Source organism: Vigna umbellata, chromosome 4 (genome assembly GCF_029865625.1).
Source record: "Vigna umbellata cultivar VRB3 chromosome 4, Vumbellata_1.0, whole genome shotgun sequence".
Taxonomy (NCBI): domain Eukaryota; kingdom Viridiplantae; phylum Streptophyta; class Magnoliopsida; order Fabales; family Fabaceae; genus Vigna; species Vigna umbellata.
Genome location: NC_142168.1, coordinates 17101113 through 17245291, shown reverse-complemented (window position 1 = coordinate 17245291; position 144179 = coordinate 17101113). Strand labels below are relative to the sequence as shown.

The 144179-nt window shown below is 34.7% G+C and overlaps 3 protein-coding genes, 1 long non-coding RNA gene, 2 other non-coding genes and 4 pseudogenes across 9 annotated transcripts; 7 read left to right on the top strand and 3 right to left on the bottom strand.

Annotated features, from left to right (window-relative positions):
• Positions 1-4613: 4613 nt before the first annotated feature.
• Positions 4614-8480, top strand: LOC124845841 (tubby-like F-box protein 8). Of its 3 annotated transcripts, XM_047323023.2 has the most exons (6): positions 4624-4769; positions 5153-5295; positions 5724-6179; positions 6286-6373; positions 7169-7301; positions 7590-8480. In XM_047323023.2, the coding sequence occupies exons 3-6, from the start codon at positions 5838-5840 to the stop codon at positions 8314-8316; spliced, it is 1290 nt and encodes a 429-aa protein (XP_047178979.1). In that variant the 5' UTR covers positions 4624-4769; positions 5153-5295; positions 5724-5837; the 3' UTR covers positions 8317-8480. The 3 variants fall into 3 exon arrangements, with proteins under 3 accessions (XP_047178978.1, XP_047178979.1, XP_087969602.1); XM_047323022.2 differs by lacking the exon at positions 5153-5295 and having other exon boundaries at positions 4614-4769; XM_088113476.1 differs by lacking the exons at positions 4624-4769; positions 5153-5295 and adding an exon at positions 4854-4908.
• A 32404-nt stretch (positions 8481-40884) lies between these two features.
• LOC148199375 (small nucleolar RNA snoR118) lies at positions 40885-40986 on the bottom strand. Its single transcript, XR_015786416.1, has one exon. It is a non-coding gene; the product is annotated as a small nucleolar RNA snoR118 (small nucleolar RNA).
• A 3967-nt stretch (positions 40987-44953) lies between these two features.
• Positions 44954-45041, bottom strand: LOC148199374 (small nucleolar RNA snoR118). The gene has a single exon (XR_015786417.1). It is a non-coding gene; the product is annotated as a small nucleolar RNA snoR118 (small nucleolar RNA).
• A 24487-nt stretch (positions 45042-69528) lies between these two features.
• On the top strand, positions 69529-70597 carry LOC148199373 (uncharacterized). The gene is made up of 4 exons (XR_015785604.1): positions 69529-69675; positions 69983-70086; positions 70183-70273; positions 70358-70597. It is a non-coding gene; the product is annotated as an uncharacterized LOC148199373 (long non-coding RNA).
• A 12126-nt stretch (positions 70598-82723) lies between these two features.
• LOC124841101 (uncharacterized) lies at positions 82724-104777 on the top strand (annotated as a pseudogene). The gene is made up of 13 exons (XR_015786388.1): positions 82724-83091; positions 83189-83260; positions 84054-84119; positions 84219-84294; positions 84411-84488; positions 85037-85134; positions 85225-85298; positions 92169-92256; positions 95967-96124; positions 96289-96331; positions 99758-99823; positions 100828-100905; positions 104347-104777. The product of XR_015786388.1 is annotated as an uncharacterized LOC124841101 (transcript).
• On the bottom strand, positions 96360-99749 carry LOC148199372 (uncharacterized; annotated as a pseudogene).
• Positions 104778-110108: 5331 nt separating the features above from the next.
• Positions 110109-110594, top strand: LOC148199371 (uncharacterized). Its single transcript, XM_088112641.1, has one exon. It carries the CDS (start codon positions 110109-110111, stop codon positions 110592-110594), a length of 486 nt encoding a protein of 161 aa, XP_087968767.1.
• Positions 110595-111815: 1221 nt separating this feature from the next.
• On the top strand, positions 111816-112937 carry LOC148199370 (uncharacterized). Its single transcript, XM_088112640.1, has 3 exons — positions 111816-112206; positions 112417-112512; positions 112606-112937. The coding sequence occupies exons 1-3, from the start codon at positions 111816-111818 to the stop codon at positions 112935-112937; spliced, it is 819 nt and encodes a 272-aa protein (XP_087968766.1).
• Positions 112938-119723: 6786 nt separating this feature from the next.
• Positions 119724-121104, top strand: LOC148199369 (uncharacterized; annotated as a pseudogene).
• A 178-nt stretch (positions 121105-121282) lies between these two features.
• Positions 121283-136534, top strand: LOC124822150 (uncharacterized; annotated as a pseudogene).
• The last annotated feature ends 7645 nt before the right edge of the window (positions 136535-144179 follow it).

The following is a 144179-nucleotide window of genomic DNA, read 5'->3' as shown; positions in this document are numbered from 1 at the left end:
TACAATTTTAAAATTAAAGATTAATTTGAATATTAATTGAGAAAATAGTTGTGATAATGTGTTAACTCATAAATCATATTCTTAGAGAATAAAATTAATAAAAAATATAGAATACCAACATTGATAATATGCTCACATGCTTGTGGACCATTAAATATATGTTTAATCATATTCATGTTCAACATTAATTACTCTTTGTCCTTTTTCGACAATTTATATATATATATATATATATATATATATATATATATATATATATATATATTAAATTAATAACATTTTTCACATAACTAATCAAAAAACCATTTATTTTAGGGTACAAAAATAATTAATTAAGATATTGGCTAATTATGAATAAAAACTTATAAACTAAAAATTATTAATATTTAAAATAGCTTTAATTATGCATAAAAACTTATAATTAATTTTTGAAATAGGGTTTGAATTAGACACGTACATTATATACAAATGTTTTAGTTACTTATTATTATATTGGTTTGTAATTTCAAATTAAAGTCAAATTTAAATACTAATTCATAAAATAGTTATGATAATGTATCAACTCATGAACTACATTGTTAGAGAATAAAATTAGTAAACAATATAAAATACCAAAACTATGAGTTTAACATTAATAATATGTTCACATCCTTTCGAGTCATCAATTATATTGATAATCATGTCCATATAAACATTAATTGTTTTTTTTTCACTTCTAGTACACACATAAAGACACATACAAACACACAGACACACACAAACAATCTTTTCATTTAATATATATTACAATAAAATCATTAAATAACAATCAGTTTTAGAGTACAAAAATAATTAGTTACACTATCGACCAATTTATATATCATTTTATAAATTAAAAATTATTGATATCTAAAATTATTAAAAAAATTATAATTATTTTTTGAACTAAGGTTTAAATTAATCACCGAGAATAAATACAAATGTTTTAATCACTTACTATTATTAATTCTAAATTATAATGTAATTTCAAATTAAAGATTAATTTAAATAAAATCGTTATGATAATGTGTAAACTCATGAATCACATAAATTACAATGGCAGTGTGACATGGCACTGACAGTGCCACATGTCATTATCAGGCCATGTGTCATTGCATTAGTCTCAATTTGGTCCCTGTATTTTTATTATGTTGCAATTTGATCCATGTATTTTTATTTTATCTCAATTTAGTCTTAATTTTAAAAGTTAAACAATTTTTTCCTCCTCAAATTCAAACAAAGTTTAAATTGTATATATTTAAATAACATAACATAACATCAGCATATTATGTCACTCTTTTTTTTTAAACCCTTATAGATATATTTAAATAACATAATTAACATTTCTATGATTAAGTAAATATAAATATAATTAAACTTAATCTTGTTAAAAATATTTATTAAAAATATTAATTTTAATAAAAATATTTGTTAAGATTTATATACAATTTAAATTTTGTTTGAATTTGAGGAGGGAAAAAATTGTTTAATTTTTAAAATTAAGACTAAATTGAGACAAAATAAAAATACAGGTATCAAATTGCAACAGAATAAAAATACAGGGACCAAATTGAGACTAATGCAATGACACGTGGCCTGACAATGACATGTGGCACTGTTAGTGCCATGTCACACTACCATTGCCACGTGGCACACTATCAGTTTGACACGTGACATTTTAAATTTTACTTTTAAAAAAATAAAAAATAAAATAAAAAATACAAATAAAAATAATAAAAATATAATTAAAAAATTCAAAAAAACCACGAACTGACACGTGTCACCCCCTTTAACGGTGTTAGTATGGAACTAACGGTAAGGCCTAAATTGATTCAATTTTTCATAATAAAGGACCTAATCGATAACATTTACAATACGAGGACCTACTTTAAATACCAAAACTACTACGATATTATCATTGATAATATGCTCACATCATTTCTAACCATCAATTATATGAATAATCATCTTAACATTAATTACTCTTTGTACTTTTTCACAATTAATACAAACACATAAATATATATATATATATATATATATATATATATATATATATATATATATAAATTCAATTAATAAAATTTTTCACTTATTCAAACAATCTTTCCATTAAATAATAATCAATTTTAGAGTACAAAAACAATTAGTTACAATATTAACTAATTTATATCTCTTTCTATAAACTAAAACTTGTTATCTAAAATAGATTCTATAATGAACAAAAAATTATAATTAATTTGTGAACTAGGATTTAAATTATAGTCTCTTACATTATATACAACTATTTTAGTTACTACGAATTCTAATTTAGTATGTAATTTCAAGTTAAAGATAAATTTAAATACTAATTCATAAAATAATTGTGATAATCTGTGAACTCATGAACTACATTATTAAAGAATAACATTCAAAAACAATATAAAATATCGAAACCTCAAGTTTAACGTTAATAATATGCTCACATCCTTCCGAATCCTCAACTAAATTGATAATCAACTCCATACAAAAAATTAATTATTCTTTGTATTTTTTCCACCCTTAGTACAAATATATATATATATATATATATATATATATATATATATATATAAATTCAATTGATAACATCTTTCACGTATTCAAATAATCGTTCAATGAAATATACACTACACGAAAATCATTAAATAACAATCAATTTTAGAGTACAAAACAATTAGTTACTGTATTGGCTAATTTAAAATTTATTTTATAAATTAAAATTTATTGATATTTAAAATAGTTTCTGTTATGAATGAAAAGTTATAATTAATTTTTGAACTAGAGTTTTAAATTAGTCACTAACATTATATACAAACTGTTATGAATAAAAAGTTATAATTAATTTTTGAACTAGAGTTTAAAATTAGTCACTAACATTATATACAAATGTTTTAGTTACTTATTATTATTAAATATAAATTAGTGTATAATTTCAAACTAAAACTAATTTAAATACTAATTCCTGAAATAATTGTAATAGTGTGTGAAGTCATGAACCACATTATTAAAGAATAAAATACATAAACAACATAAAATACCAAAACTACAATTTAAACATTCATAATATACTCACATCCTTCCAAACTATCAATTATATTGATAATCATCTCCATACTAAACATTAATTGCTTATTGTAGTTTTTCAACTCTTAGAACATATATATATATATATATATATATATATATATATATATATATATATATATAATAACATAGTTCACATATTCAAAAATTCATTCAATTAAATTAAATATATAGTGCAAAAATATCACTAAATATAAATCATTTTTAAAGTATAAAAATAGTTAGTTACTATATTGACTAATTTAGATATAAATTTATAAAATAAAAATTATTAAAGTTTAAATTAATTTCTATTGTGAATAAAAACTTATAATAATTTGTGAACCAGAGTTTTAAATTAGTCACTAAGATTATATACAAATGTTTTAGTTACTTACTATTAATAAATCTAAATTAGTATGTAATTTCAAATTAAAAACTAATTGAAATAGTAATACGCAAAATAATTTTAATATCATGAACCACATTATTAAACAATAAAATTCATAAACAATATAAAATATCAAAACTACGAATTTAACTTTCATAATCTAATCACCTCCTTCTAAACCATCAATTATATTGATAATCATCCATGTACTAAACATTAATTACTTATTTTTGAAAAGATACAATAAATAATTAATGTTTAGTACATGAATGATTATCAATATAACTAATGATTTGAAAGATGTAATTACATTATGAATGAATTTAAACTCGTAGTTTTGATATTTTATATTATTTATGAATATATATATATATATATATATATATATATATATATATAACATCTTTTACGTATTCAAACAATCCTTTAGTTAAATATATATTAAAAAAATTATTAAATAGTAATCAAATTTAAAGTATAAAAATTAATAGTTACAACATTTGACTAATTTATATATATTTTTATAAACTAAAAGTTATTAATATCTAAAATAGTTTTTATCATGAATAAAATTTTTTAATTAATCTGTGAACAAGAATTTAAATTAATCACTTACATTATATAGAAATATTTTAGTTACTTTTTATTATTAATTTTAAATTAATTTTTAATTTTAAAGTAAATATTACTTTAAAAATTAATTCATAAAATAGTTGTAATAATATGTGCACACATTATTAGAAAATAAAATTTATAAACAATATAAAATTTTTATATTGGTCGCGTGCTCACCGTAACTCCGCTGGATCACTTCGCACTGTATCCCACCTCCACTTTCCACTAACACGCCGTTACTCGGTTAACGTAGTTTGGACTTCGCATTCGGACACCACTAATTAAAGTCAACTGTCAAGGGTGAAACCGTAATTCGTTTAACCACAGGTAACAACGCCTTACCAAGTTGGTGCTAACTTTAATTAACTTACTTAATTATTAAACTTTTTGTCAATTTTATAATCCCTCAATGGTGATTGTTAATGATTAATTAATTAATTAAGCAGCATTTATAGCAGTTAATAAAATAATAATAATAATAGTATAGTAGTAGTAGTTTCTTTCTTGGTGGGCATTAATAAATGCAGTGAGTGCGTCTCTTTAGGAGTCAGAGGTTGTGTCACAGACACGGAAAAGGAAAGAGAAAGGAAAAATTGCTTCTTGGACCTTCAGGCGCTGAGTTCTTCTTCTTACTCTGATCTTGTTCTTCTTTTCTTGAATGGTAACTTTCTAGTCTTTTTGTATTTGATTCTTCTTTTTTGATTGTAGTACTCTTGTTTACTATTTTTTCTTTTTTTTTTCTTCTGAACGGTGATGGGAGTGTTGACCCAGAATTCTTCTTGGTCAAACTAACAGTTTTCGTAAGTTTGCTCTTCTAGGTTCTTTGAAAGTTTCCTTTTTTCTTTTTTGTAGTCTGAGTTGTGTGGAATTTTCATTTGGGTCTATTTTGGTGACCTTTCTGGGTGTTTTCTTTTCTTTGACTTATCTGTTTTGTAGTTTGAATTGATATTTTTAATTTGTTTTCTGGTTGTTTTTTATTAGTATTACTGGTGGTGGTGTTGTTGTTTTTATTTTTGTTTTATACTGATCTTTTGTTATTATTAGGGTGGGCAGAAGGCCTTATTTCTCAGTGTGTTTGGTATTTGAAGTTTGTAATATGTGAATTACAATTTCTCGTTTTCGGCGTTCTGTGGTTTGTGTTTGCTCTTGCGCATGCGAGACATTCTTGGAGGTTCAGGAAATTTGAGGTATCTGTCTTAAGATGAATTGGATGTGTTGGGCTTTATAGTTAATAACTACTGATACTCTAATTTCAGTTTTGACTCTAATTTTATTTCTTTCTCTCCCTTTGTGAGGAATCGTAGGTTGGTTGATACAAACACAATTTTTTTTGTAAGATTCTGACTAGGGTTTGTTTCTCTCTTAAGAAGTTAGATTTAGAGGTTCAACTGTTTGAGATAATGTTTTAAAATATGATTCTGACAAAAGTCTGAAATTTTAGGCCGCTTTAAACTTTAGGGTCATGTGAAACTTTCTTTTCATGAGAATCTCTCTCTTGTGTTTTCTTTTTCCTTTTCCCTCTTTGTGCTTTTCTCTATCCATGTTCTGTTACTTTTATTTCTTAATAACTAAGCATTGAAGCTGGATTTAAATTAAAGTTTTTGTTGATTTGCAGCTGTTGACTCTTCTAATTGAGAGTTGTGACATCTGAATAGAGTGGATATTGGAGCCTTATGAACTAAGTGCTGTTGGTACATAAAACTGTTGTGGTGTTAGTGTATTGTAGCAAATGTCCTTCCGCAGCATTGTTCGTGATGTGAGGGACGGGATTGGAAGCTTGTCAAGGCGGAGTTTTGACTTGAGGTTTTCTGGTGGCAGCAAGTCGAATAGTTCAGTCCATGAGGTGCATGAACGCCCTCCTGTTATACAGAATAGCAGGTGGGCTAGCCTTCCCCCTGAGCTTCTTCGCGATGTTATTAGAAGATTGGAAGAAAGTGAGACAACATGGCCTTCTCGGAAGCATGTGGTTGCATGTGCTGCAGTGTGCAAGTCCTGGAGAGAAATGTGCAAAGAAATTGTTACCAGTCCTGAGTTCTGTGGGAAGATTACTTTCCCAGTCTCCCTGAAGCAGGTGAGACTTTTTTTATCTTCTATCCTATGTTCAAGATATATTCTAGAGAACTGGTTTATACGAGAGTTTTTGCCCATATGATATTCTATTGATTCTTGTTTTGCAGCCTGGTTCAAGGGATGGGGCCATTCAGTGTTTCATCAAGAGAGACAAATCTAATCTGACATACCACCTATTCCTTTGTCTGAGTCCTGGTGAGCTCAGTTTTTACTTTGAAAATCCATACAGGAGTTTGTCTGATTTCCTTTTTGATTGGTTTGAATTTATATATGAAGTAATTTATTGGATGGCGCAGTTTAATTTATGGTCTGTTTATATTATTTCCATTACGGCCTAATCAGATTTATCATTCATTGTTGAAGTTATTGGTTCCTGGATTTGTAATTTTGCTTAATAGCAAATGATTTATCTTATGCTTGTAAATTTATTTTTGTTCAAGATTTGTGGACCAACCGAATCTGGTTTTGTCCAAGATTGGTTCATCCTGCAAAATTTGATGATGTGTGTCTTTCTAGAGTACAGGATCACTGGGTTATTAGTTTAATATCTAAAAGTTGGTGACCACCTAATCTACTAAAATATATGATTTTGTTTTACCACCAACTAGATCTTGCTAAGCTAAGCATTTCCTTGTCAGAGTGGTAATTGTTTATTTTATTTCATCAAAACTCAAATGTGTTTGTAAAAGATTGAGCTAGTTAGTTCGATGTTATTGCCTTCTGTTAATTTGTTGTCTTCATGTAGTTAAACTAGAAAGGTTTAGGTTTGGGCGTTGAACAAATAAACTAGTTTTATTTGTAACATTTAGCGTATTGATATAATTCTTTGCTATGCTCGCTTGTAACATGTGGCATATTTCCATACTTTAGTGGACACATTACATGGCTGTTACTATACATCTATATCATGTAAATGTACAGTGAGAAGATTTTTGGATTTGGTTGTCATTTTTTCTGGGATATGTTTTGAATTCATAACTCTTCTTGCAGCATTGCTAGTTGAAAATGGAAAGTTTCTTCTTTCTGCAAAAAGGACCAGAAGAACGACTTGCACAGAGTATATTATATCAATGGACGCGGACAACATATCAAGATCCAGTAGCACTTACATTGGAAAACTGAGGTATGTTCTTATGGGATTGTTAATTTTCGCAGCATGCATTGTGTGTCAAATCATGAAGTTTTACTGATACATGTTTCCTGTTTTGAATGACATCAAAACTAACTAAATCTTTCAACTTGTTTTTTCCTGAAAAGTTAGTTCCTGTGAATTTTAATATGATCATTGGCATTGATGATGATTAAATTTCGTACTCATCTGAGATCTTTCAACTCTCTGGTATTGAAACCACTTTTTCTGTATCTTTTTCTGGAAGTATGAACTTATAGTCTGTCATTTCCCTCATTTCAGGTCCAATTTTCTTGGCACCAAGTTCATAATTTATGATACACAGCCTCCCTACAACAACGCTCAATTGTCTTCTCCAGGTCGAAGCCGAAGGTTTAATTCCAAAAAGGTTTCTCCCAAGGTTCCTAGTGGCAGCTACAATATTGCCCAGATCACGTATGAGTTGAATGTCCTTGGTACTAGGGGCCCCCGCAGGATGAACTGCACCATGCACTCAATCCCTGTTTCAGCCCTTGAGCCTGGTAGCACCGTGCCCGGCCAGCCTGAGCTTCTTCCGCGTGCGCTGGAAGATTCCTTCAGGAGCATATCCTTTGCTAGATCAATTTACAGCTCAACTGATTTTAGCAGTTCTAGGTTCTCAGACATAGTTGTGGCAGGAAATGAAGAGGAGCAAGGAAAGGACATGCCTCTGGTTCTTAAAAACAAAGCTCCAAGATGGCATGAGCAGCTGCAGTGTTGGTGCCTCAACTTCAGGGGAAGGGTGACTGTTGCATCTGTAAAGAATTTCCAGCTGATTGCTGCAACACAGCCACCGGCAGCCAGTGGTGGTGCTCCTCCTCCACCACCACCGACATCACAGCCACCTCAGTCTGATCATGACAAGATTATTCTTCAGTTTGGCAAGGTTGGCAAGGACATCTTTACTATGGACTATAGATATCCCCTTTCTGCATTTCAAGCTTTTGCCATTTGCTTGACTAGCTTTGACACAAAACTGGCTTGTGAATAGTGACATTGAAGAATGGTACACAGACAATAGGATTCTATCACCATTTATGTAATACACTGGGCGGTGAAGATGCATGAATTCATAATACACCACATAGTTTAACTGTAAAGAACAGAAGAACCTGTGCTCAATGTATTTTTTCTTATATGTTTTTGCTTTTCTTATCCCTTATGTTAGTCTCTGCAACAAACTATCTCTCAAACATGTGTTGCTTCCCTGCAGTGTTTTGCTGATTCCGTTACTATTTTCTATACTTTATTAGTTCATTTTTAGTCATTGAATAGTACACATGCAGCTGTTATCTACAGATTCATAATTTGCATGGTAAAAATCGGAAGAGATAACTCTAGTTATAACTCCTGGAGTTGTTAAATGCTCGTTGTGGTGGAAGATTTGAGTGAATCAAAGTTGGATTGTTATTAATCTTTTAATGCTTCACCATTTTCTCTTTCTAGAGTTGGAATCTTATGAATTCTACAAAATCTCACGCGCAACAATGATGATCATTAACAATTCTCAAATTAAAATGATCATTTAATTCCAATCTACTTTTTAAATCGCTTTTTTGAATGAAGGCACCAATCAATGATCTTTTACACAATGCCTGGATAGCATAGTTGTGAATTTGATTTCTAATACGTAGTAGAATAGGAGTATTGGCATCATTATTTTTCTAACCTTTTTTTATTAATTTAAATTTAGCAATTATAAATTTTGTTGAACTTTATTTTTCAATAGAGTTGTCATCGCCACAGTTTGTAATTTCTGTAAAAGAATTCCATTACAAAGCGTTGTTTGAGAGAGTATTATTAGCATTTTCATAGAACAAAACATTATGTGAATAGAGAAAACAGTGAAATGAAAATACAAAGTTTATTAATAAAATTAATATGTCGAACTTAATAACTGTGTAAAAGGCCAATTAAAACGAAAACAACAAAAACGGATCTTCAAAGCCATTAAAAATATTTATGATGTCCACCGACAGAGCTTAGAACGCTTACATGGCCTTCCACCTTCCAATTTTTTATTTTATATATCTAAATAACTATATAAATAAGGGATGAATAAGAAGAAGAAAAAAAGGTAAAGGCAATAGAAATTTTTTTCACTACAACATAAGCCACGAGTCGTAAGAAAGGGGATAAAGGGGTAAAAAGAAAAGGAAGCAAAGAGCTGCTGTTATTTAAAACATCTTCAATGATTTAACTCTTTTTGAGTTTTTAAAGCATTTTTTAATATTCCAAAAAATTTAGTCCAAACATAGTTTGCAATTAACATGTATTTACAAAGTAGAAGGTATTTTGAGGAGTTTTCTTCCATTTCAAATACTTCTCTTACTCGATCTTTCAAACCTCTTTTATCCTCCCGATATTTCATTTCTACAAAACGAACATGTAGAAGATTCTTCATACTCAAGTCAATACTTTAAGTTAGATTCTTATCAAAATATGATTAATGTCAAAAGTGACGTCAAAACTTGATTAAAGTAATATTTTACTAGTCGTGGGTCCTAACTTGGATGGGCCTTAATTATGTGTCCATTGTGTCATTAGTTCATTGGTCCAATGGTCATTCTACTTGTGGCAATATGTATCAAGTTATGGCTAAGTTACGTGGGATGTTGATGTCTTCGACAGATAGGAATATGTACCAGTAGACGACATCTCACTCTATTAAGGAGCTCATCAATCAGAAAAAGATAAAACAACAGTATAAAAATGACCTAAACATGTTATATTAACATCATAATAACACTTCCAGATCAAAAGCAACAGAAGTAAAAACGAAAAATAATGTGCGAACCTCCTACCATTATAGCTTTAAAATCCAAACACAACTTTGTTTTGTAAACCTTAACTCACTCAAACTCAAAGGTGAGTTTTCTAAATAGAGGAGTAGGCTTAGTGATCAAGACTGAGAGTAACTCATTCCCTTATATAAAGTCTGGCCATCACACGGTTTTAAAAATAAATGGGCTTTACGTGGAAACAAAATTAGTAACTACTTCATAACCTCTATGCAGTTAAACAAAATATAACGGCTTAATGACCACTTTATGTTCCTTAAAAATAGGAATTGAAAATTCTATAATATTTAAAATATTACTAACATGGATGACACTAGTCTTTGGTTTGGGGAACATAAAACTCAGCGTCTGATCATAAGTATTCACTATATAACTTACTTGAGCTTACTCCTTTGGGATGCAGCCCTCATTCTTCGATAGGCATCTCAACATCTACAAAGTATTTGGTAATTAACATGTAACCTCTACGGGACACAAGGTACTCGGTATCAGGTATGCGGTATGAGGTATTCGACTTGTGTTTGGTTAATAAATAATCTTTATGTCATAGCTGATATGGTCAAAGGGTTTGCAACCACATACAATACATCAGTCCCCAAGTCTTTTCATGTCTTGAAAGCATGCAAAGAATGTCAATAATTGGTTCGTAATTGAGTTATACAAAATATGGTGTCGGTATCCCATAATCGACGTGCATGATTTTGCAAAGAAAATCTGTTATCTTTAGCCATAACCTTATAGATATAGTTGTAGTTCCCCAACCATGAGGAGCGTAGTGACGAAAAGGTTTGAATAATGGGATGTCAAATCTGACAAGATGCGAATGATGGGAGTAGGAGTGGTGGGAAACAGAAGTGATACATTGGGAAAAGTTATGAAGGTTCGAGAATGAAGAGTTTCCTTGGAAAGGAAGGACTATTGTGGAAATTGAAGTGTTGCATTGGGATGGTAGTTTCGTGTTCCTTAACTCAGGCTTTTTATTCATAGTTTGTTGGTTTGCTTCTATCGAGCAATTCTTTTCATTAAAGTGTTGAAATTTGTGGTGTTAAGGTTCAACCAATACTACCTTAGTAGACGACAGGGAACTATATGGTGGGTTCGATCAAAACTACTTAAGTAGACAACAAGGAACTGCATGAAAGGTTCAGTCAAGATTGCCCTGATAGGAGACAAGGAACTGTACGAAAGGTTCAATCAGGACTGCTTGGGTATGGGACAAGGAACTACATGAAAGACTCAACTAGGATCACCTGTATAGGCGACAAGGAACTTAGTTGCCTGCAAAACAATTTATAGAAGAATTGAGGAATAAAGCCTCACTTTATTTAATGAGGTACCTTGTTAAAACCTTCTCAACCCAAACCCTTATTAAGGATAAAAGCTCGAGTAAGAAAACAATACACCTAAAGTTATAATGTTAGTCGTTCAACAATTTCCTAGCTGAAGTAATATTTCAAATGAGATACATTCCAAGTATTGGGAACTGATTGCCCAAACACGTATTCTAACTTATAAGCTCCCTTGTCAACGTGTTTAAGTATCCAATGGTCCTTCCTAGTTGGTCGAAAGTTTTTCGTCATTCTTCCTTGCGTTGCTTGTCATTCTCCATACTAAGTCTCCTTCTCTGAATTTTTCCGGTTTTCATTTGGAATTGTATCTTCGCGAAGCCTTTTGCTTTGTAGTCTCCTCCTTATCTGGGCTTTCTCTCTTTGTTTCATCATCGGGTTAAGGCTGGTGCTAAGGCAATCTTAGTTGATCTCTTCGTTATACCATTGTCTTCAAAGGCGACTCGCTAATTTCAACAGGAATCATGGTGTTTGTGTCATACACTAGGTTGAAGGGGATCTCCTTAGTAGTTTACTATTGTGTGTACCTATATGCCCACAACACCTTTAACAATTCTTCCTATCATCTCCCTTAGATGAGTCCAACATTTTCTTTAACTCTACCAGAGTAACCTTGTTGGTGGCCTCGGCCTGCTTGTTGCACTGAGGATGCTCCACTAAGCTAGTTATGTGCTTGATGTCAAGTCCTGAGTAGAACTTAGCCAATTCCTTATCAACTATATGTCGCTCATTGTCAATGATTATGGTGTGTGGAACCTCATACTGGCAACCTATGTTTTTCCACATAAAGTGTTGGCTTGTCCTTTGCCTAGAGCAAAAGGACCTAGGATATCCACCCTCCACTTTGCAAAAGGCCATAAGGAGAAGATATGATTAAGTTCTTCCTGCCAACTAGGCACGAGATTCCCGTATTTTTGACAATATATTCACTTTTTGACATAAGGATTCATGTTATCATTGTTTGTGCTCCAGAGTAGTAACTACATATACCTTCATTCATCTATCGGATAATGTAGGTGGCCTGCTCTACGGTCACACACTTCAATAGAGGTTGGCTATACCCTCTTTTATAAAGTTCATCCCACATCAATGTGTAGTGGGCGACCTTCTGCACCTAGTCTTTGTCCTTTGTTCTCGGAACCTCCATGATCTTCAGGTAGTGTATGTAGGGCTCTATCCACATTGCCTCCCCCCTGTTGACGGCCATGCACTCGACCATTGCATTAATGGATAGGGACGATAACACTTGTTGCAACAAAGACTTGTACCTTCCCTTCTTCTTGGTGTTGACGAGCTTAGAAAGCATATTGACCCTTATATCATCTCCCCTAGGTACATGCTCGAGCTTCACCTTAACGAAGGTGTCGAGCATGCTCGTCACTTTTTAGTCACCTGTTAGGTGCGAACTATTAGAGATGATTCTATCTAGCATACAACACGACTCGTCCTACCTCATTTGCCAAGGTGAACCCAGCTATAATGGCCTCGTACTCGGCTTAGTTGTTGTATGTTTTAAAGTCGAAGTTCAAAGACTTCTCGATCAAAACATCGTTTGGCCCCTCAAGAACTATGTCTGCTCCCACCTCTTTTGGGTTAGAAGACCCGTTAACGTATAAAGTCCATCATTCGTCCTTAAGTAACTGATCTTCTTGTAGGTCACTCGCAACGTCCATTAGACACTATGCTTTTAATGGGGCCTCTTGGCTCATATTGAATAGAAAAACTTTTATTTTTAGACTTAATTTTGACCTTAAAGACAACCTTTATGACTTAGAAACTAGCTTGTAATCATGTTTTTGCTTATGTTTTGGAAATAAGAGAGTTAGATGGGTTTTATGCTTGGTTTCCCTTGTTTTTGTAGGTTTTAAGATGAATTGAAGGGAAGAAGTGAAGTAGCCATAAGTTGGAGTCAGAAAAGGAAGAAAAAGTGCATAAAAGAAGAGCCGCAAGTACTGCTCAGCAGAAATTACCGCTGAGCGGCACTCTGAAGTCCCGCAATCACTGCTGAGGGGCAAAACTGTAGTTGAGCGTCAAATAGAAGAACCACAGTTATCGCTGAGCGGTAATTACCACTGAGCACCATTTTAATAGGCCTTGGGCCATTTTTCTATAATCTTTTGGAGTCTAGATAAGATTTTAGTCGACCTAGGGTTAGTATCTTTTGGCATAACGAAGCAAAATCACACTTTCTTCACCCCTTGGAGGAGGATTTTGGATGCTCAAGCTCCACTCTTCAAATTCTAGGGTTTTATCTTTCATTCTTTCATTATTTTTCATATAGTTTCACCATGATTATGGTGAACTAAACCTTCATTGTTGTTGGAGAATCAATGTAATCCTTTGAAACTCTCATGTATTGAATTGGTTCTTTAATTCATATGTTTTCTTTCATTAATTGTTAGAGTTTTTCTTCAATACTCCATCCATGCTTTGTTTAACTCATTCATTTGCATGATCATTGATTTTATTTGTATGGACACATATAGATAAATCTAGACATGAAGAAATTCTCCCAATAGTAATATTACCTAGACAGAGGGATAAGAGGATTGGTTGCCTTTAAGCTTCTGTGTGAATGTAATGCATGAATAATTGCTAGGGAGACAAGACATTGTAAACTAGTGATTAGGAGTAGGCTTTCTTCACCAAGACATTAGGTTTAAGGTATATTAGAAAGTGGCATTAACATTAATGAAGAAGATGAATTCTTGAATACATGAGAGTGGATAGGATGAATTGAAAACCCCCAACAACATCATCATTCCATATATTTCAATCATGTTTTGCTTCTTTTGATCAAATTGATCAATACATGCATTCATATTTACTTTTCGATATTTGCATTTAAACCTACAAGAATTTGTTTTACAAGTCTTATTTAATCAAGAAATCATACAACTGTTTAGGCCGTGAGTCCTTTGGGAAACGATACTTGGTCTTACCATTTTATTATTACTTGTACGATTCGGTTACACTTGTCAAGGGTTAATAGACCCATTAACATATAAAGTCCATCATTCGTCCTTAAGTAACTGATCTCCTTGTAGGTCACTCGCAACGTCCATTAGACACTATGCTTTTAATGGGGCCTCTTGGCTCATATTGAATAGAAAACTCAGATAGTTTCACCGCCCATGATGACATTTGTCTCGCCAGGTCTGGTTTTTGTAATATCTTTTAATGGGGTAATAGGTCTTCAAAATAATCTAGTGACTATGTGATGGCATACTGCCTCATGAAATTACCTCATTGTTCTCTTGTATTTTGTTACATTTTATTGTATATGCATTACACTTCTCTTGGAGTACGGGTTACTATAAATACCTGTCTCCACCATTGTATCATTCACTTTTGATGATAATGAATTGTGATTTCTGTAGAGAAAATCCAGACACAATTCTACCTTGAAAGTCAGGCTAGAGAGTCTCAATGAACCACCTCTAGCCACCTTCCAAGCACATTCATCATTCTCTCATTTCTCCACTTTATCCATTGTACTTTTCTCTCACACTTCACGCTGACGCATCACCCTCCACCGTGCACGCATCAGCGCCACATCCTCCTTCGACACGCGTCAGCAGCCACATCTTCATTTCTCCTTCACATCACAATCGCGACTTCCATTCTTCTCTCGCGCATCCATCCACATCTCAGCGCGTCTCATTCTCGCTCTCGAGAGCTTCATTGTCTCCAACCACAGATTTGCACTCCATACTCGTCTTCGAAGGTATCTTCTCTTTGTTCGCCACACTTCCTCATCTTTTTCTAGGGTTTCCACTCACTTCCACCATTTTCCACCAATTGAAACTTTATCCTTCACATTTGAACCTTTTTCACCGTTCAATCTCCATTTATCACCGTTTGATCGGTCCAAATCGAGTTTATCCCCACTCCTAGGGTTTCATTCGTGCCTCTCGGGTTTCCACAGATTAACTCCTAGATCCTAGGGTTCCATGTGATCGACCACAGTTTTCCCTTCGATCTCTAACTTCTATTCCATTTCGCTACGTCTTTACTCGTCGGAGAAGTTTCGAGGATCCAGATCGCACTCCTGCTGCCTCAGTCGGTCCGAACTCCTCAGGCTCTTCCATCACTATGGAAGTAAGGTCACAACCGCCTTGCTACAATGACGAGGGGTAGAGCGACTTTCTCCACCATATGGTACCGAGTATCAACGTCCTAGAGCATTCTATTGATGAAGTAAACAGGTTTATTCTCATTATTGATCTCTTAACAAGGGAAACCCAAATTTTGTCCTATGTTACCGTTATCAACACTAGGAGGGGTCGCATTGGATCCATGGCAGGAATCAAGATATTGTAGTCAATCTGCCTATAAGTTACTAGACCCCTTTCACATTTTTCAAGCTTCGCATGACGAGTACTACTTGACACTTGTCGGGGTTGACCTCAAATGAGTCAACATGAAACCTAAGAACTTCCCTCCATCCACCTTGAAGATGCACATTTTGAGGTTATGGCTCATATTATATGCCCTCAAGGACGAGAACAACTTCGTCAAGTCCAAGGAGAGTTATCCTGAGGTTAGGGACTTGACCACCATATCATCCCCTTTAACTTCTATATTCTTTTCGAGTAGGTGCCTAAACACCTTGTTCATGAGCCTCTGATAAGTGGCTTCTACATTTTTCAGGATAAAAGCCATGATCTCGTAATAAATATTCGCCTCTCTATGATGAACGCCATCCTTAACTTGTTCCCATATGCCATAATAATTTGACTATATCTCGAGAACACGTCAAAAAATTGAGCATGCTATGTTTAACTACTTTATCCACAAGCCAGTCTATGTTTGGCAGTGGGTAAGTGTGCTTGGGACAGGCCTTGTTGACATATGTATAGTCAACACACATTCTCCATTTTCTGTTAGCCTTCTTAACCAAGAAGATGTTGGTCAGTCACATTGTATACCTTGCTTCTTTAATGAACCTAGCCTAGAGTAGCCTCTCAGCCTCGGCCTACGTGGCCTGCCTTTTCTCCTCACCTAACTTCGTCTTCTTTTGCAAAATTGTCCTAGTTTCCCTAAATGTAAATAATTGATAGAAGGTTATCCTTGAGTCAACCCTTGGGAGGTTGGTTGCCATCCATGCAAACAGGTCGGCATTGTCCATCAATACTTGGTCTATAAGGCTTTCTCCCTTTTCGTTTACTGCCACGCCTATCTTAAAACCCTGATCCTTGGCCAATGCAAAGTGTCTAGTGTCTCCAAAACAAAGGGCATGAGAGCCTTAGACTGGTGATGTAACACTCCTTAGCCTTTTCCTGGTCCCCATGAATTGTGATGATGTCCCTGGATGTCTAGGGGAACTTCATAGCCAATTGTGGCGCGGACACCACCACTTCCAACATATTCATTGATAGACGCCCCAACAACACATTGTACGACATACTCGCGTCAATGACCAAGTATATGATTGGTATGGTCTTGGTCAACCTTCCTTCACCAAATTTTTTGTGGCAAGCGACAACTTTCTCCCTAGAGAATCTGTACACCAGCTCATCATATGACATCATGGCCTCTTGTCGCAATTACAAAAATCAATACTTATATTAATGGATAAAGATTGTTACTTTTTATAAATATTATACACTGATCTTATTAGGATTTTGACTATAGATTTGTGGACAAGTGGCAAGTTTGTTGTGTATTCAAAGGGCTGATCAATTCTGCACATTTGGGTGTAACTATGAGATCAGAGTCTACAATCTTGTGAAGATTGGATTGAGGTTCCCTGTTGTGACTACAGGAAAAAGAGCGTGCGACGTTCTTGACTTTGAGAGGTGTCTCAAAGGGTTTAGACAGTAGGAGAGGGGATTCTTGTTGTTGGTCTAGTTATTGTACTGCCTATATTTGATTAGAGGGTTAGAGAGGTGTTTTATATTTTTGACGTGAGGTCTCTATAAAAGCCTTGCTGTAAACACCTTGATCATTATAGTGCATTTGCTTCCCGTGGTTGGAAAGACACTGGATGTAGGCAGGTTGGCCGAACCCGTATAAAAAGCAGTATTTGAATCTTCTGATCCATACTCTTTCACTTTTAATTGACTTTACTCTGTACTTATTCGATTAAGTTTTCGCTACATTAGAAAGTCTTTTACCTTGCGTTTCAAGAAAGCTTTAAAGGCATCACCTTTTGGAAAAATATTTTAAAAGACTTTGTTTTTACATTTCACCAATTCACACCCCCCCTCCTCTTGGTGTGAGAAATTGAGTCATTCTATTTTAACAATTAGTATGAGAGCTGATTTTCATAAAATATTTGAAAAACTAGTCGATTACTATTTTCGTTAAATCGACTGATCCTGGAAAATGGCTTTCAATTCTCAAACCTTTGGAAAATAAGGATGCAAATCTTTCTTGAATCGATGGATAAAGGAGTTTGGTATGCAACTCTAAACGGTCCATATGAGCCCACTCATGTTTTAAATGGAAAAGTTGTTTTGAAAAAAATTTCTAAGTGATTGCATCAACACTAACAATGGATGAATTTTTCAGGATATCACAATGCAAGACAACCAAAGAGATGTGGGAAGTCCCTGAAGTCACACATGAAGGAATATATGAAGTAAAGAGAGCTAGAAAGAATTCTCTCATACAGGAATATGAGTTGTTCAGAATGAAAGCGGGAGAGACTATCTATGAAGTACATAAGCGATTCACACACATAGTCAATTACCTCATGGCTCTTAGAAAAGTGTTTGACAAGGACGAAATCAACATCAAAATATTGAAAAGACTCAACAGAAGTTGGCAGCCGAAAGTCACTACAATATCTGAATCAAGAGACTTGACCAGCATGAACATGGCCACCTTATTTGGAAAACTCAGAGAACATGAATTTGAGCTTGGAAGGATAAAGGAGGAAGAAGAAATTGAAGAAAAGAAATCAATTGCTCTAAAGGCCACAAGCAAGAAAGTTGCAAAGAATCTTGAACCTGAAGTTGACTCAGAAACAGAATTGCATGACAAAGAGATAATGAACATGGTGGTAAGGAGGTTTAATTGGTTTATGAAAAATAAAAGTTCCACCACTAACTATGCAGGTTCTGTAAAAGGAAAGAAAAGTTCAAGAAATAGTGTTGTCCAATGCTACGAGTGCGGAAGAGAAGGACACATCAAACCAGATTGTCCAGACTTGAAGATCAAAGAAAAGGGAAGCAGAAAATTTCCACAAGACAAGGGAAGGCAGCAAAAGAGTGCATACATTGCCTGGGAAAATAGTGATACTGAATCTTCAAGCGATGAGAACTGCAGCATTGAAGAAGAGTCAAATATTTGTTGCATGGTTGGATCTGCACGGACTGATTATGAAAATGATGAGGAATTTGAAAATGAGCCAATAGAAGTAAAGTATGACATGTTGCTAGATACGTTTTAGGAAATACATGCAGAGGCTATGCGACTCCAATATAAGGTAAATCGACTTACCTCTGACAAAAAGGAATATGAACATAGAATCAATAATCTGGTAGAGGAAAATGAAAAATTGAAAAAGGAGTTAAAAAAATGCCTTAGAGTCTGCTAAGATAGTCAAAACTGAAACAACGATAGTTGAGAAAGAATGTGAAAAATTTCTTGTTCATATTGAAAAAATTGATTACTTGACTAGCACTCTAGTAAAATTCACATAGGGAAAAGAAAACTTAGTTGTTGTTCTAAGAGCTTCTGGTAGAGTTGTCTACAAACAAGGAATTGGTTATAAGGCTCAAAGTAATAGGTCTAATTCAAAGAAATTTCTTGATCTTAGTAAACCTGTTACTCATGCATGCTTTTATTGTAACAATATTGGTCATAATGTTAGAAATTGTTACTAGAAAAGTTGGTGTTCCAAAAGGAAAGTACAGGTGGATCTCTAAGGAACAACTCTCTGAAACTAACAAGACAGGACCCAAATTCAAATGGGTACAGTGTCAAAAATGTTTAACTATTTTGCAGGGTAGTAGTTGCTGCTGAAGCAGAATTCAACTCAAGGATGAACTACCATGATGAAAATTCTTGAGATTCTGAAAGTGGTAACTGATGTATTTTCATTGCATCATGCATAATAATTGTTTGTATGATTGATTGATGAATGCATATTTCTTGAATGATTGATTGACTGATTGTATTATATGAAAAACAACTCGCTCGAGTTTTAACCGATTATATTAAGTATAAAGTCAAATATGTTTGAAGCATGTATGTCTCTGTTTCTTAATCATTGTTGATACATGTAATCGACTTTGGAATTAATTAAACTAATTAAAAATCTGTTATGGACTTTCTTATTTGAAAATTTTAATTGGACAAAATTAAATGGATGTTGTTCGCGCCCTCATGAACGTCTCATTTATTTCACTATATTAGCATTTAGGGTATTTTGTGCTCATAATCCTGTAACCCTAGACTGTAGAAGAGTGTCCAAGAAATTTGTATCACATGGCGTCTTCAAATCGTCCATCAGGGGAAGCAGAGGCAAAGAAGTAGCAACTGCAAGAGGTCTTGATCCCTCAGGTTGGATCAGTGATGATGAGACTAGAGAAAGATTTCTAGATGGAAGAGTGAAGATTGTTGTTCCACCCAAGTATCTGAATCTAAGTATGTTTGAAAGAGAGGACTTTCAGTTTCCAAGATGGCTTGAAACTCAAGAACTCTCTACTTTTGTTCAAATGAAGGGTGACTGGTACATTCACCTGATAAGGGTGTTTTACAACAACTTGAGGATAACAAATGGTGTTATTCAGTCAAGAGTGAAAGGTGTTAATATTTATATTAACAATGATGTATGGCAACAAATTGCAGGACTAAAAGCAGAAGGTATCTTCTCTCATCTACCAAATTCTGAGACAAACTGGTGGCTGAAAAAGAGAGATATCTACATAAACTGGCTGAGATTTCCGGGAAGATATACTATTGAAAGACTCTGTCTGCATGAAGGATTGAACATGGAAGAAAGAATTACAACTTACCTTCTTGCATGAGTAATTCTACCAGGAAGATTGCTACAAGATAGAATGACTACCAAAGATGTTTATTTGTTATATGCAATAAAAAATGATGTTCCCACTAACTAGGTGGAGTTTGTAAAAGATCATATGACAAATGTTGCACTCAGGCAATCTCACTATCTGCCCTATGTTGTCTTTGTAAGTCGAATACTTGTGCTTCAAGGAGTGGATATTAGTGGCGAGCAAAAGTGTTCTTACAATTGCACAAACATGATAAACAGAAATACTATTGCATCTCTTGGATTGGTAAAGACAATAAAAGGTTGGTGCTTCAAAGGTGAAGAAGACTCGGTCAATAGTTCAGGATGTACACCAGCTGTAAATGAAGAACGCACAAACTTCTTCCCTGAAACTAATTTTGAGATATTTGCACCTTATCAATTCAGAATTCTGATTGAAAAAGTTAATTAGCTTGTAAGAAAATTTGATGATGCTCAACAACAACAAAGGGAAAGCAGTTCATCTTATGAGGATTCTATAGAGACATCTAAATCAGAATAAGGTTACTAGGAGTGCTTGTTTTAGTTTGTTTGATTGTAGTAGTTTATTTTCTGTGTTGATTGTATTGTTGTGTTTTATTTTGTAATAGATGGCTTTATATGTCATTTTGTCTTAGCTTTATCTGATTGTACTCTATGGTTGATTTTAATGAAATCAGAAGTTATTAAAATCGATTATGCTATGCTTTTATGCGAATGAACTGTTGATTACTATTACATTCATACATTTACATACTTATATTATACATGTGTTAATTCCAATATCATATTGATTATAAAATGCTTGATCTAGAAAGATCTTGAAAGATTTTGTAGGAACATTCCTTACTGGATGGATAAAACCAGCAAATCAACTCACAGGAAGCAATAAAGTCGATTATGACTAAGGGCAAATTGATTGTATATCAACAGGGGTTAAAGATTTCAATATTTGGATATCTGATATCTTTAACTATTGATATATGTGTTATTAATTGTTTACTTGTGCATCTATGTTGTGAGATTAAAGCATGCATAATGATAGGGGGAGCATTGCATATTGATGAGTGCATATTTATGCCCATATTTATGCTTTAAAATTCAAATTTTTGATGGGATAATTGTGCTTGAATGATTGATTTAAAGAGGATTTGTGATGATTTGATATATTGTGTTTGGAATTAAAAGGGACTTAAAAAGTGATTTTAATTGCATAAATTATTCTTGGAAATTCTTACGTTTATTTGTGCAGCTGAAATTATAAGTTTTATTGGTTCAAATGGCAATTCAAGGCCCAAAATCAGGTTTTATTTGGAAAATAATGTACAGATGGACCAAACAGGCAGACTTTACCCTTGCACCCCCTAAAATCCTTACATACACTCCTATTTCTGAAACAGGCCAAAGACCAAGCCCAAACACTAAGCCATTTCTACTACACCTCCCTAAGTTTCCTATACACACCCCTCCTAAGCCAAACTTCACCAGATCATGCCACGTGGCAGTCCACCACTAACATATTGAACCACTCAGATGATGCCACATCACTGATCCTTGCACTCACTAGTGAACTAGTCTCAACACACCACGATTCACACCGCTCCCCATCATCAACACGCACCTGCATTCAGAAAACCCAGAGATAAAAGCATCATCACCACCGCGAAGGCACAAGCATAGAGAACAACGCGTTCTCGCGGCGGCACAGGAGCTTTCCCCAATCTGAAACCCTAATTTTGGGTGGGAAAGGGGCTGACACGTGTCAGTCTCCCATTGACTGCGAAAAACTAGTCAAACAGAATTGATTCTGGTCAACTAAGGGGTTCAGTTGCAATTTGGGGAAATTCAGAAGGGGCTAAAGTGCAGATAGAGACAATTTCAGGGCATTCGTGCAATTTTGGAAATTTAGAAAAGCTAAAAGATAAAATTCAGTTGTCGAATTAATTTAATTTGGGAGTATCAACCGAAAATATCTTCCAAATAATGTTATAATTATCTAAATCTTTTAGTTATTTGGAAGATATAAGATAAAAGATTCTATCAACTGAATACTCAGAGTCCAAGCCCAATCAAGCCCTATATAAAGAGACCAAGGACTTCACTTACTTCAATTTCATTCATTCTCTAATACTCCTCTCACTTTTCTTTCATCTTGTATTCAACTCCATTCATGGAGACCTAAGCATCTAGGGCTATTCTGCTGTAATTCCATTATGGATTTTGAGGTTAGATTGAGTTAATGCAATTGTTTACTTTGGTTATTGATTTAAGTTGTTCTCTCTATGTCTTTCATCTCTCTATCTTGTTAAAAGCAAAGATTTTTGCATCATAATGTGTTTGAATCTACATGCATATTGATTATATGAGTTTTAGGGTTTCTAGGTTTAAATTGAGAATCTACTTTGATTTAATTTAGGAACTTTCATATGATTAAATGGTTTTTACTATCAATTGAGAATGTACTTTGATTGATTAGTAATAATTTCAACTATAATCAATTGAGAATTTACTTTGATTGATTAGCTTTTAATTTGGTTAGGAGATTTAAGAATAGGCATGATTAAACACAATAGAATTTGATTGAGAATGTACTTTGGTTGAATTTATTGTGAATAATCCAGAAAGGTTTTGCATTTGATTGAGAATTTACTTTGGTTAAATGCATGACCGCCCTCAAATTAATTAAGAATGTACTTTAATTAATTTGAAACTTAAACAATAATCAATTGAACAATTATCCGTGAATAACCGATGACGAATCTACCTTGGAAAAGTAGTGGAATTAGCCTATTTCATCGTAACTGTTTTTAAGTTTCTTATTTGTTCTTTAAACATTCTCCAAACATTACTTTTATCCATAAGCATTGCACAACATTCGTAAGAGTCAGATATTCAAAAGCAATTTCGTGTTCGTTGGGAGACGACTCAGGGTTACTTTAGCCCTATCTACCTTCTTGAATACTACTTGGCAATACTGAAGTTACCTTGAAAAGTAGTATTAATTTGATAACTATTGATATATGTGTTATTAATTGTTTACTTGTGCATCTGTGTTGTGAGATTAAAGCATGCATAATGGTAGGGGGAGCATTGCATATACATTGAGATGTTTCACATGCCTACATTTAAGGGTGAGAGTATATATTAAATCATGTGAATATCTTTGACAAGGGGAGCATCATTATTTGTTTTTTGATGAGTATCTGATGTATCTCTGTATGCTTGATTATTTGTATATCAATACCATTATGCTTACCTTTGTTAATGCCCAAAGGGGGAGAATTATGTTGATTGGTAATTGATTGATAATCTGTATGGAGTTGTGCAACATGGTTGATTATTAATCATGGTTGTGCATCATAAAAAAAGGGGGAAATTATTGAGATTGTTAATAGGGGAGCACTGGTTTAGATGAACCCACAATCTTAGTAATATCTGAATTTTTTATTATGACAACGCATAATTAATAACACATGTGTATTATGTGTTACATGTTCTATGCTTACATGTTATATGCGTATATAAGAACATGATTGTGTTTTTGTTGTGTTGTTCATTGCATTTCACTGTGTTATATATGTGATTTTATACATCAATGCATGACACATGTTTCTGGATGAGAAAAACCACAAGCACTAATGTTGAATTTTAATTGTGTGGCAAAACAACAGTTTTAAGTCGATTAAAACTCGTGTCTTTGCACAAACCTTTTTCAAAGTGTGCTGTGAGATTTTTCAAAGAAAAAGTTTTTCAAAACTATGATTTATACTGTTACATAGTCAATTATATGTGTGTTGCATTCGACTAAGTCTATTACTGTTTTGCAATTCTGTTAATGCTTGATATAAATGTCTAATGGTCATATTTTTAAATATGTTGATCAAGCATTAAATGTCATTCGACTGCATTACTTGCGAATTCAATTAATTGCTTTGACTGTTGCTAACTGCTATAACATAATTGTTATATACGACTGCATTAGTACCTTAGTCGATTAAAATGCGTCAAAGATGTGTTATACTATAAATTGACGCAAATTTGATTTCTGTAAGGACTTTTGTGAATCTAACAATTTTTTGTGATATTTTTCATAAAATGCTATCTTGTAGAAAGAGGAAAAGAGCTCCAAGAATCAATAAGTGACTGTGGTGATCATCTCCTTGTGAATTCTTGAAGAGCAGGTTTGTTGTGTATTCAAAGGGCTGATCAATTCTGCACATTTGGGTGTAACTGTGAGATCAGAGTTATACTGCATTTGCTTCTCGTGGTTGGAAGGAGACTAGATGTAAGCAGGTTGGTCGAACCAGTATAAAAAGCAGTGTTTGAATCTTCTGATCCATACTCTTTTACTTTTAATCGACTTTAATCGTGATAACGGTTGATTTCACCGTTATTTGAGAGTAAATTTTGATATCAAATGAATCTTTTTTTACTTAGAAACTTGTTTGTTCTCTTGATTTTGGTTTATTTTGGGAAATAAGAGAATTGAGGTTACACTTGAAGATTTTATCACTAAATACCCTTGGTTTTTTAGGAAATTGGGATGAATTGGAAGAACAGCTAAGTTGTCAAGAAGTTGGAACTCATAAAGGACGGAAAGAGCACCAGAAGAGAAGGTTACAAAAGGTCGCACTCATGCTTGGGCGCCCCTTTCATGACCCTCAGCGCTGGAGCTTCGCATTCACGCCTGGGCACCCTTTTTGGGGTGTTGAGCACCATCTTTCTTCCAACGATTCACGCCTGAGCGTTGTTTACCCCTTGGCAAGTGTAACCGAATCGTATCAAGTAATAATCCTGGTAAGACCAAGTATTGTTTCCCATGAGACTCACGGCCTAGACAGTTATGTGATTTATTAATTAATTAAGACTTGAGAACAAAGTGTTGTAAGTTTCAAATGCAAAAGACTGAAAAGTAAATATGTATGCATGTGATGATCAATGGGCAAGAAGAACAAGACACGTGAATTGAAATATATGGATGAATATGTTGTTGGGGTTTATCAATTTCATCTTTTCCACTCTCTTGTATTTAAGAATTCATCATTCTTTTCCTTAATGTTAATGCCACTTTCTAAATTACTTTCCATCAGGAGTCTCCTATCTTGCACAATTTTAAAATGCTTCTCATGTTTGCGAGATAGGAACCTACTAGAATGAGGTTGTTCAGATTCCTTGTCTTTCCTCTTGGAGGCTATGGTCTTCAATCTTTTGCTTGAAGAGGATTCATTCCTACATCAAACACAAATTACAAAACCACAAAACATCTTGTTAATCATTAGTAAACCATAAACAACACCCCAAATCCATGCTAAACCACCGTTGAGGATCAAAATCACCCCTCAGCACAACCAGTGCACCAAGCCAGCAAGAGAAAGAAGCCAAAAACCAAGTCTGGTAGAATCGCGCTCAGAGGAAATTTCTGCTGAGCGGCGATTCTGCAGATTTTGAAAAAACCATTTTTAATGCTTCCTAACTCCACCCACATGCAATTTTCATACTTCCAGACCAAAATCAAGCATTTTAATCGGTTCAATCATCAATTAATTCATCAAATCATGCATAGAAATCAAAATCCCTAAAAATTCATGCTTTGAACATCCAAATTCATACCAATTCATACTTTCAAGAACCCTAGAATGAAAAAAATGCTTGACTTACTTGGGTGGAGATGCTAGATGAGTAGAAAATGCTCTACAAATATGAAGAACTCAGCCCCAACAACAATGCTCTCTCTAAACCCCAAACTTACATAGAAACTAGTGAAAAAGTGAGTGGAAGAGGGATTTTGTAAAGGGGAATGAAGGGAAAGATGTAGAGAACTCTTAGAAAAGTGTTTAGAAGTGTGTGAGAGGAAAGAAATCTGAGAATAAAACCAAAATCGCACCCTAGGGTGTAAAAATACCCTAATGGGCTCAGGTCCCGCTAAGGGCAACCCACGAAAAACCATTCTGCATAATTACCGCTCAACGGAAATTTCCGTTAAACGGCACCTGCGTGAAATGTCTTCTTTCTTCCTAGTTTACCCTAGGTGCCTTCCACTCATGCCTCTCACTCACTTCATGCATTTAAGTTCTCAAATCACTCATACATTCAATCTCTCTCATGCAACTAAAGCAAAATCAAAATAAACAAACAAAATATAGTTAAATCAACTTGGTTGCCTTCCAAGTACCGCTTGTTTAACATCACGAGCCTGACCCAAAATCCACCAACACCTTTCAGTAGGTGCAATTTTACCTTACCAACACCCATCAGTAGGTGTAACAAACCTGTTAATAAACCTAGTATCCTTCAGTAGATACTTAACCACCTAGCATCCATCAGTAGATGCTAACCCCAACAAGTTTCAACATAAAAGTAATGTCCAAAATTTACAACCAATATCAAAAATTAAAATAATTTTCTTAAATTACTGGGGTGCCTCCCAGAAAAGCGCTCTTTTAAAGTCACTAGCTTGACCCAGCAAAGCTCATGTTCATCTTTAATGTTGTTGTTTATCTTTCTATCATCACACCAACTCATCAACTGCTTCTGGTCCACCTCTTTGACTCTTTTTGAACGTGGAGACTCAATTTCTATCACTCCATCTTCTTTATAGTCTTTAACAATCCACAACCTATTTTTGAATCTCACATGTTTACCAGGTTTGGGTTGTGCTTGCCTTGAATCATCATGAACCGTCCTTCCTTTGTTATCTTGTTCTTCTTCCCTATCCTGAAACAAAAAAAATATTTTTACCTTTGAAGATTGGCATTGAATTTGTAGAACTAGTCATGGGTACATGCTAACATGTAGCTTTATAACTAGTCTTTGTCTGTTGTTCCTCTTTGAAGACATCAATAACCTCATTCTTTCCTCGGTCTTGAAACACCATTATTCCTTCATCTACATCAATGATGACTTTAGCCGTTTTCATAAATGGCCTTCCAAGAATAATAGGAACCCTTTCATCCTTCATCTCCATCACCACAAAGTCCACCAAGAATTTTAGTTCTCCAACACAAACCATAACATCCTCTGCTATACCATACAGATTCTTTGAAGAGTCATCTGCCATTAACAAATTCATCTTTATAGGCTTGATTTTAAGATCACCCATTTGTTCAAGTAAAGAATAAGGCATTAAATTAACGCTTGACCCTAAATCAAGTAGGGCTTTATTTACCTTTTTCTTTTCTATGACACATGAAATGAAGAAACTTCCTGGATCTTTCTCTTTTGGAGGGAGTAGCTTCTTCTTGATGGCTTTGTAACCCTTTGTCTCCTCTTCTCTATGCCTTTTCTTTGTGGAGACTTGCTCTATGGGTTTTGTATAATTAGCAATTTGTTGCAATATCTCCTTCAAAGGTAAATCACCCTCCAACTGTTTGAATATTTCTGTAAAATGCCCAAACTATCTTTCTTTCTCTAATCTCTCATAATCTGTTGATAAAGGAAGAATATCTTCAATTTTTATCTCTTCTCTCTCTTCTTTTTCTTTTCTCTCTACTCTCTTTTCATTCTCTTCTTTCTTTCATTTCTCTTCTTTTCTCTCTAACTCAACTCTTTCAGTATCTACACACACTAGAACTCTACACTCTTCTTTAGGGTTAACCTCAGTATTAACCCCAAAATTCTGATCAGGCTTTTCCTACAACTTCTTAGTTAACTGTCCAATTTGCATCTCCATACTTCTAAGGGTTGCTTGAGTGCTATTATGATTAGAGATGGTTACTTACATAAACTGGTTAAGAGCTTCTTCCAACTTTGTATGTTTTTCAGTGAGTGTAGACATCTGTTGCCATAATGATGGTTGTTGCTGTGGCCTATTAAATTGTCCTGATTGTCCAGCTTGTCCACATTATCCCTGACCTTGACCCATGCTTGGGTGAGATTTCCACCCTTGATTGAAATTACCTTGGCGGTATGGAAATTGATTATTCATGAAGTTTACATCTTCTAGGGCCTCCACTGGAAAAGCACATTGACCATTAATATGGTCACCACCACATAGTTCACACATCTGTTGTTGAACTTGAGCAACAGTTTTTAATTCCTTTGGCAATTGAGCAAGTGTCTTTGTTAGATTCTCCAACTGTTGAGTTATAATTTTATTTTGAGCAAGCAAGGCATCATTTGACTGCAATTGTAGAACCCCTTTCGGTTGAATAGAGGCTCCTCTTTCACTATGCATTTCATTGTCATTAGCAGCCATGTTCTCTATCAATTTTGTTGCTTCCTCTGGAGTTTTATATTTAATGTTACCTCCAGCTGAGGCATCTAGCATCAACTTGGTTTGTGAACCAAGACCTCCAAGGAAAAGTAGAACTATTGATGCTTCATCAAAATCGTGCATGGGGGTCTTTCTCAATAAGCTTTTGTACCTGTCCCATGCTTGACCTAATGTCTCCTTCATGCCTTGTATGAAAGAAGAGATCTCTTGCTTCCCTTTGTTGACTTTAGATTGTGGGAAGTACTTGTTCAAAAACGTTGCAACCACAGCTTCCCATTCTGTAAAACTACCTTCTGGAAAAGAATTTAACCACAACTTAGCATTGCCTCCCAATGAGAAAGGAAACAAGCTAAGCTTGATTGCTTCATCTGGCACTCCATTTATCTTTACAGTGTTACAGATTTCATTGAAGGTGGTGAGATGTTCATACGGGCTTTCATGTGATAGCCCATTAAACTGATTGCTTTTTACCAACTGTATCAATGATGGTTTCACCTTCATGTTTGTAGCGTTGACCCTCGGCCTTGTTATGCTGTTAAAATGTTGAGGGCCAGCAAAAGTGGTATAATTTACAAGAGTCTGTCTACCATTATTCTCCTCTGTCATATTTTCAGTGCTATGGTAAGACCTTTGTGGTGAAGGTTGTAAGAGTGTCTTAGGAGAAGGGAATAGTTCTCTTGAAGTTCGAACTCTCCTCCTCCTTCTACTTTCGTCCAGGCCTTCAAGAAGAGGTTCAGAAATCTTTTTGCTTCTAGTTCGAATATTACCCTACATACACAAGCAAACAAAACCCTAGAAAAATTTTGTTAGCACAAAAAGATAGAACAGAGAAGAAATAATCAAAAGATATAATTGAAAAGATAAGAAGATAAAAAATAATAACCGAAAATAGAAAACAGAAAAACTAGAAAAATAATAACCGAAAATAAAAACAGGAAAATAAAAACAGAAAAAGTCAAAAATAATCAAAAATCACACAAATAGACTAGTTAAACCACGAGTCCCCGGTAGCGGCGCCAAAAACTTGTTTACCCCTCGTCAAGTGTAACCAAATCGTATCAAGTAATAATTTTGGTAAGACCAAGTATCGTCTCCCAAGAGACTCACGGCCTAGACAGTTATGTGATTTATTAATTAATTAAGACTAGAGAACAAAGTGTTGTAAATTTCAAATTCAAAAGACTGAAAAGTAAATATGTATGCATGTGATGATTAATGGGCAAGAAGAACAAAACACGTGAATTGAAATATATGGATGAATATGTTGTTGGGGTTTATCAATTTCATCTTTTTGCACTCTCTTGTATTTAGGAATTCATCATTCTTTTCATTAATGTTAATGCCACTTTCTAAATTACTTTAAACCTGATGTCTCGGCAGAAAGCCTAATCATAATCACTAGTTTACAATGTCTTGTCTCTCTAGATATTAATCATGCATTATAATGAACTGAAGCTTAAAGGCAACCCACTATCATACTCCTATGTCTAGGTTGGTAATATACTGATGGGAGAGATTCCCCAGATCTAGATTTCCCCGTATGTGTCCATATCGACAAAACCAATAATCATGACATCAAATGAGTTAAACAATGCATGCTTTGAGCAAAGAGGAAAAACCCTAACTATTAATGAAAGAAAGCATGTATCATATAAATGATTTTGATGAACAAATACCATACAAGAGAGCTTCTAAAGATTTACATTGATTCCCCAACAACAAAATAAGTTTAGTTCACCATATTCATGGTGAAATTAGATGAAAGACAATGGAAAAGTGAAGGATAGAACCCTAGAAAGTTGAGAAAGAAGCCTTAACATCCAAAATCCTCCTCCAAGGGGTGAAAGAGTGCGTTTTTGCTTCGTCCCAGCCAAAGATACAAACCCTAGAATGTCCTAAAGCTTATATAATATTCTAAAAAATACAGAAAATTAGGCCCAAGCCCAGAAAAGTGTCGCTCAGTGGTAATAGCGCGAGATCACTTCTTCCCCTTAGCGGCTTTTCTCCCCTCAGCAGTGCCAATAGGTCCTTTAGAGTGTCGCTCAGTGGTAATTGGCGCTGAGCGGTACTTGCATTTTCTCTTCTTCTGCACTTTTTATGTCCTTTTCTGATTCCATCTCTATCCCTTTTCACTTCTTTCATCAATTTCATCTAAAAACCTGCAAAACTAAGGAAATCAAGCATAAAACCTGTCCAACTCTGTTATTTCCAATAATTTAACAAAATCATGAGTTCAAGCTAATTTCTAAGTCATAAAGGTTGTAATTGAAGTCAATTTTAAGTATAAAAATAACAGTTTTTCAACTGTTATCAAGCGCCCTCCATTGGATGTTGAGCGCCATCCTTCTCGCAAGCACGCCTAAGCGCCCTAAGTAGGGGCGTTGAGCGGTGGCAATGTTGGCCCATGGCCCAATTCAGCTCTATTTATGGATTAGCTCAACCTAGAGAGGGTATCTCTTGACAGAATTGACACAAATTCAGATTTTCTCCAACTCTCTGAAGGCATAACTAGATGCGGAAGCTCTCCTCTTCAATTTTTATGGTTTTTCTATCTTTTTCATTTCATTGTTCATCTAGTTTCTCCATGACAATGGGGAACTAAACATTCTTTGTTGTTGGAGGATGATGTAACCTTGTGAACTCTCATGTATTTGAATTGATTCTTATTTACTTATGCTTCTTTCATTAATTTGTAGGGTTATTCTTCTTTCCTCAATGCTTTTTATGTTTAACTCATTCATGGCATGATTATTGGTTTTTGTGATATGGACACATACGGGGAAACCTAGATTTGGAGAATTGCTCCCAAAAGCAGTATTGCGTAGACACAGGGATATGAGTTTTGGTTATCTTATGCTTCTGTGCATATGTAATGCAGAATTAATTGCTAGGGAGACAAGACATTGTAAACTAGTAATTAAGCATAGGCTTTCTTCACCGAGACAGGGTTTTTAGTAATTTAGAAAGTGATATTAACATTTATGAAGAAGATGAATTCATATATGCATGAGAGGAAACTTGGTGAAATCTAAACCCCAACAACATATTCATCTCATATTCTCAATATCATCCATTCATCTTTGTGTTTTTCTTTCAATTGGTCAAAATTGCATTTCATGTTTACTTTTATAGCATTTGCGTTCAAAATCACTAAATTGTTCTTCAAAAGTCTTAATTAGTTGGGTAATCACATAACTGTTTAGTGTCGTGAGTCCTTTGAGAAACGATACTTCGTCTTACCATTTTATTATTACTTGATACGATTCGGTACACTTGTCGACATCTTAACAACTCTGTACTTATTCGATTAAGTTTCCGCTGCATTAGAAAGTATTTTACCTTGCGTTTCAGGAAAGCTTTAAAGGCATCACATTTTGCGAAAAAGATTTTAAAAGACTTTGTTTTTACATTTCACCAATCCATCCCCCTCTTGGTGTGAGAAATTGAGTCATTCTATTTTAACAGTTATAATATATGGATATTGTCCCAATAGATGTAGGTTTGAGCTGTTTCAGAATGAAGAGGCTTAATGGGCTTTATTGGGTCGTGCCTTTTAGTATGTTGATAACCGTTGATTTTACATGCTTTTGTATGTATACTTTCATAAATAAATCAACTCATTCATAACATTTTCCTTTATTTTACCCCAAGTTTAGTGTGTTTTCATGTTTTCTTGTGTTTTAGTTATAATATGCTAATTTTACCTCTAATATCTCTTTGAGTGTGTGAAATAAGGAAAAAGGAAGCAATTATGGTGAGTAAAACAAGTTGTAACTCAAGAAATCATGATTACATAAGAAAGAATTATTTTTAGATAAATACACACTTCAGGGACTCTAAGATTGCACCCAGGGTTGCAAACATGAAGAAGAGACCCAACTTTAGGGTACTACTATCATGGACCACCCCAAGAAAACCAGAAAATCACCCTTGGTTAGCAGGCTGACTCACTAGGCGAGTTGGCTGCTCGTTACGGGAAAATAGCAACCCAAAGTTGTAGTATTCTAGTCGTTGGGCAAAAATTTGGCTCACCTAATGAGCTACATGTCTGGAAGTATCATTTTTAGGCCTCGTTAGGCGCGTATGCCAGTCTTGATACACAAAAGTGGGTATTTAATCATGTTTTCGCGAGGATTTCCATCATTCCTCATTCTTATAGGAATAGAATCACCTAAGGTGCTTGAGAGAGGATCTCATAGGTTTTTTGGAATGTTGGGAAGCTCTCCTTCTCCTCCTTGAGTTTCCTCGTTCATCCATGGTGGTTTTCCCCTTTTAGGGTTGAAGAGGAAGAAGGTTTGCATATTACAGGTGTTGAGGAAAAGGAGGGGCACAATTGGAGCATGGAGCAACTATCGAGTATCTTGGAAGAGTGATTGCATCTTCTCTTTAGTTTCCATTTTGTTGATAGGGGAGCACGGTGTTAGCTAAACCCAATCCCTGTGATGTTGGTTTTTTTATGATGACAACACATTGTGTACATGCTTACTGTGTAATATGCACGTATTGTGTTTGTCACATTTGTTGAACATATTATATTGATTGATGCATACTATTGTGCTTATGAAGGGATGATATTTGTGTATGCATAATACATGTTTTGGTGATACGAAAACCATAAGCACAAAAGCATATATGCATGACTAAATCGATTACAGTGGAATGATAATCAATTAAGGTCATCAGACAGCTTGAGTTTTAAACTGTGGCAAAACAACTAGTTTTGAATCGATTACAATAGTTGGTGAATCGATTAAAACTCGTGTGTTTGCATATATCTTTTGAAAAATGTGTTGGGATGTGTTTTGGAAAGAAAAGTTTTCAAAAATCTTTTAAGTGTTAAAGCTTAATCAATTATGTGGATTATGTATTCAATTAACTCTGTTAAGATTTGAAAACTGATTTCATATGGTCATAACTGCTATAACGGTCATATTTTTAATATGTTTGACCAGCATTTAGTGGAATCGATTGTATTAATTGTGTATTCAATTAAGGAGCCAAATTGGTCATATCTAATTATATTTGTTTTGAGAAGTTTTAGAAAGTGATTAAAAGCTCCAAAATCAAGAAAGAAAGTGGTTTGTAAATCTTGAAGAATTCTTGAGTAGCAAACTTGACTAGATTGAAGAGACTGATCGTTCTGCACAACTGAGGTGCTTTCTGCGTGATCAGGAGAAGAAGATTTGTAATCTTTGATTTGTGGTTCCATGTTCGTGCGGCTAGGAAGAAAGAGCGGGAAGTTCTTTGTACTTTGAGTGGTGTCTCAAAGGGGTGACTACAGGAGAGGATTGTTCTTGCTGCAGGGTCTTGTTATTGGCTATATTAGATTAGTGAGTTAGAGAGGTGGTTTACATTTTGACAGATTGGTCGCTGTAAAGCCTTGTTGTAAAAGCTCAAATCTTTATAGTGCAATTGGCTTTCAATCTCAGGTTGATTGAAAGGACACTAGATGTAGGCATTGAGGCCAAACCAGTAAAAAAATTGAGTTTGATTTTCTTCTCCCTATCTCTTTGCATAATCGATTATTCTATGCTTGATTTGTGATTATTAAGGTGTTATGAAATATCTTTAGAATCTAAACCTAAAATTGAATGCTTAATGGATGCTTGTATTTTGGAATAGAACATGATTCATTAGTAATCTTAAGACATTTGAACTTAATGCATGATTTCTTGTTAAGGATTCAAGGAATTGAAACTTGATGAGTTATCATAGGCTCAAAGTCACTAGGAATACAATTTGAGTATATTTGTTAGTTGATTTTGACTTGATTCTGAAGTTGAGATGTTTGTGAATGCATGAGAGTGGAGTGGATGAACTATAGTCTTAACAATTTGTAAATAATATATGTTGCATTTCTTTGAACACCAACTATGTGATAAAAATACTAAAAAGAGTTTATTGTGTTTTTGTGAACTTTGTGATCTAATTGAGTTAGAATGCAATAGTTGCTAAGTTTTCCGTAATTCCTTTAGGAGAGAACGATATTTATCACTTGGTACATTACAACTGGTGCACTTGTCGTTGATTTTGCAGCCACCATATGTCTATTGGGACGGGTGGAACATAAGAGTCCTCAGTCTCAGGATTTTGGTTTAGCATACATGATCGTGTTTGATCTCTTGGTCAAGCCTTAGCTAACTTGTATAATTTGCATGTGGATTGGCCCTTTAGTAGAGTTTATTTGTGTATTGATCCTTTAGCCAAGCTTCACAACTGGATTTACCCTCCAGTTGAGTTCATTGTGCGTAGGCCCTCCGGATGAGCTCATTCAAAAGCCGCTATGTAAGAATAGTCCTTTCGACTTGTTGTCAAGCTTTACTTTGATATTGCCGACTTTAGAAAAGTTTTTTCTTTTATTGGCCGACTTTAAGTAGGTATTGTTAGGTGTTGTTGGTTTGGGTAGGTCTGGTTGAGCTCATGATGATTTTAACTTCTTTCTATATTGGGCTTCTTTACCATAACTTTACTTCAAGCAATCATCATTGCTTTTTGAGTCCTCTCCGCCCTTGTCCTTGAATTTATTTTGTTCTTTTTTGAATTCGCCTATTGCAAAAGGAGGTAAAGGGGGTTAAGGTGAAGGTCGGGTGGGGCATCCTGGCTAGCTTGTGTACTAAGGTCAGTGAGGGCCAACGAACAGAGACCTAGAATTGGTGCAAACTTCTAGTTGTGATGTTCGGGTTTGCCAACCTTAAGGCTAATGTTACTTCTCTTAGTTAGGAGAGTACCAACTTCCTGACTGATGGGCTAGCGGCCTATGCTAAAACTTTAGAGAAAAAGGGCAGGCCTCCTTCTTTAGTCCCACTGGACTTGGGGCAATGGATGACTCATGTACTCATTTATTGGAGTGTTGATTTTCTCTTGCTTTTGTACTCGAGTATTGTCACGTCGATTTATTATTTACTCCTACGCTCTGGTCAAGTTACCCATATACTGGAATGTCAAGTTCTTCATGTACTTAGTCACTGAAGACGCTAAATTGCCTTTTGTGCTTGGGCACTAGGTTGTTGGGCTATTATTGTACTCGGGCACTAGAAACTTTGAATTGCTTTTGTGCTCAAACACTAGGTTGTTGAGTTATTTCTGTACTTAGGCACTAATAATTGCTTTTGTGCTCAGGCATTAGATTGTCGAGTTATTCCTGTACTCAGACGCTGATTTGCTCTTTCTTCTCGAGCACTCGATGTCGAGCTATTCTTGTACTTAGGCACTAGAATACCAAGCTTCTCTCGTACTCAGGTACTGGGACACCGAGCTTATCTTGTACTCGGTCTAATGAATTGTCTACTTTTACTCGAATAACTTGGTTTCTATTCTCCTATTTTGTTTGAGTGACTTGGTGCATTGCCTCAATAGGAGGGCTTTTAAATTGGTTAGTTGGTGAAGTAACTTGGTTCTCTTGATGAACAACACGGTGCCACAGCTAGAGGTTTTTGTTATGAAAGTTACTTGGTAAAGTGGCTTTATTTACTTGTTGAAGTAGCTCGATGTGTCGCCTTAAGGGCTTTGTGGTGCCTTGCTTGGAAGACTTTTGGTGTCTTGCTTAGAGGGCTTTTGGTACCTCCATGGACTTTTCTCATTTTCACCTCTATGGACTTTTCTCGTTATCGTATAATAATTCAGGTGCCTCATTTGAGGGCTTATGGTGTCGTGCTCATGGGCTTTATTTTTTCCAGAGTAGGCTTTTTAGTTGTCTTTATTCATCCGCAAGAGAAGCCTAGGGAAGGAAAACTGAAAGGTCATGCTTCTAGGTACCCACCAAAGTGACATCATGAGCTTCTTTTGTTCTCCGCGCTCTTCTTGTAGTAAGCTATTGAAAGACTCAATTTTTCCTCTACTTGACACTGTTACGCCTATGGATGGCAACAGGTCGAGTCGGACACGAATAGTGCCTACTCACAACCCGACCCGAAAAAAAATCCACCCACTACCTGCCCGCTACCCGCACAAATACCCATTTAAAAAATATCCGCAGGTATTTAAAACCCGCGGATACCCGCAAATATTAAAAAATATATTTTTATAAATTACTAAAGTAAAATTTAATTAAAATTTCAAAAATATATATAAAATATAATATAAATTAAATATAAATTAAAATTTAATTTAATTAAACTTAATCTTATAAAATATAAATTAATTTTAATTTTAATTAAATTTAACTTAACAAAATATAAATTAATTTTTTATTTTTATTTTTTGCGGGTAATGGATATCCGCTGTACGGATAGTATAATACTCACACCCAACCCATTTATAAGCGGGTGTGGATTTTTTTTCTTCACTAGTTACATCAAGCTTCTCTTATACTAAGGTACTAGCATGTCGAGTTTTTGATTTGTCTAGAGGATGCACTTTTGCAATGTTTGGCTTCAAGCCCTATTCTTGTAGGTTCATGGGAACCAACCACCATTTTACGTTAGTGAGGTGGTTTACGACGTTTTGGAGATTAAGTTGTTCCCGACGTTTAGGTTGTCAGGCTCCTTTTGGGTTTGTGCGAGATTCTGCTACTCGAATAGAGTTTGTTGATTCTTCATGGATTGTTACTTTTGAAATAACATAAATGAAATAAGCGAAGCTTTTACTATCGGGCTCATGTGTATCGAGCTTCATGTGGGTGAGCTTCATGTGGGCGAACTTTGTTGTCGAGCTTGTTGAGTTGTATGGCCAAGTTTAGTTGTTAAGCTTATCTGTCAAGCTTATTCGTTCTTTTCAATTATGTAGGCATTATGTTGAATATATTCTCCCTTCTACTTTCCAGATAATTCTTACACATCAAGAATATTCATTTGTTCTCTTACAAGTCTTTATCCATGCATGCAAAGTCTTCAATTGAAGCACTGGATTTTGTCATCAATACATCAACCAGGGAAGCCATGTGTATCTAAGACTTACTATTAGTAGAGATTTGTTATTTGTTGGTTTTGCCAAGCTTTGGACTCTTTGTACTATCATGTCACTCTTTGTTTCCCTGTTCCTTCTTTACTATCATCTTTTTCCCAAACTTATCTAGATTAGACTCTACATTTTTCAGGTTATCACGAAGAATAGGAATCTACCACTACCACGTCGAAAAAGCATTAGATATAAGTTCATATATTATAACATACATTTTTCTTATTTTCTAATACATGATTAAAAAAATAAGTTATATGGTCATTTGAAAAAAAGGCGAATTGAATTACATAGGGATTTATATTTTGTTCCTTTAGAAAAGAATTTATATTTTAAAATAATGTTATACAATTCTTTTAGCTTTTTATTAAAATAATAGTTATATAATTCCTTTAGAAATAATCTTAATCTACATAAGGTTGAATGACAGATCTCTTAAAAAAAGCATTAAATAAAGATGTACCCACTAAAAAATAATTTCATATCTAAAATGAGTACGGATCCTTATTTTATATGTAAGAGAATAAAATAACTTTTAATTTTAACTTTCTATTTTGTTTTAAGAGTTATATATGTTTTTATCTATTGTAAAAATTAAAATTATTTTTTTTCAAAATTTTAGACTAATTAAATCATCATTTTTAAAATTACCTAAATTTAATTTCTTTACTAAAATTTTATTAAATACAATATGTTTAAAACATTAAATAAACTTAACAAAATTGAATTAAAAAACCTACATTTACACCTTCTAAAATTAAAAAACCAAATTAAATTAAAATTTCAAAAAATAATTAATTTCAATTTTTATTAAAAATTAAAGAACTAAAAATATAAGCTTTCATTTGTTTTAAATGAAACCTTGAGGTAGTATGGCAATTTGAAAAAATATAAGCTTTCTTTGATCAAAACAGGTGCTGTTATAAGGAGAAATTGTTGTCTGCAGTTTTGTTAATTATTCCTTGCATTAATTTCTGCTTAGGCATTGTGGTTAATAAAGTTTTTATGATGTTTGTTCTCTAATGCTTCTCGTGTATGGTGGGCTTTTCAGAAGTATACCTTTCCATATATTTTATTTAGTTTTTCATATTGGCTTCTAAAATTGTAGGACTCTTAAACATTACAAAATGGGGAAGGTTAAAAGTGAAATTGCCATAACATCTCAGGTTTTCATTTTTCTATGATCGCTGAAATATTTGGTACTCATTTTCAACTTCCTGATATAGGACCAGTCGGTATCTTCCAACTTTTGCTCTTAATTAAGAAATTTAAACTACGATATTTATTTGTTTAAATTCAAGGTGTATATTAAATGTGAGTTTTGTTGACATTTAAGTTGCTCAGGGAATTGCCTCGCCATGGGATTTCCTTGTTCCTACTGCATGGTTTGAATACACTCCAGTGCAGAAGTTTGGTGGTGACTTGATGGGACTTTACTTAACAATATAAAGTAAAATATTTAAAGAATGTAAAAGAATGTTTCCAAAATGGAATCAAATCATAACAATTCTCTTTGCTCTCACTAGTATACAATCTGATATGATAAATCAGAGTACCACATCCACATTGAATCTAATTATTTGTTAGCAGTTAACAAAGGTAAATCAGTTCTAGCAACACCACCCAATCCACACTAAAATTTTGCTAAGGCACAATACAGAATACCATCGAATTCAGTCTAATAGACTACAACCAAAATTTAACCTATAACCCAAACCAAATTTCGATGAAGTAATCCCCAACTGATATTTGAAAAAAATTGATAAAATCAATCCTGGAAAAAATTGAACACAAACCAAAATTCGATCTACTCAACCAAATTAGCTCCAGCAAAACTAAGTTAGGATAGACTGAAGACACAAAACTAAGTTAGGATAGACTGAAGACACAAAACTAAGCAGAATATAATCGACCCGAACCAATGATCATGACAAAATCTGAACAAACTAGTTTCTAAAGAAATATGATTTTTATCCAAAATCTGATCCAATTATTTGGATCCAAAATTAATTGCAGAGCCCTCAGAACAACGAATTCAAACACCGAATCGAATATTCAACACAATGGTTTCATTTATAGCCTTCACGCACCACCAGATAATAAATAAATAAATAAATAAATAAAATGTTCAAGCAGACTTGTATGTTCCCGCAAGAGAGAGACGAGAGAGAGAGAGAAAGAAACAATGGTGTGCAAGCATAGTTATAAACAAAACCAGATAGCACTTAATATAGTCCAACAACCATCATTGGGCAGCAACAAATAGCACAGTAGAAAGTTAATATATTCTTTAGGATAAAATTAAGAGCAAAACGTACTCAGGCTATAACCAAGTTAATGCCTTCCTTTCCTTGCTTAAACAGGGAGTACCATGCAAGTTAATTATAAAATTCCAATTGGAAAAGAGGATTGGTTTTGGACTACAGAAATAAAGTGAGAAATGTAAGTGAACACGGTGCAAGATGTTATGTAAGGAGAAAATTGTTCCCACTCCTGTTGGTACTCCACTTGGACAACATCCTATGACTCTGTCTATTAAATTAGGGCAAGATAGGTAAAATTTTGTTACAAAGATAACTTAGATACAAAAGCATATTAATTTATAAATATCACAAGGAGATTTCCCGTAAAAAAAACTATTCAAACAAGATGTTAGAATAAAAATAAATGAAGAAAAATTAACGTTCTCAGATTTCATAACTTCCCAAAAATACGATCAAATTTTATCACAGACCCACAAATCAAAATCACAGTCTTCCTGCAACGATCCAACAGATAACACAAACACAACACTACTATGGGTTCAAAAACACCAACACAATGAAACGGAAAGGTAAAAGAATACATATCAGGTTTTGATCCAAAACAGTGAAGTCATTCAACAATGTTTTTGTGTATCCTCGGGCAGGATATCAGGCAATTTGCTGTAAATCAAGACTTGTATTCAATTAAATTTCCTTTTCCCAGCAATGAAAGTGAGCAATCACTAAAATACAAAGGCTAATGAAAATCAAGCAAAAAATTAAGCAAAGAACTATTTCATTAACTTATGAATATAAGAGTATATACCAAAGGTTCAAAAATTAAGCAAAAAATTGTTTCTATATAACATCAAATAGAAGAATATGAAAAAGAAAAAGGTCACAATAAGACTCATTACATCAGTTTATCAATAAGTAATTGTAGTTAAAACAAAATATTCCATAATGCATCAAAATAAAAGAATTATAGCAAAACCAAAAACCAATACAAGCCAAAGCTAACAATCAGAGGAATGTGAAAAATTTGGCAATAGATCCCTCTTTTTAAGATGTTGGTAGTCTCAGACATAGCTTTCTAGGCTAAGCAATTCCATCAAAAATGCAGTTTAAACAGCAGGGCAGTTAAATCTGCTCAGAGCCCAGTGCGTATCATCATTCACTCCACAAGACAATATATAGTCAAAGCCAAATATATAAAAAAAACACCAAAAAATAATAAACAATAACGTACAGAATTTTAAAAAAAAATGCAAAAGCCCTCAGATCTCATAGCTTAATTCCAAATCATCTACAGCTTTTGTCACACGATTCGTTCACAGCCTCTTGCATCCTCCCACACACGCACACATAAGCACACACATATATATACACAACCACACACACACACAGACAAAGAGAAAGAGAGAGAGAGAGGGAAAGAAACAGATCCGGATATGAACGAAACCGTGTAGCTGCTCACAATCTATGTATGCATCATTGGGCCAGATGTATGAAAACAAAGAAAATACACAATCAAAATAAAAGTGTCATAAACAGAATACAATGCAACAAGAACAAAATAAAAGTTACTCCAAACATCATAGCATACAACGAACTTAAACATTAAAATCTTCATGTGAATGCCAAAAGGAGAAAGAAGCAAAACACACTACAGAATGCATAAATAATGCAAACAAAAAGGGCGAAAAAAGAAATTGGCAATAATCAGGAAACATTCTTCAACACATACGGTTTCAATGGCAAAACATGAGTTAGGGATACATGATGAATAGAGCGAGTGGGAACAAAAACTGTATTAGGGTTTGAGACGTGTGAATAGGTTACATGAGATGTGAGCATAAATAATGGAAACTGTCGATCGATTTCTCTCCCTCTCTTTAGTGGGCTTTTTATCTTTGGCCCATCAAGCAAGTCATGTGTAGGCCTGTTATTCTCATCCATTATGTTTCATCTGATTTTACTTGCTGAACCCCTACAATTTCTTAATGCGCATCACAAACATTCAAATTACATGTTTTTGAAATTTTTCAGAATAAATTTTTTGAAATTTTCAAAATAAGATTTTTAGAATAAAGTGTTCCAAATACATGTATGTATTCTGTAAATAAAAATTCAGAATAAGATTTATAAACAAACTTTTTAGAATATACGTCTTTAAAGAACGAGTTTTTTCTAACATCCCACATGAAATAACACTACAAAAAAATACGCTTTACAAAATACATAAAATATGTTTCAATGTTGCCTCTCTTTTCTTCTTCTGCAGTAGCAGCAATGATGGAATAATGACAGTGATAACAGTTGTGTAGACAGTGGTAAATGTGGTTCAATTTTTTCCTATTAATTGAGTGCAGTTAGTAATTTTGGGAGTGGAAGAAACAATAGTCTTTCTCTTGTTTCACTTAAAACTTTCCTAATACTAATTGATGTTCAGGTCTTCTAGACTCATTAGGAATCACAGAATAGATTGCTTTTCTTTCAATTTTATTTTTTTTACTTGTTGGGAGACAATGCAATATTTCCCCAATTTCTTGTATCAATAGTATTTTAACTTTTTAGTTGAGCATTACATTCTTTTGTTCATTGTACATATAGTAAAAAAATAGTTTTAATTATATATTTATGCAACAAAATACAATTTTATCATGTATCTCAAATAGATATAATCTAAATTATTTTTCATTTTATTCTAATCTGCTGTTATTTTATCCGAAGCTTTATTTGCTATTGAAATTTTAGGTGCAAAGGGCCATGTATAATGTTAGGTGACTATAAACATAACGAGTTATTGAGAGGGGGGCATAATGATATAGGTACTTATTTTAGAGCTGTGAAACACTTCAAAATGTATCAAGCAATAGAGAAAATAATAGAAAGAGAAGTAAGAGTAAAAGAGGTTGAAAGTAATATTGACGAACACGTGGAGACAGTTTATTTAGTACTTGAGGCAGGGAAAACAATATAACATCTTTCAAAAGTTTGAATTGGATCAAAAATGAAGCAAGAAACCACATACAATTCAACTTTTATGAAATGTATGACGTTGAGGAACAAAATCTACATGATTTCCATAATCCATAAGGTATATCATTTCACGAATTTTGAAGTTATTACAAAATTCTCTGAATATACTAATAGGCAAATTATACTTGTAATCAATTTTATTTATACACACGATCTACTTTTATTGTACGTAGCTTTTCGGAAGCAGCCCTGGAAAATGTGTCACTAAAATGTACCTATAGGTGCACAATACGGGATAGTTATTTGTCCCTATAGCCTTTAAACACAGCCTCATTAAAATAACCTTTGCCTCTTTATAGTAAAGATACAGTTAAAACAATATGGTTAAGAACATCAATTTTGAACCAATCACATAGTTAGGAAGACCCACGAATAGGGTAAAAGTGTTGTGAAAATGTTTTTGAGCCCATATCAAAAAATGGAAGGGATGATAAACCACTGATGTTGCTACTAGTAGAGATATAATGAGAAATGAGAGAAAAATAAAACAGAAAAATGAATAAGCCTATAATCAGAAAAATGCCGTGCCCTCAGACTTAAACTAATATAAATCAAATCATCCGTAGCAATTGACACTGGTTTCATATACAGCCTTCTTGCACCATGAAAATACATACATATATATATATATATATACATACACACACACAAGCCCAGTCAGATGAGAGTGTGTGGGAGCCGGGGAGTGAGTGAGAGAGAGAGAGAGAGAGAGAGAGAGAGAGAGAGAGAGATCCAGTGGTACAGGTCCAGTTATAAAGAAACCAGGTGCTACTCAATATTCTATATAATCATCACAGGGCACTAACAGACTACAAAAAATACCGTAGACTTTCCTATTCACAGTTCACTGTGTAAAAGGAGGATCACCTATTTGAAGTTTTAAAATACTAAAACAAAAGAAATAAAAGCCCTGAAGAAGATTGGAGTGATGAAGGGGATAGTCATTGAATGAAAAAAACCAGGAAAAAAGTTTACAAAATGTAACGAGCACTGCTTTAAAAGAAACATCACACGAAAACAGAAATGTCATACTAACAGAAAACAATGTTATGCCTCACAATAAAGAAATACAAACTAAGATTTCATGGTCAGATGCAATGCCAAACCACCTTAACAAATAAAGGCAACAGTCACGAATCTAGGATCACAATAAAGAAATAGTGAGGGCTCTTTGCCTAACTATGAAAACATTGATTTCATATTAGGACCCTTTAGGCAACCGATTAGAATCAACACAAGAGAAAGAACCCAAAACCCATAGCTTAATACAATATCACTGACAGCTTTTATCAGTAGTTCAATTCACAAACTTCTTCCAACTTCCCAATACAAACACAGCACTTAACACACACATACACAGAAAGGAACAGAAGAAAAGCGAGCGGTGAAGATCAGCTTGTGAACCAAACCATGAAGCTACTCAATAGTCAACTTCTACGAATTTTCCACACAAATAGCACACTGTCAATTTCTTTTTACCAATATAGCACACTGAAACTTTCATTTACTCACATAGCACACTTTTACTGTGCTAGTTCAGAATTTGGTTTACAGAGGACCTAATTCTGCACATGATTTTGGTGTTAAGCTAATACAAAACCATATTAAGAATTCGGTTCTTCAAAAATCGAATTCTAACCTAGCACCACGAGCTATCTGAGTAAATATAAGATACGGTATGCTATTTAGAAAAAAATATCTGTGTAACAATAGATGCTTGTTTTCCAGACAGATTTCTTTTCAGTCGTGATTCTCATAAATTTGAAGTTCTCAACAACGATTATGCGCGATGATAAGGCAAATAGATGGATCCAAGAGCATCATATCACACAAAGGACTTACAATTTCAGCAGAAAACACATGTTAACACCGACAAATGGTAGTTGAGGTTTTCATGAAAGATACAGAGATTAGAAAACAGCCAGTTAGATCCATATAAATTAGAAAATAATACTAAAAGAACATATTAAAAGACAAAAAGAAACAAAAAAATTAAAAACGCTGCGGCTGTGGAAATAATAACACATTTGGGATTGAAGGCAATAAAACTACATGAAACAGGAACAAATGAATTACCAATGAATCACTCTTTTAATATTGTGGGTATCAGAAATAGCTTTCAAGGCCGTGCATTTTCATCAAAAGTTGAGGTTAAAACTTCTCAGAGCCCAGTGCATGCATCAGCATTCATCAAACAAAGAAAAAACAATAAGCAAAGCCAACAATAAACTAATCCAAATATAAAAGAAAACAAATATTGAAATACAGAATTTAAAGTAAAAAATTTCAGAGCCCTCAGATCTCATAGCTTAATACGAAATCATGTACGGCTTTTGCCACTGGTTTCGTTGACAATCAACATACATCTTCCAGATCATGTAGTAGTATAGTACAGGTTGCATTAGTCACACACACACAAACAGAATAAGAAATTGATAGATAGATAGATAGAGAGGAAGAGAGAGGAAGAGAGAGAAAGATGCAGGAGATTATGAACAAAATCGTGTAGCCGATCAACGATCTATTTGAACATCATTGGGCCACAAAACAAATAATTTACTCTAGATTTAGGTTACAATTATACAGATGAAAACGTATATAAGAGAAGCCTCCAACAAGTATTATTATTAAATTAATTAAACTAATATAATACAAGTGCAGCAAATTCCAGTTGCTCCGAACATCACTTCACTTCACATAAAAGGTTTATTGTTTAGATATCACGCATTTATCAAAAGATATATATATATATATATATATATATATATATATATATATATATATATATATATATATATATATATATATATACACACACAAAATGAAGACGATGAAAGAAGCAAAACGTGAAACCGAAAAGACACAGGTTACAGAATAAACAGAAAACAAGAATCAGCAGAAAGAAGAATAGATAAACAGGAAAAAGGAAACTGGGTGTGAAAAGGAAAACAGGCAACTAGGGTTAGTGATTGATTCTGATTTTGTGAAATATGAGAGACTGAGCATACAAATTTAAACTGGTGGATCTAATAATTGGGCCCTCTTTAAAACAAAGGTGAGCTTTTTTATCTTTGGGCCAGTGAAACTCTACTAGACTATTGGATTTAATTTTAAAGGTTAAATAATTTGTTTGTATCTTTTAAAAGAAATTTCGATTTTTTTTATGTACTAAAATTAGTCTTTATTTTAAAAAAGATTTAATTGTTTTCATTGTCTCTAATTTGAGTGCAGTGTATCAAGTTGATCAAACTTTTTTAAAAAGTTTGATCGTTAAATAAAAACTAACGGGTTAAGTGTTTGAAATACCTTCCTTTGACACAAACTCTTATTTTGTCATTTTTTAAATACCTTCCATTTTCTACCATTTTCTACATCATTAGGTTCTTATTGCTTCTGTGAAATCTTTCTTTTCAGTGAAGTATGTCTCCACTTCTCATTTATATTCTTTCATACTTTTGGGCATTGAGAAAATCCCAAAATTGTCATAATGTTCTTTATCATCATTTGATGAATCACTTAATACAAGACTATCTAAACTTTCATATTCTCATTCAGTGTCAGATAAACCCATGTCATGTACATGTTGGAATGGAATAGAAATCCACTTGATCCACCTACTTCAACTTGTTCACTACCTTCACATAAATCATCTTCCACTTCATCTCCATGGACATTAACCTCTTATAAATAAGTGGATTTTAAGTCTAACTCAAACCCCAAAACATTGGCTTGTAAGGTGAGGTTTGCACCTACTTATATACTCTAAATTGGTCTTATCTCTAGTCAATGTGGGACATCCAAACACACACCCTCACGTCGAGGTATATACATTTCAAGCGTAAGACTAGACATTAACGGATGGTCCAATAGCGGGTGGAACAATATGTCCAACAAACAACAAATATCGCTAGGATGGGCTTTAACCATAGCTTTGATACACCAACCTCACCTTACAAGTTGATTTTGTGGGGTTGAGTTAGGCTTAAAATCCACTTATTAACATGGTATCAAAGTTATGGTTAGAGCCTATCCTAGCGATATTTTTTGTTTGTTAGGCATGTTGTTTCACCCTCTATCGGGCCGTTATCAGACCATCCATTAATGTCTAGTCTCACGCTCGAGATGATGTTTACACCTCGGCGTGAGGAGGGTATGTTAGAAGTCCCACATTGATTAGAGATAAGGCCAATTTATAGTATATAAGTGGGTGCAAAACCTCACCTTACTAGCCAGTTTTGTGGGGTTAAGTTAGACTTAAAGTCCACTTTTTAACACCTCCACAAGATGATTTTCACTCAACACATCCTCTTTAGTCACATTCCAACTTCTAACATCATACTCATCATGTCCCTCATCCTCTGCATCCTTCTCTAAAATAGCCTCATCATTCTCTCCCTCTCCCTCTGCCTCCACACCAATAGCATTGTCACCCTTCCCCAAAATAGCACCATCAGCCTTTCCCTTATCCTTTCCCTCCACACCAATATCATTGTCACCCTCCCCAAAACAGCACCATCAACCTCTTCCTCTTGGTCTCTCTCAATTTCGGGTTCACCAACCTCTATCTCAACTTGGGGTTCACCATCCTCTCTCTCAACTTTTGCTTCAACAATATGTCTCTCAACTTTTAGTTCAGCTTCATATTCCAACATATGAACATATTCAGGCTATGACACCATGTGTACAACATAGAGGTGAGATTGACCATTCAATATGGCAATGTTGACTAGATGACATGCACCTTTGTCATCAAATAGTAGTTCCAACCTTCCTTCTAACACAAAACCACCACCCACTGAATACCACAACTCTTTAACATTCTTATAACCTATTTCCTTTAGAATGGACATAATTTCAAAGTAGCTCCATCTGTCTTGGTCAATTTTTAAAGTATTGGTTTGACCAAACACATATTTGAATGACCCATCATTGATAAATTTAACCCCATGGTGAAAGACCACTTCGATATCAGAGTTAGCCATCTCAACTAATATAAAAATTATTGTCAGACTACATTTACTTTACCTAAATAACACTACATTTAATTTACCAAAAAACACTATTATAACAGGGCACAAAACTATTAAATAAAAAACATTAGGGTAGGACTGTCAACCCATCAAGGTACAACACTCAGCCAAACTGAATGACTTACTTTAGCAACATCAGGGTAGGACTGCCAAGCCAGATAATAGAAGTCCACTAATTGGCTATCTTTAACTTTGTGGCTATGATTTTAAACTACACCGATATTTCACACTATTGTTTTCACTAACCATTTCCTATATTACTATATGATTACCCTAAATGCTATCTGCACTATACAGAACATATACTCCATAGTTTCTATTAAACCCTTTCAACACCAAATATTAATTTAAATGTAAACCACAAACAAAATGATAACAAAAAAGTACTATGGGGACCATAAACAAGTAAAATAACATTCTAGGGAACCCTAAACACACCATAAATAAATAATTTAACAAACATAATGAGGGACCACAACGAAAATGGAGCATCACAACAGACATAATGAGGGACAACAACCAAAAGAAATCATATTTTATGGGGGACCACAATGAAAGCAATCATACACACAATGAAAGCAACCATAAACAGAACGAAAATAATCAAATACGCACCTTCGAATGGAAAATGCGCTTCGAAATCCTCAAATGTGGTTCTACTTTCGAAACCCTCAATTGCGATTTTTCTCTCTTCGTGAACTTAGGAACCCTCTATCTCAAATGCCTTAATTATATTTCCTTCAAAAATAACCCTAATGTAATTTCCTTAAAAAAATCCTAATGTAATTTTCCCAATTCTATAACCTATTTCCATGTCACCATATATTTCATTTACACGTCAGAAGCAATATTCCGAGACAATATCAGGTTTTAATTGTCTTCTGCCACATCATCAAACGCTTAACTTTGTTAGTTTCTATTTAACGAAAGATACTTGATTGAGGTAAATTTTACCATATTTGAACAAAATTGAAACTCTTTTAAAAGGTTGGACCAACCTGACATACTGCAACTGTAAGACCCATGAAAAATATTTAGATTTAATAAATAGTAGTAATTTTTAATTTTTACGGATAAAAATAAAATTAATAAAATTATGGCAAGAAAAATTAAAATTTATGATAGATAATTATAATAATTTCAGAGGAAGGAGATTAAAATTTTGAGAATTTATTTTAGAAGATTTTGAAAAAAAAATGAATAGTAAAAAGGGAATAGTAAATAGTGAATAGTAAAAAAAAATAATAAAAAATATGAATAGTGTTCAGTGGATAAGGCTTCCTACGGTGCATTGATGAAGCAGATAAGAAGAGATGTGGTGGATGATTAAAATATTATTTTTTGAATAGTAAAAAAAAAAACTCTAATAGTGTCAAATTTTGCCCTATAAATAGCAAGTTTGGGAAATGAAATTTTTGCACCAAGAAGTGGAGAGATTTAGTAGAAAAGAAGAAATTAGGAAGTTTTGGAGTAGGAAGAAATTTTAGAGTGGAAATTCTGGAAGTTTTCTGGAAACAACCTCTGGTCAAGAGAATGATCCTGTAAAAGAGGTAAGGGGAGCTAATCTTTCTATTCCTTATGTTAATTATTGTTTGACTATTTATGTATTGAATTATTGTGTATGTTTATGTGTTAGTTATATATCTATTCATGCTTAAATTTATGTGTTAATATTGTTATATAAAACTATGTTGTTATTTTGAATCTGTGAATAAGAAATTTGTTAAAAACAAGTTGAGGAACACTTTGGCTAAGGAAAGACTTGGTACTTAAGTTGTCCATTGTGACACACCTCTCTTTCCTGGAAGTCTACTCAACAGGTTTTTAACTTAAATCCTATTGAACAGATTATGTACTGTTAAATTATTGTGCAATATATCTTGTTGGAATGAAAATTTATGATGAATTCATGTTATTGTGATGGATATGGAATTATGAAATTTGAGCATGGTATGAGTTGATAAATATGAACATGATACGAGTCTCGCGGAGAGATTTTGTAGTGGCATGGTATTGTGTACACGTTGATGTTGAGGGTCCTGTATGGTCATCATGGATACTCTAATAACTCTCCAATCTCAAGTAGAGAAGGATGAGTTATGTGGTGAGAGGGGCAGGAGGTCCTTATCTATGTGCCGGTTTTGGACATAGTGTTAACGGACTAACCTTGTGGTTGACAAGTTGTATCTGGCCATGATTTTTAGTGTAAGGAGTGGAGGTCACCACAAGTGCACGACCATTCGAGACTTCCATCAACGTTACATCCGGATAATTGAGTCTAGCAAAAATCATTTTCATAAATATGAGTTAGGCGTAGTAGTAGTATCATGCCTCATTTTAATAGTTTGTTGCATGGTAGCTCACCCTTACTTATTTGTGTATGTACCGGAAAAATCATATTTTTGCGATGATCGTATAACGTATTTGGTATACGGGAGCAGATGAGGGAGTGTCGTCTAATCCAGTACAAGTGAAGATGGAGGAGGAAGGATAGTAAAGAAAAACTCGAGTTATCTTTAAGTTGAAATATGAGTTTAAAATATGTAATTAATGTTAAATATTATATATTTCCAAATGAATGACTGTAGAAATGTTACAGTTTTCATATTATTTATGAAATATCAAGTGTGAGAATTTGGGATGTTACATTAGTGGTATCAGAGCAGTTCGTCCTTAGGATGACCTGCGGGTTGTACGTTTAAGTTGCCTTTCAGTGAAGAGGGCTAAGTGACATGATTTGTCATGTGTTTTTAAGTTTAAATCGTAGAGTGAGTGCAACCCACTTAAGGTTTTAAGAACAGAAAAACGTCTTGATAAGAGTAATGAGAGTCCACACTCATGGCTTTATCAGAGACAAATTTCGTTTCTTAATTCTTAAGGTTTCGGGAGGGAAGAGTTATGGTCTGAGTTTTTCTTTGTGGTGTACTCTATAGTGGTAGAGAGATACAGATTCAAGGATAACTTGACCTGTATACCTTTATTAGATTTCAGCAAAACCTTCTGAGACAAGTTTTTCTTTTTCTCGAAGATAGGTAGATGTGGTGTGTTAGAGCGTAGAAGTCAAAACATAAGAGTTTTGGTCTTGAAGTATAGAACCGTCGTTTTTACTTGGAAGTGTTTCAAGAACCGAGCAAGAGGATTGGATATCAATGGTTGTACAATAAGAGTTGAGTTCAAAGGTTTAAATGAGAGGAGTTTTGGGTAAACATTAGTGTGGCAAGGTTTGAGAAATCAACTTAATTCTTCATATAGGTGATGCTTGAAGATTGGAAGAAAGAAAATGGTGGAAGATTTGAAGATAAAGTTTAAAAAAAAAGGATAAGAATACTGAAGTAGATAAAGGATAAATCAAATATTAGACGAAGAAGAGTAGAGGAGAAGTTGTATAAGGCATAAAGCGGATTGAGAGAAAGTTTAATAGGAGGAGAAAGTTATAAGTTAAGAGAACACGATGTCTTTAGAGAAGAATGAAGTATTGAAAGAGTTCTCAGCTAAATGGATGATTAAAAGGAGATGGTTAGATTTTTTTTTCAGTAAATGTATTGGAGATAAGATTTGAGAGTATGTGATTTTGGTATGATGAGCAGTGGAGAAAATCCAGGTACGAAAATTTTGGCTTTCGGCTTATGCAAATTTTTGGTATTTTTTATGAGAGGATTAAAGGGTCATGATTTATGGTTTAATGGTTGTAAATCTTATTGATTTTGGAATATTAAAGTTAGTAGAGGTAGTGTAGGTTGAATTAATATTATTATGAACATGGCAAGATAAGGAAGAAGAAGAGTTTGGAAATAGATAAAAAGAAGGGTTAGAAAACTGATGTGATTAGGGAATTTGGAATAATTAAGAAGTTGTAGGTTGTTTTAGAGTAGTTTTCATCAGGTATAGTTATATGGTAATATTCAAACCTCAATGGTGATGTAAAGGATGGGTAAAGATTTATATGTCTCACCTTGATCTCTGACCAGTGATGCGTGTGTGAGTAAACTTGTTTATACTTACTTTTAGTTCGCATAAGATAAAAATTTGAGATTTGGTTAACACTAAATATCCTTGGGATATGGTTTTGATCTCGGGAAGCACGTTATAATTGAGGTTGCGTTGTGGTTGATGGCCCTGATAAACTCACTAGATGAGAGGTGGGAGTTGCCCTGATAAGCTTTTTGAGTGGTGGGAATTACCCTGATAATCTCTCTAGTTGAGTGGTGGGAAGTAACATGCTTAAATGATTCGGAAGTGTACTTGCATGGAGAAGCTCTTGAATAGAGTGATGGGAAGGGACACGATTTAATACTTGTCAATGAAACTATTGAATAGAGTGGTGGGAAGGGATACTTGGCACAATGGTTTTGTGCTATGACATGTTTTGATGACCCATAAATTCTTTATATCTATGGGAGTTATTGCAAGTATTAGAGGATTAATTAGTATAACCATTAAACTATATTTTAATGTCATAGGACGGATTTAACTTATGTGGCATAAGTGGTTTATTTAAATGAGTAGGTGTAGTACTGATAAGGTATGATAGTTGAAAGTTAGTTAGTTTTAAATTCGGCCTTATTGAGATAAAAATAAGTGGTTTCAGACTTTATAATATTGTTGATTGAGTGATCTGCTGAGTCTTATCAGATATACGCAGTTGTTAGGTACTAGGTTACAGACAACATTAAGTTTGTGGATTCATATTAGGATAGGATGTGGGAAGGTATTTTGAGGACAAGGTTTATATTCCTAAGATTTAGAGTTTATAAGTTAATTCTTGAAGAATGTTTTAAGTTAGGCTAGTAATGTTTGCTAGGAAAATAATTAGATGAAGATTGAAGTAATTTGGAGTATAATCTTGAAAGAAGCTTGATTATTCTAGTTTTGTTAAGTATTTTAGAAGTGTTTATCAGGGAAAGAAAATAGTGGTTCAACATTTAGTGTGGGTTAAATAAAGGATGAGGATAAGTATTTTAGGGATATTTGACCAATGCAAGTGAAGGATAGACATTGTAGTCTAGGGTATGATCGAAAGGATGGTTTGGTCATGTTCCAATATGTTTTTAGAAGTTTATCGTCTTCAAGAATTGTTAGTTGATTGTTGAACATTAAGTGTAGTTAAGGGTGAAGGCAATATTACCGAGAATCAAATAAGTTCATCAAGGACGAATGAAGGAAATGATGCATGATCTTAAGTATGGAAGGGTTTCTATGGATGTTATAAAGCATACTCAATATAGGTATTATTTTTGGACAAGTTCTTGTTAAGTGGGTATAGAAAAGAAAACATAAGGATGAATTGTTTAGTAATAGTGTTTTGGACTTCGAGTAATTATAAATTTTACGGAGAATAGAAGTATAGGGTAAGGTGGAGCAATCTAGTATAATTTTTGGTAGACATAAGTTGCTTTTGGAGTCGTACGATTTCTAGGAGTAGAAATTGTGTTGAGAAAATAGAATGGAAAGTTGTTACGGAAAAAGAATGATTCTTAAAGTTTTGCAGGGTCATGGAAGTCTTAAATAAGGATCTATAAGGGGAATCACTTTCTGGTTATAGTGGGTATGAAAAATTTTCTGGAATCTTGTGATTAATAGTTTATGAGTGATGAGTTCTTTTAAAACATTAATGGATTATTTTGAGACTAGTGAGGTATGTTTAATGGTGGTTTTGATGGGGCTAAAAGTGACAAGTAAGAGTGTTATGAAGGTTTATGATTTTAATTTTTTTCGTGAGTAGATTTCAATTTGAGATGCTAGAAATTTTATGCATAAAATAAGTAGAGAAATGATTCGGGTTATGAGTGTGAGACTTTTCTAGTGGAATGCGTGCAAATGAGTATTAAAATAAAATTTTTGTTGTCGAATTTTTTTATATACTATTGGTTTTGTTTTAGACGATGTTTTTATAAAATGTGCATTTTCTTAAGGCTATGTACATTTAGTATGTTCATATATAGTTATATGTTATAATTATAAATGTGAAAAAAAAAAGAGAAAATTTTCAAACATTCATTCTGTTTAGATGATGATTTTTGAATATTGGATCCTCAATACTGTGGGATTATGAAACGGTTGTTGTTGTGATGGTTGATAGTATATGATATTTGATAATTAAAATTGGATGTTATCTTTAAGAGGTATAAATGGTCTAAGACATGCGTGTTGTGGTTGAAAATAGAGATTTCTAGGGACAAATATGTGAGATTGAGGTTATTTAAGTAATCTAGTTTCCTAAATTTGTTTTGGTTTTGAAGTTTAATTAAAAAAAAAATTGATCTAGAACCAAGGGTAGTTCATTAGAGATTGGAGTACAAAGTTGGAAGTTTGTAAATTGAAGGTTTTGAGTGATAGGTGATTATATGTCATAAGTTATTACTATGACTTGTTAGGTTACAGAAATCAGGTGTGGAAGGTAATGGTTGATTATTTTGGTGTTGTTTTTAGGTGATTAGATTTTGAATTAGAAAATTTTTGCAAAAGGAGGAGATTTGGAGTCTATTGTTAAGTTAGTTATGACTTAGGAATCTTAGTAGGTAGAAGTCGTGTGTTGATCTTGGGAAAAGACCGTTAGAGTTTGCAGTTGGATAATGTTTTCTTGTGGGTGAGTTCAATCACGGATGTGGGGGGACCTATTCACTTAAGGAAATTTTCTCTTAAGTACATTAGTCAACCTTCATTTAGTTTTTAATGTTACTTAACTAAGAAAGTATGTGTTGGATCTTTCTCACATTTTAGAAGTAGATGCGACTACAAACAGAGAAGATATCTCATAAGAAGGGCAACCCATAAGTATAGAAAACCATCAAACAAAACGACTTAGATGAAAGATCATCAACTTAGTTTAGGAAATTAGAATGAGTGAATTTACAAGGAAACTAGAAGATAAGGTGAAATAATCATAACCTTATTTTTATGTTGAATTTTCGAGGTCGAAAATTTTTGTTGTTGGGGAGAATGTAAGACCCATGAAAAATATTTAGATTTAATAAATAGTAGTAATTTTTAATTTTTACGGATAAAACTAAAATTAATAAAATTATGGCAAGAAAAATTAAAATTTATGATAGATAATTATAATAATTTCAGAGGAAGGAGATTAAAATTTTGAGAATTTATTTTAGAAGATTTTGAAAAAAAAAATGAATAGTAAAAAGGGAATAGTAAATAGTGAATAGTAAAAAAAATAATAAAAAAAATGAATAGTGTTCAGTGGATAAGGCTTCCTACGGTGCATTGATGAAGCAGATAAGAAGAGATGTGGTGGATGATTAAAATATTATTTTTTGAATAGTAAAAAAAAAACTCTAATAGTGTCAAATTTTGGCCTATAAATAGCAAGCTTGGGAAATGAAATTTTTGCACCAAGAAGTGGAGAGATTTAGTAGAAAAGAAGAAATTAGGAAGTTTTGGAGTAGGAAGAAATTCTAGAGTGGAAATTCTGGAAGTTTTCTAGGAACAACCTCTGGTCAAGAGAATGATCCTGTAAAAGAGGTAAGGGAAGCTAATCTTTCTATGCCTTATGTTAATTATTGTTTGACTATTTATGTATTGAATTATTGTGTATGTTTATGTGTTAGTTATATATCTATTCATGCTTAAATTTATGTGTTAATATTGTTATATAAAATTATGTTGTTATTTTGAATCTGTGAATAAGAAATTTGTTAAAAACAAGTTGAGGAACACTTTGGCTAAGGAAAGACTTGGTACTTAAGTTGTCCATTGTGACGCACCTCTCTTTCCTGGAAGTCTACTCAACAGGTTTTTAACTTAAATTCTATTGAACAAATTATGTACTGTTAAATTATTGTGCAATATATCTTGTTGGAATGAAAATTTATGATGAATTCATGTTATTGTGATGGATATGGAATTATGAAATTTGAGCATGGTATGACTTGATAAATATGAACATGATATGAGTCTCGCGGAGAGATTTTGTAGTGGCATGGTATTATGTACACGTTGATGTTGAGGGTCCTGTATGGAAGGCCATCCTGGATACTCTAATAACTCTCCAATCTCAAGTAGAGAAGGATGAGTTATGTGGTGAGAGGGGCAGGAGGTCCTTGTCTATGTGCCACTTTTGGACATAGTGTTAACGGACTAACCTTGTGGTTGACAAGTTGTATCTGGCCATGATTTTTAGTGTAAGGAGTGGAGGTCACCACAAGTGCACGACCATTCGAGACTTCCATCAACGTTAGATCCGGATAATTGAGTCTAGCAAAAATCATTTTCATAAATATGAGTTAGGCGTAGTAGTAGTATCATGCCTCATTTTAATAGTTTGTTGCATGGTAGCTCACCCTTACTTATTTGTGTATGTACCGGAAAAATCATATTTTTGCGATGATCGTATATCGTATTTGGTATACGGGAGCAGATGAGGGAGTGTCGTCTAATCCAGTACAAGTGAAGATGGAGGAGGAAGGATAGTAAAGAAAAACTCGGGTTATCTTTAAGTTGAAATCTGAGTTTAAAATATGTAATTAATGTGAAATATTATATATTTCCAAATGAATGACTGTAGAAATGTTACAGTTTTGTTTTCATATTATTTATGAAATATCAAGTGTCAGAATTTGGGATGTTACAACAACCAAACTAGGGACAAAAAAGCAATTAAACCTTTTAAAAAATTTGAAAGTTTTTTTTCTATTAGTAATGCACTAACACTTAAAGTGAGGTTATGCTTTTTTTTAAATTATTTGTATTTTATTTTTTATTTTTTAAAAAGTAAAAATTTGTCACTTATGAAACTCAGGTAATGTCACATGTGGCAATGTGATATAACAATTATAATATCATAATTCATTGTTATTAATTTAATTTTAATTTGATTCTGTATTTTTATTTTATCTTACTCCAGTGTTAATTTTTTTAACATTAAACAATTTCATCTTTATTAAATATTATATTTAATTAAATTCTTTTAGAACAATCCATTACATTCATGACTGAACAATTAGAGCACGGAGTTTTTTTTGTCACCTGGTGCCCATGTTCATCTTCGTCATCTATTTCTAAGCCACCAACACCCTAGTCCTCCATCTCCTCAAACTTTATCTTTTCCATTGATCCCTTTTATTAGGGTGTATCCCTGCCCACCACAACCTCTCCATGTTGTTAATGTTACTCACAATATTTACCAATATAGTTTCTTTCTTCGAAGCCAAAGCCTCTAATACGTGATGGCTTTGGTAGGACAGCAAAACCAACTTGCTCAATTGGATATCATGTTTCTCCCTTGCTACTATCCTTTTGGTCGTGTTTTATTTTGATCTTACATTTTTCATCTTTCGTATTTCTCTACCTATAAGTGTTTATCATATCACATCCCATCATGATGGAAGTCCTTTTTGTCCTAAACAATTATTTATGAATTGTGAAATTTCAACACGATTTTACAATTTCACAATCTAAAAGTTTTTTTAAGAAAAAATTGACTTATAAATGGTGTAATTTGGAAGATATTAAGGGATTACACCATTTGAAAGTGTTTTTAATGAAAAAAATGAATTTTATATTTTTTATTATGTATTTTGAATTTTTTTATGCAAAAAGAAATACTTCTGAATTGTCATTAAAAAGCAAAAGTGTCTTTTAAATTCCACACTCCAAAAGTTTTGTTTATATAAAAAAAATGTCTTTTTATTTGTCCAATTTAATTTGAATTTGAAATTACATACTCAAATCAAGAGTTAAACTAAAAGGGCGAATTGAGAATTGCCATATTTATAAAAGTGCGAAAGGAAAACATAAAAGTGCAAAAGGAACTTGAAAGCAAGTGGTAATTTATTATTGCATTCTTATATTTTTCTTTTGCGTCTTATAAATACAAAATTCCCAGTTCACCCTTAAAAATGACTTCCACATCATAAACTTTGAAAGAAAACAAACTTTTAGAATGTATAATCTAAAAATACTTTTTTGTTTTTGTTTTTGGATAAGTTTTTTTCTTTTTTTACTTCAAATGGCACAATCTGAAATTTTTTTTGACTTATGTAACCTGGAAGTATTTTTTTTCTTCAAATTATGCAATAAAAAGTGATTTTTTGAATGAAAAATCTTTGAGATTGTAGAAATTGGAAATCATGTGTTCACTTGACTGATGTAATTTATAGAATAAATGTAAATATTTCTAATTTGATGATTATTAGGATATAAATGTATTATGAGAATTATTTTAAAGTTATTAAAATCAATTCTCTTTCTTTTCACTTCATCAAAAAAGTATTATAATATTTTAATAAATATTTTAAAAATACTTGTTAAAAGTTACGATATAAGTTTTTTTTTTTAATAAAAGGTTAAGTTCGTGAATAGTGAAAGACAAGTGACTTTTGTCTGTATAGAAAACATTCTACAGGACATATATATATATATATATATATATATATATATATATATATATATCAATCAAGAAAGTCATTAAAAAAAATAAGAGAAGACAAAATGTTCATCAAGAGATGTTTTACAATAGATATATATAAGTTCTTGAACTCTTCTAATAATATACTTATAAGAATCATAGATTTTAAGGCTATAATTAATTTTATGGAGGTGAATGATATATTCACTCAGTGATTGTGGTTACTTAGTCAATGTGGTTGAAATGTCAAATCTTAGTCTTTATATTATAATAAATTATATTAATTATGGTAAATTTGTAATTATTAAAGCGATAACATTTTATGCTTTAATTAGTTTCAAAGTAAAGTTGAGTATATACGTTAATTATCCATGAAATAAATGATGTGAATATATATTTGACGCATTATTAAACCTTGTATTAATAATGGACGAAAATTCCTCATTCATTACTAAGACAAATACAAAAGTTGAAAGGTCTTTTAGTGATGCTTGAGAGTAATCTAACATATTGATATTGAATTTGATGAGACTAAATATACTTGAAAATGATAATCTATTTATACTCAAAACTTATAAAGTTAAGGAATTAATGAGAATGGTTAAAGATTTCTCACAATCTGACATTATTGACAAGTCGATTACGAGGAATCTACCTGCTGAATTGGACAAGTTATAACACCCTTAAAGAAAAGTGGAAATTTTAGGAAGTTAAGGCCATGTTAGTTCAAGAGGAAAGGAGATTAAAGAAAATGAAGGACAAATATGTTCATATCATGACTCATGATGGAGCAAGTGGTAATAAGAGCAAGCCAGATAGAAAGGATAAAGGCAAAGCGCAATTAAATGTCAATGAAGGTAAAATCCATGAGGATAAAAGGTGTTACTTTTGTAATCAGAAAGGTCACTTAAAAAGGATTGTATTATATATAAATTTGGAATTAGATCTTATTGAAGTGCCTAATAATACTTGGTGGCTTGATTACGGTGCATTAATGTGTTACATATTTTGTAAAGAATTTATTAGATATATTTTATCTTAGATAGATATCTTATGTTTATCTTATATTTATCTTTTATCTTTAGTTACTTTGTTATTATTCCTTATTATGTAAGGTTCTTTTGAGAAAATAGTTTTTGTCGCCTCTGCGACTACACTCGCCGTTGTCGAGAGTGGCATCGTCTATCGTTGCTATTGCCACCATCGTCTATCGTTGTCATTGTCGGAGTTTTAGTTTCGACCAACAACCACATGATTTTGATTCTCTCGGCTAGGGGATCACCGTGCAGTCAATGACCACCCTAAGAATTTTGAGTTTTCCATAGTGTCTTCTTCATTGTTGTCCACTATCTACTATTGTTGTCCATAACCATCGTGAGGTGGAGTTTGTTTCTAGGTGTTTTGATGAATAAATGAGATCATTTTTTTGAAGATCTAGATCTTTCACCTTCATTGTCTCTCATCAGCGCACCGTCATTTTCATTGTTCGTCGTGAGGGGGAGTCTGTTTCTTTGTGGTCCAATCTAGTTCATGCAATTTATTGTTGTTAGCCAGTGTAGGCCATCATTCGTTATTGATGGCAATCTAGTCCCTACAGTTTGTTGTTATCGCCATTGCAAGCCCCATCAATTACTAATGGTAATCTAGTCCCTACAATTTGTTGTTTGCCACTATTAGTCGTCAGCCAAACATTACCTTTGTTGTAAATATAAAATCAATATTAGAACATAACACCTGAAAGCTACAAATAAATTTATTAGGTAATTACAAGGCACAAAGGCACAAAGGATTACATGCTCACAAATAGAAGGTCACATCACCTTGAAGTGAGTGATGGGCTATTTAGATTTAGACTTTGTTGTATATGTGGACTGAAGAAAATCTACATTTGGATACATATTTCTTTTGGCTAGAGGAGTGGTATCATGGAAAAGTGAAAAATAATTCATTGATTGCCATTTCTACCATGGAGGATGAATTTGTAGCATGTTTTGGGCTGCAATTCATGCATTATGGTTAGGAACTTTACTTTGAGGTTTGATATTCTTTGTAGTATAACCAAACTAATGAGGATTTATTATGATAATTCTACAATTTTTTTCTTCTCAAAGAATGATAAATACTTGAAAAGGAGTGAAACATATGGGTTTGGAATATTTATTAGTTAAAGAGGAAGTACAAATGCAAAGGGTCTCAATTCAACATATCTACAAACTTAATGATAATGGATTTGTTAACTAAAGGTTTATTGCCCAAGACATTCATTAGCCATGTTGAAAGAATGAGTATAATGGATAAGTCCTTGTTAACAATGTAGTTTGGTTTGTGTTGTGAGTATGTGTATATATAAATATGTTTTTGGTCTCTTAAATTTTAGTGAAAACTGGAATTAGTCCCTCTTCAAAACTTTGGACTAATTTAGTTTAGAATAATTTAGTTTCTCATCTTTAGAAATGTGTGCATTTAGAAAGAAGTAGTGAGTGTATATCAATATTCTTTATAGCAAAAGTTCTTGTTCTTTTATTCATGCAACTCCCTTATATAGACATTTTTTAAAAAGATTTGTTACTCAGAGCTTTTGACTTTCTTTTAGGGATGTAGCCTAAAGTAGATTCAAAAGCTATGTTGTGTCTTGTTAGAGAAACTATGCTAAGCGTACGAAAAGATCAAGCAGAAAGCATGTAAGAGACATTCCTTGAATATCCTTCTTTCTCTTAGAGTTATTCTAATTCAGAACAGGCTTTTGAATAAAGTTGATAATTTGTACAGAAAAAAGAGAGCATAACATAACAAACAAAAACATACCACACATTCAAGCTTTAAACGACGTAAGCCTTTAGGACTGACACGAACATTATCATTTAAAGTTTGTCTGTTTTGAGTAACTTTTAAAGTGTTTAGGATATATAGCATTTAGCGATTTTATGTGTATCTTAGATTATCTAACTCTTTGATTAGAAGTTTTCGCAATTAGACGTTCTATTATGAACTCTATAGTGTTTAACACTTATCAAACATATATTAAACACCCTTAGTTATTAGATGCTCTTGTATCGTTTAAACACTTAAAGAGTAGCGTTTAACGCTTCTAACATATTTTCCTACACAATTAAGCATTATTTCGTTTTAGACGTTATCTTCAACTTCAAAAACAGGTTTCCTCAATAGTCTCTTGTGGTTCTCTTATGTTCATACACATGAAACCTAACACTTCTACAATTAAAAGAATGCTAATAACATAAACTTTTTAATAATTTATTTATTATGTACACATAATTTAATTTTACTAAGTTCCACAGTAGCCACAAATTTCAATGTACATTTAACTTTTACACAGTGGGTGAGGCTTATTCGAAGTTGTTGGGAACACATATTGCCTCTAAAAAGAAGATGTAGTTCATTCCGTCAATTTTATGTAGTTAATCTTTCAGATTATTGAAATACAATTATAAAGTTTATGATATTTTATGAATTTAACTTGTAGTGCTCGCATCAACCAGGGAGATTTGAGTGCATATATTATGTGATGAGACACATGCAAAAAATCATATCCGCAAACGTTGTTGACTCATGAAATTTGGTAATGTGAACATTTTATAACTAACATCTTAATTATTTATCACTATAAGTTGACTTAAATTGCTCATTGTGTAGATTTTCAATGATGTATCTCTTAGACCCGTCAATTTGGCCCCCTTACATGGTTTGACCCTAACCCACGTGGGTTGGGGTCAGAAAAATCCACAGGGCCAAAAAGCCCCTCGTAAAAAAAGCCTACGGGCCAAAATATCTTCAAAAGCCCTATGGGCTAGGGTCAACTCATGGGTCTTTTTTAAAAAAAAAATGTTCATTTTGAATACAAGGAAAAATATAATTAACTCCTAATTTGTTACAAAAATAGTTATTATAGAAAATAAATTGAAATTTTTATAGGAGGAGAGTTTTAGAATCAAGAAGCAAAAGCAAAATGACAATATTTATTGAATTAGATTCTCTAAGTATATAATTAAAGGATCATTTTATAAATTTGAAATTTAAATATTTAATTTGCTTTTTTTTAGGTTATAAGTCAGAAATTAACTTTTTATCTAAAATTATCCTAATAGAAATTTAAGAGAAGATTTTCTCTAATTGAAGCTCTTAATTTAAAAAAATAATGAGGCTTCTTTATTTTCTTAGAAAGCTATTGAAAAAGAAATTAAATATAAATGATTTTTTTTTCATTTTATACTCAACAAATCATGCTCATAACATAAATTATAAGTAAAAAGAAAAAACTCATAAACCTTGTGCAGGCTAGAGTTGTATTCACCCATAGAATTCAATCTCGTCGTACTACTGATAAGTGCAAAAAAGTAGTAAATTGTCATATGGAATATTGGCACTTCTGTGTTGAATTGGGTACATTTGTATCAATATTCCCCAATCTAGGAAAGATGAAAAGTAGTCACATGTTTCTGAGTTGTTGATTAAAAGGATATCATTTGATCCCTATTTTGTATATATTTCAGGTAAATTAAGAGAGAAGAGTAAATCCTGCAACATTTCACCCAAGCTAGAATGATCTCGCTTAAGCTAGATTCATCCAGGAAGCCATTGATTTTAAAGTCATTTTTGCTTAAGCGAGAATAATTTAGCTTAAGCGAGAATGACTATCTTCTCCAAGAAGTTTCATCTCGCTTAAGCGAGAATCATTTAGCTTAAGCGAGAATTCGAGCAGTATATATACTCATGAGTTGGAGGGGGGGAAAGCTGCGGAGGAAAGAAGACACAGAGCGACCCAAAGAGGTTTTCGTCCATTTTAGCTTTAGGATTCTCATCTTCATCTCTTAGAATGTCAATCGCCACCATGAGTGGCTGATCTCTTCTCTTGGGATTGAATGTAATCGATTCGAACTCAGATGTAATCTGGTGATATTTATATATAACATTTCTATTTTTATTCAACATTGGTATTTTTGTTCTGCTCTGAATGCTTGATTCTACCTGAACAATAGTTTCATGAATGTGGATTTTAGACTTGACTGGAAAGTATTTCTAAAACTCTGATATGAGCAAGAATACTTGATATTCTGTGATGCTAGGGATAGATTTCAGTTTATCAATTGCTTATAACACTTGAATATAATGCTGGACAGTTTGTTGGATATGTGAGGAATCAATATTCAAGGAACTGCTCTTATGAATTTTATATGCGAGGAATCGATATAAATGACTTTGGTGTGTTGCATCAATGTTGGTAATTTCAGTTGTTATATGTTTGTATTCATCCAGATTGCAGACGAGTGAGATAGATGAATTCAATCCCAACTTCTCATATTAATCTTCGTTAAGTTATTTGTTGTTATTATTTTACTTTCACGCAACATAGTTTTATTTATCAACATCCATCATGAATCAAAATGAACATCCTTGTATATATACTGTTTTAGATAACAATTTATCTATTTAATCGAAACTGTTCCTCATGGGTTCGACACTCTTACTTAAAAATCATTATACTACAGTTGACTGTTGGTACGCTTGCCAAAAGTTTAACAACTACTCACTCAAAATGTTTACATTTTAAATGTCGTAAACATAAATATAAATATAAACATAAACGTACATTTATGTTGTGTTCTAATTGAAAGTTAAAAATAAATTATTTAATGCGTTAGTTAAAGAATTGAAACACGATAACATTTGCCATGCTTTAGTATTTTAGTTCTATTTAAAATTTTAATTTTTTTTATAAATTTTTAAGAAATTAACTTTCTTTTTATAATATATCTTATGGTGATTTTGAGAAAAGATTATCATAGACAAAAAACCAAATTAAAACATAAGTTTAATTTACACATAAAATATTAATACTATTTTTGATCCAAAAATTTTAGATAATAAATTTTTTAATTATTTTTAATTTTAAATAATTAAAAATAGATCGAGTGATATTTTAGAAATAGAGAAAACAAAACAGTGATTCTTTTTAAGAATTGTAAAAGTAGTGCAAATATTAAATCAATTTAATATGTTATTATCTCTTTGGGGTTATTTTGATATTACTAATTATATATAATTTTCTAATAATTGGTGTGTGCAATATAAGACATAACTGTATTAAAATTAACAACAAAATAAAGCATTTTTATAATATTTTAGTAAAATAAATTTGTAATACTATTTAGTTGTATAAAATTAAGTGTGTGGTTTGCAATTGTTTTTAATTATTTAAAAAAGTGATTATTTTGAATATTAAATATTCTATTACTGGACTAAACCCACCTTAACCTTGACCTTAACCCCCTTGAGAGGGGGCCTTTGGGGGTTGGGACTTTTTTTTGGCTCCCATTTGAGGGCCTTCTTAAGAGGGGGGTTTTTCAAGAGTGGGTTAGAGCTAGCCCTAGAGTCATGGATCAAATTGACAGCTATAGTGTCTCTAATGGAGCAAAAGGTTCTAAAGAAAGTTTGGAAGCAATATAATTTTTTCCTTTTAAGTGTTTACAGAAGATAATGTTAGATTTTTTTTAGTTTTTGTATAGATATTAGATGTATTCATTGTTTCATGAGGTTAGGAAGTATTACTTGATGTGAAAATAGTAGGAAATATAATCATTATTTTGTTCCTTTTATATGTTATCTGAACTGTTTTAGGACTATTATGGTTTAAATTTCTAAATCTTGTTCATGTTTGTATGTGATAATAGGAAGCACATACAAACCTGTTATTAAAAAAGAAGACTTTTTTATAATGGTTATTGCTTGAACCTCTATAGAAAGTAACATTCTATACTGGTGAAGGCTCTAACTGCCCTATAAAGTGACATTTTTTATATCGTTAAGGCCTTAACCGGTATAAAAAGTAAGGCTTATTATATCTGTTGGAGCGTTAATTGGTATAAAATGTCAAACTTTTTAAATTAGTTGGTTAGTGAATCAATATAAAAGGTCTAAATCAGATAAAAACTTATTCCTTTCCATAGCGAATTTTCTATATCGATTATTTACTTTTTATACCGGTTTTGAATTAGCATTAAAACTCGAATACTTTCTATATCTTCTATTTCTGTACCGATTCAAAAACTAATATAAAAAGGTTTTTCTACAACAATACTATAATTAAGAAAGTCATTAAAGGAAGTAAGAGAAGGAAAAATATTTATCAACAATTCATTTGCAATGGATCAAAGTAAGATCTTTAACCATTCTAATAATATAGTTGTGAGAATCATATATCCTAATGTCTTTATGAAATAAAATAGTCTCTTAAATTGTATTGGAATGATTGAAACTACAAGTTTACAAATCTAAGAGTGTGATCATGATTGCACAATTTTGGTGTAATCCATAATGCATATATACTATGAATATTTTTATATTCCTTTTTGAAATTTTAAATAAAATTATTTAAAAGTAAATATTTAAAATATAAATTTAAGTGAAAATTAATGAATTTTAAGTACAATTCAAATCAAATTACTCAATAAAATATTAATATAAATAAATTTGACCTTTTTAAAAAAGTAAATTTAAATGAATTAAGTCAAGATATAAATTTTAATAAAATTAATATTTTACAAAATAAGTTAAATTTTATTAGTCTAAATAAAAAAATAAAAAAATAAAAAAATATGAAATCAAATTTTAAATAATTATTCCATGATTAAATTTTTTTACTAATAATTGTATTTTGATAATTTGATTTTTTTTTTAAAAATACTCAAATAAAATTCATTAATAATTATTAGTGGGTAACAAGTATTGGTCGGTTAGACGAATATCAATATATAATACCCACTCCATCAATAAATCTCTAATTAAATACTTGTATGCATTACTATGAATATGAATATGAATATTGTGAGAACTTAGAAAAGTATACTTTTATGAGTGATAGTGTTTTAAAATAATGATACTCTTTTATTTTATTAATAAAACACTTTTACATAAATAGAAAACTCATAAAAGAGTCTCATTACTTAAAAGCACTCTATCTCTCTAGAAACTCTTATCTAAGACTCCTTCTCTCTAAGCTTACTCAGAATCTATTCTTCCTTTTAAAGATTGAAGACCATTGGATTTCTTCTTACAAAAAGCTCATCAAGATCAATCAATTAGTTTCTTCTTTCGGGTAAGTTAGTTTTCAACCATTTCCTCGTCTTCTCCGTTTCATTTGGTTGCATGCGAGTTTTTACTACTCGCATGCGTTCTTGTATTATTTTTCTTGAATCTCTATTGATTAATGTCTTTGCTGATATCATTAAATCATTTTGATATTGTCTTTATGTGTAGAAAAAGGTACATTCACTAGTGCAGAAAGGGCTTTAGATGTCTGTTACTTTTGCCTTTTAACGTCGGATATGTATCCAGCGTCTTTGTGGGTGACATTAATCAGATGTCGGGCAGTGTATATCCGACGTCTATATAGACGATGGACTGGATATATCCAATATCTATACAGACGTCGAAGGTGCATATCCGACGTCTATATAGACGTCGGACTGGATATATCCAACGTCTATAGAGACGTCGGATGTAGGCATATCTGACGTCTATAGGCCCTGAGACGTTTTGTTCACTATAACTCATTCGACGTCGGTTTGGGCATTGACAAACGTCTATAGACGTCGGACAGTGCATTAACCGACGTCTACTGGGTGTTTTTTTTAAAAAATTAATTTATTTTTGCAATAAAACCACACTTGAAAAAAAGAAAATTGTCCCAAAACAATATACTATAATGTATATATATTTGTTTCATATAAAGAAAATTCTATTTAATGTAAAAAACAGTCCAAAACCAAAACTATCAAAATATAAACTTAAAACTAAACCTAAATAATGTTCAACAACAAATTTAAGTGTTCCTAGCTCCATCTTTGCAGAAGATAAGTTGTCCACTCCTGCCTTATCTGCGTAATTGTTTGCTCTGGTATAGAAGATGTACTCTTGAAGCGCTGTAAAATGAAGAAAGATTCATTATGATTTCATATATGTTTAAAGATGAATTTGATTTGTAATGTATTGAAGGTATGCATCATTACCTTTATCCAGTCATTTGTAATGGAAGCTCGAATGATGATCTTAATCCAAGACATGACATAGAAGCCACATTCCTAGAGCTGTCAAAACGGGTAACCCGGCCCGACCTGACCCAACCCACCACAGGTTGGCCACTTAGTGAGTCAACCCAACCCGACTCATTTATTAGTGAGCCGAAAAAATTCGAACCCGACCCAACCCACCATGGGTTGGTGGGTTAAATGGGTTGGCTCATTGGCTCACTTAATTAACTTTTTTTCACCCTCTTCTTCTCATATTCTTATAATATGTTACTTTGATTGATCAAATTGAAATAGTAATAATTTGACCAATTGATATAAAAGAAAATGAAACAAAAGAAATATATTGTTATATATATTATAAGCTATATCAAGCATAAAATTTTGCCAATTTAGTTTAATGAGACATACACAACCGTTTGATCAAGAAACTACATATAGCCCTTAACAAAAATATATAGCACAAGATAAAATTGTCATGCTTGTAGATAGGTCTAAAAACAAAATAAAACAAATGATATATTCCTGAATTATCCAATCTATAATATTATCCATCTATTAAATTGGAGTCCTGAATGGATAAATTCACAGTATTATGCTCTCTTGAAGCATAGTCTTCTTTATCTCCATCTATAATATTAGGAAAATGATACTTGAACAACCTCTTTTGACAACATTTAGACACGGGACAGGTGTCTAAATGGGATTGGTCCACGTGGAAAATCAAAATGAAAATGAAATCTGACGTGGAAAGGGGGTGTGCAGGGTTTTCAAGATCTGCGTTTCAAATTTGAAATTGATTTTGGAAGAATTGTTGAGAGAGAAGCGCGAAGGTTGAGAGGGAGACTGTGACCTAGAGAGAGAGGCCGAGAGAGTTGGAGAAAGGGAGTTCGAGAGAGAGAGAGTGGTCCAACGGAGGGCTTGCCGGAGTGCCCGCCGGACAACGTTGAAGGGTACCGATTCACGGTCGCCGGTACCGATTCACGGCCGCCGCAGCTCCGACGTTGGCCAACGAAGCGAAGACGGAATCGTGTTCCGTCCGGCCCAGCGAAGTAGGGGCGCGTTCAAGGTCTCGCTTCGTCCCACCTCCTTCCGTCCCTGTGCCGGAGTGCCGCCGGAGCATCGCCGGAGAATCGCCGAAGTGTGAACTGTTCGGTGGACGAAAAAGAGGGGTTTTCCGGGTTGTTAGTCCAACCCACACAATTTTTCTTCGTCTGTGTTCAAACCGGCACACCTTGTGTTCACTCAAGGTTCGTTTTTTTTATTCGAGTGGATTGGAGCTTTAATATAATATATGCATGATGTTGTTTGTAAGCTGTAAAAATATGACTTGTTGGATGGCGGTGGAATGTTGTTTATGTATGATGGAGGTGGTTTGTTAATAGTATTTGTTGGATAAATTAAATGTATGGTGATTGATACTATGGACATGAGAACATAAACATTCTTCCTTTGACGATACTGAAAATGTGTCTCCAAAGTGGGAAAATTTATGGAATAGACTTTTGTAAGTTTTCTTTAAATTAAAAGATTGATAGACAGTCTTGGTTGCATCTATTATTTCATGAGGGGTTAACTTTAGTTGGAGGGAGATTTGTCTTATTTTAGATGCAGTGTTAGTAGTAACAATTTATCTTACGTAAATAGAAGGTGCAAGTGAAATGTCTTGATCAACTGCAGTACTTATCAATTACTATGGGTACACATTAATAGAGTTTGGAGCAACTGGATTTTGATGGTATACATTGGAAATAAGGAAAAAATTGTTTGATGTCACCACTGTTATTATATTTAAAAGCTAATAAAAGATTTAAAGGTTAACGAAAGGTCCCTCACGGAAAATGATTTATTTAAAATAAATAAATTAAGCTTATGGTGGTAAGACCTTTAATGTATGTATCACTTTAAGTAGTGCTATATGTATAAGTGTCTGATCGAAAAGTAATTGTTAAGAAGTAAAACAGGTCTTTATTTAATATTATAAGGATAAGAATATTCAAGTGTTCTTAACTAAATGATGATATCATGTTTAAATTTTAGATGAATGATATTAATTTTAATGCTTTAATTATTGTATTTTGATATGGTATATGCTTTGTGTATAGGTGGTAAACGTTAACTCACCCATACTTTTCTGTTTGCTTATCTAGAGATGGAATCAAAACCCCTCATACTCACACCATGGAGCTTAGGCCTTATATTGAGGAACCCATTTCAAATGATGCAACATCTTTAAACTTTATGTCTCTTGATCTTCGACCAAGAGTCATACATGATTTTACTGTCTAATAGAGATGCAGTCAATGAATGTTGGAAAACATTAGAGTATCACTATGCTACTGCTGATCGAAAAGCTGCTTCATTGCATTTATTGGATCCCTGGTCCATGAGGTAACCTACAAGTTTATCTTCGGTGCACAATTTCAATATTTCTCAATTTTAATGCCTTATTTCTTAACCAATATTATATTTTGATATCATGGTATCAGTTCAAACTCTGAATATGGTAATTGTTTATTGTTAGAGAGAATGATCTATTTGTTGCTTTTAACTATCTTAGAGAGAGAGAGAAAAATTATTGTAAGGTGTTCTAAATCTCATTGACACTGTAATTGTAAGTCTTGGAATTGATGTGTACTTTGTATTTATAAATTGATTTAGTAGTTTGGAAAGTAAAGTTGATTTTGGCTTTTTGCAGGCCCATAATCTTGAATTGTTTTTTGGACATTTGTTTAATCGTTACAAAGACAACAAACCGTTCTTGTAGGTTCAACACGTGCATACTTCAATCCAACCGAACTCGTAAGTTTTTAATCTTGTTTTTTTTTAATTATAATATTTGTTTGTTTCATATAAGTAGCATTTCATTATTTGTATTTTGGACTTTTTTTTATGTAGATATGATTGTGGAGTTATTTTTTTGAAATTTATGGAGTTGTGGGATGTTGTTCAGAAATATGAAGGCAAAACAATATCCAATTACACTAGTGTAAGTTATCAACATTTTCATGGTGTGTCCCTTTGATTGAACATTGGCATTATATTGATATTGTGTGCATTTTTTTCTTTGTAGGAGGAACTACAAGAGGTTAGGGAGAAGTATGTGTGTGATTGGATTTTGGATGTTGACATTGTGTGGAGGAATGAAGTGTTGCAACATTTAGGGTTGTTACAAAATGGATAGTACGAATGTCATTTATGGATTTCTTATCACTATTTGAAATTGTGATGATTAGGTTTGAATGTACATATTTTTTGTTACAAATCATCAAAGAAATGTTCAATAAATGACATAATCAATGGTTGAAGATCATTTGCATGTCCAATAAGTGTTAAAAAAAATTCATTAAAAAATCAATGTCATTTTGAAAGTTGAACTATCTCTGCAAAAACTTTGCCTGAATTCCCCACTTATTTGGTCTTTGCTACCAATGTTGTTTCTGTACAACGATTTTTACAAAGAATGGTTCCTTGGGCATTGTCAACACTCAATTTCGTCCGGGTTGATTAATAAATTTACTTTCATCATAAAGAAAAAAAATAAAAAAATAAAAAAAAAATTAATAAAAAAAAGAAGGAAGAAAGGACGTTCGGCTTTTGACTGTTGCTGTGACCGTTCGTCCTCAACTGTGAGCCGTTAGGACGTTCGGCAATTCTCGGCTTCTACCGCTTGTCCTGACCTATCATCCTCACCAACCGATCGTCCGCTGCTGTGCATCCTTATTCTCCAAACCTTTAGGACGGTCGGCATTTCTAAGCCTCAACCGTTCGGCCGCTGGTCCTCAACGATCGTCCAATCATTATTGACGTTCGGTTTCTCCCACTAGGTGCAACCGTTCGTTCTTCTTGACCAATATCAATGACGTTCGGCAATCATTAGACTCAAGCCTTCCTGCACTCGATCACCCGACTTCGCCGTTCGGTCATCCTTGGCCCATGTGCTTAAGCGTTCTACCGTTCAGCCTTGCAGCGTTTGGTTTTGAGCGATCGGTCCAGTATAGCGTTCGGCAGATTGTGTGTTGAGGCGCTCATCAAAACAGAGTCAATCTCGAGCGTTCGGTCTGTGTGATAGTGATTTTTGAGCGTTCGGTTTTGGCGTTTGGGGGACTGTTAGCGTTCGACCTGGACCAGTTTGTTTTACCTTGTGAACGTTCGGTATGAGCGTTCGTTCATCTTCTAGAACGGTCGTTCGTGTGGCACTCCCGTATTTGACCGAGCGTCCAAAAAGTAGTGGTGGCTTTTAAAATCGGTCCGAGCTTTCCTGCCACTGTCCGCCATTAGCCATCTGAAGAGCCACTCATAGTATGGGTTTCTGGCAGCGTTTTCAAAAAAAAAAGGGGGAAAGAAGAGAATCAAGTTGCTGGACTTCACCTGAGTCTGCCTCCCATTCACCTGGCTCCCACTCACGTTCAACACCCTGCCTCCCACTCACCTCTGCTTCCCACTCACCTTCGACACCCTGGCTCCCCAATAATAAAATGTGAATGCATAATGGATACCAGGAAAACATCATGGTATATCTATAGTTGAAAATTTCTGCTACAAAAATGATTCTAAGACCTCATTTATTAGATTAATTTTTGCTGCAACAGGACTATAATACGAGTGTTGATCCATGAAACAAAGAATTCAAAGAGTGCCTGACAATCATTAATCAACTAGCACTGGCTCAGTTTTTTTCAGCCTATTTTGAAGCACTTTGAACAACTTGTTAAATGGTAGGTGTAGTTTTCAAAACTCTGATCAATAATATGATATTCAGAGAGCAATAATTCAAATCATCAATAACAAAAGAAATTTTTATGGAAATATAAGAAATTGAGCACACAATATTGGTAGAGTTCCTTACAAAAAGTTCACAATAAAACTACTTACTAAGCATGAGGGCCAACGTCAATACAAAACATTAATAAATTCGATAGGACTTGAGTTCCAAACTTGATTTATTGGTACAATTCAGAGAAAAATTAAATAAATTAAATAATAAGCCAAGTGAACAAACAAAGCCAATATCCTGGGATCAGTGACTGACTAATAAATTTAAACAAGTTAACAACAACATGGTAACACTGACTGCCTCATGGTTGTTTTGAGGATGAAGAAGCAATATCCTTTTGCCTTTTTTTGAAGCGGAAGTATTGCCGAATCTTTCGCAGCAGAAACAGAACGAGTGCAACAAGAGAGACAACACCACATGAAAGATATAGGCCCCAAAAGCTAATCAAGTGAAGCTGATAAGGCTTGGAATTGCTTGTCCTTTCTTCAGGACAACCCATTTTACAGAACCACCTCTCCTGTATCCTATGACGACCTTGAGAAAGAAAAAGAAAACAGAAACTATTAGACTTTGGAGTAAGTTGTTTCATTACGATTTTTCTTAAACAGGGTTAAGAGGCTGAACTTGAAAAACAACAAAATAACATGGATTTTCAACCCCTCTTTTTCGTCCACCGAACAGTCCACACTCTGGCGATGCTCTGACGGCACTCCGGCACAGGGACAGAAGGAGGTGGGACGAAGCGAGACCTTGAACGCGCCCCTACTTCGCTGGGCCGGACGAAACACGATTCCGTCTTCGCTTCGTTGGCCAACGTCGGAGCTGCGGCGGCCGTGAATCGGTAACGGCCGTGAACCGATATCGGCGACCGTGAATCGATACCCTTCAACGTTGTCCAGCGGGCACTCCGGCAAGCACTCCGTCGGACCACTCTCTCTCTCGAACTCCCTTTCTCCAACTCTCTCGGCCTCTCTCTCTAGGTCACAATCTCCCTCTCAACCTTCGCGCTTCTCTCTCAACAATTCTTCCAAAATCAATTTCAAATTTGAAACGCAGATCTTGAAAACCCTGCACACCCCCTTTCCACATCAGATTTCATTTTCATTTTGATTTTCCACGTGGACCAATCCCATTTAGACACCTGTCCCGTGTCTAAATGTTGTCAAAAGAGGTTGTTCAAGTATCATTTTCCATAATATTATTCAATCTATAATCTTAGGGTTTTATTTGAAGAAGAGAACTTTTGGAAAGACAGCAGCGCAAAAGACTCTATTACTAAGTACAGGTTGTGCATTTTGAATAATTAATTTAATTAATTTGATTTCAATAAAAAAAATAGGATTTGAATAATTAATTTAATTTAATTAAAAAAAATAGATGGGTTGGTGAGCCAACATAACCCACCACGGGTTCAACTCGTGTGAGCCAGGTCAAAATTGGCTCGCATAAAAAAATTTGCATTTTTTTCCAACCCAACCCAGCTCAAACCCATGGTGAGCCGGGTTGGCTCACGGGTTTCAACCCATTTTGACGGCACTACACATTCCCATGAATATACGTGCTTGTTACACTAAAATGACAAACTAAATAGTCAAGAATTTAGATCATTCAATTACATCGAAAAAGAATTAGAAGTATAAATGACTTACAACCTTTGGATACAAAATTTTAACAAGTTGACCTCGGGCTTTACCAATAACTCTATTTTGATTGAAAACACAAAGTAAAATTAATATAACTATATTTATCATAAAAATTTAAGGTGAACATCAAATTCAAAGTCATTTTTGGAGAAACACTTACCCTTGAAGCATGGTCCTCAAGTCAGTTTTCATCTTCCTCTGCAGCGAACAAAACCATATAATTTAACATTATTTGGGAATGATGACCATCAGCTGCCAGTGTGACCTATCACGAATCACAAATAGTTAAGTAACTAATTAAGTAAACTTTAATGAACTTTTACATATAACAACACCTACCCATCAATGTATGACACAAGGTATACGTTTCTTTGTGACTCATCCATCCATGTTTGCAAATAATGTTGTTTGCTTTCAACTGTGTTACCAGAAGGTTGAATGGTCTGAGGTTCAACAAATCTGTAAATGGAAGATCGACCTTGGTCTACAATGATTGTGTCCATGTACCTAAAACAACAAAGTTAAGTTGTTAGAAACTAGGAATCTAAATAAAACTAATATGGAAGACAAAATTAACTATCTTACATAAACCATAGTTGAATGATGGAAACATTCAATATCCTGTCTCCCCCAATGACCTCCAATGCATCAGTCAATGTGATATATATTGGCACATGGGAAGGAGACCAAATACTCTCAAATCCCAGTATAGTTCTACTGGTGCTCTCTTCAACCTCGGTAATCTTGTCATTAGCTTTGATATAGGATCATCCTCCACTTCAGCAATCTGATCATTTTCATCTATGACTTTATCATGAATTGACTGCTTCTGAGGACGCGTGAACTGAAGATAAAAATTTTAAAGTTATGAATAAATATTTTTAAATTTAACATAGAAATACTAATAACAAAGACATTATACCTATGGAGTAGCAATGCGTGACATGATCAATGCTCTAGGCTAGGCTATAAATGATCCTATGGCCTCCCCCACAAACTGAATTTCTAGAGTGGGTACAGGAACCTGAGCCTGGGGATCCCGAACCTCGTCAATCGTCACACGCACGTGGTGAGGTAATATGGGAACGCCATGAATAGTTTGCCTTGCATCAAGTACTCGTTCGACATCCACAATGCGTGGGGGATCCCCATCAACCAACAGCTCATACTGATCGCTATACCGAGTAGGTTCTACAGGAGAGCATGATCCTCTAGTGCTGACACGAGGTGGTGTGGAAGTTTCAGTGGGTCCCATGGTGCCCTGCGTCATGGAATGCAACTTCTCTTCAAGCGCTCTTTATAATTTTTTTTGTTCTTGTAGCTGCTCCATGAATTATTGCTCCATTGATCTAATGCTTTGGTTGAGCCTTTCCTCCCACTGAAGATCCATCTTCCTTACTGCCTCTTGACTCATTGATTGAGTGTTTTTCTGTGTAGGGCCAAAGTAGTCACGAAGACCTATCGCCCCAGGAACTCCACGTACACGTCCTTGGTGCTCGGGCTTTCCAATGGTCGTTGTTAGAATGTCGTCCCTACCATGGCCAACAAATGTTCCCTGAGTCTGCTGCTCAACCAACTCATCCTGCACATAAAAAAACCAAGTTACTTAGAAGGCATGCTATGATAAATACACAACCAAACAATGTTTAGAATTTGAACTTACAATTCTTTGTGAGATCAAGGCAGCTAAAGAAGATGTCATGTTCCCATCAGATTTAGTTCGAGCAGCCTTCCACAGCTCGTACCTAGCAGGTGGAGGTGCTAGGTTCGGGGACTGAAGCCCCAAGGCATCTGCTCGAGACTTCCTAATTTTCTTCTGCAGTTTTGCATAACCACCTCGTGATAACAAGTGTGGTGCATCGTTTAGTCTTTGCCTTTCTTAGGCGGCTAACCTTTTACCCTGTGAAACCATGTATATTCATAAGTGTAAAATGCAAAGAAAACCCAATGAAAAATTTGTAGATGTTAAGAAACATACCTTCCATTCCTTAGACTCTCTAGATGCACGAAACTACACCCACTTATGAAGGTATAATGCTGACATGGATTTTCATGTTGTTTGTCTCCAAAGACATATAGTCGTGTGAGCCTTGTCTTGAAATCCCTCTATCTTATCTCTATATGCGATAAGACTTTCTTTCTAATCTGTGTAGTGTTTGGAATATCATAATGTTGCTGTTTAAAACAAAAAACATGTTAATGACATAATAAGATAAAAGAAATAAGTATATGACAATTCTTTTAAGTAAACATACCTGAATATCTTGCCATAAGAGGTTTTTCTCGACCTCCGGGATGTCATCCCAAGATGCATGAATGATAGAGACATGACTTTTTGCTAACTTACCCAGATAACTCCTAAATCTATCAGCATTTGACCCTCATGCCACACCTGATCTGGGGTCAATTTCAACATCTGTCCTCTGCCCATCAACGCGTGTGGATGTCACTTCTGGCAATCGTGTGACGCCTCGACCACGTTTGGTTTGTCCTGATCCTGAGTTTGTGGCCGACATACTTGAAAAATATATACAAGGTTAGTAATACTTCAAATATGATGAAACTACATATAAAGTCATTACAAAAAATATCCCAACCTATTAAGATATATTTTTCTCCCAGATCCCAACCTATTAAGTCTTAAATGGGTCTTGATGCAACAAATGTTGTGTCAAGTATATCAAGAAATCTTCATCATCATATCCGTGCATGTTTTTCCTTCTAAAACCACTGACCATTTTTTATTCGCTGGATCATTTACGTAGAATATTTGTCTTGCTTGACTAGCCATGATAAATGGTTCATCAGTGTAATTCATTTTGTTCAAGTCTACCAATGTGAAACCAAAGTCATCTGTCATGACACCAGAATTGATATCAACCCATTTACATTTTAAAACTGGGACTCTAAAACTAACATAATCAACTTCTCATATTTCTTGTATTATTCAAAAATAACTCATGGATGTAGTGATTGGGTTTTTGTCTTTAGAACTAGCAAAGTGCACAGCCTCAGCTTGTAGTGTAACACCACTGCTTTGAAATATACTTTTGCCGTCTTCTACCTTTGTCTGAAAAGAAATATTGTTTATATAGTACCTACCATATGTAATGACATCTGTGTTCGGCCCACGACATAACTTCAACAGAGTTTCAAAAACATGTGGCGCATAAATCTTTTTCTTAAACCATTGTAAGAAGGTTTTCACATGTTCATTAAGATGCCATTTTTCACTCATTCTTGGGTGTGATGCCTTTATTTCATTAACGTGTTCAGAAATGTAAGGAATCACATCAACAGTGTTGTTTAAGATGTACAAATGAGCTTGGTCAACTTCTTTTCTACTAACACTTTGAATTCTCACACCTCGAACACCCATACCTTCACATTTTCCTTCATGTCTGCTCTTGGGAAGGCCTACTGGTTCACACCTTGGCATATAACTTGAACAAAATTCAATGGCTTGTTCTGCAACGTAACGCTCTATGATTGAAGCTTCTGGTCGATATTGATTCTTGACATATCCTTTTAACATCTTCATGTATCTTTCAACTGGGTACATCCACCTTAAGAAGACCGGCCCACATATTTGAATCTCTCTGACTAGATGAACAATCAAATGAACCATGATATCAGAAAAAGAAGGTGGAAAATACATCTCCAATTCACATAATAGTCTTATTCCTTCATTTTCCAATTGATCTAACCCTCGAGGGTCCACAACTTTCTTGCAAATGGCATTAAAGAACAAACTCCAACGTGTTAGAATGCCCCTAACAGAAGGAGGTAATATGCCTCGAATAACAACTGGTAACAATTGTTGCATCAATACATGACAATCGTGATACTTAACCAACTAACTTTAACTCTTGAATAGAAACAAGGTTACTAATATTTGAAGAATAACCTTGCGGAACCTTCACACTTCTTAAAGAGTTACAAAAACTTTGTTTTTCTTTTTTGGAAAGAGTGTGACAGGCTGGGGGAAGATAGGTGCGTCTTCCTATTATCTGTGGATGTAACTTAGATCGGATTCCCATTTCAGCCAAATCTTGTCGTGCTTTTATTCCATCTTTGTTCTTCCCTTTCACGTTTAATAAAGTTTCGATGACATTGTCACAAACATTTTTTTCAACGTGCATCACATCAATACAATATCTAACATTAAGTTTACACCAGTATGAAAGATTAAAAAATATTGATCGTTTCTTCCAAATGTTTTTTGCAAAGGTACTTTATGATGTTTTCCAAACACAATGTCAATGTTTTTTACTTTATTGTACACCTCTTCACCATTCCGAGGTTTGCACACAACCTCATCCTCAACACTTCCATTAAATGCTTTTTTCAATCTACGATAAGGGTGATTACGAGGAAGGAATTTCCGATGTCTTGTATATACCGTCTTCTGACCATGCTTCAATTGAATGTAACTAGTGTTTTCTTCACAATTGGGACATGCAAAATGACCTTTAACACTATAACCGCTCAAGTTTCCATACGCTGGGAAATCATTTATAGTGCAAAGCAACATTGCACGCAAACGGAAGTGTCTTCATCATATGAATCAAACACTTCCACCCCTTCTTCCCACAACAATTTCAAATCTCAATTAAAGGTTTCAAGTAAACATCAATGTCATTTCCAGGTTGTCTAGGACCCGATATCATCATGGACAACATGACATATTTTCTCTTCATGTACAACGAAGGAGAAAGATTGTATATCATCAACATAACGGGCTATGAACTGTGTTTGCTACTCAAGTTCCCATAAGGATTCATACCATCAGTTGCAAGTGCAAGTGTTAAGTTTCTTGGATCTGCACCAAATTCTGGAAATTTTTCATTGATCTTCTTCCATTGTGGTGAATCAGCTGGGTGTCGAAGAAGATTATGCACTTTGTTCTGACAACGTGCCATTTAAGGTTCTTCGCATCTTCTTTAACAGAGAACATACATTTGAACCTAGGTATTATAGGCAAATACCACATCACCTTAGCAGGTGCACCATCATTACCTTCATCAGTAGTGTGTCTAGGGATGACAATTTTACCCGCGAGCACGGGTATCCGAGGGTAAAATCCCCGGCGAGTAGTAACTATCCGCGGATAGTTACTACCCACGGGTAACGGGTAGCGGGTATTTTAATACCCGCTTTTAAACGGGTCGGGTACGGGTAGTATACTACCCGCCCCGTGGGTACCCGCTACCCGCGAAAAATTAAAAAACAAATAATTTATATATTTTTTAATTAAATTAATTAAAAATAAAATAAAATTATATTTTATTAGGTTAAATTTAATTAAAATTAAATTTTAATTTTACTTTATATTATATTATATTATATATATATATATATATTTTGTAATTTTATTTTAAATATGTATTAAATATTTCTTTTACTCCGAAATACATGAAATGAGAGTAGTCAAGGATGACCACAATCAAATATGCATCCGGAGAACAACACAAATACTGAACCGAAATTTTATCAATCTTATCCATAAATTCCAACGTACATGTTATAGCAAATTATGAAAAATAATTTTCCCAAACTGTCCAATCGGACAATTCAAAATTTAATACAAACGATTAAAAGATTAATCGTTTGTGTTAAATTTCAAACGGGAACTAAGTTTCACTCAATCATTTCATACTTATAATCTAACATGCCAATTATAATTACACAACTATCACAAGCGCATGCATGTTTAAAACCCAATAACACATGCATACCTAAAAGCCAAAAACATGCATACGTAAAACCGAATAACATGCATGCACAAAAGCCAATAACATGCATAGAAAAAAAGTTTTAAACAAAAAAAGCTAATATTTTTAGCAGATTAAAGTAACAATTGAGGGAAATGGAGTAATGCACGGACAAAAACGTAGGCCAAAAAGAGTCCAAAACGCCGCCCACGCACAAGCCAAAAACTACATCAAAACGCAACGAAAACAAATTTTAATCGATTCAAATGGAAGATTTTTCATCAAAGAGTAATTTAATCGGAGTAAAAGAAAATTTAAACGATCCATATTAGAGCGAAAACACACCTGGAATGCAATGCTGCAGACAGAAAACGCGAGGAAGATGATGAACAATGAGCGTAACACCTCGCGGGTTCGCGGGTGCAGTTAAACAACATATAAACGTCGGGTGCTTAGGGGGTCCGACTTCTATTATAGTATAGACGTTGGGGACTTCACTAATATGACGTCTTTATTATTTATAAATTCATTTTCGCGGGGTTTATAGGCGTCGGTTTGGGGGAGCCCGATGTCTCTGTGAACGTTTCACCTATCTTGTCATGCAAATAGACGTCTGTTGGGGAGGGTCCCCGACGTCTATGATATTAAAGACGTCGGGACCCCTCCAAACGGACGTGTCTATATGCCTGACAGGTAGGTGAGAAATTAATTATTTCAGTCACTTAGACGTTTGTTGGGCGGGGCCCCGACGTCTATAATATTATAGACGTTAGGGACCCTCCCCAATGGACGTCTATATGCACACTTATTTACGAAAATGCCACCGGTCAATAATTTACGTCGGTTGTTTTGGGGTCCGACGTCTAACGGGTGACGTTAAAAGCCAATTATGCACTAGTGCTTACATTATTAGGCATTTTTGCCTTTTGGGTTTGTGAGCAGCTTTGTCAAGGTAAAGGAAGCTAGTCTTTAATTCTTTTGTAGTGTTCTTACTAACTTAATAAATGCATGTTGATGATCGATTTCATGTTGGAAATGAACTTTAGCTATTTTTGATGAATTGGATTTGTGGTGAGCATGACTAATTTGACTTGTATGATTTCAATGTTTGATTCATGAATTTTTATTAGTTTGGACTTGGTTTTGTGAGATTAAGAGAATTTATAATATAAACAATTGAGCAAATTGATATGAGTTTCTATTTTTAAAACTATTTTGAACCAATGCATTAAGAAAGAAGCCCAATTTGATGAATATAACATGTTTAGATTCTCTCAAAAATACAAAATACAATTGTTGATATCTGATACAATGTTGAGCGGTAATGACTAACACTGAATGTCAACTTCGTTGTGTAAGTTTGAGAGCATTTTAACTCTAGACCACTAAGCGTCCATCTGAACTAAGCGTCCTATTTTGCGAATGTCTTAGTGCTGAGCGACAAAAGGACACTATTGAGCGCCATTTTTGTACTACATGTCTGGGGCATTTTAGCTCTAGGACACTGAGCTTAACCTTTTGCCAGAAGAATGACACTGAGCGCTAGTGCTGCAAAATGGGTTGTAACCCGCAGGCCAACCCGACCCACCATAGGTCAAATTTTTTCAGCTCGTTAATAGGTGAGCCGGGTTAGGTTGGCTCACTAAGTGACCAACAGGCTGGGCCGAGTCGAGCTAGGTTACATGTTTTGATAACTCTACTGAGTGACACTCTTTGTAGAGGTCAGGTGCTAAGTGCCACTTTTGAGTACTAGTTTTTCTGTTAGATTTGTTTTCTTCTTTTGCTGTTCGAGAAAGATCTATAATGGATCTTATGTATGTTTATGATTATGATTGTGTTTAATTGATGTGAAAATGTTATTGTGAGCCTTATAATGATGATGTTATTTAAGGAATTTTAAGGAGAAATTCTTGGTGGTGGTAACTTTAGTATATGCATTGACGTATGAGATTCAATAAGGAGGTATCTTGAATTCTAATAACCAGTCATACTCATGCAGAGTATGATGAATTATATGGTAAAAGTCACATGAAGTCCTAGTCATTGGACTTGTTTGGTCCTTGATGCGAAGGAGATTAACCTTTTGAGTAGTAGGGTGATAACTCATTTATCTATGGCTCTACAGAACATAAATATTATTACAAGTGCACGCCTCTAGTGAATTCTAATGTCAATGACATGTATCTGGATAATTGAGTTTAATGTCTACTATTTGTGTGTATATATGATTTATTGTATTTAATCCATGCTTAGTTTATATTTGATATGATTTCATTGTCTTAGTATAGTTGTTTTGAACACTAACTTACCATGTTGTTCCTTTTTGTGTTTTATTTGTTTTTTTTGCAATGATCACTTCACAATATTAACAAATGAGGATTAGGTAATGATACGTCTCTAATGGAAAGAGAGGAGAAGTTGCTGAGTAGTTCTTATATTCCTAATAGTTATTTTTTACATGAGTTTGTTGTTTTAAAACAATGTTATCTATATTTAGTTTGTATATATTTTCTTATTATAGTTATTTTTTGAAAGATAATTGTATTAATTTCTTACATATCAAATCTATCTATTTTTAGATTTATCAATTATTATAATATGTTTTATTTAATAATTTTATATTATTAAATGGAATGTTACAAATATTCATTAAAAATACTAATGTAAAAACATGCACACATGTGTTTACTTTTTTATGATAATAAAAAAAATAAAGTAAAATTATAAAAATAAATATAAATATGTTTTATTAGTTTTATATGTAATATTTTATAATAAATAATTATTTTAGTTAAAAAATAATTAAATTTTAATAAAATTTGAATTAAAATAGAAAAAAATCACTTAAAAATAAAATTGATAAGCGATTACTTAGTAAAGTATAAACTTGAAAAAAATTGTGTACATCAAAATAAAAAATACTCTGTATATAATATTTATATAATATAATATAGATATAATATAATAAATAAATTTCCTATATATAATATTTATATAATATAATATAGATATAATATAATATAAATTTCCTATTCATCACAAATTTTACCACAAATATGAATATTTTTTTGTCCTGATTAAATTTAACTTAAAAATATGAAGTTTGTATTAATATATATATATATATATATATATATATATATATATATTTATTTATTTATTTATATAATATGAGGTCTTTATTCTAATTATTGAATTTTAATATATTAAAATAAAATAATATAATAAAAATTAAAAGTATAAACTCATTAGCATTTCATAAAACCAATTTGATTTACAGAAAATGTTCCAGTTCAGTTTTTTTTTCCCCAAAATGCTTCTACTTTTATTGGTTCACTTGGCTTTTTTGGATGGAATATTTGTTCATACTCAGGAATAGATAGCCGAATTCAAAAGGTTGCAGCAGGAATGAACTTCAGAACACTCTGATGCTGAATCCAGCACATAACTCTTCTGATTCTCACCATCCAAATCAAACCAAGTTTCTCGTGTTGGCTAACTCAGAACGTTAGCACAAACACACGCACAGCGTCAACACCTTCGAAAGCAAACTTCGAGAGACGAAGAGAGAGATATGTTGGAGGCTAAGTGTTTGAAGAAAGCAGTGGTTCCTTCCACTCTGATTGACTACCCTTCTCCTGGAAGCATCCAGTGCACTCGCCTTGCACTTCGTGTGAGTACCATTACCATCTCCATTTCTCTCATCTTCCCTTTTGTCTTATCCCTTTTGAAATCACTGTAACCTCTTTTTGTTTGTGATGACTTCTCAGGTTAGCGAGGATGGACGTTCTTGTGTTGTCTACATAGCTTCCGGTCCCCACATTTATAAGCTCCACCTCCACGTATGCACCCTTCTTCATTTTCTCTACCCGAAGTGTGGAATTTTAGTAGTTTTATTTTTTTCTTCAGTTGTAGACTTTTGTTGTCACAAGCCCCTTTCTTGATGTGATGTGGTTTTTGAAGTGGTTAAACGACACTGGAAAGGAAACCATCGATAGAAAAAAGAGAAAGTTTGAAAATGCATCTAATTGAGTTATTTGGTTTGGATGTTATAGAGACTTGGGATGGGGTTTGTTGTTCTAGTAAAATTCATTGTGTTTGTTAGATAGGGCGTGATTGGATGAATTTCTCAATGAGCAGTTAACAGAAAAGAAAGTAAGAAAGTAAGAAAGTAAGAAAGTAAAATTGGATAAGTTTCTCCCATTAGTTGAAATTAGCCTATGCATCATTGGAGTACATGATTGTTCTAGCTTAATCAGTAATCTCGAGTTCAAGTCCTATGTGCACAGATGTGTTAAATACTACAATGAAGAATTTTATCACGGATGTGATCTTACATGACACGAGTAGGACTATCTAGTCTCAGAAAATAAATATTAGATAATGAATGAGCCAATATATAGAAGCTATCTCATTTAGCTTCTTTAAAAACTGATTAGAACTTATGCATAAATAAAGTTTTAACTTTTGTAAATTTGTTTTACCTTGTTATTTTTTTTTATCTGTAAATGTTTATCGACAAATTCATCCAAACATACTTAAGTAAACTTTGTTGTGCTAAAACACAAAGTATCACTTTACTGATTTATTTTGGATATTGTTTTTTTTAACTATGGTTTATATATTACTCTGTAGATTGCTTTGGGAGAGTCTTCAGTCAATGAAGGAAAAGATAGCCTGTTGATACCTGAACACACTGAGGTATATATAGGTTTGTAAAGAAAATCCTACTTCCATGATCTTTGCGAATGCTTACTTATTTACTAATTTAATAAGTCTGCATATTGTTGTCTCTTACAGATTATTGACTCTTCATTACTCAACCGATGTCCTCATCGTTCAGAAATTCAGAGTATTGCTCTTGCTGAGGTGGAGAGTAAGTGACTTTTCAATTATGAGCGTTTCTTTAATATTTTGTTTTGCTACACTGTGTCTGTCATCAAAACTTGCATGGACATAACAGTTCTATATTTTAACCTACTATGATTTTAGGCTGTGGTGATGTAATGTTGGGAAGTGTGGATTCATATGGTCATCTCATTGTGTCTAAACTAGATGCATCTGGTGAAGGTATTTTTTCTTTTCTTTTATGTTAACCATTCTGGCTTTCCCTGTGTAGATAATTAAATTTAACTTGATTTATTTTGAAGTAGACCTACTGGCATTTGATTATGATGTTCTTCTAGAAAAATATAGTCATACTCATTTAAAGACATTGGATAGCCAACTAAAAGGTGGAATCTCCCACCCAAGAGTACTCTAAAAAATTTGACACGAGAACCATTGTATACCTTCAAGGTAAGCACAGACTTAAAGTTAACATATTGATGGGAGATAATTTTCTGATAACTAAAATAAGAAGCCTGGGTTTCCATATTAACATCCTATCTGTTCATTCTTCAGATAGTCTGATGCCAAGGGGTATGGCCAATTATGTTTGTGAAGAAATCACCATAGCCATTTACTTGCCTAATGTCCAAGACAATGTTGATAGAATCAACCTGCTTTTTCAAATTAACTTTTGCTGTCTGCATTTTCCTTCTCCCATATTTTAATTTTATCCAGCTTTTAAGTTATCACTGAATCATTGTCTTAGATTTTGTTGAACATATCTGCAGATGTTGATAAGCTAACATATTCTGCATTGCCTCATGACAATGGTATTGGGGAAGGCAGTTGGTCAGGGCTCTGCTTTTGCCCAAATCAATGGTCCACGGTAGGCACTGTACAATTGATGGTGGTTCCATTTACACAATTGTTTTTTGAAAAACCTTAAAGTGCCTTACTCAGTTTTTACTTTATCCAGACAGCTGTTGCCCATAGCTTTTGCAAAACCGTTGATATTTATGATCAAGACATGCACATTCGCACATTACGACCGTAAGTGGTTTTTATTTTCTGTTTTCAAGTTCAATTCTTTGGAAATGTTTACTTTCCACCATTCATTCATATTCTAATTCTTTCCATGTGGTTGATGTAATGTTAATGACATGCACCTCAAAAGAATTTGATACATACTTGAGAAGGGTCCGGGAAAAGATTTAGTGAAGGGTTGCATGGATGGCTTGAGTTCAATGATATTTCATTATCCTTTTTATAAAGATGTTTTAAATAATAAATTATTTTACATTGAGAACAGGAGTAAATTACACTTAACACCTACATCAATCTTCCTTATATTGGTATATGATATAATATTTTTAAAATAAAGGTTAGTGTAATTATTAAGAAGTAGCCTTTAAGCCTAACTCAATCCCGCAAAACCTACTTCTAAAGTGAGGTTGTACTCACTTATATGTTATAAATTGACATAATCTCTAGTCTATGTGAGATTTCCAACACCCCCCTCATGTCGAAGTATATACATCTCAAGCGTGAGACTATACATTAATGAGTGATCCTGTTAGGAGGTTAAGAGTGTATGAAAGAAGAAAGAAACATTAGCTGGCCTAACTGCCTTGGCAGTTAGGAAAGGCGGGAAGGGGTTGTATAAATAAACATTGTATGTTGTTTAGAGAGGACTGTTTTTGGAGAATTGTTGTTCAATAGGAATTCTTTAATTCCTGTAAGGGGGAGGTTAAGCTCTCATCACTAGTTTACTTTGTATTCTTGATTGTTGATAATACAAAGAGAGGTTATACAGCATTCTTTGAAGTCTTTTGGGAGTGTGTAGTGTGCGTTTCAATAGGTTTCTACACCAGAAACCTATCAATTTGGTCCGACCTGCCGGATATTGCGTTGTCGGAGAAAGCCATGGAAGGGAGAATGGAGACACTGGAAATTACAATGGAGGGGATGAAGGCGGAGGCGGCCGCTGTGAGACGAGATATACAGCAGATGATGCAGATGATGGGGGTGAGAACGAATAATCACGAAGGAAACTCTGAAGGGAGTGACAGTTCGGTGAATGATAATGGGGGAAGACTTGATCATGGGGGGATACCGCACAATTGGCGAAAACGGGTGGATCTACCATCGTTCGAAGGGGGGGAACCTCATAGCTGGATTAATCGGGCAGAACGGTTCTTTCACATTCAAAAGGTGGCGGAGGAGGATAAGGTGGAGCTTGCGTATATTAGTATGGAAGGCAGTGCGAGTTATTGGTTTAACGTTTGGAAGGAAAAAGCCAAGATTCGTTCTTGGACGGCCCTAAAAATGGCGTTAGTAAATCGCTTTGGAGGGGGATCCAGAGGATCTGTGTTTGAACGGCTCGCGACAATGCGGCAAGAGGGATCAGTGGAGGAGTACGTCCGGAGCTTTGAAATATTAATAGGTCAGACTCGGGGGTTATCGGAGGAGCTGGTGATGGGGTTTTTTCTCGCCGGACTGCGAGAAGACATCAAGGGACAAGTCCGTATTCATGATCCTCAAGAATTCATGGTTGCGATCAGGATCGCGCGGGATGTAGAAGATGCGATGATGAGAGCGAAAGGAGGGGGATGGAACGGGATGAAAGTTAACCCATCGGGGTCGCGCATGGTAGGATCGGTAATACGTGGCGAAACCGAACGTCTGTCCACGAACCGGACAGGGGGAACGGAAGGCAATGGATCAGCTAGGAGAGAGGGAGCGATGCCGACGAGCAGCTCGAGAGGGAGTGTGACCGGAGGCGCCGATAATCGGGGACGGACGGTGCGAAACTTACCGTATCCGGAATTTCTTAAAAGGAGAGAAGAGGGTCGTTGTTTCCGGTGCGGAGACCCCTTTGCTCCTGGCCACCGCTGCTCGGAGAAGAGTCTGCGAGTATTGTTGTTGGCGGAGGATGAGGAGGACGACCCGGAAGAAGGGATAGATCAAAATTCAAAACCTATGGAGTTATCGGCTTGTTCCGCAGGAGGGTTAACCCAACCGAAGACGATGAAATTGAGGGGAAAGATTGGGCACCGGGAAGTGTTAGTCCTCATCGACAGCGGGGCCAGCCACAACTTTATTAGCCGGAGACTGGCGGAAGAGCTGAAGTTACCCATAAATGATACGCCCCCTTATCAGGTGAGTTTGGGGGATGGACAGCGGAAAGAGACTAGAGGGTGTTGTGAGCAGGTAAAGATCAAATTGGCAGAGGCCGTGGTTGAGGAGAGGCTCCATTTATTCGAACTGGGCGGAGTAGACATCATATTGGGGGTTGAATGGCTAGCTAAATTGGGGGAGGTGATGATAAATTGGAAAGAAATGACAATGGGGTATATCGAGGAAGGTAAGAAGGTGAGGATACGAGGAGACCCAGCTTTAGCCAGACAGCTGGTGGAGCCTCAATCTTTATTAAAATTGACAGATGCTGAGTCATGGGTCATAGCTTGGGATATGGGTCGAGTGGAGAAAGAGGTGGACGGTGAGGGGCCAGTTGATTTGACGGGGGAGCAGAAAGCGGAATTGGAAACCGTGTTGCAGGCGCACTATCACGTTTTTCAGGAAATGCAGGGATTACCACCATCTAGGGATATGGAGCACCGAATTCCGCTGAAGGAAGGAGAGGATCCAGTAAATGTGCGTCCCTACAGATACCCACACCTGTTAAAAGGAGAAATTGAGAGACAAGTGGCGGACATGCTGGAAGCCGGGTTGATTAGACCAAGCACAAGCCCTTTTTCTAGTCCGGTTATATTAGTAAAGAAAAAAGACCACAGTTGGCGGTTCTGCGTGGATTATAGAGCTCTAAATAGAGCCACAATACCGGATAAATTTCCTATACCTGTAATCGAAGAGCTCTTAGATGAATTGAGAGGAGCTATCTATTTTTCGAAGATCGACTTAAAAGCGGGCTATCATCAGATTAGGATGGGGAAAGAAGATATTCAGAAGACAGCTTTCCGCACACACCAGGGCCATTACGAGTTTTTAGTGATGCCCTTTGGCCTCACAAATGCACCATCCACGTTCCAGAGCGCGATGAATGGGCTCCTGCAGCAGTATCTAAGGAAGTTTGTACTGGTTTTTTTTTGATGACATTTTGGTATACAGTACAAGTTGGGAGGAGCATCTTGGGCATGTGGATTTGGTGCTAGACAGATTAGAACGAGATGGCTGGGTCGCTAATAGAAAGAAGTGTGACTTCGGAAAAAAACAGATAGGTTACCTGGGACATAAAATCTCAGAGAAGGGAGTGGAGATGGACACGGAGAAGATCAAAGCTGTTTTACAATGGGACGAACCAAAAAACCTGAAAGCATTGAGGGGTTTCCTCGGTTTAACAGGGTACTACAGGAGATTTGTGCAAGGATATGGGAAGCTTGCAAAGCCTTTAACAGAATTGTTAAAAAAGGGTAAATTTGTGTGGTCGGAGCAGGCTGGAGCAGCGATGGAGGCACTGAAGGCCGCGGTTACGTCGGCGCCAGTCTTGACTTTACCAGATTTTACGCAGGTATTCCATGTGGAATGCGATGCTTCGGGAGGAGGGTTGGGTGCCGTGCTGACTCAGAACAAGAAACCTATTGCCTATTTCAGCAAAGCACTATCGGAGGGATCCCTGAGTAAATCTATCTATGAGAAAGAGTTAATGGCAGTGGTCTTGGCAGTCCAACATTGGAGACCCTATTTGCTAGGAAGGAGGTTTGTGGTACATACTGACCAACGCAGTTTGAAATACCTACTGGAGCAGAGGATTACAACCTACAGTCAACAAAATTGGATAGCCAAGTTAATGGGCTATGACTTTGAAATTGTATATAGAACAGGGAGTTCAAATAAAGTGGCAGACGCCCTGTCCAGAAAAGAGGAAGGCGGTATGGAGGAAGCGGCATTACAGGTACTATCCCGATCATATTGGCAAGACTTCCAAGAAGTGTTGCGAGAGGTCGAAGAAGATGAAACGTTGGGCAGAATAATAAGCGATATTAAGAAAGATCCAAACTGTCATCCAGCTTACACATTGGAGAATGACAGATTGCACTACAAGGGGAGGCTCGTTATATCCACCAAATCGGCTTGGATCCCCAAATTATTAGCTGAGTTCCATGTGACCAGCACAGGAGGCCATTCTGGGGTGTTTCGCACATACAGGAAGATTGCCCAAGCTTTATATTGGGTAGGCATGAAGAAAGCAGTCACGGATTTTGTGGCGGGGTGTGTGGTGTGTCAGCAGCACAAATACATGGCTGCATCACCGCAAGGGTTATTACAACCCTTACCGATACCCCAAGCAGTGTGGGAGGAGGTCAGCATGGACTTTATTGTGAAGCTACCCAAATCTCAGGGCTATGATGCCGTATTGGTAGTGGTAGATCGATTAAGTAAATATGCCCACTTCATGGCACTCAAACATCCCTATTCGGCAAGAACAGTGGCAGAGGTGTTTATTAAAGAAGTTGTCAGGTTGCATGGGATTCCGGTTTCGATTATTAGTGATAGAGATCCCCTATTTTTAAGCCTATTTTGGAAGGAGCTTTTTAAGATGCAGGGAACCCAGCTTAAGATGAGCACAGCATACCATCCGCAGACAGATGGGCAAACGGAGGTGGTGAATAGAATTGTGGAAGGATATTTGAGGTGCTTTTGCTCGGAACAACCTAAAAGCTGGAATGCAATGCTACCGTGGGCAGAATACTGGTATAATACCAGTTACCAAGGGGCTGCTCGGTGCACACCATTTGAAACGGTGTATGGTCGGGCTCCTCCATCTTTGAGCCGGTTTGTTCCAGGGGAGACGTCAGTGGAAGCTGTAGCCCAAGATCTGATGACACGGGACGAGGCATTGAAGCAATTGAAAGTCCATTTAAATCGGGCCCAAGATTTAATGACACAGCAGGCAAACAAAAGGAGGACAGAGGCAGATATTAAGGTGGATGATTGGGTCTATTTGAAGATTAGACCCCATCGACAATCTACCATGCCTACTCGGTTACATCCCAAACTTGCAGCTCGTTATTTTGGACCGTTTCAGGTGATTCAGCAGGTGGGAAAAGTGGCATACAGATTGCGGTTACCTGAATCAGCAAGGATACATTCAGTCTTTCATGTATCACAGTTGAAGAAAGCTGTGGGGGAAAAACAAGTAGAGAAGGATCTACCAGCTGAGTTGCAAGCAGATGGACCAACTTATTGGCCGGTGAGAGTTCTAGGGGTTAGACAAAGGCAGCAAGGAGACGATATAATACAACAAATTTTGGTAGAGTGGCAGGAAGGAGGCAGAGAAGGAGCAACCTGGGAGGATAGGGTGACTATTCAAGATCAGTACCCTGAATTCAACCTTGAGGACAAGGTTGTTGAAGGGGAGGGAGGTAATGTTAGGAGGTTAAGAGTGTATGAAAGAAGAAAGAAACATTAGCTGGCCTAACTGCCTTGGCAGTTAGGAAAGGCGGGAAGGGGTTGTATAAATAAACATTGTATGTTGTTTAGAGAGGACTGTTTTTGGAGAATTGTTGTTCAATAGGAATTCTTTAATTCCTGTAAGGGGGAGGTTAAGCTCTCATCACTAGTTTACTTTGTATTCTTGATTGTTGATAATACAAAGAGAGGTTATACAGCATTCTTTGAAGTCTTTTGGGAGTGTGTAGTGTGCGTTTCAATAGGTTTCTACACCAGAAACCTATCAGATCCGATAGTGGGTGAAACAATATGCCTAACAAACAACAAATCTTACTAAGATAGTGATAGGATATAAGGTGATAGGTTATAATGGGTTTAGGAAATGAGGGCAGTTAAGAGGGAAGAGTTGTTTGACAGTTAGTTAGTTAGTGGGAAGGGGAAGGGAGTTTATAAATAGAGTGTGTGTTTTGTACAGGGGGAGTTAGTCATTTTGTACATTTGGTGCAGATTGGATAATTGTTCTAGTGGAGGGAGAGAGGCTTCCTTGGGGGTGATTCTTTGTACATTGTTTCACTCATATATCAATAATGTACATACTATTTTTGTGTCTTTTCGTGTGTGCTTGAGAGTTGAGGAGTGTTGATCGGTTTCTTGACAAAAGAAACCTATCAGATAGACTTTAACAATAGTTTTGATACCATGTTAAAAAGTAAACTTTAAGCATAACTCAATCTCACAAAACCAACTTGTACGGTAAGGTTTGCACCCATTTATATATTATAAATTGGTCTTATTTCTAGTCCATGTGGGACTTTCAACATCAATTTTCCTTATAGTGGTATATGATATAATATTTTTTAAATAGAGGTTAGTGTAATGAATAAGAGATGTCAATATAATGTCCTTCAAATCATTAATGGGAGTTAGGAGGTTGACAAAAGGGGGAGTTAGGATAAATTTGACAAAATTTAGATGTTTGTGTAATTTTCTCTAAACATAATTGGTCTGTCGTTGTTAGCAGCTCTCTGTCTTTAGACGAGTAGAAGAAGTTGATAATATTTGGGTTTAGATATTGGACTTGGAGTCTACATAGAGCAAGAAACCCTAATAACAGGGTCACTACCCCCATTACTCCCAAGTAATGGAGTGGAGAATAACTATCTTTATGGCTATAAAAAAAGACCTCTACATTATCACTAGAAGGGAGAGATGCACATTGAATGTTTCTGGTCTAAGTAGCATTTTAGATTTAGCAGGGACAATAATGATAAAAGGTTGAACTATTTCCTATGACTAATTCTTTCCAAGGACACTCTAATCACTATAACCATTTTGAATGCTCCTTCACTTTTTTGGAATTCTCTCAAACAAAATGGTTATCTGTTTCAAGATGGCAACCATGTTTTTGACAAATATGTCCCAAAAACAAAAGGAATATTGTTGACAAATGTTTTTATCTGTTTATATTTCTTTTTTGAGAATTTCCCCGTAATTAATTTGTCCTTTCAGGCTTTGGTACCCTACTTCATTAAACTTCTTGCAAAATGTAGTTAAAGGAGATCAAAGTTCTACATTAGCTATTACGGAAGGAAGCCAGGTAAATTTGTTGACTAATGGTTTCTTCGATGTTTTTATTTGTTGCAAATTGTATAACATGGACACTCAATTTTGGTGTAATGTTTACACATTAGACTAGACACATGTTTTGCATGGCCTCTGAAGCACGAACTAAGATATGGATCCGGGTGACATCTAAATTAAAAGTCATGTGACATGAGGACATTGCTTATTATTGAAAAACATGGCTTCTAATTGTGGTTCTTCAAATAATATAGGCTATAAGGAATATAGAATATAAGTAATTCACGGTTAGGATAGATCTAAACCTGCTCATTATACAAAAATATAGATATATATAGTACGACTTACCATGCCAACTATGAAACAACTTATTAGAAACACAAGACAGCCAATCCGAAACGTCACAAAATCCCCAGCTCTTCGGGGATGCCCTCAACGCCGAGGAACGTGTACTAGGGGGGATAAATTAGCACTTTCTAGAAAGAATAGGTGCATTTAGAAGCTTCATCATTGAACTTTGAATCAGACCTATGCACCCTCTCACCATGAGATCTGCAAAGGCAGGAGGATGGTCACTTGAGTCTCTACTCAATATAAAAACTCTAAGAAAGAAAAAGACCCGCTCTTCACAAAAATCACTCAAGATTTGTTATGAACAAAGTTGTGGCAAAAGTTCACAAATATTCTCCTTATATAGAGAAGCTTGGGCATGGGAAGGAGTGATAAAACACTTCCTTTCCCAAACCCTCTATCTAAACAGGAAAGAAGTCTAACTAAGCCATCCAAACATCCAAACAAAGGTTTGTTACGTGAAAAGCTATTCTCTTTTATCTCTAAACTCTTGGGAACACCCTCCCCTGTATTTTCATCTCCATTTCTAGTTAATCTTCTTGAATTGTGTTAGAAATAAAGAAGCTTGTTTCTCAACACTAAGAGGGGAAGTGAATTGGTGATTTATAAAAACATGCACTTTTCAAGTCTTTTTTCAGAAATAGAATGATCTTTAAAACTGTTAGAGAACTAACTGAAACATTTCATTCATTCATTCACTCTTACAAGGTTTTGGTATTCTATATATATATACAAAATACCATGACAGAGTACAACCCACCTCTTAAGTTGGGTGCACACACACAAAAACAACATAAACTTAATACATTTCAACACTCCCCCTCAAGCTGGAGCATATAGATCATATGCACCAAGCTTGGAACATATAAACTGAATCCTAGGCCCTCTTAAAGACTTAGTCAGAATATCTGCAAATTGTTCATTAGAATTGACAAACTCTGTAATGAGATCCTTGGACAACAACTTCTCTCTGATGAAATGACAATCAATTTCTATATATTTTGTTCTTTCATGGAACACTGGATTGGAGGCAATGTGAAGAGCTGCTTGGTTATCACAATACAACTTCATAGGCTTATTTTCACAGAATTTTAATTCTTGAAGGAGTTGTTTGATCCAAATAAGTTCACATGTGGCTATGGCCATAGATCGATATTCAGCTTCTGCACTAGATCGAGCAACAACACTTTGTTTCTTGCTTTTCCATGATGCAAGGTTCCCTCTAAGGAGTACACAATATCCTGTGGTAGAACTTCGATCATTCAGACAACTAGCCCAATCTGCATCACAGTATCCTTCTAACTCAGTACTTCCCTTGTTCTCATACAACAGTCCATGTCATGGATTCCCTTTTACATATCTAAGGATGCGTACCACAACATTCCAATGATCAATATGAGGATTTTGCATAAATTGGCTCACAACTCCCACTGGATAAGAAAGATCAGGTCTTGTTATGCTAAGATAGATTAGTTTTCCAACCAACCTTCTGTATCTTTCTGGATCTGACAAAGGTTCACCGTGGTCTCTCATCAAGCTTCTTCTTGATGTCTTCCGAAGATTCCACTTCCAAGAACATTCTCAACTCTTCCACAGCTGCTTGGGCTTCAGTCATGAAGGAGACCATATCATGGTCTATCATTTTGAGACATGCAAGCTTGTTTGCTGTATCATAGAGACGTTGAATATCATTAGCATAAATGCTTTGAACTTTCTTCCAAAAAGAGTGACATGTTTTGAAGGCTCTAAGAGATATCAAAAGTCGGGGTTCCACAGATTGCCACAATAGGGCACACAATTGGAAATTTGCTTGTTTCCATTGTTCAGCTTTTTCAGAAGGTACTTGGCTTCCATCTTGCTCAAGGTGGTCATAATGTCCTTGACCGAGAAACCACATTTCCACGGCAGCAGACCAAGAGAGGTAATTCTTTCCGTTTAGCTTTTCGGAAGTAATTGAGGGACTTCCAGAGAAAGAAAGAACACTTCCAGATGCCATTGTTGATAAAAATAGGAGAGGAACCAGAAAGGAGCCAGAAAACCGAGAGGAACTAGAAAACCCTAGGGGTTTCTTAGGGTTTTCTTCAAGGGGAGCTTCTGGACCTCACTGAAGCAGGGTTTTGAGGGGCAGAGCAGAGAGAGGAGGTCCAGGCGACGACTATGGAGGTGTCGCGGTGACTTTCTGGCGGCCAGAGGGTGGCACGTGAGCTGCACGCGCCTGTTCGCAGCGCACAAAGAAGCAGCGCACAAAGAAGCGGCGCGTGGGGAAGAATCAGATGCCGACACCGGTGGGGTTGGTCGTCGCGTGAAGAGGCGAACCAGATCCAGTGACGGCGGACGACAGCGGACGGTGGCGGACAGATGCGAGATGGCATAGAACCAAGTTGAAGAGCTTCAAACTGCAGTTGACAGCTGCAGACAGTGGCAAGACAACTGCGGACGGCGACAATGGGCACCGGACAAATGCAAACAACAATGACAATGCAATGCTGGTGGACCACTTTAGGACAGAAACTAGAGCAGGATGAACCTGCTCTGATACCAACTTGAGATAAAAATATGTTCTTGAGGGCTTCAAAGACACCTCTCATGTTCTGTTATTTATATAGATAAAGAGTTGATACAATAGAGAGATAGAAGGTCAAGTCACTGTCCTAGACTGCTAGGTACAATGATTAGAGATAACCCAACACACTAGCCCCTATTTTAGTCCTACTGACTACACTAACAAGTAGACTTAGTAATTATTCTAACAGTAATATTCTATAGATTGTGTTTTTTATTACAAAAATGATGTTGCAAGCTGCTTTAATTGTGTCACTAATTGCCTGCTTAATTTGTAGTTTCTTTGTAAGTTGCCTAAATTGAAATCTCAAGCATGATGTTTAGTTTCACATTGACTGGTGATATGACTAAATGGCGTATATAAGTAGAGTGGAATTCTTATTTTCCAGTCAATTTTGTGGTGTTGGAGTTAGATTCAAATCCAAATTCTAAGATAAGACATGGGTGCTCTAGTCATGTATCAATTTCATTTCACTCAACCTTCTTTATTTTATTCTAGCACATTACATGCACATGCATTTCTGTTTTTGAAAGTTTTAGAATACAGTGTCTTGATTTTTGAGAGTGAAGTAAGACTTGCCACAATGGTAAGGTTGTCACTTTGGAGCCACAAGTTCAAATCTTGGAAATAACCTCTTTGTGGGAGTAGTACTGTATGTGTCTACCCTCCTTTATCCCACTAGGTGGGCTACTATTGCTTTTTGTATATCTGTCTTCACATGTGTCTATGTTTCTGTTTCGTGGTTTATAACAAGTTCTGCCTTATGCTTCGTATTTGTTCATATTTATATGCACTTGTTAATATAATTTCAGCTATCAATATGGGACTTGAGAGTGAAAGAAAATGGTGGTTGTGTACATCGAGTTTGTGGCATCCCTGGTGATATCTTTTATGCTGTTTCTATTTCTTCCAATGGTAATGTTGCTGTGGGAGGAGCTGATCGTACTGTGACTATTTATGATCCTCGCAGGTTAGCTGCTGTTTTTGATTTCAGGAAAAATCATATAAAAAATCATTTAACCCATGTAAATATTGTATAGATTCAATAGGAGCCATGAGACTGCTCCCTTTCTATTTTTATTTTACTTTTAATTCGCCCTAATTAATCTTTAACATGAATGCATTTTGATATAGATGGTCGGCATTGTCTAGATGGGTGCACTGTTCAAAATACGAGGTTAGTTTTAACAATTTTTTTGCCTTGATCTCTCAGAAAATTTTTGTTTACCAGTTTAAAAGAATGTTTCTTAAAGAAATTGTAATATCGTGGGCAATTACGTTTTGTTTTGAAGTTTTTAAATAATTGATTTGCTAAACTAATCTGATTCTTTAATTTGTGGATTTATTTATTTTTTCTAAACAACATCATCTTAATTTCAGATATAACAAGGGGAAGTCAGATAATGTATGGAATGATGCACCTTTTAATTCATTCATTCTTTGTGTATTGGCCTCATGTATTATTACGCCCTTTACATCTAGCTTCGTTGGATACACATTACGCCCTTTATTTATTTGTTTTGCTTTTACCGAGTTTCCTGTGTAGTTGAAACCCATGGTTTACTTCAAACTATGTTTTTTTTTCTCGAATTCAATAATATGAACTTAAATTTGTTTTCTGACATAGGGAAGTCAATTTCAAGTTAAGAATAATTTAAATAGCTTGTTATCTTATGCCAATTTCTAATTTCTTATTTTCACGTCATTTAAGCTCTAGATTTTCTTCAAGTTACTCAAAAGGAAATGGAATACTAAGTCTATTAAGCTTAAATGTATTTTTTTACTTTCATTTTCTATGTTTACAAATATTTGAAAAAATGATTCTTGTATCCATCTTATTTCTTGTACAAATTTACAAAGGACAGGGGAAACAACATGTTAGGAATCTTTAGTGTAAGAACCTAACCGTCACCCTCACCACTGATATGCACTCATACAAGACAGAAAGAATCAAACAATGGGTATGCTATTCACAGTAACAATCACTGAGTACCAAGTGTAACTCGAGCGCCTAACCCCTCTCACCAGGTTCGCAACTGGTATGTACAAAGTATACAATTGACTAACCCCCTTACAAAATTACAAAAGGTTTACATTTATAGGCCCCTTGCCCGCCTTCTCCAACTGTTCCACCGCCCTATCTTATATCCTATCATTACACACCGCTGCAAAACAACCTTGTCCTCAAGGTTGGGACAATGAAACTTGAGCCCATTTGTATTGTGATGTGGTCTTATCATAGGAAGAGAACCCGCTGGCTACTACCTGCAACTTCAGGTTTGGAGGCCTGGGTGGTGGCAAATCCTCCTCCACTATCTTCCATTCTTCCCGGATTCTATTAACTTCCAGCAGTATGATCACCTCTTTTCCAACATCATAAGCCGTGAGAAAATGGTCTTCAATGTCTTTCAAAACTTCAAGCAGCTCTCTCCCCTTTGCAGGTGTAACATGAACTGCAAGCCCCCTTTGCTCCTATTGGTTCTCGGTGGCCACATCCACCACTTTCACTGTTTCAACACCACTCATCGCTTGCTCTGCAACCCCTTCAGTGCTACTTTTATTATTATTCTCTTACTTAAGATTGAAACTGTAAAATAATTCTAGAGGGCTTAATTGATCCCTCTCACAATCTTCTATTTATAAGAATAAATTGATACACAAGTACATGATAAATAGGGTAACCCTAGACACAATATAATCATGATAAATAGGGTAATCCTAGACACAATATATCATGATAAATAGGGTAACCCTTGACACACTATAATGATGATAAAATAGGATAAATATCCTAACACTCTTCAACATTCACCACTTTGTGCTCAACCTCTTCTCTTTTCACCCACGAATAGAATGGTTTTTCCTCACGCTCTTCTTCATGGTTGTCCTCGTGCCTTTGTTCAAGTTTGGGCCTTTGAAAGCGGTGTCTGAACTTACTCCGTTGCCCTTTTCTTTTGGACCCAATTTCCACGGTGGTGTCACGCGCATTGTTCCCTGCTTCTCTCGGGATCAGGCATGCCCCGCTCCTCACGTGCCCTCACAACACGTTCAACTGCCTCAAACATTTCGTAATCGAAATTCGGCGACAATTTGCCTCCAGCGGTGGTTGTTCTCTTGAAGCAATCATAGTCAGAGAGCAACGCATGCCACTTGCGGCGGCACTGTGTGAGGTCGCGCTGCACGTCTAAGGCCACGCAGTTCTGGGTGATGATGTTCCACTGCTGGGAGGAGGAGAGCGCGAGAGAGCACTCGGCTTCCACCGCTGCGATTTCGTTCACCAGAATGAGCGACTCGATGATGCTCAAATCTGGAGCCTCTGGGGAGTGCGTGCAACGAAACGCACCAGCCGAACCTGAAGCGGCAATGATGTCATTGTCGTAAATCTTCATTTCTTTTTGCCCTCCAAATCGGATCACCATAGCTTCCTTCAGTCCTTCCCAAGAACGATTCTTGGCTTTAATTTTCCAGGCCCGGACCCAATATCCCGCACTTCCCTCCATGCTACTGTATGCCCGACACACTTTTCCTTCCTCTTTCACCCACTGGGTCTCAAAAACTGTCTCCGCCCTAGCAATCCACCCCATCGCATCAAACCCTTTGAAAACGGGTAAATCTACTCTCCTATCCCCGCTGGGTTACACTTCATGGCGTTCATCCCCTCTCTCCCCTTCCTCTTCCTTTCGCCGGTCCCAACATCCTTATGATTTCTTGCAAATCTTGGCGTATTGCAACATAATCTTGGCGTATTGCAGCATAATCTTGGCATATTGCTAATAATCTGGTGTCAACTCCCTTGTCTGTGCCTTCATTCTATCAACCACAATTTCCTTCACCCTCACACGATTCTGGCGGCGTCTCAATCCGGCGGGTCGGACCAATTTGTTAGGAATCTTTAGTGTAAGAACCTAACAGTCACCCTCACCACTGATATGCACTCACACAAGACAAAAACAATCAAACAATGAGTATGTTATTCACAGTAACAATCACTGAGTACCAAGTGTAACTTGAGGGCCTAACCCCTCTCACCAGGTTCGAAACCGGTATGTACAAAGTATATAATTGACTAACCCCCTTACAGAATTACAAAAGGTTTACACTTATAGGCCCCTTGCCCGCCTTCTCCAACTGTTCCACCGCCCTATCTTAAATCCTATCACAACAGAAATCATGTTTTCACTGTTTCTTAATTAAATATCTGAACAGAAGAAACATAGAAAAACATAAGTTACAATTTTGTTCTTAATTGCAAAAGGTTGCAAAAATAGGAAATCATAACAAAAATATCTCGTTAATCAATATATGGTTCTATTACTAGCCTCTCTCTGGGTTGCCATTGGGGATTGTGGAATATGGTTTTCCCGTCAGTGCAGCTTCACACTCATTGATGTCAATATTCTTCTATATAAAATAACATTTTTGGTTTCACGGTGGATAATAATATCCTTCAGAATTTGGTTTTTAACTTACTCAGTGGCTTTGTGTGATCCATATAGTTGATTTCACTTAGTGGGATAAGGTTACTGTTGATGTTGTTATTATTGTTTTAGTTGTTGATTATTGCTGCCACAGATGACTGTAATTGATTTCATTGATACCGCAGATAACAGGGCTGGCTTTCTCAACAATAGACCCGGACTGCATCTATATTCAAGGGGTTGATTATGAGGTAAGTTTTCTCATTTTTTTAAGGAATAAGAAAATGAAAGGTGTGTGGAGGATGTGTAAACTATAGAGGGATCAATTATTGAAAAGACTAATTGACAGTAGATTGAGGATGAAGACCTGTATATCAAAGTATAAATTTTGTTTAATTCTACCAAGGTCAACTTTGAAGGTTATAATCGACAAGGCAATGAATTCTGTATGAACTCTTAGCCATGGGAATTTAGCAGAAATTTATCCAATAATCATGCTGTCCACCAATGTTCAACTTGTTCTCCGTACATTTTTATCTTGCACTTCGAAAGATGTCGGGCTTGTTTGGATTAACTTTTGTTCAAAGCATTTTTTCCAAAGTATTTAGAGGTGAACAACTGTAATTTTTCATTTGGATACAAATGTTTAAAAATTATTTATTTAGCAGTAGCACTTTTTTCTTTGTTAGCTTAAAAAATATATATATTTTTTTATTTTAACATTACTGAAATAGATTTCCAAGAGCACTTTTTTAAACTTTTGGGGTGAAGTGTGATTTTCCAAACTGGCTTGTGTATTTTGTCTCAGGATAGGGATTTATATGATTAGGATTGCAATAGGAAAGCAAATATTTGAACTTTTTTTTTCTGTTCTGCAACTGGTTTATTTTGTATTTTATCACTTGGCTTTAGATGTATTACTAGAGTCTTTTAGACATGGCTGTTTCATGCACAAATGAAAGTGTTAGTTTAGTGTACCAAATGTATTCCTACTTGGTGTAGACATGACATTACAACTCTTTAAACTAAAATTTTACAACTCACCCATAGTGAGCGTATTCAGGATGCGTTTTGTTAATGCCCTTTAGAGAACATGTTAAGGAATAAAATATAGAATTACTAAATGACAATAAAATCATTTAATTCCTTTAAAAAAGTTAATGCTTTCATTGACGACACCCTCTTTTGGATTCTATTTTTGGTTCATATCCATATTATTCTCGTAATGATCTTCAATTTCGAGCAACCAATGCAGGTCTTTTGTGGACGATGGAGAGACACCACCAAAATATTTTCGTTTAGAGGAGATTCCAATTGGCTAGGCTTTAGTAAGGTCTGTATATAGCTTGTTTATGATTTGTCACTTGACTCCATTGTGGTATCTGGCCGAAATCTAAATGTGACTTTGGAATCTGCTTTCACATGCTTTTCTTTTTAACAGGCACACTGTTCCATTTGAATGAAATTTACTCTGTTTTTTTTGTAATTTAAGTTGGGTTACTTCCCAAGCATGCGTTGATAAGGGTATACTTCTATAGCTTAGTGTTCATATTTTTTGAACTGCTAGCATCACTTATATTAGTTGCGTGGACATCACTATCCACACAATAGTTATTTTAGATTAGAAAATTAACAATGATACTTATAATTAAAAATCAATTCTTATGGGTGTTTAAGGAGACTTATTTTTTCACCTGATATTGAAGTTATCTTTCTTAGAAGAATTGAATTAATCAAACTCCCGAATGCTTTCACTTGGATCTTACATCATGTCAATTAAACCTCTCTTCATTCCTTATAGAATCTGGATGAGAAACTCAAAAAAAGGAAAGGAAACTCAAACAAAGTGACAGGATATAAGTAATAGGAGATAATGGGTTTAAGAGGGAAGGAAGAGTTAATATCGTAACTGTTTTAGTAGTTAGGAAAGGAGGGAAGGGAGGTCTTGTATAAATAGAGTTCTATTCATTGTTAGAAGACAGTTAGTCATATTCTTTTGTATAGACAGGTCTTGGACCTTGTGAGGGGGGTTAGGCTCCTGCGTCATCATTGTATACGACATTCGTTGGTGTGAATGCATACAATTCTTTCGTTTAATTCCCCTTTGTGTGTAATTGTGTGAGTGTGGGTTATGAGTCAATTAGGTTTCATACCCAGTAACCTAACACAAAGGAACTGAAAATTGCGTATAGAAGTTTCAGAAACTCCTTTACAGCCACACCCTTGGCACTTCGAGGGTCCAGGAACCTCCCACTAATCAAATAATTTTCTCCCTACCTCCAAAACCTGAGAACACACCTATATTTATACAAGTTTCCCAACACAACAACTTAACTAACAGATTTCACAGCTGTTTGAACTAAAACAAATAGCTGCATTTTCCTTTTTCCTTGTTTCTTCTTTTATGGACCTTCGTAATAGGAGTTTGTGTCCTAACAATACCCCGACCCATAAAGGTGCGATTATAGAAACTTCCTTCATTTTGGTGCTCCCTTCCTCTTGCCCTTTAGTTAACTTCATGACGTTGAGTTGTCTGTTCTTGCAAACATGATTCACATTATATTTTTCATCACAGCAAAAACAATTGATCTTTTCTTGGAGTTCTGACGGTGTCAACCTTTTAAAGTTGTCTCTGTTGTGGCCATTCCTGTTAGCCTTTTCCTCATTACTGTTCTTGCTGGTAACAGATTTAGAAAAAGAATTTGCTTCTGCCGATGATCTGGGTGATGCTGAATTAGCTGCTACCATTGATCTTGGAGGTGCTGTTATCAATTCCTTTGTTCCTCTTTGAATAGGGAAACTCCTACCCCTCCTGTGTCTCCATAATCCCCTGCTACCTTTGCTACCCTTATATTTTTCCCTTCAATAGCATGGGCTTTATTTATTATCTCCAAAAGATTTGTTGTTTTATACAATTTCAATTCTGCTCTGATCTCTTCCTGCAGTCCGTTCAAAAAAATCTTCATCAAATACTGTTCATCCAATCCCTTAATAACTCCAGCAAATCTTTCAAATTGAATGATGAATTCACTCACGGAGTTCTCCTGCTTTAGAGACAACAGTGATCCAAAAGGGTCTCTGTTAGGTTTCTAGATAGAGGAAACCAGGAAAACCACTGCAACCACCTATACTCACTGAATAGATCTTGTATTATTGATTCAAGGCAACAAGTACAGCAAGAATGCATCCAAGGGACAATGTTCCCTTCACACAGGATGCCCATGATCCTGTCAACAATTCTCCAAACTTTCAAAAAAGTCCCTGCATACAAAGACCCCCCAACTATATATAGAAAGTCTCACTCAACCTAACAACCCAACTAACAACTACTTCTCTATATGTTTCCTCCTAACATACACATTACATATCCTATCATTATGCACGGATGCAGAAACAACCTTGTCCTCAAGGTTGAAGTTTAGAAACTGGCCCTTAATTGTTGCAACAATTTCCCACGCAGCTACCTCAAGGCTTCCTTTCTGTCCTTGGATTAACACTTGCTACAAGACTTGATTTCCCATCAGACAATTCATCAAACTTGGGGAAGATTCATCAGCTTTGGTGGCCTTCTTCCCATTATGTCTACCAAACAGCTTGGTAGGTAGAAGCAGGCACTCTACTTTTGCACGATCGTCATGATAGACCTGAAGATTAGTAAGAATCCTTCCAATTACACCAACATCCATAAAAAGTTTCCTCCTCAAAGTAACTTGTGGTTGAGAAGGGTTTGCTGATGGAAATACTTTGTCATAATCCTTCCAATTTGGATATGTATTATGTGCTAGTCTAGTTAAGGTTTTTTACCGTATTGCTTGTATTGTTTATTTACTTTTTTTATATGGATGCAATACCTTTAGGCGCCTCTGGTACCCTCATTATTATTATATTTTCTGTTAGGTTCCTGGGTTGGAAACCTAACTATGAACACTAACATTAGGTAGAAACAGTAAAAAAAGAATGGGTTCTATTATTGACAGCGATAGAAATCTATTTACAAAGAATGTTTGGGAGCATAACCTCCCTGGTTGGGAGCATAACCTCCTTGGTTGGGAGCATAACCTCCCTCTTCTGATCAAAGTCCAAACTTTACATAAGAATACTCCATGCCTTCTACAAAGTTACAAGAGCTCTATTTATAACAGCTTTGACTCACTCTCCTGTTACAACAGAAACCTCTACACCCTTGACTGTCCGGTCCTGCACCCCACACATCCTTAACCGTCGCCCCTGCATTATATCCTACCATTACACCCCACTATAAAACAACCTTGTTCTCATCGACGGACGCTTGGCTCCCCTCTGAGTGTCCATCCTTCTAACAGGAAAAATTCACAACTACCGTATTGGGTTTCATATTGAGATTATTTTGTTGAATCATTCCAAAGTGAAGTTCCTCAAGGATTGTTAAAATTTTTAGGAAGAAATATGTAGGATGGGGTACTTGGCATGACTTTTTTGCACAGATACTTCTCTTGCAAATGACACAGTTAAACCTTGGGAGAAATGTTAAATAATTGTAGTGTGCTAAAAGAATAAAAATGAGGGCAAAATGGTTGATTGAAACCGATGCGTGGAAATTAGCAATGGATGTAAACATGCATGATGACCAAGAATTTAGTTGCACACACTTTTGTGGTTCTGCCAAGCCCATAAATAATGTTGGCTTAATTCTATATTGTTCTTTCGCAGCTTTCTATCTTTTTACTTTTAAACATTTAAAGGCTTTTACTCATGTGAGATATCACTTCTAATATTAGTGTTTGTTACATCGCAGTGCTCAGGGAAAGACGTTTTGGCTGGATGGTGTGATTCAGGCAGCATATTTATAGCCGATGTAGCGAGTAATTGATAAAGTGGTGTCTGTCCAGTAATTTTCCCATCTTTGTAGAAATTGTCACTCCAACGTATGTAAGTAACCATGGTTAGTTTTATGATCGAAGGCTAATTTAGTGTGATCAAGCTTCATAGGAAGAAAATGTCATAATGAATTTCTAGCCACAGAATGTGATTTAAGATTACGGAAGGCATTATTTTTTTGACCTGTATCAATACTGTGATGTTCATTTTAAGTTCCTATCTTGACAAAGTAATTATTGAGATATCAAGGCTAATTGTATGCTTTACAAACAAGGCCATTATAGTGTTATATGGCATTGAACAGGAGCATATGATCATTCAATGAGAAGATGGGATCTTTTAAGATTATATTATGTTTATATTTTATATTTAGTTAGTTTGTTAGTATTTTTTATTTGTATTTTGACTTTAACTTATATTTTTTTTATTATAAATAAAGTATGTATATTGAAATAGAGATATTAATTCCATATATAATTTTTATAATATTCAAACAGTTAGTGTTTTGTTTTTTTTTTTTTGGTTTTCCCTTATGGTTATACTTTTTTAAACTTTAAGTATCATGTCATAACTTTACATCATGACGTTGATACTGTTACCGCATATCATGGAGCTTCTCTTTATAAATATAGTTTTTTGTCTCCATGCCTTCAATCCTCTGGAAAGCTTAAATTATTCTTGCCATGGTCGGTGAGATTTCATATTTTAAGCTTTCTTTTACTGTTTGTTAGTTTTCTCTTTATAACCATTACTATACTCGAGCTAGGCCAAGAAATTTAAGACCGTATCTGACGAATGTTTTGTGGTCCCAATTTGAGTGTTTGAACTCCGGGAATCTGGGTAATGGTCAAGGATCTTGCTGCTATAAGGATGATAAAACTGAACCATGCTCCCATGTTTATGGTTTGAATCAATCTCTTTGTAACACATGAAGTTTTTCATTTGACAAGAAAAAACTATTGACAATTAATTATTTGTTATATGAAGATTAATTGAGACTATATCAGTTTAGGGTTATCTGATGATTCCTTGGAGAGAAGAGTGTTGTTATTTTAGACCCTTTGGGGAAAACACCTAACCATCTACTTATCATGACCCTGTTTAAAAGTCTATATGGACTTCAGAAAATCTTATCCAAGCACCAACCCCAACTTTGCCAAGAAAATACATTGCCAAGAAAATACATTAAACAATAAGTTATAAACCTAACATCGGAATTTTCCATCGACTTTAACTATTTTGGATTGGAGTCTGATTATGCAATTTGGGGTTTATGCTCTTTTTCTTTACATACTCCTTATTTAGATGTCTGCACTTTTATATTGGAATTCACCATGTAATTATTGTTTTTTGTTGGTAATTCAAACAAATTGATATCAAGAGTGTAAGGAATGAAAGGCCCATTTCCCTCATTCCTCCTTTAGACCCAAGTCCAGTTATTGCCACAACATCTACATCTATGGGACCGTTGGAGGAAAGAAGCAAAAGATTCTCTCACCAGCCACGTTACCTTAGTGATTATGCAGTTACATATCCTTCAACCCGTAAAAAGGGAAAATCGGGCAGAGGAAAATGATTAGATTTATCATTTCATTTTCCTTTATTTTAATTGCATAGGTGTTTTTTCTCTGCAAGGCAATTGTTGCATTTATAGCACAATTTTGTATTGAAAAAGGGGACATAGACGAAAAGAAAATTCTTTCTCTCTAGAAAGTTCCTTTCTTTCCATTGATTATTCTTTCTCTTTCTGTTACTTCATTCCTCTGCTACCTGCAACATCTTTCATTGGTGCTTTCATTGACCCGTACTCTATGGCCGATTCTCCTTTTTCCCATGAGGAGCTCACTAAAATCAACATCAAACTTGAACAACTCCTCCTCTCTCATGCCAACCTTTCCAACACCCTCCACGATATTGCCAACCGAACCACCATCCTGGAGAACCAACCTCCACTGCCCCACTCTTCCTTTTCCACCACCCGTCCCTTAAAATTTGACCTCCCTACCTTTAATGGCTCCGATGCTCTAGGCTGGATTTTTAAGGTCAACCATTTTTTCATCCAGATCGCCTATTTTTACTTGGAAGGTCAAGCCTTAGCCTGGTTTCAATGGATGTTTAACAATGGGTTGTTGTCATCTTGGGAGGCATTTCTTCGAGCACTGGAGTTGCGTTTTGCTCCCTCTAAGTTCGATGATCCCATTGCAGCTCTCTGCAAGCTTACCCAAACACAGAGTTTGCAAGAATACCTCTCAGAGTTTTTGTCCAATCGCATCTCTGACTACCCCCTAATTTCTACTTAAGCTTCTTCCTCTCGGGGTTGAAACCTCCTCTCCGTCGTGAGGTCACAGCCCTTCAGCCACCAGATCTACCCCATGCTATAGCTTTAGCCAAACTACATGAAGACAAATTTCGCTCATCCATCCCCCCCTCAACCGTTTTGGTCGTACCCCCACCACCCCACCATCATTGTTACCTTCTCCATCTACCCCACTTAAACCACTCCCTCCACTGTTGCCTACACCAACCAACAAACTTCCCATTAAACGCCTTAGCGAGGCAGAGATGCAGGCCCGCAGAGATAAGAATCTTTGTTTCAACTGTGATGAGCGTTACACGAGAGGCCATCGGTGCAAGCCCCAATTTCTTCTTCTCACCACATTTGACTCTGAGAATCAAGATGATTGCCTCCTCTTCGAGGATTCCACGCTGGCAGAAGAGTTTCCTCAAGAGGCTGGACTCATCAGTCTCCATGCCTTCGCGGGTCAATGGACCCCCAGAACTTTTCGGATCACCGGGTCTATACAGGGTTATGCGGTTCAGATTTTAGTTGATAGTGGGGCAACCCATAATTTCATCCAACACAGGGTGGCCCAATTTCTCCACTTACCAAATCAGCCCACTCCTAGCCCATTACGTGTAATGGTTGGTAATGGTGAGTTCCTACCTTGCTCCTCATTTTGCCCTAATGTTACTCTTACTTTAGATAATCAGGAATTTCCTATTGACTTGTATCCACTTGAATTATCTGGCACTGATGTTGTACTTGGTGTTCATTGGCTTTCCATGATAAGCCCTTTTGTAATGGACTGCAATGGTCCATTTATGAGGTTTAATTGGCAACAGAAGCTTGTGGAATTTAAAGGGGATCCTGGCCCAAACCCTTCACCCATCTCAGTCCACCAACTCCGCCGCTTGCACAACACAAACCGGGTTGAAGCACTTTTTCAACTCACCTTGGATTCACACCCAATTATAGCAGCTTCTTCTTCCAACCCCTCTAATACAGAAACCACGTTTCCTTCTTCACCAGAACCCACCTTACAAGCTATAATTTCCAAATACTCCACCCTATTCTCCACTCCTACATCCCTTCCTCCCAATCGTCCTACAGACCATTCCATCACACTATTCCCAAATGCATAACCCATTTCAGTTAGACCATACCGTTATCCCCATTTTCAGAAGCAAGAAATCGAGACTCAAGTTCAGAAAATGCTCGACTCGGGTTTCATTAAACTGAGCAACAATCCTTTTTCCTCCCCGGTCCTCCTTGTCAAAAAGAAGGACGACACATGGCGTTTTTGTGTGGACTATAGAGCTCTCAACGCCGCCACTGTTAAGGACAAGTTTCCAATACCCACCGTCGATGAATTGTTGGATGAGTTGGGTCATGCGTCCTGGTTTTCCAAGTTAGACCTCTATTCGGGCTTTCATCAAATTCTCATGGTACCTGCTGACTCTAAAAAGACCGCTTTCAGAACACACAATGGTCATTTCGAGTTTCGTGTAATGCCCTTTGGCTTGTGTAATGCCCCCTCTACATTTCAGGCCACCATGAATGATTTGTTTCGTCCCCATTTAAGACGGTTTATTATTGTATTTTTTGATGACATTCTTGTTTATAGCCCTACATTATCTACGCATGTCGGTCATTTGGAAGTCACCTTCCAGTTACTGCTTTCCAATTGCTTCAAGTTAAAGATTAGCAAATGCTTTATTTGACACAACTTCATTTAGTATCTTGGGCATGTGGTTTCCAGTGAGGGTGTTCAACCAGATCCTGAAAAGCTCGCTGCAGTATAGAATTGGCCAATCCCTACAACCCTCAAGTCTCTTCGTGGGTTCGTTGGTCTCACTGGATTTTACCGCGAATTTGTTTCTGGTTACGCCTCAATTGCTCATCCTCTTACTGATCTTCTCAAGAAAGATAATTTTTTGTGGAATGATACAACTTATGCGGCTTTTGTGGCCTTGAAGAATGCTTTATCAGCAGCACCGGTTTTGGCCATCCCAAAATTCGATTCAGTGTTCACTGTTCAAACCGATGCATCAGGTATAGGTATGGGGGCAGTTCTCTCACAACAGGGTCACCCCATTGCTTATTTCAGTAAGCAATTCTGTCAAAAACTTCAGAATTCCTCTACCTATATACATGAATTATGTGCCATAACTACATCAGTGCAGAAATGACGACAATACCTCCTAGGCCGTCGATTTATCATACAGACCGATCAGCGTTCCATCAAGGAATTACTATCTCAAACAGTCCTCACACCAGAACAACAAACTTATCTCTTTAAATTGTTGGGATTTGACTTTGAGATTCAATATCACCCTAGTAAGAGCAATGCTGCTGCTGATGCTCTCTCTCGGGTGGAGGATGTTTTTGCTAAGGGTACCAAATCTCTACTGGTGTTATCAATCCCACAGTCGGACTTCTTGGTAGATCTCAAATCATCTCTGCAGAGTAATCAAGATTTCATTTCCTTAAGGGATCAAATCACTGCTGCACCACAGGATTTTCCCTTATATTCTTTAAAGGAGGATCTTATCCTTTTCAAGGAAAAAATTTGGTTGCCATCTACTTGTTCTCTCATTCCCTTACTGCTGCACGAGTTTCACTCCACTCCAATGGCGGGACACACAGGGATCTCTCGAACATTGAGCAAGTTAATGGCTAACTTCTATTGGCACACAATCCGCAGAGATGTTAAGGCATTTGTCGAGCAATGCAGCACATGCCAGCAAACCAAACAGCCCACTCAACGTCCTTCTGGCTTGCTTCAACCTATCCCCCCTCCATCTCACTGTTGGGAAGACCTCTCCCTTGACTTTATTATTGGCCTTCTTCCTTATAAGGGGTTCACTACTGTACTCGTTGTGGTGGACAGGTTCTCTAAGGGCGCACACTTTGGTATGCTTCCAAAATCTTTCTCTGCATCTCAGGTGGCCCAACTATTTGTTGACATAGTGTCTAAGCATCATGGTCTCCCTCATAGCCTCATTTCTGACCGAGATCCCATCTTCATTAGTCACTTTTGGCAAGAACTTTTCCGCCTTAGTGGCACCAAGCTGCGTATGTCAACGACTTACCATCCTCAAACGGATGACCAAACGGAGGTAACCAACAAAGTATTGCAGCAATATCTCCGTAGTTTTGTGCACCACAAACCGTCTCTATGGGGCAGATTTCTATCTTGGGCAGAATGGAGTTTCAATACTTCTGTCAACACTTCGACTGGATTCACACCATTCGAAGTTATGTTTGGCCGCAAGCCTCCACTCATGCCTCCTTTACTTGAAGACGCGACATCGAATGCAGCAGTGCAATAAGAACTCTCTACTCGTGCCGAGATTATTCAAAAGCTCGCCTCTAATTTGCAAAAGGCGCAAGTAGCTATGAAGAAGTGGGTCGACCAGCACCGTCGAGTTATGCAATTTGCAGTAGATGATTGGGTTTACATTCGCCTTAGGCCCCGTCGTCAATCCTCGGTGACTGGCACTACTACGGGTAAACTCATGAAAAGGTTCTTCGGTTCTTTCAAAATTACAAGGAGAATTGGTGATGTTGCTTATGAAGTGGATCTTCCTCCTACTGCCAGGATCCACAACATTTTCCATGTTAGTCTTCTCCGTCCTCACAAAGGACCTTTACCTTTTTCCCCCTTGTCTCTTCCACCTGACATTGAAGATCACCAACCAGTGTTAGAACCAGCTGCTATTGTTAACTGGAAATGGGATAATTCTGTTTCCCCACCAATAATTCAGGTCCTGATTCAATGGCAGGGCATGCCTCTCAAAGAAGCAACTTGGGAACCATGGCTTCAGATTCAACAACAGTTCCACCTTGAGGACAAGGTGCTTCTTGAACCAGGGGGGATGTAAGGAATGAAAGACCCATTTCCCTCATTCCTCCTTTAGACCCAAGTCCAGTTATTGCCACAACACCTACATCTATGGGACCATTCGAGGAAAGAAGCAAAAGATTCTCTCATCAGCCACGTTACCTTAGTGATTATGCAGTTACATATCCTTCAACCCGTAAAAAGGGAAAATCGGGCAGAGGGAAATGATTAGATTTATCATTTCATTTTCCTTTATTTTAATTGCATAGGTGTTTTTTCTCTGCATGGCAATTGTTGCATTTATAGCACAATTTTGTATTGAAAAAGGGGACATAGACGAAAAGAAAATTCTTTCTCTCTGGAAAGTTCCTTTCTCTCCACTGATTATTCTTTCTCTTTCTGTTACTTCATTCCTCTGCTACCTGCAGCATCTTTCAAAGAGTCATAAGATCTTCGTAGAAATAACAAATACCGGAGTTTCCTTTCAAGTATTGATGCTCATCAAGAACACCTATGACAATTGGAGCTTAAGGATGATAGCTCTCCTTGGTTCACATGTGTCGCAACTGGGATCGCGACGAAGAGGACGACGAACCGTACGAAAATAAGGAGTTTGAAAATCAGAGTTTGGAGTCGCCTCCATAGTTTATTTTGGAAAACTATTAGGAGTATAAGTCAGTGTTATTCTTTTGTTGTATAGCTGTATATACTACAACATAACAAATGTCCTTGTAATCTGTATATAACAGACACGCAGGTTCTCACATTTCAATAATACAGTATCATCATTCAGTACCTGACTTTCTCTGTTCTCTCTCTATTCTTTGTCTGCCACTCGGTGTACATGTTCTTTTGCTGGTCCAACAGAACTGGTATCCAGAGGTCAGGTTCAAGACTTGGGAGCTTAAGAAATCATCAAGGCGCAGAGGAGGCTTGGTGGAAAGGTGGTTGAAGCAAGAAGAAGATCAAGACTATGTTTCTTGGTAAAAGATTGGAAGTGGGAAGTATGGCCAACAATGATATCTCATCTGCTAATCTATCAATTCTCACTGAGAAAAATTGGAGTAGATGGAATACACATATGCGAGTTTTATTCTGATACCAAGATGTGCAGGAGGCTGTCAAAGGTGATTATTAGGAGCTTCTTTCGGGTGCAGCAGATGAAAGGAAGGTTGAGGAGATAAAGAAGGATAATAAAGCATTGTTTCTAATCCACCAATGCGTGGATGATGCACATTTTGAAAAGATCCAACATGCAAACATGGCAAGAGAAGCTTGGAGCATCCTTGTTAGATGTCATACTAGAGGAGAGAAAATCAAGAAGGTCAAGTTACAGACATTAAGAAGGCAATATGAATTGATGCAGATGTTGGAGGGTGACAAAATCAGAGAATATTTCGATAAAGTGATTGCCATCACCAATCAAATGAACGGGTGTGGAGAAGTCATCATGGACCTAATGGTGATTGAAAATATCATGAGATCTTTACCTCAAAAATTTGACATAGTCGTGGCCATAGAAGAATCAAGAGAGCTGGAAAAGATGAAAATAGAGGAATTGCAAAGCTCTCTGAAAGCACATGAGATGAGGATGTTTGACAAAAATCTTGTCAAGATTGATGAACAAGCATTGAAGGTTCATCATGATAAGAGTAATGCAAAGAAGAAATAAAAGAAATGGAAATGAAAGAAGGGAAATTAGAAGGTGAGCAGACCAAAAGATGATCAAGATGATGAATCAGAGGCTGTGGAGGGCAAAGGCAAATTTGAAAAATTTTAGAAGAAGAAAGATAAAAGGAGAATTAAGTGTTTCAATTGTCATAAGTATGGTCATTACTCATACGAATGCTATGCTAACAAAGGAAACCAAAAGAGGTATCAAGATAAGGAAGCTTATGTCGCTCAAGAAAATTCAGATTTTGAGCCTTTAACTCTGATGGTGACTACCACTGCTGAAGGTCCAAGCTCACAGGTTGAGTCTTGATATCTAGACTTTGGATGCTCAAACCACATGATCTGTCATAGGGAGTGGCTAATCAACTTTGATGCAGCAAAGAGGAGTAAGGTAAAATTTGTTGATGATAGCACTATAAAAGTAAAAGGAATGAGGGATGTGACAGTAAGAAGAAAAAATGGATCCCATGCTGTGATCACATATGTTCTATTTGTTCCGGACATGAAGTGTAATCTACTGAGTGTTGGCCACTTGGTGGAGAAAGGGTACATGGCTGTGAAGGGAAATCGTGATAGGATGGAACTGTATGATGAGAACAAGAATTTGATCTTGAGATGCAAGAGCTCAAAGAACAGGACATTTCAGATCAATATGAATCTAGTAGAAAATCTACAGTTGATGAATGTTGTGAAGAAAGATGAAGGCTAGATTTGGCATCTAAGGTTTGGCCATTTGAATTTCAAAGACTTGAAGCATCTTGGTGAGAAAAACATGGTATCTGGAATACCGAAAATCACTATACCTAAGAGTGTATGTGAATCATGCTTGGCTGGTAAACAAACCAAAAAACCATTCAAGTCGCAGATGAGAACAAGAGCAAAAGATTGCTTGGAGGTGGTGCATTCTGACATATGCGAACCGTTTGAGGTATCTTCTTTGGCTGGAAACCGATACTTTATAACATTTGTCGATGAGTTCAGTAGGATGTTTTGGATATATGTGATCAAAGTGAAGAGTGATGCACTTGATGTCTTCATAAAGTTCAAGGCATATGTAGAAAGGGAGAGTGGAAAGCAATTGAAGATTATTCGAACTAATGGAGGAAGTGAATATACTTCTAGTGCATTTGAGAGCTATTGTCAAACATGTGGAATTACACATGAAACCACTACACCATATATTCCTCAGCATAATGCACTGGCAGAAAGGAGAAATTGGACAATCCTCAATATGGCCAGGAGCATGACTAAAGAGAAGGGATTGCCAAGAAATTTGTGGGGTGAGGCAGTGTCAACAACTGTATACATTTTCAATATATGTCCCACAAAGAGGTTGGAACAGAAGGTGCCGTGAGAGGTGTGGACAGGTGTTAAGCCAATTGTTAGCCATCTAAAAGTATTTGGGTCATTGGCTTTTATGCACATACCAGATCAGAAACGAACCAAGCTACAAGATTAGAGTGAGGCAATGGTATTTGTTGGCTATCACTCTACAGGTGCATACAAGCTCTATGATCCAGTCAAGGAGAAAGTGGTTCTAAGTAGGGATGTTATGGTGGTTGAGGAAGAGAGTTAGGACTGGAATAAAATGTAAACCAGTTTGAGGAGAAAAAAGGTGAATGCCATTGATGATAATATCACTCCTGCAGAGACTGAAGAAGCTGCAGAAATCACTTATACACCTCAACACCTTGGATTCCAGAGACAACAAAGGCAAAGGGTAATGCCTCACAGATTTTCTGATTTTGAAACATATTCTGATGCACAAATTGATGAAGGGGGAGATCTTGTGCATGTAGCCTTAATGGCTGGAGGAGAACCATTGAATGAAACTGAAGCCATGACGCAACCAATATGGAGTAATGCGATGGAGGAGGAAATTAGATCCATAGAGAAGAAGGGAACATGGAGAATGATTGATCTTCCCGTCAGAAAACAATGTATTGAGGTGAAATGAATTTTCAAGAAAAAGCTGAATTCTGATGGATCAATTTCGAAACACAAGGCGAGACTTGTTGCTAAGGGATTTCTTCAGAAACAAGGGGTGGATTTCAACGAAGTATTTGCACTAGTAGCACGATTGGAGACCATAAGATTGGTGGTAGCAGTGGCCTGTGCAAGGGAGTGGTCACTGTTTCAGCTTGATGTTAAATCTGCATTTTTAAATGGTCCCCTTAATGAAGAAGTGTACATTATGCAGCCACCTGGATTCATTAAGAAGAAGAAGGAACACCAGGTATACACACGGTAGAAGGCGCTTTATGGACTAAGACAAGCTCCCAAAGCTTGGAATAAGCAGATTGACTCATTCTTAATCAATTTGAAGTTCAACAAATGTATAGTCGAGCATGGAGTTTATCTTAAGGGAGATTCAGAGGAAGACTTGGTTATTATCTGCTTATATGTAGATGATTTACTTGTCACAGGATCAAATCCAAAAAGCATAGATGAATTCAAGAGAGTCATGGAAACTGAATTTGAGAGGACTGATTTGGGAAGATTGAGCTACTTCCTAGGGATGAAATTCTCCTATACAACCACTAGATTGGTTTTGCATCAAAGGAAATATGCAAGTGATTTACTGAAAAGATTTAACATGATGGAGTGCAATGTTGCAAGGAGTCCTATGGAAGCCAATCTGAAGTTGATGCAAGATGATTCAGAGAAGGATGCGGATGAAACAAAGTTCAAGCAGATTATTGGTTCACTTTGTTTCCTTTGTAATAGTAGACCTGATTTAGCTTTATGTGTAGGAGTGATTAACAGGTTTGTGAGCAAACCAAAGGAATCTCATATGCAGGCTGCAAAGAGAGTGCTACGGTACATCAAAGGCACATTGGACTGTGGGGTGTTATTTCCTACTAGAAGAAAGAAAACAACAGAGGAGATAACAGGTTATACAGACTCAGATTATGGAGGTGATCCGATTAAGAGAAAGAGTATATCAGGTTATATCTTCTTGTTGAATGATGCTCCCATTTCTTGGTGCTCTAAAAAGTAACCAGTGATGGCACTCTCAAGCTGTTAAGCTGAGTTTATAGTAGGGAGCTTCGCTACGTGTCAAGGTGTGTGGATTAAAGAGTTGATGGAAGAATTGAAGGTGCCCATGGAGAAGCCAATTCAGTTGAAGATTGATAATGTTTTAGCAATTGACTTGGCTAAAAATCCCATTAGCCATGGAAGGATTAAACATATAGAAATTAAATTTCATTTCCTAAGGGACATGGTGAATAAGGGTAGAGTTGCTTTAGCCTACTGCAAAACTAAAGTGCAGTTGGCTAATTTTTTTACCAAACCTTTGAAGATTGACATGTTTGATTGTTTGAAACAAAGCATAAGAGTTGTGTCAATAAATAATCTGACTTAAGGGGGTGTATTAGGAGTATATGTCAGTGTTATTCTTTTGTTGTACAATTCTATATACTACAACATAACATATGCCCCTATAATCTGTATATAATAGACACACGAGTTCTCACATTTCAATAATACAATATCATCATTCAGTACCTGACTTTATTTGTTCTCTCTCTCTATTCTTTCTCTGCCACTCGGTGCATATTTTCTTTTGCTGGTCCAACAAAAACTACGGAAAAACCATAAAATAAGGCATGGTCTACGAAATCAGATATTTGAGTTCGGTAGTCGGTTACACGTAGGGAAGGTATTAGTACCCTACACCGTCTGCTGGAACCTTTAATCAAATGTGCAAAGTTGATGTGGTTTTCAAAATGGTTATTTCCCCCGAAAATAACAGGACAAGACAATACAAATGAAAGAAAAATATTTTTTTATTTTGAGAATCTGTTATTTGATTAGGAAATGATTTAAAAATTGTTTGAGAATGATTATGGAAAATTTTGGATATTTGGGAGATGAACCTGACAAGGATTAACCTTACTCCTACGTATCTCCACTCTTGATGGAGAATCGAGGTTCACGTAGTTTTGGCAAAGATTGCATGTAAGAGAGTTTGATATTTTTTTAATTTTTTTTTTATGTTTTGTATTTTTTTGGTATTTTGATATAATATTTAGATTTTGCGTAATGAGCACTAGTTTGATGCGTACGATAACACAAGTACTCATGGCTTTTTGTTTGTTTTTATTGTTTTGCGTAATGAGCACTAGGCTGATGCGTACGATCGCACGAGTACTCATATGACTTTTTTTTGTTTATTTTATTGTTTTGCGTAATGAGCAATAGGCTGATGCGTACAATCACACGAGTACCCATACGACTTTTTTTTGTTTATTTTTATAGTTTTGGTAACGAGTACTAGGTTGATGCATACGATCGCACGAGTACTTATACACTATTTATATTATTATATATATATTTTTAAAGTTTTATATAATTTTGTCATTTTTTTTATTTGTTTTTATTTTAAGAAAGAGAGATGAATTGAAAGATCTATGACACATAAATGTTAAAAAAACATAAAATGAAATAAATGGGGTGGAAAACAAAATAAATTTATAAACTAAAAAAAATCAAAACATATATATAAATGGAATAAGAAGAATATATATGTGTATCTTGTTGAAGATTTGAATGATGGAGGAAAACCTTACTTGCAATAATAAGTTGTGAGAAGAGGTGGATGGAAGGTGAAGAAAATGACCTTGGAGTAGAAATGTGGTATAAGATTTAATGTGTATAAAGGTAGAGTAGGAAATGGTAAAATGTGAGAGAAGAATGAAGTAGAGTTTTCGGATGGAATGAAGAAGTTTGGTGTGAGAGAAAAGAGATGGATATTGTAATTATGTGTAAAATCGAAGTGAAGAGAATGTATGCATTTATAGAGTTAAGGATGAAGAAAGTTGATGAATAAAAATAATATAATAAGTTGGTGGAAAGTGTAGATGAAATAAAATATAATAAAAAAGTAAATAGTAAAAGTTAATGTGGAAAATAAGTGAAAAAAATAATATAAAAAAGTTGGTAGAGAAATTAAGTGAAATAAAATATAGTAAATAGTAAAAGTTAATATGAAAAATAAGTGAAAGAAACAATATAAAAAGTGGGTGGAAAAATTATGTGAAATAAAATATAATAAAAAAAATGAATAGAAAAAGTTAATGTGGAAAATAAGTGAAAGAAATAATATAAAAAGTTGGTGGAGAAAGTAGGTGAAATAAAATATAGTAAATAGTAAAAGTTAATGTGGAAAATAAGTAAAAGAAATAGGATAATGATACTTTGACAATATTTTTTTGACAACATTTTAACACCATCTATGTGGCATTCTGTGATTGATCCATGTTAGTGTTTATGATTAGATTGTGGAGTAATTTTGGACCAATCACAGAATGACACGTAGATGATGTTAAAATGTTGTCAAATTATCATTATCCAAAGAAATAATATAAAAAGTGAGTGGAGAAATTAGGTGAAATAAAATATAATAAAAGAGTAAGTGGAAAAACTAGAAAAGTTAGGAAAAAAAAGTAAATAAAAAATAAATATATAAAAAAAACATAATAGTAAATAAAAAATGTAGGTGATGTGGAGGATGATGTGGAAGGTGATGTGGAGAGTGAGATGTGGTAAGAAAAATAGGTGGTGAAGAAGTAAAAAAGTGTTAAATTATTTTGGGCCATTGGGTTAAGGGTTAAAAATTTAATTTGCGGGTGTCAACAGTAAAATAAATAGTATTATTTATTTATTTATTTATTTATTGTAATGAAATTTATCAGACAAAATTGGGTGTTGACAACATGATGTGTGGTAGGTGGTCGAGAAGTGTCACGTCGAGCTAGAGAATGTAGACCGTTTTTATCAAGCTCAAAAGGAGAGTTTGAGGAACTCAAGGAAGTGATACAAGAAAGCTCTCTAACTAATCTATCAAGAATTAGACGAAAATACTTTTTGAGAATTTGAGTAATCGAGTTACTTGTGTTATTTATTTTCTTTTTCTTGACTTCTTTTAGTTTGACATGTTTCGAACAAAGTATAAAAAACATCTTATTATACATGTTTTAGAATTATCTTTTTTTTACACAATTTAACCTTTTTAAGCATAATTTTTAATACAAAAATGTTCTTTCTTGAAAAAAAAAGAAGGAAAACAAATAAAGTAACATTATCCATTCTTCATGCTTTGGTAATTTTCTTTAAAATGTGCATAAAAATTTGAAAAATTCTCAAAATACATACTTTCACTCCCTTCTTATTTTCACTCTCTCTCAACATCACATATTATACTTATATTTTTATTCTCTTTTTCATTTCTCTTTTGTTTTCATTATACACCAAGAGAAAATTGGTGTTTATTATTTCTCTAAAAGGATTGTGAACTGTGTGTGGATGAAGATAAAGATAGAATGTCGTATGATGTTTGCTTCAAATAACTGAGGTAATCAAATAATTGATGTAAGTTTGCAAACAATGGGAGAAGAAAACACAGAACAAAAGTAACGTAAGTAACCCACATGTCGTATTGCTGTAAGGACACACTTAGAGTGTCAAACCTTTGCACAACATTTTCAGCAACCTTAGAATGATTACATGAGAAGATCACACGTGGAGGAGATCGCATGATAAGTTATCGAACTTGTAATAGCTAGATGGTGAGACTCAGTAGAAAGAACTTCGGAGTGCCTTTTCATGAAACGAGAAAGGTTGGGATTTGATACGTTGAGGACTTTGGTAGGACTCCTCAATGAACACCTCACAAGGACCATACTGTTAAAAAAGAAACTGGATGAGAAGGGTCTTAGAATTAATTCATGAATTAATTTTATCAAATGTGATTTATTTGAAATATTATATTGATTTCAAAAATATAATTTAATAAAATATAACAATCTTGATTATTATAAGAAATTAGAATAAAAATGAAATAAAAACTAATTTGATGAATATAGTTAAAAAGTTGTTATTTAGTGGAAATTTATTTTCTATTTTATAAAGATATTTATATAAATTAATTTTTGAAGTATTTTCAAACTTTTATAGTTAGAGTCGTGATTATTAACTTATTGAAATTTTTAATGATTATTTATATTTGATTCTTCCCATCAAATTTATATTGTGAAGGGTTTTCATCTTTTTTATTAGTGATATTTTATTTTGTTGAAATCTCTTTTATTTATAATTATCCACTTAGATTTATAATTTTTTAATTTAATGAAATCTGTTTTTATAATAAAAAATAAATAAATATAAAAAATTATAAAATACACAAAAATGATTCAAAATTAAATTTATTGATGATTTAAAATAACATATGTTCATTGATAATTACAATTTAAATATAAAAAATACATAATGTTTAAATAACACTCCAAGATTGAAAACAAAAATATGAAAGTAATCATGAATATTTTATAAATATGAAAAATACTTGTTTTCATACTTATTAATTAGCTCAAAGTTGTACTTATTCATTAAACAATATGTTTTTCTCAGAAAAATTGTAATAGTGAGTAAGAAAGTTGTGTAGTCCTTTGTACATGAATTTTGTACATCATTGGAGTGATGTCCGCACTTTAAATCTGCTTTGTCGATAGCACACAAGGATCACAATATCTTTACTTTGAGAATTAGAAAAGTAGATGTTTGGCTCGAACTCGAAAAGTGCACTTCTTTTTCCATATGCAACACCGATATAATTGAGGGGCTTCCTCAAGTCATAAATTGTCCTATACTTAAATTTTTTGAAATAGACAATAATGATGCTTCTTTGGAAATACCCGAGACTTTTTTTGGAAGAATGGAAAATTTGAGAGTTTTAATATTGACTGGTTTTCATCTATCAAGCTTGCCATATTCAATTAAGTGTCTATTAAACCTCAGAATGCTTTGCTTAGAGCGATGCACTTTAGATTGCAACTTATCTATACTTGGAAACTTGAAAAAATTAAGAATTCTCAGGTTTTCAAGATCTCAACTTAAAATGTTGCAAGCTGAGTTAAGGTGCTTGGATATGCTACGAATGGTAGACATTAGTGATTATTCTATAATAGAGATAGATATTTCACATGATCTGATATCAAGTTTGACATATTTAGAAGAGTTGTATATAAGAAAGAGTTTAGTAAAAATGTTGGCAGAAGGAGAGGCAAACCGAGGTCAAAACTCATTTCTTTTTGAGCTAAAGAATTTGCATAAATTGAAAGTGGTGGACTTACACATCCCATGTGTTTCAGTTTTTCTCAATCACTTGTTTTTTGACAAAATAAAAGATTACAAGATTGTGGTTGGAGACTTGGAAATTTTTTCTGATGGAGACTTTAGGATGCCCCATAAGTATGAAATAGTCAGAGTTTTGGCATTGCAACTGAATAATGACAATGACATTCACTCCTATGAAGACATAAAATTGTTGTTTAAAACAGTACAAAGTCTCTTGTTGGGAAAGGTAAATGGTGTTCAAAATGTTAATGAGTTTAATAGAAATGGATTTTCGGATCCGAAGCATTTGTCCATCATAAATAACAATGATGTCAAATATGTCAATTCAACAAAGTTATCGAATTGTGTGGATGTTTTTTCCCAACTTGGAATCTCTATGCCTTTACAACTTAGGGAATTTAGAGATCATATGTTACTGTCCTCTTACAGTTGCATCATTTGCCAAATTAAAAGCAATCAAGATTAGGATGTGTAATCAATTGAGGAATCTCTACTCCTTTTGCACGTTTACATTTTCTACAAGTGCATAAACATGTGAAATTTCTGAATCTAATGTTTACATGGACAAATTTTGTACTACTATAGAAACAATTGAAGTTTCTAAATGTGAACTTTTAAAAGAAGTGCTTCAAATACCAATGGATTATGGTAAGGTTGAGTTTATTAAGTTGCACACTTTAACACTCCAATTTTTACCATCATTTACAAGTTTTTATACCAAAGTGGATTCTGGTTGAACACATTTGAAAAATACTCAAACTACAAATAGGCGGCGCATCAACAAAGCTACTAGCACACAAGATGATGAGCAAAATGATACGGCCTCTCCTCTTTTTGGTGAACTTGTATGATATTAGATATTTTCCCTATAAATTTAAATAACTTGTTCAATTGTTGTAAATATATTAACATTTAATGTGTTTACATGTTGAAATTCCAAACTTAGAGAGTTTAAACTTATCCTCACTCAACATCCATAAGATATGGAGCGACCAACACTTGACAAGCTTTTGCTTTCAAAATTTGATAAAATTGGTTGTGAAAGATTGCAACAAATTGACACATATATGTTCATTATCTATGGCTCGTAGTTTGAAGAAGTTGAAAAGTCTTTCCATAAGTGAATGTCGGCTCATGAAGAAGATTTTTGAGACTGAAGGAATTAGTGCAAAGGAGGTATGCATTAGTATAAATAAGTAAATGTTTGTCGTTGACTTGATATTATGTTTATGGTTCTTTATCATTTTGTATATTTTCATTTCCATAGGTAATAATTTTTTGTTTTCATTAAAAAAATGCAGGTTTGCATTTTTCCTAAGATAGAGGAAATCTACCTTAGCAAAATGAATAGCTTAACAAATGTCTGGCAAACTGAAGTTAGTGCGGATTCCTTTGCTAGTCTTATTTCTTTGAACATTGAAGAATGTAATCAATTAGACAAGATTTTTCCGAGTCACATGGATGGAAGACAACTTGAAAGTTTTTAGATGTAAGTCCGTGGAAGTGATTTTTGAAATCAAAGATTCACAAGAAATAGATGCATATGGTGGGATAGAAACAAATTTGCAAGTAATTCTTATTGACAATTGAAGTGATTGTGGAGCACAAATCCGGATGGAATTCTAAACTTTAAAAAACTGAGGAGTATAGACATAAAGAATTGTGACGAACTGGAGCATTTGCTTCCAGTTTCTGTGGCCAAAGATGTTCCAAAGCTTGAGTACATGTCTGCAATGTATTGTAAGAAAATGACAGAAATTGTTTCCAGTCATGATGCGTTAGAAGCTAATATAGATCCATTAGTATTTCCTAAACTAACCCGTGTGAGATTCCATTGGCTACCAAACATCATGCATTTCTATAAAGGGAAACATCCTATAAAGTGTCCAAAGTTGAAGGAGTTGATGGGTGATGGTGTGAAGCTGAAAACATACTCCAAAGAAACCAGTCAAACAACATATAAAGAAAAAAAATGTGTTTTCTCAGTTGAAGAGGTAAGTAAAATTCCATTTTCATTAGAGTTCACGAAAGTAAGTTTTTAGTCAAATTTCAATGATAAATTTGGTAAAGAATAAATTGGAAACTAAATTTATTTGCTAGAGGACAAATAAAAAATAAACTAATTAAAAATTAAAATTTTAATATTATTTAATTTTTAAAGAAAATAAAGGAGTGTTATTTTATTTTTCTCCATAAGATTCCTGTATTTTGCTATGCTGATTGTGTGAAAGAGAATTGTTGTTCAGTCATTTGCAGTATTGCATCTATGTCATTCTTTGTCATTTTCTTCTTTATATATATATATATATATATATATATATATATATATATATATATATATATATATATATATATATATATACACACGTCAATACCCAATTTCGTCGGGTAAATAAGATTTCACTAAAATAAATAAAAAAAGAATAAAAAAAATATTATTTGTTTTACTATTTGCACTCCCAAATTAAATTTTTATTCCTCAATTCAATGGCCCAAAATAATCTCACTTTTTTTACTTCCTCATCACCCTTTTTCTCTTATCACACTCCACTCTCCACATCACCGTCCACCTCACCCTCCATATCGCATTCTACATCATCTACCTTTTTCATTTACTTTTTCCACCTCATTTCCTTATTAATCTTTATATACCAACTTTTCTAATTATTCCACTTACATTTTTTAATCATATCTTCTTCATCAACATTATTTCACCTACTTTCTCCACCCACTTTTTATATTATTTCTTTCACTTATTTTCCACATTAACTTTCACCATTTCCTATATTTTATTTCACCTACTTTCTCCACCCACTTTTTATATTATTTCTTTCACTTATTTTTCACATTAACTTTTACTATTTACTATATTTTATTTCACCTACTTTCTCCACCCACTTTTTATATTATTTCTTTAACTTAATTTTATTTCACCTAATCTCTCCACCAACTTTTTATATTATTTCTTTTACTTATTTTTCACTTTAACTTTTTCTATTTTCCACTCATTTTTAAAAAAAATTATATTTTATTTAATACTCTCTCCTTCCTTAACTCTATAAATACCCACATTCTCTTCACTCCTTACACACACACACAATTACACAATATCCATCTTTTCTCTCTCACACCAAATCTCTTCATTTCCATCCCAAAACTCTACTTCATTCTTCTCTCCCACACTACATATCTTTCCACACATTTCTTATCTCCCTTATTATCATGAAACATTTCAACACACCTCTTCTCCTCCATATCAACATCTCCATCTCTTGAATCCTCTATTTTTCACTTGTATCTTGATCGGACTTCTCATCCAGGTTCTTATCCCTTCACCTCTTCTTTTTGTTTTGAACTATCTTATTAAATTTGGTTTTATTGTTCCATAATTGTTTTTACTGTTTTTTATAAACAATTTTTTTTATCTCTAAAAAATCATCAAAAAAATATTTTAAAGGTTTAGGCAAATGTGTGATCACACGCATCGTCCTTGTGTTATAACCTTTTCTTCTTCTCTTCTAAAATTTAATAAAAATGTTTTAAAGGTTTAGGCACATGTGTGATCGCACACATCGTCCTTGTGTTAGAACCTTTTCTTCTTCTCTCCTAAAAAAATAATAAAAATGTTTTAAAGGTTTAGGCACATGTGTGATCGTACGCATCCTCCTTGTGTTAGAACCTTTTCTTCTTCTCTTCTAAAAAATAATAAAAATGTTTTAAAGGTTTAGGCACATGTGTGATCGCACGCATCGTTCTTGTGTTAGAACCTTTTCTTCTTCTCTCCTAAAAAAATAAAAAAAATATCTTAAAGGGTTAAGCACATGTGTGATCGCTCGCATCGTCCTTGTGCTAAAAAACCTTTTCACCTTCTTTTTCTCAAAAAATACCAAAAAAATATAAAATCTTCAAAAACCTAAGAACATCTACACTTTCAAGCAAACGAACAATTTCTGAGCAAGAACTACGTGATCCTTGATTCTCCATCAAAAATGGAGATACGTAGGAGCAAGGAAATGCCTTGTCAAGTTCATCTTCCTAAAAATCCAAATTTATCCCTAATCATTTCCTAAACAATTTTCCAAACAATTTCTCAATGTTCCAAAAAACATTTTTCTTTCATTTGAATTATCTTGCATTGTTATTTTCGGTGAAAAATGACATTTTAAAAGCCACATCATCTTTGCACATTTAATTAAAGGTACTGCTTTTGGGCAGGCGTTGTAGGGTGCTAATACCTTCCCTACGTGTAACCGACTCCCGAATCCATAAGCTCTTGTTTCGTAGACCATGTCTTTAATTTATGGTTTTTTCGTAGTTTTCCAGAATAAACTATGGTGGTGACTCCCAATCTCTTTTTCTAAACCCGTTTCTTTTTTTGGATCGTCGTCCCGTCGCGATTCCGGTTGCGACAGATGGCGACTCCACTAGGGAGTCTAGAAAGTCAGGCCATTTAATTAGATGCGCGAATTCGATGTGGTTTTTCTTTGTGTTTTTCTTCCCTTTTTCTTTATCTATGTTTGATATTTGGAATAATTGCATGTGAGTTCTTTTACTTGTTCTTTATACTTGAAATAATTGTTGGATATTGAATTCTAGAATAGATGACATGCTTATATCTTCTTGGGAGAATTTTCTGGTTTTTTTACAAGTGAGGGTTTGGGTATGTATTGCGTTCTCCCTTCACACACACTTTATGCATATCATGAGTGGGACCCTATACCCAGGTCTGAGTGTAACTTAGAAATAGAGGGGTTGTGTAGCGATGCCATTTGGGACATACTTCCTGTTTGGCTATCGTGAGAACCCTAGCTGGAGTTGTTATCTTCACTTGTGTCTCCGCATCTAGTTGATTACTCTGACTGTTGTGGAGATGCAGTGAAAAGAGCCATAGCTATAGTGGCCTTGATTTAAGCATTAGGGAATTATCCTTGTGAGTGCATATATTTGGCCTTAGAACTTTAGTCACTTAACCTTTGATAAGGCACAAAAGGGAGATTATTTGTTTAAGTTTGTCTTTCATTCTTTTTCTATTTTACAATAAATGTGCCATGTTTCTTTTGATAAAAAAAATAAAAAAAGGAGAGAAAATAGGGAAATAAAAAAATAAATTAATTTTGTTTACTATTAAATTCTGGGAGTCATTCTAAAAAACGAAAAAAAATTAGATTTTCTTAAAAATAATTTTTGGGGAATAAAAAATCTTTGAAAGAAAAGAAGAAAAAATGAATAAATGAAATTGTACATATTTTGGGGCAATATAAATCATTGTTTCGAATGTCTATGACATCATTTTTAAATTCATACAAATAAAATGTGAATTGTTGTTATCTTTCAAAAAAAATTGATAAAACACTTTTGTTTTGAACGTGCAATATTTTCCTTGAGAATAGCTCTTGGGTTCGTTAGACCCAATTGACGTGCATGCTTTTGCCTGAGTCCAATTTCACTAAAAAACATAGAACCAAATGAAAATCATAATAAATAAAAGGAAGATTTTCAAAAAAGAAAAAAAGAAAAAAAAGGGTCATCGAAAATTCGAATTCATATTGTTCAATATTGTTTTTCGTAGTTCATGAGTTCGTTGGTCCTCATTTCCATCAAAGGCTTACCTTGAGCCCATATTTTGTTTTTTCATACAAATAATTGATTGAAAATTTTGTTTATCATGTTTATGATTTTCACTTCAGATCTCATTATTTTATTTGAAGTCAATTTTCCTTATTTTCCTTCATTGTAAATGAATATAAATTTTTTTAGCCCATTTCTTCATTGTTTCATACAAATAATTGATTGGAAATTTTGTTTATCATGTTTAGACTGAATGAATCAAGGAAAGACATAATATTTAATTAATTTCATCATCAAAGTAAAAATTTACAATAATAGATTTCCATCCTAAGCCTATGAGAATTTCACTTTTGGCTTGAGTCTTGTAAATACCCAAAAATTAGTACAACTCTTCGAGTGTCCAATTTTACCTTAGTATAGACCGAGGAAAGAAGATTGAACATCTATAGAATTATTGAGAAAGAAATACCAAATTGAGTACAGTTATTGAAAAACCAAATACACCGAAGATGGTCTTATCCTTGTGATAAATAAAATCTATCTTACACTACTTAAATAAAATAAATAAACAAATTAATGCTCCTAGATAAAAACGAACTGACAGATCTGACAGTAAGGACGCAAACTTACCTTACCGTGAATCAAGGAATCAACTTTAAACCAAAAAAAATATAATAATAATAATAATAATAATAATAATAATAATAATAATAATAATAATAATAAAGATGTTCAAGAGTTGATCACTAGTGATCGTTAAAGGTTACAGTCCAAAAAACAAAAAATTTACATAAAGACAATTATAGTCTCCTCGAGAAGACTATTCATCGGCGGAAGGCAATCGTAAGGAAAGTTCAACAGAAGGAGCCTTCACCTGGAACTGTAGGGAAGGAGAAATCTCTTTTTTTTCAGGAACGGGAGGGATTGGAAAAAGATCTAACGTCACCCGATCAGGAACCGACGGCGCTATCCATGGAAGATCTCCAAAAAAAAAAATTAGAAATGTTAAAAAAAAATAAGATAAAAATATATACAACATATCTTACCATTCATAAAAGGCGGCAAGAGGGCCAGTGGAGAGTAAGATGTGGTGGCGGTGTTTTGCTTCAAGCATCATTGCTTTTCACGATACCCATAATTTTGAAACCAACAATAAACGCTATACTCTCCAATTTCCCCATAAACTTTAAGTCTCGTTGCAATCTCGTGCACTTGCTCTCTATTTGGATTTCGTATCCCAAATGCAAAAAGGGTCTCTTGTAGAGCAACTTATTCTCTAGTAGGACTCCATCGTTTATATCCCAGCTTGTCTTGAACTTCCAAATTTCTTAAATTTTGGTTCATTTTTCTAAGAGGCAAAAGTGAAGGAATATTATGTTTGTGTCAAAGAGAGCTGATACAATTAGTTTTCTTTTAACTCAAATTTGTCCATAGTCTAGTTTGAAGTCCAATTTAGATGTATCATCCGGTCCTCGCAAAGGATCTTACTAGATCTAAGTCCAACAAGTTCATATCCATAATTTGTTTAAGTTAAAATAATATTTAGGTTACCCATTATACGAAGGGAGGTTAACAACGGTTTTCCAGCTTATATAACCCATTATTAGTTTATTAGTATAAAAAAAGGTGAAGAGTGGTGAAATAACAAAACAAATAAACAAGTATAACAAGAACAAGGAACAAACGTAAAGCAAAAAAAAAAAGACATGAAAGCTTAAAGGAAAGAAGGAACAAAACGAAAGATTGAAAGGATGAAACACTTACACGGATGCGAAAAACAAAAGGCACACAGAGAGAGAGGCTCCTAACAGAATTAGGACATCCTCGAAGGACACTCAAGGAGAGTAAACTCGCGCTTCACTATGAGACTCAAGTGTCGCTCAACGTAGAGGAATACTCTATTTATAGCCAAACATTTTCACTGTAGCAACAGTTTCGGTTGTTGCTACCGGTTGTGTCACAATGTCGGTCATTTTAAAAAATTAAAAACAATTAAAAAAAAATAATAATAATATTGGTATACGTGAGGAGTATGGGAAATTATTGGATAAATTTCTTGTGTATGGTATTTTGATTTGTGAAAGTGTTAGATGCTTGTTATATAAAAAAAAATTAAATTTTTTTTTAGTGGAATAAGCACTCAGATTTTTAGACATTATTGAGGAATCCATTATGTAAGTGGTGATAAATCGAGTTCATCTAACATTCAAGCCCAAATTTATTCCAACCTATTTAATTCCCTTCAAATTTGATTCAATCTAGTTTTTGCAGTCTTTAAAGGAATAAAAATCAATCCAAATGTAAAAAAATAAAATCAAAACTTCAAAATATAAAAAAAGATAAAAAAATGTTCGAACAATTTTCGAGCTCATTTTGGCCCAATTACATACATGATTTTCAATGAAAACACAAAAAGTTTTTCTTCTAATATGTTTAATATTTTTCACATTTTACTGTAAATAAATAAATTATAAAAAAAATAAAATAAAAAAAATATTTTGTTTTTTCAAACGTCAAGCTTTCTCATATCAGTTTTTGCATTGTTTGCAAAGCCCAGTTTCCACACTGGCCCCCAAGCCTATTTTCCACACTGGCCCACCAAGCCCAGTTTCCATACTGGCCCCCAAAGCCCAGTTTTTACACTGGCGCCCCAAGCCCAGCTTGCCTGGCCCACAAAGCCCAGTTTGCCTGGCCCCCAAAGCCCAGCTTGCCTGGCCTCAAAGCCCAGTTTCCACACTGGCCCCAAAGCCCAGTTTCCACATTGGCCCCCAAAGCCCAGTTTCCACACAGGCCCCCAAAGCCCAGTTTCCACACTGGCCCCAAAGCCCAGTTTCCATACTGGCCCCCAAGCCTAGTTTTCACACTGGCCCACAAAGCCAAGCTTGCTTGGTGATAACAATTGAAAAACTATTATTTTCATGATTAAAATTGATACTAAAAGCAACCTTTAACACTTAGAAACTAGCTTGAAATCATGCTTTTGGTTATATTTTCAGAAATAAGAGAGCTGGACAGGTTTATGCTTGATTTCAGTGTTTTGTGCAGGTTTTAAGGTGAATTTAGTGAAAGAAGTGAAGAAGGATAGAAATGGAATCAGAAAAGACATCAAAAAGTGCAAAAGGAGAAGTCGAAGTTACCGCTCAGCGGCAGTTTACCGCTGAGCGGCACTCAGGAACCCACGTTGGCTCCGCTGAGGGGTGAAAAGGCCGCTGAGGGGAGTAAAACAATTCACGCACTTATCACTGAGTGGTAGTTTATCGCTGAGCGACACTATTTTGGGCTTGGGCCTAATTTTCTGTATTTTTAGAATAATATATAAGCTTTAGGACGTCCTAGGGTTTGTATCTTTGGCAGAGACGAAGCAAACACTCTCTTTTCCACCCCTTGAAGGAAGATCTTGGATGCTCAGGCTACCTCCTCCTCTTTCTAGGGTTCTATCTTTCATTCTTTCATTATTGTTCATCTAGTTTCACCATGAATATGGTGAACTAAACCTTGTATTGTTGTTGGGGAATCAATGTAGTCTTGTGAAACTCTCATATATGGAATTTGTTTTAACGTCTTATATTAAGATATATGCTATCTTTCATCTTTAGCTAGGGTTTCTCCTCTTTGCTTATTGCTTGCTTTGTTTAACTCATTCATTGCCATGATTATTGATTTTGTCGATACGGGAACGTACGGGGAAGTCTAGATCCGGGGAATTTCTCCCAATAGCATATTGGTTGCCTTTAAGCTCCTGCACTTTAAGAACTAATTACTAGGAATGCTAGGAATTGTATGAACTCGTTATTAAGGATAGGCCTTCTTGCAAGGTGATTTAGAGAGTGACATTAGCATTGATGATAAGAATGATGAATTCCTAAAAGTATATGAGAGTGGATAAGATGAAATTGATAACCCCAACAACATACTCATCCATCTAATTCATTGAAGTGTTTGTATTCTATTTTTCTCCATTGATCAAATTCATGCATACATATTTAATTACTGTCTTTTGCATTTAAACCTACAATCAATTTGTTCTTAAGTGTTAAATAATCAACAAATCATATAGCTAACTAGGCCGTGAGTCCTTTGGGAAAACGATACTTGGTCTTACCTTGTTTTATTACTTGATACGATTCTGTCACACTAGCCGATTGTTAGACAAGTTTGTGGCGCCGTTTTTCGGTGTTCATAAATTTGTCATCACTTGGCCCCAAGCCCAGTTTTCACACTGGTCCACAAAGCCCAGTTTCCATATTGGCCCCAAAGCCTAGTTTTTGTCTATCCCTTAAACCCAATTTTCTCTAGTAAAAAAAAAATCTTTCTTTCCGCTAGTACCATCATTTTCACTTCATACTACATTTCGTCATTCATAAAATATAAAAAAAAATATGCATATCGTATCAAATGTTGAGTCAATTATTTTCGATGCAAATCATCCATTTTATGACATTTCATAAAAAATGTAATGGATGTCATAATCTCCTATAGTCAAATGATTAAATAACGTATTCTTAAGAAATATTTGTGTGTGCATTGCTTGAAAACATCATCCTTCAACCTTCACCAAACCAAAGATTGACCTCAATCATGTTCTTGAGTCCAAATAAACACAAAGTTTTACACTGGGACAGATTTTTCATGTTAAGATTACCTCCATTGGCCTTCATTTGGAAGATCCTTGAATCCGTTGGGACAAAAAAAATATAATAAAAAATAAAACAAAAGAAAAAGAAAAATGACTCTTGTTGAGATCATTTAGTTTTGTCTCCTAATTAATTTTGTGAAAATAAAACAATCAAAATTTGAAATGATGTGTGGCCATCTTCTTTCATCCAAAAACAAAAAAAAAAGTAAAAGATATATCCATTGATACCAAATTTGAGCCAATAAGAAATTTCTTTTCAAAGATTTACCTAAACAAGGGTTACCATCATAATAGAAGTCAACTCAAATTGCAAACAAAAAAAAAACACTTAGTGATCAAATGAAGATAATTCATAGAAAGAATCACAAAGTGATGACAAACAAAGAATGAAATTTGAGAAATAGCAAAATAGTCAAAATAGATTTGACGAATAGCTGATACAAGGTGTAGATGGTAACTCTTGTTTCAAATAATCCACAACCATTTATTTGAGCCTTTATATCTTTTCTTTCAATACCCTTCAGCCCAAGCCACATTACAAGCTCAATAAAAGTCCACACTGATTGAATAATGGTTGCTTAAATTTTCATAAAGCTTAATTTTGAGACAAGACAAAATGACTAACAATGCAGTTGTAAAAAATGATGAAAAAATAAATGTCCTTGGAAGAAGGGAACTCCCTATTGATTAAGATTATATAAAGGAAAATTAAGCCAACTGGGGCAATCCTTTTAACCCAATCATTTCCATATCCATCACAAATTTTTGAACAAATTCATATCCCATTCAAACTCTTCCCCCGATTCCAAACTAGGGGGCAACTTTGTAGGTTTTACATAACCTTTTCGCCCGTTCTCCAAAACTAGGGCAACTTTGTGAGTTTCATATGTTAGGAAACTTTGTTAATCTCCCAATTTTTTCATATGTATATTCAAAGCTCATACCAAGACTGGGGCATCCCATGTTGGGCCTCGCATGATCTTGGTTCGCCCTGAATTTCATAAATCTATTACCACTAAAATTGGGGCAATTTTCGTAAATCTCACATGATATTCTCACTCCCTGATTCATAACTTATTCCCTGACATTCCCTTTCCCAAACACCAAACTGGGGTAACCTTTGGGTATATCATATTTCACATTGACATTCACATATTACATCTTCATTGATGATTGTATGAGGAATGATGTGCCCAAAAAGCCATCTTAGTCTCCTCTAAACCCTTCGAAAAATCTTTCTTACCATTTTAACCAACCTCTGATATCAAGCATGTATACACTAGTATTTAATCAAAAAATGTCTAGCACACAAGCTTCATTTTGAACATTTGATTTTAGAACTTGACATCCATTGTAAAAAAAGAAAATGAAGGTCTAGATCTTCATAAATTTGATGATTTCAAAGAAAACAAATTGACTCAGTAAAAAATAAGTGTCATAGTTTCATAATCTTCCATTATGGACAAAAAAATCACAAGTCAACATCAGGTACATATTTTCATAAACTTTGAATTTGTTTTCATGAATTTTTATCAAATCTTCTTAAGACAAAAAAAAAAATCAACATGCATCAAAGTTTTCTCCACCAATTTCAAAATTTACATCAACCATGTTTCTCTTGCATATCGAGGCTTCAAAATCCTAATCCTTGTACAAAAATGCAACACCTTAATTATTGATTTCAACCTTATGCAAAATTTTAAAACCTTGTTTCTCATTTCAGAAAAAAATGGACACTCATTTTTATCTCAAGAAAAAAATAAAAAAAAATTCAACATCTCAAAATTTCAAAACTAAAAAAAAAGCTCATTAAAAAAATAATAAACAAATTCAAAAGTTTCCAATTCAAAACAATCAAACAATTCATTTTCTTCCATTGGTATCTTGGCCTTTTGTAAGACAATGGTCGAATTTAAGTTTTCTTCTGCAATATTGGCCCTCTACAAGGCAATGGTCAAATCCAGGTTGTTGTTCTGCGATATTGGCCCTCTGTAAGGCAATGGTCAAGTCCAGATTTTAGTTTTTCTAACGGCCCTCTGCTTGGCAATGGTCGAATTTAAGTTTTCTTTTGCGATATTGGCCCTTTGCAAGGCAATGGTCAAGTCCAGATTTTAGTTTTTCTAACGGCCCTCTGCTTGGCAATGGTCGAATTTAAGTTTTCTTCTATGATATTGGCCCTCTACAAGGCAATGGTCAAATCCAGATTGTTGTTATGCGATATTGGCCCTCTGCAAGGCAATGGTCAAGTCCAGATTTTAGTTTTTCTACCGGCCCTCTGCTTGGCAATGGTCGAATTTAAGTTTTCTTTTGCGATATTGGCCCTCTGCAAGGCAATGGTCAAATCCAGGTTGTTGTTCTGCAATATTGGCCCTCTACAAGGCAATGGTCAAGTCCAGATTTTAGTTTGTCTAACGGCCCTTTGCTTGGCAATGGTCGAATTTAAGTTTTCTTCTGCGATATTGGCCCTCTGCAAGGCAATGGTCAAGTCCAGGTTTTAGTTTTTCTAACGGCCCTCTGCTTGGAAATGGTCGAATCCAAGTTTTTATTTGGTGAATGGCCTCTCTTTGGGCATTGGCCAAGCTTTTTGCTGCGTTGTAATTTCCTTCCTGAATTCAGTCATTATATGCTTGAATTGGTTGTTATTCTCCCTCTTTCTCTTTGAAACCCAGTAGAAATTAGTATTTCTTTCTTTACTTAGCTTTTACTCCAATAATACGAAAATATCAAATTTTCATATTATTCAGTAATATCTAAGTAAAGAGGGGCAGCTGTCAATACCCAATTTCGTCCAAGTAAATAAGATTTCACAAAAATAAATAAAAAAAAACAAAAGAATAAAAAAAATATTATTTGTTTTACTATTTGCACCCCCAAATTAAATTTTTATTCCTTAATTCAATGACCCAAAATAATCTAACACTTTTTTTTACTTCCTCACCACCCATTTTCTCTTATCACACCCCACTCTCCACATCACCGTCCACCTACACCCTCCATATCACATTCCACATCATCTACCTTTTTCATTTACTTTTTCCACCTCATTTCCTTATTAATCTTTATATAACAACTTTTCTAATTATTCCACTTACATTTTTTAATTATATCTTCTTCATCAACATTATTTCACCTACTTTCTCTTCCCACTTTTTATATTATTTCTTTCACTTATTTTCCACATTAACTTTCACCATTTCCTATATTTTATTTCACCTACTTTCTCCACCCACTTTTTATATTATTTCTTTAACTTAATTTTATTTCACCTAATCTCTCCACTAACTTTTTATATTATTTCTTTTACTTATTTTTTACTTTAACTTTTTCTATTTTTCCACTCATTTTTAAAAAAATTATATTTTATTTAATACTCTCTCCATCCTTAACTCTATAAATACCCACATTCTCTTCACTCCTTACACACACACACAATTACACAATATCCATCTTTTCTCTCTCACACCAAATCTCTTCATTTCCATCCCAAAACTCTACTTCATTCTTCTCTCCCACACTACATATCTTTCCACACATTTCTTATCTCCCCTATTATCATGAAACATTTCAACACACCTCTTCTCCTCCATATCAACATCTACATCTCTTGAATCCTCTATTTTTCACTCGTATCTTGATCGGACTTCTCATCCAGCTTCTTATCCCTTCACCTCTTCTTTTTGTTTTGAATTATCTTATTAAATTTGGTTTTATTGTTCCATAATTGTTTTTACTGTTTTTTATAAACAATTTTTTTTATCTCTAAAAAATCATCAAAAAAATATTTTAAAGGTTTAGGCACATGTGTGATCGCACGCATCGTCCTTGTGTTAGAACCTTTTCTTCTTCTCTTCTAAAAAATAATAAAAATGTTTTAAAGGTTTAGGCACATGTGTGATCGCACGCATCGTCCTTGTGTTAGAACCTTTTCTTCTTCTCTCCTAAAAAAATAATAAAAATGTTTTAAAGGTTTAGGCACATGTGTGATCGTATGCATCCTCCTTGTGTTAGAACCTTTTCTTCTTCTCTTCTAAAAAGTAATAAAAATGTTTTAAAGGTTTAGGCACATGTGTGATCGCACGCATCGTCTTTGTGTTAGAACCTTTTCTTCTTCTCTCCTAAAAAATAATAAAAATATCGTAAAGGGTTAAGCACATGTGTGATCGCTCGCATCGTCCTTGTGCTAAAAAACCTTTTCACCTTCTTTTTCTCAAAAAATACCAAAAAAATATAAAATCTTCAAAAAAGTAAAAACATCAACACTTTCAAGCAAATAAACAAGTTCTCAGCCAGAACTACGTGATCCTTGATTCTCCATCAAAAATGGAGATACGTAGGAGCAAGGCGATGCCTTGTCAGGTTCATCTTCCTAAAAATCCAAATTTATCCCTAATCATTTTCTAAACAATTTTCCAAGCAATTTCTGAATGTTCCACAAAACATTTTTCTTTCATTTGAATTATCTTGCATTGTTATTTTCGGTGAAAAATGACATTTTAAAAGTCACATCATCTTTGCACATTTAATTAAAGGTACTGCTTTTGGGCAGGCGCTGTAGGGTGCTAATACCTTCCCTACGTATAACCGACTCCCGAATCCATAATCTCTTGTTTCGTAGACCATGTCTTTAATTTATGGTTTTTTCGTAGTTTTCTAGAATAAACTATGGTGGCGACTCCCAATCTCTTTTTCTAAACCCGTTTCTTTTTATGGATCGTCGTCCCGTCGCGATTCCGGTTGCGACAATATATATACCAGTTTATAATATAATCCTAGTCAAACATTAAGGTTCAAGAACAAATAACAAAAAGAAAAACAAAATACATGCAATACTGATCGTAAATTGTTACAATACAATACAAACTACAAAAATGGAACAAAAATATATGCCTCAAATAAAAAAAATTAAAGAGTTTCATTCTTCATAGTATTCACATTTGTTTGTTTTATTGGTTAGGTATTTCCCAACTTGGAGTATTTGCATATGGACTTCAACCAAGCATAAGAATTGTTACCCAACTACCAAATGCATCGTCTAGAAAAGCTTAGTTTGATGTCAGTCCAGAGTGTGGATCTTCTCTACCAATTTTCGTACATGATGCCAAATCTACGAAAGTTAAAATTGACTACCTCTTACTATAGACGACCAAAATCAAGAGTAAACTTTTCCCAACAACAAAGATTGGGAGCCCTATTAGAGCTCTAGGCATTAGTTTTGTTGAATTTAAAGATGAAGGATCTAGCAGGAGTTCCAGTTCTGCGAAAACTGGAGGTTTTAATATTAGAAGAATGCAGTGAATTGAACAATTTAGGTCCTCCCTCTGTATCATTCCCTCACTTGACATATTTGGAACTAAATTCTTGTTTGAGATTAAGAAACTTAATGGCATCCTCCACAGCCAAAAGCATGGTTCAACTCAAGACCATGAAGGTGATCAATTGTCGTGAAGTAAAGGAAATAGTAAGCAATGAGAATGAAGAAGGCAAAGTGATGAAAATTGTATTCAACAAATTGATTTCTATGGAACTTGTGCGACTAAACAACCTCACAAGTTTTTGCAGTCACGAAGAGTGTGAATTTGTATTCCCATCACTAAAAATATTGATCGTTAGAGAATGCTTCAACATGGGGAAATTCAGTGAAAAAGGATCAATAACACCAAAGTTAAAGAACATGTTTGGTGTGGAAGGAGATGAAAAGGCTAAATGGCAATGGAAAGGTGACTTGAATGCCACCATACAAAAAATTTTCAATGTTAAGGTACTTACTTTTCATTTATTAACAGTCATGATTTGTAATTTCATATAAGGTTTATTTTTTAGTGTCGGATTGGTTGTATTGTATTGCATATAATTGTTATTTTCTGTTTCGGTTTATATTTTCTTTATTGTAGCAGCCCGACCAATTAATGACTATTGTTATTCTTGTTCTTGTTTTTATTCGGTCAAGTTCATGGGCTATTTAAAGCGTAACACAAATTTATAGTGCATCTATCTTTATTGTGTATGCAACGTTCTTATTTAACAAAGTGGTATCAGAGGTTTTGAGTATCAAGTAAGAGAAAAAAAGGAGAGTGAGGGTCAAACATTGTGAGTGAAAGAGTGAGTGTTTGAGTGTTTGGGAAAAGAGAGTGAGAGAGATGGAAAAAGTAGCAAATGGAAATACTATACCATTAGTTAACGGAAAAGACTAATTATGATAATTGATGCACATAGATGAAGGTGCTTCTGAGATTCCAAGACGTTAGAGATATGTTAATTGGTGCACATACAAGGTTCCTTTCAAGTAAAACACAATATCCTGTGGTAGATCTTATGTCAATTGAACAACCAGTCCAATCTGCATCACAATATCCTTCAACTTAAGTGTTTCCCTTGTCCTCATACAACAATCCTTGTCATGGGTTCCCTTTTACATATTTGAGAATGTGAATCATTGCATTCCAATGATCAACATGTGGATTTTGCATAAATTGACTCACAACTTCCACCGGATAAGAAAGATCAGGTCTTGTTATGGTAAGATAAATGTGTTTTCCAACTAGCCTTCTATATCTCTCTAGGTCTGAGAAAAGTTCGCCTTGGTCTCTCATTAACTTTTGATTTGAGTCCATAGGACTATCAATGTGCTTGCAATTTGTTAAGGTTGTTTCCTCCAAAATATCAAGAACATATTTTCTTTGTGAAATGATGACACCTTCCTTTGATTGTGCCATTTCAATACCAAGGAAATTTTCTAACCGACCTATATCTTTGGTCTAAAAGTGGTTGAACAAATGATTCTTTAATTGAGCAATTCTAGTGACGTCATTTCTTGTAATGATAATATCATCAACATAAACCATAAGATAAACACATTTATCAGGAGAAGAGTGACCATAAAATACTGAATGATCTGCCTCACATCATTTCAATCCAAAATTTTGCACAACTTGACTAAATTTACCAAACCAAGCTCGAGGTGATTGCTTCAAGCCATAGAGGGAACAATTATAAACAGGATAAAGATTATGAGTAGAGCGAATACCTTCCCGTAGGCCAATAGGCCAATTATTATCTGAGTCAAAAGAGGTTGAGGAGGATGAAGGATCCATGGTTTGGGAATCTGATGGAAGAGGGTCTGAGTCAAGAGGATATTCAGTGTTCTGAGTTTGAGATTGTGTCCGACGCTAATATGTGAGAAGAGGTGGAGGAACAATGTCATTTGCATTTTGAGTTTGAGGTAAAGAAGCACAAGTAACCAAGGGATCACATGATGGTAGAGGAAACATTTATTGAACAGATGAACGGTCCTCCATGGAGGACAAGAAAAAAGATGTATCCTCAAAGGAGGCTTGGGAAATTCGAGAGGTGCATATAAAGGAGACAACCACATGAGTTGAAGCTGAACAGGTGAATGTCGAGTAGGTGAAAATTGAGGCCGAACAGGTGAAGGCCAAGCTGTTCGAGCCCGAGCAGGTGAAGGTAGAATTGTCCGAGGTCGAGTAGGTGAAGGTCGAGTTGTTTAATGATATGTTGTCAAAGAGCCCGACAATAAAGATGTGGAACCCGACAACAAGAATGGAGAGCTCAGACATGGTGTAGTTCAGCTATGGATACCCCGTGCTGAGTTAAGGCGAGATGAAGCTAGGAGAGGCTAGGTTACTTGGGAGATCAATGATATACATGAAGAGCTAAAAATTATGTCTAGAGAGCTCCACAATGTAAGACCCGTATAAATAAAATGATTTATTACCTTAAGTATTTTATTTGGTGGTATTAAATAATAAATTGTGATGAGAATCAATGTTGAGAAATATTGAAGGAAGGGAAGAAAATTAAATTAATATTGGTTTTATATTAATTTTCAGAAAAGTTTGAAAGAGTGTTTAAGTACAATTGTTTGCGCTATTATATCAGTGGATGGAGCCTGGTCTAGTGGTTGATGTGAGTGTGCATGGAGGGTGTGTGTGCTTGGTCTCAAGTTCAAACCCTTCTAAGACCAAAAAGGCTCCTAGGGAACTTTTATTCCAGAGCAAGATTAAATTTCCGATTTTAATAATTTTACTGCATTCGATAGATGTAGAAGGGAGTGTGTTTAGAGAAAAAGGGGTGTATCGAAATTATATGTTTTTGGGAATTTAGTAAAAAGTGGGGGTGCACTAGAAATGTTGTTATAGTTGATGGAAGTATGAAATTAGTAATTTCATAGGGGCGTGATAGTAGGATAAATAATTAAATTAAGTTATTTAATTATTTGTTACTCAATGAATTTTGTTGACTTTATATATGATGGTGATGGTTGTGATGGTAAAATTGTGAGAGCAAGCATTCTGTCATTTCCTTAGAACTTTTGTCGAATCGATGGTGTTCGTATTGCGATACGATAGTGTATTGAGTCTCTACGGAGACTGAGATTCGAGTGTCACCCTTTCCTCGTGCATGGGGACTAGAGAGGGTTGGATGTCTTGCCCAATGACTTCAGCTCATGTGAGTATAGTGCTCGGTGGGTGCACCTAACTGAAGTTTTTACTCGTAATTCCTTGAGGAGTCGGGGAGATAGGTCTGAAGTTGCGATGGAAGACGACTCGAATCGCCCTGTTTTGCGAAACAGGTTTGGTACGACAAAATTCAAGGAAACAACAGAAGCTTGTGTCAATGATTTGAGTTGTAAGTTTAATACTGTGATGTATTGTGATGTTGTGATCTTTATAGTCCGGGTGGTGATGATCTAAGTTATGAGTTGAATATTGTGTTGTATTGTAAGGTTGTGACTAGGATAATCTAAGTTATGATATTTTGATATTGAAATTATATGCTATGTTAGGTTCTTAGTTACTCACCCTTCCTTTTGTGGTTGTGGTTCCACCTACAATGATTGTACTTGTACGGGAGTAGATGGCGTTGCAGATGAGGCAGAGATGGAGTAGCCCGAGGAGAGTTATGGGAATAACTATGGGAGATTTTTCATGTTTTAAAGTAATTTTATGTTTTTGAATAACGAATTTGATATTTGTAAGGTTTTACCCTTATGTTGTAAGACGCCTAGACTTTTGATGTCTAGTTCCGCGATGTTAATCTAAAAAAAAAACTGGTGTAAAATTTTGGATTTTGGGGTGTTACACACAACGTACTTGAAAAACTCAATAACACATTTGAACTTGAAGAACTCAACAATACAATTACATAGCTCGACAATGCTTGTGAAGTGCTCGACAATGAAAAGGGAAAACTTGGAGTTGAATATGGTAAACTCAAATGTAGGGTCGTGCTGAAAATCAAAGGTTGAGAAAAGTTCAGTTTGGTATATAGACACAGGAGCTAGCAATCACATGTGTGGAGATGAAACTTTCTTCGATGAACTTGTCAAAGTGGAGGCCGACTTCGTGTCATTTGGAGATGATTCCAAGATGGTTGTATAAGTTGGGGATAAAAATCTTGTAGAAACGGTATTTGAAGTTGGACATGAAAGATGAAGCCATGATATGACATTTCTGATTTGGTCAACTTAACTTTGGAAGCTTGACCGAGTTGTCAAGGAAGGAACTAGTACTTGGAATACCTTGTGTAGAACTTGAGAAGAAGTTTTGTGAAGAATGCATGCTCAAAAAATAGCCAAGGACAAAGTTTCAGAACTCGGCTATGTACAAGATAGAAGAGATATACACTGACCTATGTAGACCAATTACTCCTAACTCATTTAATGGTAAGTATTTCATCTCATTTATAGATGATTTCTTTAAAAAAGCCTAGGTATATTTGTTACAAGAGAAGTTAGAAGCATTAGAGGCATTTAAGATGTTCAGGCTGATGGTGGAAAAAGAAGCTGCCAAGAAAATTAAAGTAGTACGGTCGGATAGGGGAGGTGAATTCACATAAAAAAAGTTTAAAGAGTATTGGGAAAAGCAATGGATAAGGCGTTTTCTTATAGCTTTGTATTCACCACAATAGAATGGTGTAGTTGAGAGGAAGAATAAGACTATCCTTGATATGGTTCAAACCATGCCTAAAGGAAAGAATATGCCAAAGGAGTTATGGGTGGAGGTTGTGCAGTGTACTATATATGTACAGAACAAGTGACCACATTCAATGCTGGATGAAGTGAAATTGTAGGAACCTTGAAGTAGAAGAAAACCTTGTGTCAATCATTTCAAAGTCTTAGAACAAAGCTTGATGAAAAAAAAGTAAAAGGTAGTTTTTCATTGGCTATGATGAATAAGAAAAAGCTTAAAAGTTGCACAACTCGATATCAGGTAAGAGTCTAGTGAGCTGGGATGTTCAGGTGGATGAAAATAGTGAATGGAGTTGGGCTAACTCAAAGGAAAAATTTTCAAAAAACACGATCTCTAGGGGAGAGAGCTCGATAATGTTTGACAGGAACTCGAATGACACAAATAGAACCCCAAAGATCGCAACTAAAGGGGTGAACGAGCATACTGAAGAAAAATATAAACTTATGCAGCCTAGATCTCAGTGTTTAAATGACATCTATAATTCCACTGATGAGGTACAATTAATATATATGTTAGTAGCTACAGAAGATGTAAAATTTGAAGAAGTCGTGCTTGATGAAAGATGGAAGAAAGCTATGGAAGAGGAATGAGCTCAATTGAAAAACTAAAACGTGGGAACTGACAAATTTACCTACAAGAGCTCGACCAATTGGTGTGGTATACAAGAATTAAATCAATGTAGAAGGAGAGGTGGAGGGCTATAAAGCCCAACTTGTAGTGAAATGCTAAGCAACATAAATAAGTTGACTATGATAAAGTATTTGCTCCAATAAGAAGGATGGAAACAATTCGAGTATTATTTTCATTGGCAACACAACAAGGGTGGAAGATACAACAAATGGATGTAAAGTTTGCTGATGGAATTCTGGAAGAGGAGGTCTGTAAAGCAACCTCTCAATTAAATGGAAAAAGGTGAAGAAAAGAAGGTGTCAAAGTTGAAGAAGACACTATATTGTTTGAAGTAGGCCTCTCGAGCTTGGAATGAAAGAATTGACATTTATTTCAAAAAGAATGGTTGTGAGCAATGTTCATATGAACATGTTTTATACCTAAAGAGGCTTAAAACATGTATGTTGTTCATTTCTCTATATTTAGATGGTTTAATTTTTATGGGAAGTAAAGCTAAGTTAGTTGAAGATTTTAAGGAAGTAATGAAGCAGGAGTTTGAAATGACCTATTTGAGAATCATGAGATATTTTATGGGGTTGGAAATTGACCAAAGATCTGTAGGGATGTTTGTGTCTCAAAAGATGTATGTTGAGGATATACTGAAAAGGACAAAAACGATGAAGTGCAATCTGATTCCCACTCCAATAGAACCTAGCACGAAGCTATTAAATACAGAGAAGGGGATTGAGTTGATGTAAGTAGATATATAAGCTTACTTAAGAGTCTTAGGTGCTTGACGAACTGAAGGCTAGACCTTATTCTAAGCGTGGGAGTCACAAGTCGCTTTATGGAAGAGCCAACGTATACTCATTGAAAAGCACTAACGCAGGTACTAAGGTATGTAAAGGGAACTATCTCTTTTGGATTATTGTACACTAAGTCGGATGACTATCAACTTAGTGGGTATTGAGACAATGATTGGTGTCGAGATACGGATGATCGGAAGAGCACCATTAGTTATGTCTTCTTCATGGGAAATACAACATTTACTTGGCTATCAAAGAAACAACCTATTGTAGGGCTATCCACATGTGAGGCTGAGTATGTGGTAGCAACCTAGAGTGTCAGGCATGCAATCTGGCTGAGAAACCTACTGATAAATTTGGAGATAATGTAAGAAGGTAAGGTGTTTAGAAAAAGAATCCGGTCAATCACGAAAGGAACAAACATATTGATGTGTGTTTTGTGTTTAGAAAAAAGTTAAGGAAGAAAGCGTGAAATTCGAACTCATAGGAAGCAAAGAATAAATAGGTGATATATTCACAAAGCCACTGCCTACAACATCGTTCCAGGAGTACAAGAAACTGATGAGAGAAAGAAAAGAGAAATTTAAGTTTATATGGAAGAGTTTTATTAGATAATTTTAGATTATAAAAATATACCTCATAATTACTATTCTCTCTGTCGGTTTTTATTTTCTATTTTGCTGTAGTAATCCAGTCAGCTATTGTTATTTGTTCCTGTATTTATTCGATCAAAGTCCATGTATTTAAAGCCAACACAGATAAATCAATGCGTAACACAGAGCGTTTTTATTTATTTAACATGAAAATCATAAATACTTTACATTACATGAATCTGAGTCACGTCACATTCTTTTTGCCTGGTTTTACAGATCACTATACCGAATTTATCATAGAGCAACTATGGCATGTCAGTGATTGGGTGCAGGAAAATAGCTTCAAGTATTTAAAAAGGTTGAGTGTATGGGGATGTCATACTCTACTGGATGTAATTCCATCTCATTTGCTTTCTTGCTTTTACAATTTGGAAGAGTTACATGTACGATATTGCAGAGCAGTACGGGTCATATATAGTATCAGTGATGAGAAGAAGCTCAAAAAATCCTCCGGAATATTCCGTCTGAAAAGTTTGTCACTATGTATAAGCTACCAAATCTAGAGCATGTATGGGAGAAGGATCCGGAGATGTATTTCTACCATTCAATTTACTTCCTTTCTTAAATAATTTGGAAAAGTTGGAACTTCGAAACTGTAATTTTGTCAAAACCATTTTTGATGTCAAATGCACAACACAAGACACAGTGACTTTTCCTCTCAAGAAATTGACGACAAATAAAAAATATGTTTTTAAGATTGTTTAATTTTGAAAAGAAATAAACAATATTATTTTATTGGCTTAATTAAATTTTACGTTCTTCATAAATTTGTATATTTTCTTCTATTAATCTTTTTTTCTTTATTAAATATTAATTTTTTTCAATTAAATTCTTATTGTTTAAATTTTTCGTTAATTAAGTTATATTAATATCTTATTCATTTTGCGTCTTTATCTGTAAATATTAAGAAATGTATAGTTAATCAATATAAAACAATATTATAATTAATAAAACAATCCAAATATTATATACATAAACAAAAAGTAATCTTTTAATTTGGTGCTCTTTATTTTGGGTTCTATGTGTGTAAAGGGTTTGTTATAATTATGAGATGTAGATATTAAGGATTATCTAATATTTATGTTACAATATGTAAATGCAACATACCCCATGTTCCTTATTTATTCTTTATTATAAAAAGTAGACACACACTCTTTGTACCTTTCTTATAATACAAGTCATGAAAGACAATATAACCATTTTGTTGTCTAATATATTTATAATTAAAACAAAAAACGTTATTTATTTTCTTTTTATTAATTATAATATCATTTTAAATTGACAATAGAACTTCACATTTGTTTATATGTAAAAATAAATAAATAAAATGACAAAATACATAACAGTCACATCAATCAATTATTAAAATAATTATTAATTAAAAATATAAAAATTTAAGTATTCAATGGATTAAAGTTTATAATAAAAAATGAATTAAAAATGATTAAATTTTCAAAAGACTTCAAAGTTAAATAATTGTATTTTATATAGGGTTATGTGGAATTGGATTTATCATTTAATTAAGAACCTAGACATTTTCTTTGGGGAGAA

Coding starts and splice junctions, on each gene's coding strand:
- LOC124845841 (XM_047323022.2), top strand. CDS start 5,838: ATGTCCTTCCGCAGCATTGTTCGTGATGTGAGGGACGGGATTGGAAGC. Junction 6,374..7,168: donor ATTCCTTTGTCTGAGTCCTG/GTGAGCTCAGTT, acceptor CTCTTCTTGCAG/CATTGCTAGTTGAAAATGGA. Junction 7,302..7,589: donor ACTTACATTGGAAAACTGAG/GTATGTTCTTAT, acceptor CCCTCATTTCAG/GTCCAATTTTCTTGGCACCA.
- LOC148199371 (XM_088112641.1), top strand. CDS start 110,109: ATGAAGAAGTGGGTCGACCAGCACCGTCGAGTTATGCAATTTGCAGTA.
- LOC148199370 (XM_088112640.1), top strand. CDS start 111,816: ATGGCAAGAGAAGCTTGGAGCATCCTTGTTAGATGTCATACTAGAGGA. Junction 112,207..112,416: donor GAAGGTTCATCATGATAAGA/GTAATGCAAAGA, acceptor ATGCTAACAAAG/GAAACCAAAAGAGGTATCAA. Junction 112,513..112,605: donor GGTGACTACCACTGCTGAAG/GTCCAAGCTCAC, acceptor ACTTTGATGCAG/CAAAGAGGAGTAAGGTAAAA.